Here is a 144,179-nt window from a genome sequence, read left to right on the forward strand (position 1 = left end):
CTACGTGGAATAGTAGAACAGTATGAACTGTGCATTTGAGCATGCAAGATAAATGAATATAGAGGATGTATGAGTAATACAAATATACAGAGTATATGCAGGATGCAACATGATACAACATGAACAGAATGAGCGGTATGAAGTACCTAAAAAGAATAAGATCCAGGTAATCTAAGTGTGAGAGACAAATAACAATATCAAAATAGATAATTGCAAACATAAATATGAATGGCTGTATGAACAGTACAAACAGTAGAGACAGTGGATATGACAAACAAGATACATGCAGCACATAGATCCTAACCACTCAACAGCATACACTCAAGTAAAAGTACTATTGCTTTGTGGAAACAATAGAATTCAAGTAAAAGTAGTCATTAGTTTGAGTATAAAAGTCTCTACTAAACAAACAACAAAAAAAAACCACACACACCTTATCTTTACTTTATGGTCATTTTCAGATGAAATGTCACATCATTGGTTAATATAGACGACGATTCCTAGAGTTCTTCTGGTGTGATCACAAATTCTTATGTGAATATAAAAATAATATAATACTTCCACAAACCCTGCTGGCAGCTTTGAAAGGCATATTATAATTTTTTGTAAATCTTTGACTGATTTTCACTGTACAGGTCCTTGGATTAATTATGTGTTATGTATAGCTCAGTTGGAAAAAGCAACCAAATCGAAGATTGAAATTGTGATATTTTATCAAAACCACTTTATCCTTCATGTTACATAAAAAAATAAAATCACCAAAAATTAAGCATTTGCGCTGATCAAATTTTGTAAAAAGCTAAATATTCTGCACTTCTAAGCACAACTGTGAAGCCATTAGTGACTCAGCTATGCATAACATTCATAGGCATTCATAATAGTCATAGTCAGACTAGTCACAGAATAAAATTTTAAATGTGAGAAGCAAAATATCTATATTATGTCATGTCACTTTTCTCCCAGTATTGGTAATAACTTTGGGCACTCGAAAAGATGTTGCACATCTTGATTTTCTTCTTTCAGTTTTTGCAAAATAATTTTTGATTACCTCTTTTGTGAAATAGGGTATCAAAAAATTCAACTTTCCTCAATTCTTTTTAACGATATGTTGCTTTCTAACTGTGTCATACTGCATTCGAGACCTTCTTGAGTTCTATCTACTTCTAGCCATGGCTAAGACCTTCTGTGGTCGAAATGTTATATCAATCATTTCCTATTGTTTTCCCGTTTCTTCCTTGGTCAATACAAATGCCCGGACTATTTAGGAGGTTAATACAGACTCAAAGAAGCAGACTGTTAGCATCAATCTCTTTTCATTCTTTAAGGTAAGTGGTTTTTGAAGCTTGACATATTGTGTTTCATTAGGCTTAAGCTTAGATGTTCAAAAGCCAAACTCTTGATAGAGGAAAATGAAAAACGTGTTGCTACGAATAGTCTGTTAGTCTAAATGTCTGTAGCTTCAGTCAGTATTCTGCTATAAACAGTCATGAGAAGTTAAGAAAACAGCTGACATGGTATCAGCAGATCACTAACCTCTTAAAGGAATGTGAGTTAGTTAACCCAGTTAACTCTTTTTAATAATTTTGGGCAATTTCTTTTTTTTTTATGACAATATAGATTCATGCACCTCTATGGAAATTGCGCCACTGTGGCTAGAAGTGGAGGGACCTAAAAAATGTTTTGTGTGCAGTATGATACAGTTACAATGCTGTAAATCATAAAAACTGAAGTTATATGTGTTTGATGTTTTGCTTTACAAAAATCCAAAACAACTAGAATCAACATGTACAATATTGTTCCCACAATACTGGAAAAATGGTAGTTCTATGTACTATAGATGTTTCACTATTTGTATTTTGAATTTGTTTCCATGCTTGTCTCCTATCTCCTCCGTGTAAACACTGCCTGCAGTTCACTCCAGTTCAGCCAAAAAGTCATAGAATTTTTGTGACAGCTGTTCACAGCGGAGTTATTCATTGAATCCTGATTGGCCCAAGGAGCACAGATTTGTTTGTTCTTGTTCCAGAAACTGGGTGGTGTAAATGGATTATATGTGACGAACTTTAACATGAGAAACAGAGTAAAGTCATTTTGACGGAATTTTCGATTTTAACATTAGATTTGGTTAATTTTCCCGACAGCCTGGTTGATTTTTAGTGTAGTTTTTGGCTTAGATGTCACTGTGGTTGCCTTTAAAACCCGACAGCTGGTTTTAGTGTTCAGAGATTTAAGCTTTATTTATTCAGGGAATCCCACTGGGACCAAGATCTCCTTTTTCATTTAAAAAAAAAAAAAAAAAAAAGTCATTTTAGCCTTATGTGAAGCCACTCCATGATCTATAAGGAGAGGTGTAGAAATGTAGATATATTTTTATAACAATGTTGGTCCAGCCTATCAGGCCACCCATATGGCCCACACTTTGTAGCAACAAGGGTCACCTGTGTTCTGTCAGAACTGTACAGATGAAACTCAACACTCCAGGGAGCTGCCTGCAGAAATCACATCTATAAAGCAGCTGATCTCTCTGAGCATCTCACCAGTTGGTCATGGCCAGTAGTGTCTCAACTGGGTAAGGATGATCCATGACATGTTCCTAAATACAATAATTGTTCTGCTTGGAAGTAAACAAATCTGAGGCTTTCTATTTGTGTATTTTGCTCCCAGAGTTTTAGTCCAGTATGTTATATACAGTGTTTCATGTTTAACTGAAATGTATGTGGACTTGAAGTGAAGTGGCGCAGATGTATTCAGCTTTTTAATTTGGTAAGTTCTGTCCTTAGCTGTGACACTCCTTCCACAACTATCTCTTTACACAATTCTTATCTTTTTGTGTACTGTCATGTGTTTGGTAAACTGATGTTGCATATCAAAGGATTATGCTAATTATTAATTACTAATGAACCAATGATTTTTTTTTTTTAATTTTGCAGGAAGGAAGACCACAGAAATGGACAACATGTACAACACATCCTCTGTTTTACAGCTAAAGGGCTTCAATATCTCCTCTGAAAGCGTTTTTCCTGCGTTTCTCTTTGCAACTCTGAGCTACATGATTATCGTTTTCTGCAACCTTATTTTAATCCTCACCATTGTGCTGAACAAATCTCTGCATCAGCCGATGCATCTGATTCTGCTTAACCTTCCTATAAATGACCTTCTAGGCTCCTCGGCACTCTCTCTACAACTCATTAAAGAAATACTGACCAACAGTGGGACGATACAACACTCAGCTTGTGTCGCTCAGGCATTTTTTATCCACATCTATGGAGCAGGTGCTGTGTTCATTCTGACTGCTATGGCGTATGACAGATACATCGCCATATGTTGCCCTCTGCAGTACAGCACTGTCATGACTTGTGCTCACATTATGAGAATAATCTCAGCTGTATGGATAAGCAATTTAGCTTTAATAGGCGTGCTATTTTTTCTGCTTTTGCGCTTGCCCCGCTGTGGATCTGAAATAACACATCTCTACTGTGATAATCCATCTTTGCTGACTTTGGTCTGTGCCGACACAACCATCAACAACATTTATGGGCTTTGTATTGTGGCCGCTTCACAACTGGTGGGTAATGGGATGATTTTATACACGTATCTCTGCATCCTTATTGCATGCTTCAGATCTAAACATTCAGACACAAAAGCCAAAGCTCTGCAACTTGTGCTACTCATCTCACTGTGTTTCTCTTGTTGGAGTGTCTCGGTCTTTTCACAATCATATCATACAGACTAAAGAACATTTCGCCACATTTAAGAAGATTCATGGGGTTGTCGACCTTAATTTTCCCCCCAACATTGAATCCAATCATCTATGGATTGAAAACAAAAGAAATTCGAGAAAAAATAGTACATGTTTTAAGGAATAAAATCCTTCCAACTTAATTTTTTTTCAACTTGCCCTTATGCAGGAGCATTTTATTTTTGATTTTCTTCACCTACCAACAATGTTTTTCTTGACATGCTACCTTATTAAGTTCTATATTCGTGTTAACTCATTGCCCATCGCTTTACTAAAATGTTCTTTGACTGTCTGCTCAAGAAAATTTCTGGCATAAGTTAATTTTCAGAAAATACATATGAAAACAACACTACAGTATATTTTTAGTAGCAATGAACTCTTCTATAACTATTGTACATTGTAATGCCAAGTAATTAATGCAATATTTTAAATATGTAGCTCGTTAGTGCTTTATCATTATGCCACTGTGCATTAAAAGAAATTGCGATCTTATTATTAGTATTATAATGATATCATTTTGTCTCCTCCAGCAATTGTACAAACATTTTTACAAATAAATCAATAGCATTTGTAAATCGTTTAGGCCTTGAGCTATGTTGTCAGTTTTTACTACAGAAATGTGGTATTTCTGATGTGTGTTTAGCTCAAGACGACTGCTGTTTTTGACAGATAAAACACAGTTTTTATATTTTATTTGTCTTCTGATATGTAGCTGTAAATGCAGTGTCACATCAAAGTTTGCAGTAACCTTGTCAATATTGCTATTATTGTATTTTTTGTTTTAATAATGCTCACAAAAACTTGTCCAAGTAATATGAGGAAATGTTTGCCAATACTTTGTACAACAAGGGTTTTGAGTTCATTGAGATTGGATATGCTAGAGGAGGATTTAAGAGATGAAATGTATTGAATTGAGAATTTGAAGATCTAGATTCAGCGCATAATGTCTGTGTACTGTTATGGAGACTGAAATTGTTGGTACAAAAATTTAAATAACAATAAGATAAATTCAAGACAGAGCAATGAGATTTTGATTAAAATGAATATTCTTACATCCAAGTTACATGTCACACATAGTATCTTGTATGCTGCTGATTAGATATTTACTAACTTGAATGACGCATCTTATTCTATGGCAGTAATTCCAAATTAGAGTAAAGCACCATAAGTTTGGACTAACATGTACAACCTATTGGAGGAGCACTGTGTTGAATATAATAAACACAGCAATCAGTGCTCAAAATATCTAATGTACACCTTCAGCAGCTTCCATTTCATAAGGTTGTAACAGTACAATACTACAAGTACACCAGAGGGCATCATCAGCATATACTTCAGTCAGTCACACTAACATATAAGCAGACAGCATATGAATTTGCTCTCTACATATCTGCTGCATTTTGTGTAATTTGCTGCCCTCTTGTGTCTGCCAAGATCACTATAAGATTTAGGAGGACAAAGTGAAAATAGTAAAAGCACACTGTTGGATCGACTAAAATCAGCAATCAGAACAAAGCTTGAAAAATGTTTTAGTCAGCACAAAGCAAGCCACACACTTAAGAAAATGTGCACCGAGAAAGAAATAAAAACACATAAAACCGAACCTGTTTGGTTTACCTCATTTCACACTGACTGAACCTTATCACAACCAGATAAGTTATTTAGTAAACAGACATAATGGTTGCATGTTTGCTTATCTTTGTTTAGCCTTTGTCCTCGTTTTTGCCTGTATCTTGCCGTGGATTGCTCTTGAAACTGTATGCGAGTGTGTTCAAACACACTTGTTCAATAAAGCTGATTTTTAATAAGAGTAGTGACTTTTACCAGTAAATTAATGCTTGTAGGTTGTTGTATATTGTTTAAGCAAATTTTTAATACAGAAAGACTCTGTTTACTCTATTGTTATTGTTTTGGTATAATAGACGTAGACATGTAGCCCTAACTACATTGTTAAATACTGTAACTACTCAACTGTACCACTGACACTCTCCTCACCAACTCGGTCATCTATTCTACACCGCTATGCTGATGTTAAATACTGTATTTACATTCAATGAAAACATTTGTAAAGGATAGTAGAACATCTTGCCAATGTAGTAAATGATTTTAAAGATGTTTGAAAATCTTTAGAAACACTGTAAATGAACAGAAATCCTCAAAATGATGACTTGGGAAAAAAAATGAATTACTAGTTGCTAATAATTGTTTTATAATCATTCTTACAGTGACCTTGACAATAAATGCTCTTTGGCTGCACATGGTGGTGACATTTGATATTGCACACCTCGAATTCATGACCACATATAGACCTTGCAATATATAGCATCTACATAGTTCATTTCCAAACCTAAGCCCTATCTCAATTTGGCTTTTATTACCAAAAACTGATATTTATTGGGATGCAAATAATGCAGACTAACATATCAAAGAATTCCTGGGATGAACAAGCCACTCTGCGGTGGACCATTTATTAATCATGAATTGTTTATCATTAGGGCTGCAACTAACAATTATTTTAATAATCGATTAATCGGTCGATTATTTTTTCAATTAATTTATGAATCGGATAAAAAAAACAGATTTTTAAATTTCGCCTCTCTAGTCAGAAATAGAAGATTCGGACTGACAGCAAATAAGATCATTGTAGTGAAGCCTTTGTCTTCAACCATCGACAGAGGCCTCGTGTCAGTGACGATCATGTTGAGGATGCTCTCAGTCAAGTCAGCTGCTTGCTGTGGTGTACATGATGTCTCTCTCATCATGAAGCCTGTCAATGCAATTCATCCTGCCTCACTCCAACACAGACCAGTGTCTTCATTCACACTGTCAGAAATTTAAAACTTGAGGCTTAATCTTTAAATTATTACCACCATTGTGTGTAAGTTACGTTTATTTATAGTGCATACTGAAACCCTGCTTAAGCTGATTAAAGTGAAATAAAAAGTGTCTCTCTCACACACATGCCCTATCACTGTCATTAATCAGCTAACAAGCAAATGCTAGCATCAAGCGAGCTACCAGAGAGACTAACGTTACATTAAAAACGGGACAAACGTAGGATAATGTAGTGACTTAAGGTGCGTGTCCACGAGATGCGACACACCGCATGTGGCATGCTGGTCCGGTCACGGTGTGTTTCCAGCTGCGGTCCAGTGTGTTTACCTGGAGCGGGCCGCAGCTCATTTGCATAAAGTAGACTCAACTTCTGCTTTATGCAAGTTCGATGGGGGGCGGTGACAGAGACGGACGGAGGAACGACCTGAATATTCGGCTCGGTTCATAACGTCCCGGGGGCGGGGGATACCACAGTCGGGACGAATATTCGGCTATTCGGGTCCAGCCCTATCTGCAGGTGTTTTGTTTTTTTTTTGCTTTGTTTTTTTTACAACTTTATTTCAGTCAACCAGCACTGACAAAGCTCTGCAGGTGAAGTAGACGGCTCTGCAACATGGCGAGTGACGCATGGATCGTGCCACACAACGAATCGATAATGAAATTCGTTGCCAACGATTTTAATGATTCGTTGTTGCAGCCCTATTTATCATATCAATATATCTTACATTTTTCAAAACGGTGATAATAACTTACTGAAGTTTAAAAAAAACTATTACTATTACAGTTTAAATAATAACTATATTTTTACCCAGTTTTCATAATGTATCACAGCTTTGTAAAAAGTCATAAAAATATGCAGTTTTTATGTATCATAAAATCCTGTGAAAGGTGGAGTCTGTGATTCTGGAGAAAAAAAATATCCCACACACTGTGTATTTACTTAGCATGTTTCGACAGCTAGCATGTGCCACATTGTTATGGTTCTTTGTGGCTCTGTGCATTCCTTCCTTGTAGTGAGCCATTTTAGTGCCTGTTTCATTTATGTGAATTAGTTTGAGGGCTTCTGACCAGGACTAGTTCCTGTGCATTCTTCAGATCGTGTTATTCCAGCTACTTAGACTGGTACTGCTAATCTACCTGGGTATAAATGTGCACCTGTTAGTATGCTCGCTACTGAGCCTCTTATATCTTTATGTATTCTGTAGCCCCTTGCTAATGGTTACTTATAGCTTTGCCATATATTTGATTGATATCTCTGATTGATATATTTTATTTGTTTAGCTGAGACACTCGTCCCATTGCCTGAAAACTTGGCTAGATTTTGTTCATTTCACCCAACTGCACTCACTGTCAGCTATCCTGAAAGGGTGCTGCTTCCTTTGTGTTTCAGTATTTTTTTTTTTTACTTTTCCAGGTGATTTTGCAAGTTGGAACGCTGTTAGTTGGTTTAACATCATCCACAGACCTTGCTTTTCTTTGCAGTTCTTCCTGATTTATATGTTAATGGAGCTACAATGCAATAAATAACATCAAAAACAACTGGCTTAATGTTGCCTCCCTGTAACAAGTCATTCCTCTTTATCCCACAAACAGGAACATGCATAGGACAAACTGCAATAGTGCTATTTGGTCAATGCTATTGGATGTCCTCAGCCTGAGCTTTTCGATCACACGAATTTTTAACTAATTAGCATGAGCACAGCACTATGCCCAAATTGCCCAATTGTTCATATCTGTGGCTGCACAGGAACACAAAAGAAAGCTGTAAAAAAAATGTCATTATATATTCCACTGGGAATATACACTGTTCTAATTAATCCTAGGTTAAAGTAGCACTTTTTTGATGGCCTGAACCCAGTAAACCTCATTGAAGTCTTTCTCACAGTGCTCCTTTACTAAACACTCACAATGTTTTCAGCTTGCCAACACAGATGCGTTCTCTTCCCCTGGTTGCAGTATTTACAAAAAAACAGTACTCAATAGGTATTTAAACAGTAGGAGGCATCTACACTACATAACACACTGTTGTCATTTAGGGTCAGTGCTTTGTACAAACTTGGGAGTCTTTTTTCAATATGCACACAGAATGAATAACTAACCATGAGGAGATATTCACTTATATGAAAGAAAAGTATGGTGGATTAGAATCTGAAACTTTGCCTGTAACTATTAGAGAATAGGACTTAAGACAACTGTATAACAAAAAAAAAATGTGACTAGTTAGAATGACCACTTCACAGGTGCATGCCTCTCAACCAGTCAAGGACCAGTTTACATCTATGTCTGTACACACCATAGACTGTACATAAAAATGGGTAGAGCAACTGTGACATCATTGTCGATTTTTCTGTAAATGGGACCATAATTGACATAATGAACATCATGTTGTGTTCAAAAATCTTGAAACTAACAATCGAAATTATAAACTCATTAGGAAAATGTGTACTGAGGTACAGGATCAAGTGAGAATTAGGCTCATTTTCTCACTGTCTTCTATACAGTCACCCCCTGCTGGCTGTTAGAAAGAATGCAGGTTTAGGTTTCAATGTCTCTGGCCAGGACAATTGCTCGAACAGAAGCATAAAAATAGAAATGCAAACAAGCCATAAGATTTTACTTTAATAGCTCGGCTAACAGCCCCTTGAAGCTCTAATTTTCTTACGCTGAACAACAAAAAAGTACTATTTGATGTTACGGCGAGTGCTGAGGCTAAAATGCAGGGAACAGATTACAGACACAGATAAAGTTTTAGAATGCTTTATTTACAACACAGAACAACAAGAAGAACTATGCCGGAAACTAGGAAACGGAACCGGAAGTATAACTAACCTGAATCAACAGGACGGATTAAGCCCCTCTAGTGGGCTGGCGGAATAATTACAAAAACCAAGTAAACTATGAAAACCCACGGTTGGCAACACCAAGGCAGGAATTCTAAAACAACAAGAATACTTAGGAACTACTAAGAACTATGCTACTGTAATCCAATTAACTAACCCAACAACAAAATAACTATTTTCAAGACTACTACCTTCTACTACTGGACAACATATTATTCATCTTTAATAGAGGAAAAAAAGAAAAACCCCAGGTTTCTCTTCAGCACTGTAGCCAGGCTGACAAAGAGTCAGAGCTCTGTTGAACCTTGTATTCCTTTAGCTTTGAGCAGTAACGATTTCATGAGCTTCTATACAAATAAAATTATTACAATTAGAGAAAAAATTTATCTGGCCCTTCCTACAAATGTCACAGGTGTATCATTGAGTACAGATGCTTTAGAATTGTCTGTAAGACCTGATGGATATTTAGAATTTTTCACTCCCATACATCTCTCTGAGGGGCTGCACAGTGGTGTAGTGGTTAGCACTTTCGCCTTGCAGCGAGAAGATCCCTGGTTCACGTCCCGGCTTTCCCGGGATCTTTCTGCATGGAGTTTGCATGTTCTCCCTGTGCATGCGTGGGTTTTCTCCGGGTACTCCGGCTTCCTCCCACAGTCCAAAAATATGCTGAGGTTAATTGATCATTCTAAATTGCCCGTAGGTGTGAATGTGAGAGTGCTTGTTTGTCTCTGTATGTGGCCCTGCGACAGACTGGCGACCTGTCTAGGGTGTCCCCTGCCTTCACCCAAGTCAGCTAGGATAGACTCCAGCCTCTCAGACAGATGGTTTGAGAGAGGGGTAAAAGAAGCCATTCATGTCAAACTAGAACGGCCATCTTTGAACAGAGGAGGGGGCCTCAGACACCACTTGTCTCCCACTTACAACGCCATTCTTAGAGCCCTCCCAAGGAGGTGCAGCCATCTGTCCCACCTGCAGTCAGGTGACCCCCAACCACCCTCCTAGAGGGCTGGGAGGGGTAACGACCGCCCATCAAAGGCTAACGACTCACATTAACACCTAACGAGTCTATTGGTTTCGGGTCTTTGTCCACTTGTTTTTGCCACCACCCTCCTGGTGGATAAATATCTGGTACTCCCCACCAGGCTTTCAGAACTGAAGAAGCCTCTTGGATGAGAGGTGAAACGTTTTCGACTCGCACGAGGTTAGTCCAGTTGCCATAACTTATGCTTGCTTGAGACAAGTCAGAGTGGCATCTGATTATAAGGAGGAGCAGGAGTCGCTTGATTGCCCGACTTCCACCTGCACACAATCACCCAGTTACTGATCACAATCATCTGCTGCAGCCTTCTACGCCAGAGCGCACCTGAGAGTGAGAGAGAGAGCAAGAGAGGGAGAGAATAGAGCTGGAGGAGGAGAGAGCACTGCCACTGACCACAGCCTCAAGCTGTGGCCATAACATTTGATGTACAAAAATAAATAATACTGCTTTTCTTAGAAGTGGAGGAATAGAAAGGGTTTTGCTGTTTCACATTTGGTTAGACGGAGTGATTTTACTCATTTGCTAAAGTTGATCTTATAAATGCTCACCAAAAGGCTGACAGTACAATACACGTTTACCCCTTGCATATATTCACAGCCACTTATGTAATGGCAAATATGATATCATTGATGTTCTCTTATTTCTTCCATTTTTTAATAAATTTTATTATGCCATAAAATGCGAAAGCTGGGAAAATAACACAACAACAGTAATAATAATAATTAAGTAAAAATAATAATAATTCACTTTTGCAAAGCTGTAACAGTTAATACACCTATGGACTTAAAGCACAAATAAGACGGCAAGTAAAACATCAATCTAGATGTGCTAAATATAAAATATTAAAGTAAGCGGAATTGCATTAAAAACTATATTGACTATGCAGTTACAGTCTGAGTTTTTGGTCTTGTTTGCATGCATTTATTTCTTTTCCCTTGCCCTCTTATGTCTCGTACTGTGTATTGTATGTTGTTGGATACATGGCTGATGTAACACAGTTCTCAGAAACAAAACAAAAAGCTCTTTATTCACTTTGGGAAATGAAGAAGCAGAATTTGCTTCTCGTAATGTTTACCAGGATCTGATTAGTTGATTGTAGGTGTGTCATCATCCATTAGAGGATTGTTGCTCGTTAGTTTAATGACTTCTCCGTTTACAAAGTGTTGACAGGAAAGATGTGCCACACGCAACCCTTGAGAGTAATTTATCCTCAGCACTGTTACTGAATCTCAAAGGGTTTGGAGACGTGACAAAGTAAACAGCTACTGTTTTGTTTGGTAACATTTCCAACAGTGGCTGACAGGGGAGCCTGTCAAGGTTACAGAGCAGTTTGTCTCTAAGTTGGATTTTATTAACACATATCTTTAAGACACATTTTATTAGCCATAGAAATGGTACTTGAGTATCTTACTTACACTTCATGACTACCTCATGAAGCTCATGGAGAGAATGCCACGAGTGTGCAAAGCAGTAATCAAAGCAAAGGGTGGCTATTTTGAAGAATCTAAAATATAAAACATGTTTTGATTTATTTCACACTTTTTGGTTTATTACATAATTCCATATGTGTTCATTCATAGTTTTGATGCCTTCAGTGAGAATCTACAATGCCAATAGTCATGAAAATAAAGAAAAAAACAACTAAATTATATGAGAAGGTGTGTCCAAACTTTTGACTGGTAGTGTACATGTGGGGGAAATGTATCTAGATACTAAAAAAAAATGTCTGTGTTCTGTATCTTTATGTTTAACTTGTTTTAATTAAGTATACTGAGAAAAAATAAAATACACTATATTGCCAAAAGTATTCGCTCACCCATCCAAATAGTCAGAATCAGGTGTTCCAATCACTTCCATGGCTACAGGTGTATAAAATCAACCACCTAGGCATGCAGACTGCTTTTACAAACATTTGTGAAAGAATGGGTCGCTCTCAGGAGCTCAGTGAATTCCAGCGTGGAACTGTGATAGGATGCCACCTGTGCAACAAATCCAGTCGTGACATTTCCTCGCTCCTAAATATTCCACAGTCAACTGTCAGCTGTATTATAACAAAGTGGAAGTGTGTGGGAACAACAGCAACTCAGCCACAAAGTGGTAGGCCACGTAAACTGACAGAGCGGGGTCAGTGGATGCTGAGGCGCATAGTGCCAAGAGGTCGCCAACTTTCTGCAGAGTCAATTGCTACAGACCTTCAAACTTCATGTGGCCTTCAGATGAGCTCAAGAACAGTGCTTCAGCAGAGAGCTTCATGGAATGGGTTTCCATGGCCGAGCAGCTGCATCCAAGCCATACATCACCAAGTGCAATGCAAAGCGTGGGATGCAGTGGTGTAAAGCACGCTGCCACTGGACTCTAGAGCAGTGGAGACGCCTTCTCTGGAGTGACGAATCACGCTTCTCCATCTGGCAATCTGATGGATGAGTCTGGGTTTGGTGGTTGCCAGGAGAACGATACTTGACGGACTGCATTGTGCCAAGTGTAAAGTTTGGTGGAGGGGGGATTATGGTGTGGGCTTGTTTTTCAGGAGCTGGGCTTGGCCCCTTAGTTCCAGTGAAAGGAACTCTGAATGCTTCAGCATACCAAGACATTTTGGACAATTCCATGCTCCCAACTTTGTGGGAACAGTTTGGAGCTGGTCCTTCCTCTTCCAACATCACTGTGCACCAGTGCACAAAGCAAGGTCCATAAAGACATGGATGACAGAGTCTGGTGTGGATGAACTTGACTGGCCTGCACAGAGTCCTGACCTCAACCCCATAGAACACCTTTGGGATGAATTAGAGCGGAGACTGAGAGCCAGGCCTTCTGGTCCAACATCAGTGTGTGACCTCACAAATGTGCTTCTGGAAGAATGGTTAAAAATTCCCATAAACACACTCCTAAACCTTGTGGACAGCCTTCCCAGAAGAGCTGAAGCTGTTATAGCTGCAAAGGGTGGACCGACGTCATATTGAACCCTATGGATTAGGAATGGGATGTCACTTACGTTCGTATGTGAGTCAAAGCAGGTGAGCGAATACTTTTGGAAATATAGTGTATATCTAAAAAACTTAAAGTATAGAAACAAACACTTCAATGACTGTAACTATAGTACTTTCACTTAACCTTATAATTCTGTGCATTTTATTAACATTACATTTGCAATTACTGATGGACAGAATGATGAAAAACACTGTAGAAAAAAGTAAAAAAGGCTTTGTATTTCATTTATTTTGACTGTATTAGACCATTCGAAGCAATTTTGCACATCATTGAGCTGGAAGGATTTATAGCATTTTCAATCTGAAAAGTTGCTTTGAAGTAAAAATGCACATTGATTCATATATTGTGAATCAGCCAAAAATCTGAGTTTCTTCTAATCTAATAATAATGATTTGATAATTTTCTTCAAAACAGTTTTTTATAATAAATTCCTTGTAGTTCAAAAGCACACAGATTTGCCGTTATTGCAATAGAAAATGAGCAAACAGTTTGATAAAAGTTATGATCACAGAGGGGGGAAAAAGAGTATGTATACTGTTTCAGCCTGATGAATGCAGACTCTTTGCCAGGCAAGTTTACTTTTGTAAGATTCTATTATTTTTTTAAATTAACATTCTTAAAGCTGCTATACAAAACCGCCTGTTCATTTCTATTTGAAAACAGATTTTATTCACACTGCAGAGTTTCAAGCCTTGGTGGTAAAAAATCAGCACAAAAAATGAAAATAAGCGGATGCATTACAAGATCTGAAACAATCTGAAAATATCAGTAATATAGCTGCCAACCAGAGCACGGCTGAACTGTGACTGAAATAACAAAGTAATGGTTTGACATGAAGAAACAGTGGCAAGAAGTAGTAAGGAGGCTCTATGGAGTTAGTTTATTTGTTAACATCAGCAGCTACAATTGTTTCTGATTTATGAAAATCCAAAGATGGCATGGAGGGTTTTAAAGGCCTTTTTCTCGCATAAAAAAAGGCCTTTGAGGAAAACCGACATAAGCACAGTGAAGGTAGTAAGTCTGTGTTATCTAATTTGCAGAAATCTAAACCTTTTCCTATTATTCCTGACCATTTGATAAGCAAAAATGATAATAATGCTTGAGCAAATTGAACCTCAATTAAAAATCTATTTCAAAAAGGAATCTAAACATATTTATTTATTCACAATTCTCATTATTTTGGAGACCAACACTCTTCTTTGAAGAAAAAAATATATTTCTCAATAGCAGTGCTCAGACACTCGATGTTAGAGATAGAAATCATTACAGTTGCATCTTGGCCTTCGCTACTCCTCTCGTACTCTTTCTATGGTCATTTCATTTCTGTTCTGACCCTCCTTATTTCCTCTGCCCTCCATCCTCCTGCCTGTGACCTGCAAATCAATCTTCATGCCCCATCTTGAAAGGATGTCCTAAAAATGTATCTTGAAAAGTAAAAAAGGAGGAGAGTGGAGGTTTGCTGGAGTAGCTATGAGTGAGGATGGACAGGCATGTCCTCACTATATCCACTGCATAAAATGTTTTGACCTTAGTAAGTGTAAAAGAAAGCACTATTCAAATAAAGAGTGACATACATTATGATTGAGTGATATGTATTACACATATGTTTGAAAGTCCTGCTCCCAACATCCTTCAAGATGGTGTGCTAAGACTAAATTCTGGCTCACAATCAGGATGACAGAAGGTCAGGGGACATGAAAAGACTCGAAATAGTAAAATAAAATGAGCATCCTGTTTCTTTAATCCTTCCTTAATCAGTTCTGAAGCCTTTCTGACGGCTGCTCCTTAGCTGAGTATACTCTGTGTATAGAAAACCTTGTGGCACCAAGTTTATTTTAAAGACTCCCTCCAGGTAAGTCTGAAGAATAAAGCAAAAATAGATACATTCTTGCCATATTGAACCATAGTGATAATTATCAGATTGTACATTTAAAACCACTGATTGGGAAGGAAACACCTCAACAATATACACAGTGTAATAATGTGAGCAGCAAATAATGTAAACATGATTTGTTTGTTCACAATTTTGGAAGTAATTTAAAGTTTATAGGCCAATATTATATCTGGTTTCGGAATAAATCCTATATAAATGAAACAAAGGTTTATTATGGTTCAAAACTATGTCTGATATTTGAATCAGTAATTATATTCTGTCATATAGGACATGTTGCATATATTTGCTGTTGCACACTGGCAGCTGTGCTATATTTATGCGTCACATAAATATTATACATATATTACATACTATAATAAAAAAATGTACAAATAAGACAAAATTTGACATTAAAGGTGCTACTTAAACAAAAATTTTATTTGACCACTGCCAAACCTTCAGCGACTAGTTTTAGTTTTAGACGCAGATTATCTATGAAATAGAGCTTCAGAATTTTGCACGCATTACATGAACTTAAAGAAGTGTTCACTTAACTTTTACCAAGAAAATCCCTAAAAGAAATTGAGAGGTGTAAAACAGAATTTGTAAGCTACAATTCTTTTGTATCTATATAACTAAAGATGTGCTTTTCATGCAACTGAAAACAAGCTGGAAACAGGTGCCAAAAATAATCAGTTGATATTTTTTTCCAAAAGCTGACTTTTGTGAACTGCAATTTCCTCAGAAAGAATGTGAATTCAGTGTGACACACTGTCCCAATGTCGCAATTATCTTTGCAGAAATAAGCTCCTTGATACATGGGTCATGTAATTTTGTCTCTCATAAGTACTGAAGCAGAGATATAACAGTGGACTTTAATTGCTTCTGTTGATATTTCCTTTCAGAATAACACAAATACAGCATATTGTATATTGATGCAGTTAACAGAGACATTAATTTTTGATTGTGTGGGGGTAAATATAGATCACTGTGATACGAAACTTTAGCTTTTAACTTGCAGCTGCTCTGTGCAACAAATTGACAATAGGAAAAGATAGTAAATATTTAAACATTTTGATCATACAGACTAACAACAAATCAAACAGCAGTGGGCTCAGGGGTAAGATTTTTTTTTTTTTTTTAATTTGTTTTTTTAACCTTTATTTTACCAGGAAGTCCCTTGAGCTTAAAAATCTCTTTTCCGAGGGAGACTTGGCCTTGACAAAAGAAATTCACAATTTTTTGATTAAATAATTATTTATCAGAAAACTCAAGCTTCAGCTTCAAGGATTTGGGTTTATAAGGTTGACCAAGATGGAAGGTTCTGATTGGGCAGGAAAACTGTCCAGTCACACTGGATACAGAGCTGGGCAGTCCTTTGTAGTATTGTCCTTAGTAGTGATGACGAAAGACAATCTCATCACCTCATAGCACATGGAAGGACTGAATGTCAGCACTCGCTTTAAATGTCAATACAGCCAATCTCAGTGCCCACCTGCTTTTATTAACCTTTGTTTTGGTTCATTTAATCAGATTTTCTGGACATTGAAAAAACAAGCAAATATCATTAAGTCACAGTTTTATTTACAGCTTTGTCACGAGTGCCAGTCAAAGCAGCATTTCTGAGCTATGAGGAAATTTCACACTATTTCTGAGTCTGACAACAGAAACATGAAGTGTGTCAATGATTAACTGATTTATTCAACAGGCAACTCAGTCAGTAATTAATCTGGCATGTTTGTTGATTGGAAATAGAAAAGGAATCAAGTGACAAAAGTCATTTGTGCTGATCAACTGATTATCATCTTGACTCCTTGATATCAAGCAAGGGAAAGAAAAACAGTTCGTACACTATTGTGTCTGCTGAAAAGTTCAGACTGTAGAGACTGCAGAAATTTAGAAACTAATTAATAATTGCTTATTACTGATGGATTCTCAGAGATTTATGGGCACACAGGGGCCGCCATCAGTCAGTCAGTGCTTTAGGGCCGTTAATTCATTTCAATTAATTAATTAATTACTACTTTATTACCTTTACTTTGTACTTGGACAGAGAGAGATACTAAGTCATCCAACTGAAAAAAAGTTTTTTAAATCTATTGGCTAGATACTCTGTTCCTAATTTCCAGTAGTGTCTGGTGCTTAAAATGCTGTGAGGGCACAGATTCTCTGGCCAAAAGTCATTATAAAAGGTCAGACAAACTGAAAATTGCACCATCAATGATACAGGTGCAAAATGCTACATGTAGAAGTCATTTGCCAGATAAAGTAAGTGTGCATCACCAGCAGGGAGTGCTGAAGTAACCACTATTAACATACATGAGGGAGGAAAGATGTTAATGAATGGCACACTATTTGGCAGAGTTCAATGTACCATCACAGACAGTGAGATGACCAACACCAGCAGCACTGATGCATCCACAAACCATGACACTGCCTCCACCATGCTTGACAGTCATATCTTGCTGAAGAAACCCTTGGACACCCAGATCTTGGTTTGTCTTCCAAGCTGTTGGTTCATCTGTATCACTGCAGAATGTATCCAACTACTGAAGGGACAATGGATGGAAATTAGCACTTATGCGGCTTATTTACTACAACCTTGTGTAAATTTATGAGATTGTACGTTTATTAATATGCACTGTCCCATCCAAATAAAGAAACTAGAAAAGCACTCGGAGAGTGCAGTACTCCGCCAAGGCTTCTCAGTTGACATATCATTTCCGACGGATGAAATCTTTAATAAAAAAATGACCTTGCACTGAGCACAGGCATGCGTTATGCATGTGCATGTTATGTATGGATACCGAATTGTGTGTAAATTACTTTTTAAAGGTCTGTTGATCAGTTCATCATTTTTGGCAAGCCTTTGTTTTGCTACTGTTAAAATAACCATTCCCTCCATGTTTTATTTTGAAGGCGTATTTTTATGTTATGGGCTTTTATTTTGTCACCATTCCAGTGGCACAGGAAGTGTTCATCTAAGAAGCGTTCTTTTGATATGGCGAAGACGCTGCCGAAAAGTCCGAAAATTCACATAAAGATGAAAGAAAATGGTTCCACGCTGTTGCTGCCTAGCAAGGGATGTGTATGAACTTATAAGCACCTAGCTGCAATGTGGACAAGCTCTTATGGTGTTTCCTGAAGAAAGAAGTGAAGGACAGAAAGGTGAATTTGTGTTTAAAATAAGGCTGACAGCTGAATGTAAATAAAGGCTTTGTGAAACACCAGGAGCTTCACCATTTTCTGGCTGGGGTTTGCTACATTGCGTGACCTAAATATGTAGCGGACGGCAGGAATTGCTGGGACTCAGAAACATCCCATAGTTTAATCATTTATTCCTTGTATGATTTCCGACTGATAAATCGCAGTCAATTTGTAGTAGGATCGCAATCATGTGATCGTCAGCAGGTAACTGACACAGTGTTCATGTCGTGGTTACAGCGACACTGTGCTGACAGCTATATCTCCCAATGGGAAATCCTTAACAAAGCCGTGGATCCAGACTATAAGCCACATCACTGTGAAAATTTAATGAGGTGGTCCTTGTGTCATTCCTGACTTCCCCTGAAAATTTCATCCAAATCCGTTGGTCCGTTTTTGAGTAGGTCTAATGTTTCACACTGACAGACAGACGGGTTCACAGACAAACGTACGCCGATCGTCACATAAGTCCTTGGTGGAGTAATAATAATTAAATGTAATGAAAGGACTGCATCTGCACTTTCTGGGTATCTGGCGGCCTCTGTACCCTTCCTGGCTGAGAATCTGTATCTCCAGGTGTGTGTCCTGCATTAAGTTCCTTGTTTTAGCCATTTTTGTGTCTGAAGAACTTTCAAATGTGCTGGCTTTATATAGACACGAAGTATAGCAACACAAATGGTGTCTTTTAATAAAAAGCACAACCTTCATTAGTGGAGCGCTGGTACCAAAATGACTCAATACTCAAAATTTATTAGGAACTTTAATGGAACCAATCAATTTAAAATTTTTAATGGCTTTTTACAGATTTGTTTAGTATTTTGGCTGTGACTGTACTCAAAGAAATTGCACTTGAAGACCTAAGAGTGATTCGTAATGCAATATTTCACAAATGCATGGGGTGTCTGAAAACTTTTTTCCACCACTGTACATTTTTGTCACAGTCTCTGGCTGTGGCTAGTGGCCAAGGCCCTCCCTTGGGCTTGGTCTCTCTCTCTTCCTCTTCTAGGTGTGCAGTGGTGCAGCTGAGTGGCGGCAGGTGTGGTGAGTTGTAATCAGCAGATGAAGTGCAGGTGGGAGTCATGCATCATCTACTCCGGACTCCCTATAAGATGAGACGCCAGTCTTCATTCTGAGCTGGACCATTGAATTCCATCCTCAGTTAGTGCCTTGCACTTTACAGTCTGTGGCTTTTGTTCTCGAGCTATTTGTAATCCTGTTTCTCTCTGTCTAGTATCGGCTCCTACCTGTTCGTGTCCCTGGCTATTCAGCGTCCACACTGTCTGCAGTGAGTTGCCTTACCTGGATTCTCTGGATCCTCGGTCCTGGAACGCACACCTGCCGCTGTCACAGAAACACAGCCATGCCATCTGGAACGCCATACTCACCTTGTCTGAAGCCAGCCACCGGTCGTCCTCTGGCAAGCCAACCTTTCGACTGCAGGCTGAGTTACATCAAGGAGGAGTTCCGTTCCCCCCCTGGACTGCTTGATTCTGGCTTCTAGCTTGGACTCTGTCTCACCTAGGACATTCAATTAAGTTCTTTAGCCCTAGCATTAACAGACTTGCAGACCAGGCCGTGTAGTTTGTTAATCCAGGTATTTTGCTATCACTTAATTCTGGGGTTATCGTTATTTCTAGTTGTTTGTGCCATTTGGTAGACACTGGTTTCATTTTGTCCTTGGGAATTTTTGGTAGTCGGGATTACATATATCCATATATATATATATATATATCCAGTTTAGTGTTTTCGTTGAATTCCTGCCTTGGTTTTACCAACAGTGGATTTTCTGTTGAGTTTTTCTAGTTCCTGTAGTTAGTCTGCCTTTCCTTTAGAGGGTCTCTAGTTCCGTTACGCTTTGCGGATACTCCTTAGTTTCCGGTTACAGTGTTCAGGTTGTTGTTATTTTGTATACATCTTGGTGTTAATAAATTCCTTGAAACTGCTTTTCGTGTTCTGAATCTTAGTTCCTGCACTTGAGCCTTTTCACCGCTGTAACAATTTTGTTTAGTCCCTTCAAGTGCGACAAGTCTTAACAATTGTATCTATAAAGAAGCTGAAATCTCAAGGTTTATACAATTGTTAAATATAAATTTTGTAAAATTGCAAGATGAAATTCATTTTGGGATGATAAGACCTATAGCACAGAAGGCCTAAAGCCACACTGAATGTGTTTATGGAGGTGAGTACTACATGGTTCAGTACTGAGATAATGTCCTCCACAAGAAAATACAGGAAGCCAACAGCTATTCCCTTAACATTTATTATACCAGTTTGTTTCCTCACACTGAGTGGGTATATTAAGAGAGCAATGAAACCTCTGCATAACACATTTTCAAAGCCTAAATAGGTCTTTCATATTTCTTTTAGTTGAGAAAAACCTTTAAAAATCTAAAATATTTACTTTTAAAATGCCTTGAAAAACATTAAAGCAACAAATTCATTAGAATTTTGAGATGATGTAACCAGCAAGTCTTTATCAATTTTTAATTGGAAGAGTTGTTGTCCATTTGCCAGCCATAATCTGTTCACTGTCAAAATATTTTCTTCTTTAAATTTGTTTTAAGGAGATTCATAACAGTTCAAGGTGACCTGCTGCATCTTTTGCTTCCTCTCCTTAAGACTATCATCATTGTCTGACAGCATACAATTACTATGCAATTACCTTTGAACTCCCATCTCTTTCACTAAAACTAAAGTTCCTACAAATAACTAGAGGGATAACAAAAACTACAGGCAGACTTTGTCCAGTAAATAAACAGGCTTCACAGTTTAGCTGTGAAAAAATCCACTCGGATTAAACACTTGCTGTGTGATGGGAGACCATCATTAGACACTGGGGATATTAACACTCCTTCCTCAGTATTAATTTAGGTGCATGCTGGGGTTTTGTTGAAGTTCAGCTGTTTACTCTTGTGGGATTTACAACCCATTAGCATTGTTAAACCATTGGTTGTCCCAATGAACCATCATGTGGAGAGTGTTTCTTGTTTTGCAAAACATTCTAAGTATTTCCCAACTGACTAATTTTATTTTTGTCAATTATAGCCCACCTTCTGTAAAAAAAAAAAAAAAAAAGGAAAGCTGTGATTTATTTTCATGCATAACATGAAGTTCCACTCAAGAATTTTAAGGTCCATTTGTCCTATACACTAATGGAAAGAAAAAAAGGCCTGAAGGCTGTGTTTAAAGATTAATTTTCAGAATAACAATTAGAAAAAAAGAAAAGACATCATATCAATAAATCATTGACTATTTACACTGCAAAAATAATTAATCATGCCAGAAGGAAATAGCAGCATTCTGACAGAATTCTTTCTCACTGGATTCCCAAGGTTTTGTTCAGAGTACTACTGTCCTGCTTCATTTCTATTGTTCTTGGTGTATTTTTTTTGTTGTTGTTGTTTGTTTATATCATTACAGTGAATTCGAATGTTCTCTTCCTAATGGCTTTGGATCAATATTTGGCGATCCACCATACTCTTAGACATCCAAATTTTCTTACAAAATCCACTGTCCACATTCTCAATGTCATTGTGTGGATTGTTGCAATGGCAGGAGCTTTAATGTTGGCTATTGGGGCATTATCTCTGTTACTGTGGTCATAGTGGTATAATACTGCTGGCATAGTTTAGTAAAATACACAATCAGGAAAAGCAGAGTTTGCCATCTGGACCTTCTGGTTGGCATAAATTTATCATAGAGTATATTCCTCTAGACGTTTCATGAAAACTGGCAACATTTTTGATAATATGTAGAAGTAAACCTGTCTGCTTTACTAATAAGGGATATTGCATATATAAGAACATAGCAATGATGGCTGTATTTTGACGAAGATATTCTGATAACTGACATCTATAAAAGGGACAAATTTCTCTGGATACTGAAAGAAATTTCTATGTTCTGGATCTTAATGCCTGCTTTGTTTTAATTAAGCATATTGTGAAAATTTTAAAGACATCTACAGAATTAATAACTGAAACTACGGTAATTTCACTTAACCTGTTTTTCCATCTGTGCATTTTATTAACATTATATCTGTAATTACAGATTGACACAATGATGAAAAATATTGTAAGGTAAAAGTAAAAACTGCCTTGCATTTCATTTATTTTTTTTGAGGATTTCTTGGTTTTAAGTTGTGGCTTCATTAGACAATTGTAGGTGATTTAGCAAATCACTGATTTGTCACATACATAATGTACTGCATTAGGTTAAAAAAAAGGGTTTCTTGTAAATTATTAATATTGGACTGAGTGTGTTTCTCTTTGTATAACTGGTTTCTCTATTATATTCCTTTCAGCTCAAAAGTGTCCTGATTTGCAGTATCATAACTGCAATATAAAACATAAAAATACTGTGAAAGAAGTCACGAGAAAAATAGTATCTATACTGTATGTACTTTCTTTTTGTCAGCCTGATAAATGGCGACTCTATGTGACAAATTGCACTTCAGTTAGATTCCATCATTTGTTTAAACAAAACAAGACATCTAAAGAAGTCACCTTGGACTCCTTTATTTTCACACATTTTACAGACAAAACAATTAGTTCAGTTATTTGCAAAAACAATCAACAGATAAATCCATAAAAAATAATTGTCATTTACAGCCTTGTGACATATGTGAATGTCACATATTGTCGTTTACAGAGAAACACAGTTGTGTTAAAGTCATTGAGGTAAAAATGCCTAACTCTCAAAGACATGAATATTCATTCAAAACCTTATTGAACTTGAAGTTTAGAGTAACTGATGCTACACGCATGTTTCTGAAATTTCTACCTGGCAAAATATTTCAGTAATTTACTGATCTAGTTGTCCAGACTCTCACTAACGTGAATCCTTCAGATTAGACCAGAGTTTACAAAATGGATTCTAAAATTCCCTCATTTTAGCATAGTACTTAAAACACAAAAGAATTATAAGAGCATAAACTAAGTTCACAAGAATCTACTGAGATGATTCAACAATGTTGAATATCTTAAAAATCTTACATTTAATTTCTTTTGTATTAAGACAGTACACAAAAGGATTTACAAGAGACGGCCCAAGGAAAGACCCGATTGTTAAACCGTGGCGTTCCTCAATAGTCAGCACCACACCCATCCTGGTCAAGACAATACGGATAAATAAAGGACAGTAATAGCAAACTACGACAATCAAGTGACTGAAACAAGTGCTCCCCATTTTCCTTTTGTCCACATTTGAGGATAATTTTACATAAAATACAATCACAAAGTATGACAGGCAAATTAAAAAGAAGGTGAAAAATAAAAGAAAAAACGATATAACAGTAACAACATTGAAATGGTGATTGAGGTCACCACAAGTGGTTCGCAATACAGCAGCAAAGTCACAGAAGGCGTATATCAGCCGTGGTCGGCAGTGAGTGAGGGAAAGCACAGTTGCAGGCATGACAGACACAAAAACCAGAGCAGCAAGCCACAAAATATATGTCAGGATGATAATGCGTGTGTTTGTCAAATAACTCTGGTACTGAAAAGGACAACTAACGGCAATCAATCGATCAAATGCCATAACTGCTAAAGCAAACATCTCCATCACTGCTCCCACATGATAAATCACCATTTGAAATATGCACGGCACATAAGAGATGGTTTTAACACCAGCAAGTAGAACCCCGATCATTGTTGGACTGGTACTTGTGGTGTAAACTACATCAACAGCAGCAAGGTTACAGATCAGAAGATACATTGGTTTGTGTAATTTCTTGTCACAAAAAATTAAGAGGATATTCATCATATTGGCGACAATAATTACAACATACATAATCAGTATCACCACACCAACTAAAACAGGCTTTGTGACTGTGTCAAAACCACCTATTGCAAACTGAGTTATTTTGACTGAAGTATTCAATAAAGACATGTTAAATATCAAGATAGAACATTTCAAGTTAAATATGAAGAAGCAAAAACGAAGTTCATACAAAAACTCCACTCAGATCACAAGATGACTGAATATATTGTAAAGAATAATCAGTCATAGAAAATTGTGAGCTTGCTTGCTCAGCTCTGGCTTTTGTCAGACAGCTTCAAGAATTTGGGTTTTTAAGGTTCACCGGGATGGAAGGTTCTGATTGGGCAGACCAACTGTCCAGTCACAATGGATACAGAGCTGGGCAGTCCTTTGTAGTTCATCGTATTGTCATTAGTATGACGACAGACAATTTCATCACCTCCAACAGCACATGGAAGGACTGAATGTCAGCGTTCGTTTTAAATGTCAATAAAGCCAATCTCAGTGCCCACCTGCTTTTATTAACCATTGCTTTGATTCATTTATTCAGAATTTCTGGACATTCAAAAAAGATGTAAATATCACTAAGTCACAGTTTTATCTACAGCTTTGTCATGAGTGCCAGTTAAAGCAGCATTTATGAGCTGTGAGGAAATTTCACACTATTTGTGCGTAGGGATGGGACTGATCCGATCCAGTATCGGTATTGGGTTTTGACACCAATATAATTAACAGATTGGAAATTTCCGATCCAACCTGCAGAGATTTCCAATCCATGAGCCACGTCTTGTGTTTCCTCTATATTCATTTAGGAGCGGCAGGTCGCCATTCCTAAATCCTACCCGGCGCTCCTTCAATATTTTTTTTTAATTGTCGCAAATAAAGCACTGCCACATGTCTCCACAGTACATCAGAGTCCTGCACTGTGTTGGGTACTTGCAAGTACCAAGGTAAACTACAGACAACTATCTTGCTCAGTATCTACTTTTTGATATGTCGAGTTAATACAATGTTAATGACTCACGAGAGCGTGGCCTTGAAAGTGACATCACGTCAAGCGCCCAGGAACCAGGTCAGAGAGTCAGAAGAGTGTCATCTTGGAAAATAGGGCAGCGACTTACCGAAGAAAAGTTATTAGCTCAAGATAACTCATAATAGATTTTACAAGTTAAATAGACATTCACAAAACATTGATATCCAGTTAACGTAACAGACAGTAGTTTAAGTTAATGGGGCCCAGTGCCAAGTCAGTGTCGCTAACATGAGTAAACTGATAGCATTAAGCTAATATATACATGCCATGATGTAACTGCTGACGGCATTTTCAGATGAGCTTCAAATATTTTTTTTATATTTTTTATTTTTAAATTCGGCCTTTAAAAAGCTATTTTCAATTGGCCATTCAATAAATAGGTCCTACAAGTAAAATCTGCAGTCAAGCGTCCTTTGTTTATGTTGCCACGGCTCCCGGAGAGCCTGCCGCCGCTGCTAAAAAAAAAAAAAAAACCTAGAGGAAAACCCCGACGTCTGTACTTTAATCAGTCCCTCCATGAATTTGGGATGTTGCAATTGCACCAATTCACATGACTTCAACCAATCTCCGTGAATTCTGGGTGACCTTGTAATTTTTTTTGTCCAATCACCGCAACTTTTCCACATTTCTGGCCAGCCTCCCATGAGTTCGTCCAATCATAGCAGTCCCCAGCGCAAACGTACATCATCAAATTCATTCCCTTGTTTATGATTTGAAGATCCAAACGTGCGATTCTAATGCCTCTCATTTATCAACAAAAATTACTGCTAAAGACCGTGCAAAACAATTCCCTGATGTTCTTCACCAAAGCAGAGGTAAACTGTTTTGCACCAAATTTTAACACAGATGAGCTGGTCTGCCTTTTTAACTACAATTGTCAGTCCATTTTAGTTTGTCCTACCCTTTTTAAAGTCAAACACTCCAGTAGCACACTGCAGCCCTGGCTTAATGAAACCACACAAGTTAAAAAGAGACTGCAGAAAGAAAGAAAGGAAATGGAAGAAGTCTGGTTTACATGTGTTTTTTGAAATTTGGAAAGATGCTATGAAAAAGTGTCAAACTGCAGTTAAAGAAGCAAGAGCAGCCTTTTTTGTTAAGTTGATTTCGAATCCCAGATTTTTATTCAAAACAATAAATCCTCTTATTGCTCCCTCTTCCCGTCATTTTATCAATCCCTCTCAAGAAACCTGTGAAACATTTTTGCAGTTTTTTATTGACAAAGTTTCTTATTGATCAGGCAATTGATTACCCCATCTGATGTTGTTTTATCTTCTATTCAGCAAATTTTTTCAATTTTAGAGCCGTTTCTTTATCCCACATAATCGACGTCATAGATAAGACGAAACCAATCTTGTGCTGTCCCGACAACATTTCTTAAAGAGTTTATTGACACTGTTGGGCCCATCATTTTGTCGATTATAAACATTTCCCTTTTAACTGGTTGTTTCCCCTCTGCTTTTAAACATGCTGTGGTCCAACCCCTTCTAAAGACAACCCAACCTTGACCCTTCTGTTCGTAACAATTTTTGTTATGGTCTCTGCTCCTGCCCCTGTTCCTCTACTTCATTCTCCCTCCTGGTCTCTTTCTTCCTCCTGTTCACTTTGCATCTGTCTGTCTGTTTTGATCTGTCTGTCCCTTTGGCTCCCTCTGTCTGTCATCTCTCTTCCTCTTGTCTCTCTCGTCCCTGTGTCTTGCTCTCCCTGCTTCACCTGCCTGTACTCAGTTGATTACTGCAGGTGACACGCATTGCAGCCTATGGTACCAGTCTTGTCTCCTGTCTGCTCCTGGATTTCCCCAACCTGTTTTCCCCTCTGTTCCCCTCTGTTGTCAGTTTCCCCCGTCTTGTGAGTACCCCTGCTTAACTTAGTTTTATTAATCCAGTTTAGTTTTGTCGACTTCTGTTTTTCGTATTCATAGTGTTTGTGTGTAGGGTTTTCCATAATTAGGTTTAGTTTTGTGCCCCCAGTTCAGTTCTCCATTTATGTATTGGTTTAGTTATTTTGTTAAATAAAACTCTTTCCTTTATTCACCTGTCTGCCAGTCTCTTTGTGTCTGCACCTGGGCTCCCCCCCCCCCCCAACAGTTTTAGACCAATCTCCAAACTTCCGTTTTTATCTAAAATAAGTTTCTACCCAGCCATTTGCATCTTAATGACATCTTTGAAAATTTTCAATCAGGTTTTAGAGCATGTTACAACACAGGAACTGCCCTCCTCAAGGTTACAAATGACCTACTTTTAGCTTCTGAGAGAGGAGAGTGAAATTTTAATTCTTTTAGATTTAATTGCAGCCTTTGATACAGTAGACCACATCATTTTAATCGACCATCTTAGATCCTGGGTTGGTGTCAGAGACACTGTACTTGACTGGCTTTATTCTTATTTTTTAAACAGAACCTTTTTGGTCACCATAGGTAACCACTCCTCCTCAGCTCCTATTACTTGTGGTGTACTGCAAGGTTCAATTTTAGGCCAAATTTTATTCTCTATTTACAATATCTCACAAGTGTCAGTACACCCTTCACATTTTTGCAAATATTTAGTTATATCTTTTGGAGAAGTTTTGTGCCATTCAACAGTTTATATTATTATAACAGTTAAAAACAGATGCTAGGCTTTCAGCAGGTCTCAGTGGGAGGTATGTCTGTGTGTCATCCGCGTAGCAATGAAAAGAAACACTGTGAGACATGATAATTTAACTGAGCAGGAGCATATACAGTATCTCACAAAAGTCAGTACACCCTTCACATTTCTGCAAGTATTTAATTAGAATTTTTCATTGGACAACACTGGAAAAAAATGGCACTTTGATACAAGGTAAAGGGTAGGTTCCCAACCTGTTTGGCTTGGAGCCCCCCCCCCTTACAAGCTGCACCACCACCACCACATTAGTACACTACAAAACATGAGGGAAGTTACTGAATTGGATTATTAATAGAAAATTTCCTAAAATTAAAAAAAAATAATATTTTATATCAAACCAAGAGTTGTACTATGACGAGGAGGAGAGAGTTTATGGCTGCAGTAAGTTTGATGACACTACAATGCATAAGAGTTATCGATTTATTTATTTATTTATTTTTTTTAACAAAAAAAAAATCCTTACAATTATGAGAAAAAATAATTTAATATCAAACCAAGAGTTGTAGTATGAGCAGCAGGAGTCAGTTGCTGGCTGCAGTAAATTTGTTAAATATTTGTGTCTCTTGGCTGTCTGCAGCGGTTTTGCATTTTGCAGACGGTCCCTGTTCACTGGTCGCACAGCCGGCTGCTCATAGACACCAATGTTATTTCTGCAGCTCGAAAGACGGATACTTTTGATTAAACTGGGCTTGTAGCACATTGTCTACCTTACAACGATGGAAAAGAGGCATCGTTTATGTTTAGACAATATATATTTAATGAGTTATTGATGCCGGAAGTCCGAATTTGTGAATATCTTTCTGACTTTACCGAACTGTGTTTTGTTTCCTGACGTCGCCGTAATTCGCTGGTTTCATGCTGTCATTTGCGAGCATTTCACCACAAATAACATAATTCTGTCTTGTGCTTTAATAAAACCAAATTCAAGGTAACTCTCGAGGTATAGCCGGAGTTTTTAGGTACTGATGAATCTTAACCCGTTTTGCGTTTTTCAGACACCGTTTCCGTCAGTAATTTTCTAACTACACACAAACTAGTGAATCAGGATGAACTAGCGAGCCAACCTGAAGAAAGACCAAATAAATGTGTTTTAAAAATGTTTTATAGGTAGACTTGTGATGACACAGTGAGTTTGTTACTCTGATTTTATCCAGAATGTAAAAATGTATTTTTTTATAACATCACAGCCTCAGAGCAGACAAAGCTTCGCACCCTCCCCTCAGATCTCTGACGCCCCCCAGGTTGGGAACCACTGCTCTAGATGACAAGACCCGAGTTCAAGCCCTGAGGGCGACTTGCTTCTTTCTCCTTTAGTTAGAGGAGCATAGCTCACTTGCTTTTCTTTAGCTCAACAATTTACCATAAAAAAGTTTTGTCTGGGAGACAGAGTAAGATGTATGTTTTAGACCAGTGATAAAACCAGTATTACAAATGAGGCCCAGGAGGAAGCTAATTAGTGTCTCAAGTCAATTGTAGTCTCAACTGTGTGATTAAAGTGTGCATGTGAGAGTACTTTCCTCCCTCTGTGTGTCTTTGCACCTTGGTGAATTCTCATTCTCAAAACAGTCTTACGCAATGTTGTTTTTCCTAAACCTTTTACATTATAAAGAGTGTACTTTATGTATATTTTCTTTTAAATCACCTCTTAAGAATGACAAGTCTTAACAATTGTATCTATAAAGAAGCTGAAATCTTTGTTAAATTTTATACATTTCTGAAAGATAAAATAATTTTGTAAAATGGCAAGATGAAATCAACTTTGGAATGATAAGAAGACATACAGCACAAAAGGTATAAAGCCACACTGAATATATTTGTTTTTGGAGGTGAACACTATATGGTTCAGTACTGTCTGATAATGTTCTCCACAAGAAAATAAAGGTGGCCTACAGCTATTCCTTTTGATTAACACTTATTACACCAGTTTATTACTCCACCAATGAATGGTGGAGTTATGTGACGATTGGCGTTTGTCTGCGAATCTGTTTGTCTGTCTGTCCATGTGAAACGTTACTCAAAAACGGACCAACGGATTTGGATGAAATTTTCAAGGAAAGTCCGAAATGACACAAGGACCACCTCATTAAATGTTCACAGTGATGCGGCTTATAATCTGGATTCACGGATTTGTTAAGAATTTCCCATTGCTAGATATAGCTGCCAGCACAGTGTCGCTGTAACCGTGACATGAACACTGTGTCAGTTAGGACTACCTGCTGACGATCACATGATTGCGATCCTACTACAAATTGACTGTGAGTTACCAGTTGGAAATCATACAAGGAACAAATGATTAAACTGTGGGGTGTTTCTGAGTCCCAGCAATTCCTGCCGCCCGCTACATATTTAGATCATGCAATGTAGCAAACCCCAGCCAGACAATGGTGAAGCTCCTTGTGTTTCACATAGCCTATATTTACGTTCAGCCATCAGCCTTATTTTGAACATAAATTCACCTTTCTGTCCTTCACTTCTTTCTTCAGGAAACACCATAAGAGCTTGTCCCCATTGCAGCTAGGTGCTTATAAGTTCATACACATCCTTTGCTAAACGGCAACAGCATGTAACCGTTTTCTTTCATCTTCACGTGAATTTTCTGACTTTTCGGCAGCATATTCGTTATGTCAAGAAACCGCTTCTTAGATAAACACTTCCTGTGCCACTGGAATGGTGACAAAATAAAAGCTTGTAGCATTAAAAATACGCCTTCAAAATAAAAGCCTGGAGGGAACGGTTATTTTAACACTAGCAAAACAAAGGCTTGTCAAAATAGATGAACTGATCAACAGACCTTTATAAGAGTAATTTACACGCAATTTGGTATAAATACATGACGTGCACATGCATAACACATGCCTGTGCTCAGCTCAAGGTCATTTTTTATTAAAGATTTCATCCGTCGGAAATGATACGTCAACTGAGCAGCCTTGGTGGAGTACTGCGCTCTCTGAGTGCTTGTCTTGTTATTTATGTTTCCACCCAATGAGTGGATATATTAAGAGAGCAATGAAACATCTGCATAACAAACTTTCTAAGCCTAAATATGTCGTACATAACCCTTTTTGGTCAAGAAAAACAAAAAAAAAATCTAAAATTCACTTTTAAAATGCCTTGAAAAACATCAAGGCAACAAATGAATTAGAATTTTAAGAAGCCATAACCAGCAAATCTTTGTCAATTTTTGATTCTAAGAGTTATTATTGTCTACTGGCCTTCAAAATCTGTTCAATGTCAAAAAAATTTCTTCGTTAAATCAGTCTTAAGTGGCTTTATAACAGTTCGAGGTGACCCGCTGTTGCATCTTTTGCTTCCTTTCCTTAAGACTGTCATCATCATTCTCCGACAGTATACAACTATTACACAATTACCTTTGAACTCACATCACTTTCACTAAAACTAAAGTTCCTACAAATAACTAGAGCTATAAAAAAGAATAAATACAGGCAGACATTGTCCAGTAAATAAACAGGCTTCACAGTAATCAGATAAACACTTGCTGTGTGATGGGAGACCATCATTAGACACTGGGGATATTAACGCTCCTTCCTCAGTATTAATTTTGGTGCACGTTGGGGTTTTGTTGATGTTCAGTCGTTTACTCTTGTGGGATTTATAACCCATTAGCATTGTTAAATCACTGATTGTCCCAATGAACCATCATGTAGTGAGTGTTTCTTGTTTGCAAAGCATTTCAAGTATTTCCCAACTGACTAATATTATTAATTACAGTCAATTAGTGCCCACTTTCTGTAAAAAAGGAAAGTTATAAATCAAAAATGACTCATTAAGATTGCCACAGTCCCAAATTATTATGCAGTGGATGACACATATGGAAAAACACAGCATCATTACAAGGCAGACTGTAAGAAGTCTTTTTAAGTGCTGAACCAGCAGGTGATTCAGCAGAGTATGCTACCACATTGTTTGAGAAGGGTACGTGCACACCGACAGTTAACTAAAGCCTAACTGGTTCTTACATTTAATTGTTATCCATATTATTAAGTTTCATTCAAAAATATAAAGGTTCATTTGTCCTATGCACAAACGCAATGTTGTATAGACCTGAAGGCTGTGCTTAAAGATTAATGTAAAGAATAACAATTCGAAAAAGATGCGCTGAATCTTTTCTAGTGTTTCAAGGAAACTTCTGCTTCATCATAAAGGAAGGAAATAGCAGCATCATGACATAATTCTTCCTCACTGGATTCCCAGGACTTCATCCAGAGTACTACGGTCTTGCCTCAGCTGTACTGTTCTGCGTATTTGTTGATTTTGATTGGAAATGCCACAGTTCTTTTGTTATTTGCAACCAACCGCTGCCTTCATAAGCCAATGTATTATATAATTCTAAATCTGTGTGCATGTGACATTCTCTTCAGCACGACCACTTTACCTAAGATCATCAGTAAATATTGGTTTCAATCAGGGACCATTTCCTTTACTGCTTGTTTTGTTCAAATGTACTTTGTTCATGATCTTGACACAGTAAATTCTAATGTTCTCTTCCTAATGGCTTTTGATCGGTATTTGGCGATCCACTTAGATATCCAAATTTTCTTAGAAAATCCACTGTCTACACTCTTAGTGTCACTGCATGGATTGTTGCCATGGCAGGAGCTTTAATGTTAGTAATTAGGGCATACCCTCTTCCTTACTGTGCCTCAAACATAATCAATCACTGCTACTGTGATCATATTAGTATAACGTTGCTGGCCTGTACTGACAGGGACCCTTATGGCTTTCCTGCGTTTTTGGTGGCAATGTTTGCCCTACTGGGACCTTCAGCATTTATAATTTTCTCATATTGCTCTATAATTATGGCAGTACGAAAGATTGCAAATCTGCAAGGTTGCCTAAAGTCTCTCTCCACATGTAGCCCTTAACTGTTAATAATCTCACTCTATTATTTACCGAGGTGTTTTGTATATTTAGCCAGCAATGCTGGCATCACCTTTAGTGCAGATATGCGAATAGTAATCATAATGCTGTATAGCCTTGCACCCCCATGATTAATCCACTTATCTACTGCCTAAGAGCTACAGACATAAGAGAATGCTTGCAGAAGCAGTTCTACAGAAGAACTGTTCCCCCAAAAACTTTAAACAATTAGTAACTGAAAAATCAGGGCATTTTGCAAGTTTTTCTTTCATCTTCTCTTGACAATGAAATATGAATTGAAAGAGATATCTAAAAATGCATTTCATGTTATAAAATGTCATGTATGTAATTAGAACAATAAGCATAAACGATTTCTGTTGCAGGATACAAAGGAACAAAACCTAAAATAGATTTCCAGGCACAAGACTGTACTAATGCTCTTAGTGACCCCGGTAATTTCCAGGGAGATGTGTCAAGCTGACACATATGTGTTGTGTAATTTACTGCCAGAGCATAATGGAATAATACAGCATGGTGGCATATTGTAAACCTTCAAATATTTATTGTATTTAAAGAGGCAGAATGATTGTAATACATTTATGTTATATTCAGGCCTATGATTACAGGTTACAGTATGTGTAACTGTTTCAGTTTGTTGCAGCAAGGCCCAATCTGAAATCCTTCTTGCTTTCCCCTTTAACAAAATAACTGACATTGCTTTTTGATTTCCAGCACAGACAAACAGAAAACAGTTTTTCTCTGGACAAAAGCTCCCAGTACAAGGAAAATATATTGTCCACTTACTCAAATAAACACTATACCTTTTCAATGAGGTAGTATCTCTTTCTTGTTCATTCCTCTTGTTTTTGTTTTTTTTCAAGAAAAACTCCATTGAGGTGTATTCAGAAAATGAATGAATTGTAATGTCTGTCTGAAGTGAACATATTCTGAACACTTATTAATGTAATTTTGTAACGTTGCATTTCTCAATAACAAATTTTAACCTACAAATATTTTTCTTCTGGAAATAAAACTAATAATTGTAAGAATAAAAAGTATCAGTCTGATTTAAACACAAGTACGAGGTAAATATATGTATATGAGTGTTTTTCTTTCTTTTCTTCTTTTTTGTTTTTACTTTGACTGGTATCCTGATGTTATTTGTCTTTTGACAAGTTTGACCATGAGGAGAATTTTAGCCTACATTAGGTGATCGTTACACCTCTTTCCACTTCTATTCAAATACAATTTGCAGTGCTGAACAGGCCCTTGCACATCCATGCATGTCGGGATGTGTCGCACGTCGAGGTGTGGCAGAAATTTCAAGGAGCTGAGACTTAGCTGATCAATCTCAAGGATTATATCACAAAGCTTCTTGCAATGGTACATGCAAATATAATGGCTACAACTTCCTGTTACCAATAGTTGGCGTCATGGCCATGACTAAATTTTAGAATGTGGATGTTTTCAGACCTGGACTCTTGTCCAGCATATGAAATTTGGGCCAGGTAGGATCATGTGCATCTGAGATAAAAACACTTCAGTAGCCACCAGGTAGCGCTATGACTGAATGGATATCGGCATATGGGTGTGATCAGAGCAGGACTCCGATCAAACATGTAAAGTTTGAGGCAGAATGGAGCATGTACAGAGTAGTTGGAGTAGCTAGCCTTCACCTCTTACGCGTCTAAAATTATTGGCTGGCGAAATTTTCATCTCGCTTGGAGATGAAGAAAGTACTGCTCAAACCTGATTTGGGGTCTTGGAACAAAATCAATACAACAATAAAGAAGACAATTTTCTTCACAAACTTTGACCTTGTGAGTGCTCAGTGTCCATAACAAAGATTAGGGGCAACAGGGCGCATCCTTGTGGTGAGCCTGTGGGGCAACTAGTGCCTGAGAGAGAACCAAACACGATTTGCTTTCTATCGGTCAGGAATCCATAACAGAACCTGATGAGTCGGATCAAAAGAAAAAAAGCATCTTTTCAATTAGAAGATTCAACTAAATCATACTGAATGCTAACGAAAGGTCTACGAGTGGCAATCAAGCTTGTAGCCCCTATTAAGGTTTATTAATATAAAAAGCTTTGCATTATTCAGGAATCTTTCTGGGTAATAAGAAAATTGTAGTGAAGTGAGTTTTCCATCACAAATTGTCAAAGCAATGTCTTCAACAGTTTTATCAAAGAATATGAAAGGTATTACACGAAAAGGCTACCGAGTGTGCTGGGTTTGTCAAAGTACTTCTGATCCTCATTTACTTCAAAGCTAATATGACAGCAGCATTAAAAATTCAGAGGAACTTCTTTCAAGCCATTGCAAAATGTGTTTGTTGTTTTTTGTTTTTATTACCAAAACAACCTTTGCAGTAAAGACTGATGAAAAGAAGTCCAAATTTCAAGGCCAAAAGGCATTTGACTGTACGAAGAATCAGTGGAAAGAATTTACAGGTTAAAGACAGTGCGTACATGTTTCCACTATAGAAAAGTTGAAAATATGTAGTCATTGAATAAAACATTACTTCCATCTTGAACTGTCACAGCAGAGGAAGACCAGACGTATAATAGTTGTATTCAACTTAGGGCACTCTACAATTTCTCAGTTCCAATTTCTATTGCATTCACTAGCAAATGTTTGTACCAAACATTGTTACGCTACAAATAAAGGTAGCAAAAGGAGATCAGGGTGGATGTACAAAGCACAAAGTTAAGATTTGAGAAATATCATCATTTTAATTAAATAGTGGAAAAGTTAATGTATACTGGGCTGTCCTCCAAAAATGGTTTGCTTTTTCAGCCTTGTAGCAAGGTCACAAACTTTCTGTAACCTTAACCAGGGGTTTAGTGTTGTATTGTCATAATAATAGTGCTATAGTTCACAGGCATGAATACTGTAGGGAAAAAAAGATTACTATATATCGTAAATGAATATAATAGCAATTAATTTTTTTGATGCATATATTCAACATGTGCTTCCTTAAACTGGTACAAAATATATGTGGAGTGCTTAATGGTATAACTTGTCGCATGAAAAAAAATTCAATTCACATTGTGTTCCTTTGAGTATACACCAGGTCAGACTTGTTAAAAAGCTGATACTGACTGCACTGTAATGAGATTTGGATACAGACCTACACGTAAGAGCTGCATTCAGAGTAAGAGACAACATCTGAACCTTTTTTGCATGGGCAACTAAACATTTTTTAGCTATGTCTTAGTTATCTCTGTAAAATTACTTGGTATGCTGGTGTTATATTCTCCAAATACAATTTTAAAGGTCTAACAAGTGCTTTTATCTTGCAGGTCTTAATTTCATGTCTTTGTTCTTACTGCAATCTGAAATTATGATCACTAATTTTACAAGGATGCGAAGCTTCTTCCTCCTTGGATTCCCTGGACTTTCACCACAGTATTACGGGCCTGTATCTGCTCTGCTTTTTTTCATCTACCAAGCTATTGTAGTAGGAAATATTTTCATTACAGCATTTATTGTCTACGAGAAGTCCCTGCAAAAACCGACATATATGGTCTTTTGTCACCTGGCACTGAATGATTTGACATTTGGCACTGTTACTCTGCCAAAAATCATAGCAAAATATTGGTTTGGTGATGGCATTATAACGTTTTATGGGTGTTTTGTACAGATGTTCTTTGTTCATTATTTAGGATCAGTAACTTCTTTCATGTTGTCGGTAATGGCTCTTGATCGATTCATTGCAGTATGTATTCCGCTGCGTTATCCTGTCCTGATCACAAACGGCATCATATCTGTGCTGTGTGGGTTTGCTTGGTTCATACCTCTGCCTCTGATGGTAGCAATTGTACTCCATGCCTTCACTTTACCTTACTGTAAATCAAATGTCATTGCTCAGTGCTACTGTGACCACATTTCTATAACAAGTCAGGCATGTGGAGAGGATGTTACAATAGTTAGAGTTACTGCACTGTGTTTTGCCATGCTCTGTCTTTTGCTTCCACTTGCATTTATTTTGTTTTCCTACATTTCTATTATTGTGACCATTATGACGATGTCTAATGTTTCAGGGCGCAAAAGAACCTTATCAACTTGCACTCCACAAATATTTATCACATGTCTCTTTTACCTGCCCAGATGTTTTGTGTATGTGGCCAACACTGTTGGATTTTCTTTTAACATGGATGTGCGCATTATATTGGTATTGTTGTACAGTCTTTTACCTGCTGCTGTCAATCCATTCATATACTGTTTTAAGACCAGAGACATTAAGCAGATGTTGATTAAGAGGCTGAAGAAAACTAAAATTGGAATAGAGATCAAATTTTCTCAATAATGTATATCAGACAGATGAGGCACAATTCACATGTTAAGCTGAAAAAATCTGTTTGTATACACCATGGGTCTCAAACTCGTGGACGATATTTTGTGGTCCCCTACTTGACATCTAAGTTTAGTGATAGTGCAGCCCCTGCATTTTTCTCATATGCACCTTTTTTTTTAAGTTATATTTTTTGGCTTTTTTCTGCTTTATTGATAGGACAGCAATGAGAGAAAGACAGGAGAGTGGTGAAGGAGCTGCAGCAAAGGGTCATGAGCTGGATTCAAACTCATGACTACTGCATCAGGGACTATAGCCCATTTATGGGTTGCCCACTCAACCTGTTGAGCTACTGTGGCGCCTGTCAAATACACCTTTCTGCCGAGTTGTTGTGTGTGCCGCACTTGCCGTGGGCCTTAATATATATTTTTAATTTATTTTTTTCATCACTTATGGCCTACCATAGTTTAGGCTCACAGCTTCCAGTGGCATTTGCTGTGAAGTTAGTCAATGCAAATTACTAATGTTAGTCACTTGCTTGGAACGTGATTGCACAGCGACACCAAGTGGAAGGAAAATATATCCTGTCAGTCAGCCCCAGTCATGTCTTTCTCAAAATCTGCCATGAAGACAAAGGTTGGCGACGAGGACAGACAATTTCAGGGCAAGTGGGAGATGGAATACTTTTTTGTTGAGCACAGGGGCAGCCTGACGTGTCTTCTATGCACAGAGAAAGTTGAGGTGCCAAAGGAATACAACAACGGGAAAGCCAATCAAAGAAGGCGAGCTTGTCAAAAAGTACATGTTACAGGCTGCAAGTATAGTCTGTCCAGAAAAGAAGGGTCAGCGTAGCAACATCAGCTTTTCAGCCAATATAATGGCAGAGCGCATTTCTCAACTGTCAGGTAACATATATGATCAACTGCGTGAGAAAACCAAACGTTTCTGTGTATACTCAATCGCTCTTGATGAGAGCACAGACACCACTGAGACTCCACAGTTTGCAATTTATGTCCATGGTGTTGATGACAATTTTGAAGTGATGGAGTAGAGGAGTTGCTCACAGTGATTCCAATGTATGGCCAGACCACCACTCAGGAGATGTTCTGCCAGCTGTGTGATGCCATTGTGGATGCTAGTTTGCCTTGGAAGAGGTTTGCCCTGTCATTCATCAATGACAGGGAGGAGAAATGGACTTGTTGCATTTTTTCAAAGAAAATTGGAAGGCTGTGGTGAAGGCCATTGCTCTGCATTATCCATCAGCAAGCCTTTTGCAGAAAATGCCTGAAGTTTGATGGCACCTTTTTGAAGGAAATAGAATCAGCAAATGAGGATGTGCTCTACTTCACCGAGGTACGTTGGCTCAGCAGGAGGAAACGGCTTGAAGAGGTTTTTTGAGTTGAGAGCAGAATGGACAAGGATGGGATGGCTGTTCTTGTGCTAAGTGATCCCAAATGGCTCATGGACTTAGCTTTTCTTGTTGACATCACACAGCTGAGTCTAGGTTGAGACCCCTGGTTTACACATTTCTGATTGTTAAGTCAACCCCACCTTCAATTTTTAGGATTTAAACTTGGCCTCCACTCACACACACACACACTTAACTTTTTTTTCTATCCTCTTTGCCTACTCAAATTCCATCCAGTGCACTGAATCAATGCAACGCTAAACTATTTCCATTTGAATGCACATTTTGAAATTTGAACCTTCTTTTTTTTTTTTTAAGCACAATTTAAACATTTAATGTTCAGGAAATTCTAATCTCCAACTTTCAACTACAGCATGTCAATTTTATACAACGCATATTTAAATCATTTGACTTTTTGTCTTTTCCTTCTTCTATAAGACAAAAAGGTATGACGTTAATATCCCTGTCATTTAATGTTCAGAAGTATACCCTAAATGCTGGGCCCCTATTTGTGTTCATGACTGTGGTTACTTTAAATATGTGTAACTATCCTAATTTTACTGCTGACAGTGATAAGACTAACATTGTGTCTCCATCCACAAAGAGTGAACAGTTTGTGTGTCAAAGCAGGTTACAAATTGTTGACAGAAAGAAAAAAAAACTATTTCAAAAAAAAAATATATATATATAGCATTGAAGCTTAAGGGCTTGAGAGATTTGGCAGCCGGAATGAATTTAGCAGGAGTTAGATGTGTAGTATGCCATCCCAATCCACTACACATTTTGTGAAATCCAGAGATTACCTCCTCATGGCTCACTGGCTGTCCGTTTAGTTTGTAGTGGAAAAAATCTGGTGTTTGCACACAGTTGTGCAAAACAAACAACAAACAAAATGGCTCGGAATGATCTACATACTAATATTTCAGCGTGTCTTGTGTATGATCGAGCTCAGGCAATCTAATAACCGACTGATGAGATCGTCATAGCAACTAAATTTCTAAGATGTGTGTCTGTAAAACAATTATTTTAAAATAGCTTTGCACATTTCATATTTTTATGGTCGTGGCTTTTTCATTACTATGAAGTGTTTCAGCTGTAACTGCTTTGCAAATTCTGTACTGTATTCATACAGTGGAAGTAATAAACTAGTAGGAAGAAAAAAATAATGTATTGTGCATTTTCTGAATTATAATACGATTTGAGATATCATAATTAAAATCTTGTTTTTACTCACACAAAATGGTGTATTTTCATCTTGGACCACACTTTCTATTTTGCCATTATCAAAAGTAATCTAGACAAACAAGTGATGCTCTGACCATTAGTAAAGGATTTCTACAGACCTGCCTTGTCTGTGACATAGATATAAAAGTAGTATATGTGACATATACATATTTCCAGTAGGTTTACAAAGAAACAGGCAATGAGGCAATATACTGTACACTCAAAAGCAATACAGAGCTACTGCTATTGATAAGTACAGTGTGAAGTAGATAGTAAAAGTGGACCAGATTCAGATAACTTTAGGAACGATGGGAGCCCAATTGTATATAGTGAACTGTAATATACAGTAAACAACATGATAAGTTCAGGTAATGCCCTATATCAATATAGAAATGAAAACCTGGGTATTTCTCAAAGCCTTGCTAAGAGACATTGTTCTTAATTTCTCTCCAGTGTGGAGTTAATATAAAGGGAGGTAAGCAGGTTTTGTCTCTGGAGCTGTATGTGTGTGTACAGTTCAATCCTACTGCACTCAAGGTATGTGGTGAAAACAGGATTCCTTAGTCCACAGTTGTACTACTACCAGTGACAGGTTCAGTATCTTGCAGGCTGGACTCACCATCCTGCACTGGAACTGTCTCTCTGGAATCGCTGAAATCTTACCTCAATCTCTGCAATCTTCTGTGATGGTTGTGACATTCACTTTTAGGTGTTCGGCTGCCATCTCAAAACCTGACCTATAAATAAGGTCATCAGAACATTACTTCTATGTGAATTCTATCAGCGTTTCTGGTCATAGGAAAGAGTTTATGAAATCCACTTACTGCTTACATTCAAGTGTCTGTTGTACAACATAGATAATTCATTAGATTCAAAGTCTCAATTTAATGTCAATAAATAATTCTGAGAGCTAATGCTTTCAGTACAAAGTCACTTGAAGGTTGACAACAGAATGGAAAACACAAAATAACCAACGAAACTTTAACTGTACAAAACATCAGAGCTAAAAGTGGAATTTACAGGCAAAGTAAATCTTAATCAGCAGCAAACATCATTAACTGAAAGTGCATCAAAATTTGAAAAGGAAAAAAAAAGTGTCTTCAAAATAGAGCATGCCTGCTAATCAGGGGTACCTTTTAAATACCTTACAAATCCAACATTCAAGGCTCGCCAATACTTTTACCATTTAAGCTAGTGGACTGCTGCAGCGAACATTCGGATATTCGGGTCCAGCCCTAGCAACAAGTTGAAGTTTCATGGAGAAAAGTAAGCAATGAAATTTTTGTTAAACTTTTCAGAGAATAACTGAAAACATACTTTGTTGTGGTATATCATGATATATATTGTTATCGTGATATAAAATAATCCATATCATGATATATGATTTTTTCCATATCGCCCAGCACTAGTTGGAAAGATATTCACAGATTCGGAGGGATCAATAACTCATGAGATATACGTTGTAAAAACATAAACGATACCTCTTTCAAATCGTTGTAAGCTAGACAGTGTGCTACAAGGCCAGTTTTATCAAAAGTCGCTGTCTTTCAAGCTGCAGAAATAACATTGGTGTCTATGTGCAGCTGGCTGTGCGACGAGTGCACAGGGACCTTCACAACAGCGAAGAGAGACACTACACAAATATTCAATAACTGCACTCTTATGCATTGTAGTGTCACCAAAATCACTGGAGCCATCAATTGTCTCCTGCTGGTCATACTACAACACTTGGTTTGACATTAAATTTTTTTTAAAAAGAATTTTAAGGAATTTTTATTAGTAATAAAATTCAATAACTGCACTCTTATGCATTGTAGTGTCACCAAAATCACTGGAGCCATCAATTGGCTCCTGTCAATCATACTGCAACTCTTGGTTTGGTAATAAATTAAAAACTTAAATTTTAAGGAATTTTTATTATTTTATTATTATTTTATTAGTAATAAAATTCAATAACTTCACTCTTATGTACTATAGTGTCACCAAAATGGAGCCATCAATTGGATCTTGCTGGTCATAGTACAACTCTTGGTTTGATACAAAATTAAAAATCTGAATTTTAAGGAATTTTTTATAGTAAATAAAATTCACTTACTTTACTCTTAAACACTGCAGAAAAAATAAACTCCATCCAATCATCAAAAGGGTCCTACTGATCATACCTTCATGTTTTTTCTTCCAAGTATTGTCCGTACAGTCCTTAACTTGGAAAATATTATTAGCGGTTTAACATTATGGTTTAAATGAATCATTTAAGCCTTGTAAGAAGGCGTCTTATTGTCTTTCTTCCCAATCATCAGTACTTGAGGAGACAGTCTAAACAGTTTAGTTTGGTATATTGGTGTTATCTGATCCTCTCTTTGGTGAGGATTCTAAGTTCCATTACTATTCAGTATCATGTATTTGGACAAACAGGTGCACTGTGGATCTAAAAATATAGCACCACATACATCAAGAAAAGAGCCATTAAGCTAATTTACTCATAATCCTTAAACTTCACACACAAGCATGCACACTAAATAGTGTGCACAACTTCACATGGCAATAAATAACCCAAATAAAATAAAATTCAGTTACTTCTGGTAATTAATGTTCCAAGATTTACAAAAAAATGGATGAGCACTTTTATCTGTTACAACAAAAAATATTTGAGATATATAACAACAATTTCACTACTTATAAAAAATCCTTAAAATCATGAAAAAATAGTTAAATATCAAATCAAGAGTTGTAGTATGATCAACGGGATCCAATTGATGGCTGCAGTGATTTTGGTGACACTACAGTGTATAAGAGTGAAGTTATTGAATTTTATTGCTAATAAAAATTCCTTAAAATTTAGCTTTTTAATTTATTATCAAACCAAATGTTGTAGTATGACCAGCAGGAGGCAACTGATGGCTCCCGTGATTTTGGTGACACTACAGTACATAAGAGTGAAATTATTGAATTTTTTTACGAATAAAATTATAATAAAATAATAAAAATTCCTTAAAATTCAGATTTCTTATTTAATTTCAAATCAAGAGTTGTAGTATGACCAGCAGGAGCCAATTGAAGGCTCCAGTGATTTTGGTGACGCTACAGTGTATAAGAGTGAAGTTATTAAATTTTATTGCTAATAAAAATTCCTTAAAATTCTGATTTTTAATTTATTATCAAACCAAGAGTTGTAGTATGACCAGCAGGAGCCAAATGAAGGCTCCAATGATTTTGGTGACACTACAGTACATAATTGTGAAGTTATTGAATTTTATTATTAATAAAATAATACTAAAATAAGAAAAAATAATTTAAAATTACGAAAAAACATATTTAATATCAAACCAAGAGTTGTAGTATGATCAGTAGGAGTCAATTGATGGCTCCAGTGATTTTGGTGACACTACAATGCATAAGAGTGAAGTTATTGAATATTTGTGTAGTGTGTCTCTTCGCTGTTGCAGCAGTTTTGCTATTTTGCAGACGGTCCCTGTTCACTCGTTGCACAGCCAGCTGCTCATAGACATCAATGTTATTTCTGCAGCTGGAAAGACAGCGACTTTTGATAAAACTGGGCTTGTAGCACATTGTCTAGGATACAACGATTCGAAAGAGGCATTGTTTATGTTTTTACAACGTATATCTCATGAGTTATTGATGCCGGAATTCCGAATCTGTGAATATCTTTCCAACTTTACCGAACTTAGCATCACAGCTAGCAAAGTTTCAGGCTGCAGTTAGCTGGGAATTGACTCGACTCACCAGTGCAATAAATTGGCACAATGGCCGCAGGCGTCAGTGTTTTGTACTGGAAGAAAATGTTGTCTTTTTCTATCCTATCTCAGTTTAGTAATGAAGCTCCCACCAACCATAGATATGAATAATGGCTCGGCTACAGTTAGCACTTTGCCCTTTGACCTTTACTGGGGTCAGTTAGGAGGCGACTGGAGCGTCTGATTGGCCAGAATGAAAGTAAAGTACTTCTGATTTTATTCAAACCTGAGATTCCATTACCTTAAATGTGTAAAATTAAGCAACATTTCATAAGAGCTATTTTTATATACTTTAATCAGTACAGATAATTATTTATTCATTTTATTTTTGCTCATCTAACAAGTCTGGACCTCCTGTGTCTTGAGTTCAGTTTGTCTCTTTACCTGCCTGTTTACTTACCTGAGTTCTTCCCTGTGAATCTCCCCATGTCTCTGGGTTGTTGTTTTTTTATTTCCTGAGTTTTGAAGTTACCTTTCTGATTTCCATTTTCTTTTAGATTGTCTCTTTTGAATTACAATAGTTAAAACTGTGACCATGATATGAGGTTCTAGGATTTAGTACTTATAATTTAAAAAACTTTGAAAAAAAAGGTCCTAGGCACTTCTGTAGATAGCAACTGGACATTTCTTTGGGGTTCTTGAAAGGTTCTTATAGGTTTCAAGAACCAAGACGGTCTTATAATGACAATGTCCTTGATGACTGAGAATTTACACAAACACATTTCTAACTACTCTATTATATAAGAAGATGGTTTGTGTAGCTGGACAATATAGAGGGATGCACTTTGAGTGTTCTGGTTCAAATTTCTATCATAATACCGGACAGTTTTTGTTTTTTTTTTTTTTTTATGTGCTAATAATCTTTGTTTAAAACCAAGGATGCAAAAGAAGAGAATCTATCTGCAAATTAATATTACCTAAAAACGTACAATGTATGAGAAAAATAATACAGTGGAGCGAAGCGCTGCAATAAAATGATTTTATCTCGTCTACCAGACAGACTCTTGGGTCTAACAAACAATTCTTTTACTAATTGTTGTGGATATGCACTGAACGTGACTTTTCTCCAGTATTAGTCTTACAGCTTTTACGGTCAGCCACAGAGCAGACTTGGCACTTTTCACTGTGTATTTCAGAATGTAAGCAGTGAGAAACTTCAAAAGCTTGAGTGCACGTGGGATTTGGCCCCTCTGTGTTTTCATCTCTACACACATCATTAGACCAGACTCTGCTGGAAACCTTTACAATATAAAATGTCACAGACGTCAAGATTGTTATTTGAAGCAGATCAGAGTCGAAGCTGAACAGGTGAGATGTTCTGGTGATATGTGACCTGCAGGACCAAGTAATTATACCGATTTCTTGTGCTACTGTACGTTTTAATCTTTTTTTTTGATACTTCGACATCAGTATAGAAAGTGAAGTGCTACCTTCTCTGTAACTCATTTCTAATTTCCCTTTTCAGGTTGTTTGCTTGATTCTATTTCCATCTTTGAAATCAGTTTTCACCTGGCAGTGACAGACCTTGCGTTCGGAACTGTGACTCTTCCAAAAATCATTTTTCTGTCTGCATATGAGTATGAAATTCAGGAATATGACAAATATTAAAGACTTTATTATCACTGGATTCCCTGGACTTGTACCTGAGTATTATGGGCTGGTGTCTCTTCTACTTTTTGTTGTTTTCCTTGTTATTTTGATTGGAAATATTTTCATTTTAGCTGTCATCATGTTTGAGCGGAATCTTCATAAACCAACATACTGGATCTTTTTTCACCTGGCAGTGACAGACCTTGCGTTCGGAACTGTGACTCTTCCAAAAATCATTGCCAGATACTGGTGGAATGACATGGTGTCTTCATTTAGTGCCTGCTTCACACAGATGTATTTTGTCCATGCTTTGGGAGCTGTTCATTCTTTGATTTTGCTGATGATGGCATTGGATCGCTTTGTTGCCATATGGTTTCCCTTCAGATATCCTCTTCTATTCACAAACCAAAATGTTTCTATTGCTTGTTGCCTTTGCTGGGTTTTAACTTTCATACGTATGATGGGGATTGTGCTTCATGCCTCAACGTTGCCTTACTGTGACCTTAATATCATCATGCAGTGTTACTGTGATCATATATCGATAACTCGGCTGGGATGTGGTGACAAGGTTGCATATGTTAAGTCTGTTGCAGTCGGAAATGCAATGGTCACACTGTTAGTTCCTTTAACAGTCATCATTCTTTCTTATTTTTTCATTATTTTAGCTGTTTTGAGAATGCCTCACACTGAGAGACGCCACAGAGTCTTGTCCACGTGTGCTCCTCAGCTCTTTATCACCTGCCTTTACTATGTGCCAAGATGCTTTGTTTACCTCGCTAACAATTTGGGATTCAGTTTTAGTCCTGTTGCTCGTATTATTATCACAATGACGTACAGCCTCGTACCTGCTGCCGTTAATCCAGCGATTTACTGTTTCAAGACTAAGGACATTAAAGAGGCTTTGATGCAGAGATTTAAAAACAGAAAAATAAGCATTGCAATTAAAAATGACTGTAGGCAAACTGTCAAGTAGAATAGTTTACTTCACTAGCAGTCAGAAAACACATGGAGCTTTTTTTATACCAACAAACAATAAATAAAACATAAATGTTTAAATGACAAGCTCAAAGCAAAATGTGATTTTATCATTGTCATTTTTTAGTTTTAAATTCATTTTCAGTTTCCACCAGTTGTCTTTTTCATTCAGTCATATTATTATTTTCAAAATGTTTTCTTTAGGTCTACATTTTTATTTAATCAAGCTTTCTGCACGTAACATACAGAATTATGCTGTGCTGAGTAAAATTCTGAACTTGAAGATGAAATTAACTAATTTTCTGATGTAAATCTCGTTTCTGTCTATAGTTCTTGAAATCTAAAACTGGGTTGTTATATATGTAAATGCAAAATGAACCCCCTACAGACAGAATAATTGTGTACAGTTCATTAAATGTCTCTCCTTGTATTTGAAAGTGTGCCTGTGGCAAATTTTCAACACTGTTACGTTTTATATTGTAATCTTAATCTGACGTCTGGCATGGTAGACATTGGGCAATGTAGTGTTTACTTTGTCATGTACTGGAAAAAAATACTAAGAGTAAAACCTTCGACACACTGAACGGAACACCTTTGAATGCAAAATTTAAATTGACCACTTGGTGGAGCCAAACCATCAGGGTAGGTCTGATGAAATGAAGACTGTTAATACAATACTGCTTTAGACTTTTCATTTTAAAATGAAGAAAAGATGAACATACATGTGTTTGTAGAAGAGTTTGATCAGAATGATTCCAAAATTGATTATACTTTATCGATTATAATATTCTTTATTAACATAGAACACAGGCTGCACAGTGGCTCAGTGGTTAACACTGTTGTCATGCAGCTAGAAGATCCCTCTGGCTTCCTCCCACAGTCCAAAAACATGCTGAGGTTGATCGGTAATTCTAAATTGTCTGTAGATGTGAATGGGAGTGTGCTTGTTTGTCTCTATGTGTGGCCCTTCGATCAACTGGCAACCTGTCATATTCATAGAACATGGCATCAGACTTCACTTTCATCCCATAATAATTCTGAGAAACTTTTAAAGTACATTTTCCCTGCAAAAATCACTTCCCTGTGTTTGATGGAGTATAAATATCAAAGGTATGTGCAGGAGAGTCTTTCTTGTTTTGGTTTTTAATATTCTGAATTTCCGGCCACATGTAAGTCTCCATTTATACTGCACATGGACACGCTACCCTTCAACATTTTCACTTCTGCAAAAAAATAAAAAATAAAAAATGCAGCCTCTCTGTTCTTCTTTGGTACACAGATTTTCCTATTTGAGTTTTGATAAAAGCTATATAGTAATGAGCATGAAACTAATCCAACACGCAGCATCCTGCATGTTCAGGTATTAAAAATTGAACATGTGCCAGAAGCAGTCAGCTAAGACATAATTAGTGCCGCACAAACAAATTAATTTCCCATTAACATCAAATGTTGTCTTCTCATAGGCTTTGTATCCATATTTAAAGGGCATCATGAATTAAACCTCTGGCCCCTTCTGAAGATATAAAATTGACTTTGAACAGGTAAGTCTTCAGAGAAGCAATAAAGCAACCAAGTAAACATACAAAGAGATTCAGTAAAAATTAAAACACATGTTCCCCTGCTTTTTAATACCAAGTCCAATTAAAAATGTACGATTTTCATGTCATTCATTTTCATCATTAATCTATTTTGACAAGATACATTTACAGATTCATTACATCAAAAATATTTCCATAGTATGTAACTTGCAGCCTACATTAATCCATGTGATTCATTAGTTTCTTCTATATAATGACAATCAAATAATTTCCTCTATGTCACTTTGCATATCATAGCTATAATTGGATTCAATGGGCAGATGTGCAATATCCTTAAATACTGGTGCATAGCTGCCAAAAGGTAGATGCATTTGTAAAATTTCTTCCCATTGCTCTAACATAGTGCAGGCAGCACTTTCTGCTTTGCCCTGAGCTGCAGCAGAGAGGCAGCTTTGTTGTAAGAATGAATTGACAGGCAGGAGGCCTTGCTGTCTTAAATTGCTGCTTTTGCTTGGCAGGGATGACTGGTCATGTATATATTTCGTGCCACTGATGATAGAAAACTGTCCATACTCAGACTCTGAGCAGGTGAATGTGCTGTCTGTTTCACTCTCCGATGAGACGTCCGTCCTCATGGTGGACTCGGCAGGTCCAGACTTCAGGGTTGGTTGATGTGGCATTGTTTGCTCCAGAGGAGCATTTAGTTTGCTAATTTCTTCAAAAGTGAGACACTGTATTGGCTCCAGGGTCTCTGGTTGTAGGAATCTCTTAATGTAACAAGGCAGCATCTGTCGAGGCTGTTCTGTGTCAAGCTTAGTCAATAACTGCTGGTTTCGGAAAGCAACATTGTGAGGCTTTGTGGGACTTTTTTCTTGACTTGAGGTTTCTTTCTTAAGCCCTGCTAAGAGCATCCCTAAATCTGCCCACTGTTTAGCACCTGCTTTCACACATTTTGTACTGTAGAAATGTTTGTGCCAGCTGAGTTTCAGTGACGTATTGTCTGAATGATATGCACTACAAATGCTGCCAATTTCATAGTACTCCAGCTCACTGTTTGGCACCTGCTGAGCACTTGACAGGCTGGTGTCACAGTAAAAATCAACACTTGACCTCCGCTGATCTGCACTCGCTGGGTCATGTCGATTCTCTCTTTCTGGAGACACGGCATCTGTGAGGACTGTGCTGTCACCAAAACAAAAAGCACTGTTGTCTGTCCCCTGCTCTGTTTTCTGTGGTAGGCTCTCAGTCTGACATGTTGCATCAAACTGCCTCACTCTGCAGAGGACAACAAGCATTCCAGAAATCACCAGCATGGAGATTAAAGGAAGAACCACAGCTATGAGCCACAGTGGTGTGCTGCCCTGAATCTCAGAGCACTCATTATAGTTTTCCATTGTAGCAACACAGAGATCACAGAAATGGCCCGAGACATTATGTAAACAGATGCAGGACCTGCTCTGCACAGCTGGTCCACACGTCCACCGGTTTTGACAGTTTGAGAGACAAGTCCTCTGGGCAGTGTCCTCCTCAGAGCACAGTGAGGGAAAGCAAACGCCTGGAAAGCTGCAGTTGGAGTGGGTAAGGGTTGAACTGGGCCAGACGTCCACCATTAAACTGTGACCGCTGACAGGCAGACTGTAACCGCTCACATTGAAATACTGCACACAGCCACTGAACCCTGTCATAAAAAGAATGAGGACGGTTCAGTATTAATGTCAACTGTCTTTCCAACACCTCAGGCAACTTTACACATACAGGTTGTACAGCGAGGAAAACTTAATCTGATAAAACCTCTTGCAAGAGGTGAAATAACTCAATATGTTGCTATATAAGACTTTCATCAGCTGAGGATCAGGGACAAGGACAAGACTGTGTTTTACATTTTCTGGCTTTTGTTTCATAAGTCTTTCACATGTTAATGCTATAAACTGATAGAATTAGTCATCTGATCCACTGTGTATCTTTACCTGACTGTTGGAGCTTTGTGTCTCCTGTCAGTGCTGCACCAAGAATGATCTTTTCCACACTTAAAGGAGTGAAATTCATACTTAGGTCAGTGCTGTTCAACACTGGTTTACCATCCACTAACAGAAAAGTGTTCTGTCCATTGCTGAACAAGGAGAAGACATGCCAAACCCCATCAGCCACTGGAGGGTCCACGATGAACTCAGATAGATGTCCTGACAGTGTGTCTTTGGAAACATACACAGGTTTTCTGTCTTTTATCTGGATTAGAAAAAACAACAGTTTTACACTTGAAATATAAACACGGGATAAGTGATGATCTAACATGTCATAAATACCTTCAGCATAATGTATCCCATCTGTCCAAGAACGAACAATAAAACGCCATCTTCTTTGGTCTTGAACTTGATGTTAATAACAGTTTGGTCTCTCATGTTTCCCTCTTTCTTACCACCCACCAAATCTTTAATCAGATAGTCTCTCTTGAATCTCTCCTTAATAACATATTCAATATAGTCACTCCCATTAAAATGCAAAACGAGCTCGTCTGTCATTTCTGTTCAGAAAGGAAGCAAAGTTTAATCTTTTACTCATAATAAAAAAATACATTTTAAAAATTCATGTAGATTTTTTGTTTACCTTTTGCACAGTTTCTTCCAGTAAAAGGGCTTTTGCACTCACAAAGGTAGTCAAACCAAAGGTCATGGCAAACACCAGCATTCTTGCATGGAACACTGAGACATGGTGACACTGCTGCTCGAGGACACCTTTATAAAATATATATAAAAGGCAAGACATGTTGCTGAAATTCCGGCATATACGAAATCAACAAAAGAAAATTTTTTGTAATAAAACATATATATATATATATATATATATATATATATATATATATATATACACACACACAGATATTTAAAAGGTAAAGACTGAGGTGTTCGTTTATCTCCAGTATCTACATGTTTTAAATTTAACAAGTCTACCTATCAAAGATGTTATATGTTGCGAGGGCCATTGAAGGTCTCAACAGGATGCCATTAACGTGAATGTTTCGAATACATCCAACAAAGTCATGACTTTGTATCTGAGTGGGATGGAGTAAAATAAAGTCGATTGTCCTCAGTCCTCCAATTGTCATATTATTGTTACCAACATCAAGAGTTCTGATTAGACAGAAACACAGAGAAAGAGAAATGATTGACACAAGCATACCCAAACATTCAAACAGAAATGTAAAATTAGTAATTACTGCTTTGCGGCTACCTTTGTGAGATGCTGCCATCACTCTGTGAAAAACAAAATCCATTGTTTTCAACATCTGTACAGTTGTCCACATGCAAAGAACCCATCTATTGGACACAAATAGCACTCATGAGTTGTTTTCAATTCATTTCCTCCATTGAAAACTGTTGATTGATTGCATATGGACATATTTAAAACTCACGTTTCCAATCCTCCTGACAGTGACACTATGAAAAGCTCCATCTGCAACATGTTTGTGTGTCTGCAGCCTCACAGGTCCTGACCCCAGGTCATAAGAGAGATGTACGGCTCCATCCAGTATCTCCAGCGCCAAGAAATCCCTGCTGGATGATCCTCTAGGATTGTAGAGGAGGAGGGAGTTCCTCTGCACTGTCGCAAACTCCAGAGAGACTAAATTAGTCCTGCGATCCAGTGAAGGAAACTCCATGAAAGACAGCTCTTCAAAGCCATAGCTGTGTTCCTCGCAGTGGACTCCACTCACTCCTGAAATAAGGGCAAATTTCAGCATTAGGATGTTTTATTTAATGCATTTTTTAGCTGTAACTTGACAAAAACGTAACTAAGAATGTCACTGTTTCCAATGAGTATCTTTCTTAAAATGGTGAACTTTAGCTTTAAAGATTCCCTTTATGTAGTGTTCTTACCAAATGGACAATTACAGGAGAAACCAGTCTGTAAATTGATGCAGCTGCCCTCAACACAGGGTGCTGACCTGCAGTGGTCTATAAAGTCCTCACACATTTCACCTGAAAAAAAAAAGCAAAACACAGATTTAAAAATAATTTCTGGCTTCTGTAAACACACAATCTGTGTTTTCTACATCAAAGTCTACCTTCAAATCCAGGTACACAGTCACAGTGATATCCATCCAGAGAGGGAGTACAAGTTGCCCCATTTTGGCACTTCACCTTCATGCATTCATCTCCATCAGCAGAGCAGACAGATCCAGAGAAGCCACTCTGACAGTGACAGTAAAAGCTTCCTTCAGTATTCACACATGTGCCTCTATTCTCACAGGGATTCAACTCACATTCGTTGATGTCACCTTCACAGAGTAAACCTGTGAATCCGACAGGACATGTACAATTAAAAATCTCTTTCTGTGGTGACACGAAGATCACTGCTACACTTTCCAGGGCAGAAACCTCCTGGCTGATGAAAATGTTTTTGCTGCAGGTTGCCCTGTTTTGACAAGGACTGGTGAGACACGGGTCACTGGTGATGTGAGAAATGGTCACGTTGCTCTGAGCCTCCAGTAATTTCTTATGTCCAGCAGATATACCGCTTGCTACCTCTTTGCTAAGATACTGACCATTGTAATTTTTGACAGCAGCCAGCAGGAGGATTTCATTGCCAATATGTTTGATTCCAAACACGTGAGTCTTTGAGGCCTGGAGGTTAAAGAGACTGTCCAGAGCTTTCACAAACCTCAAATATTTATTGGACAAGAACTCTTCCACTGAGGGTGATGACACATAGAATAATATACAGCTGTCTATAGAGGCATTAGTAAAGCCTTTGTAGTTTACGTAGATGCTGTTGTTAACCGGGAAGTGAAGCTGGTCTGTAGCTTCGATGGTGATGTTAAATGTGGCCTCACCTCGAAAGGGAGCCGACCACAGCTCACATGTGCCATTAGGTATTACAAACATGTTAACTGGCCCACTTTTGATGGTGCAGCTGAATGTGTCATCCACATCCTGATCCTCGGGATGTACGTTTCCAATCATGCCTCCTTGGAAAGAACTGCCAAAGTATTTCACCTCAATGAAAATATTTCTTGGGAATGAAGGGTTATCATTTTCATCCATGACCCTGATATGGAGTGTTGCTGTTGACGATAGTGGAGAAGGAACTCCTGCATCTCCAGTAACCACCAGGAGTTGATATGTAGAGGCTTGTTCTCGATCAATAGTCTGTGTGGTGAGTAAAAGTCCATCAGGCGTAAGTAAAAAACCAGTTGAACGATTTAATAACGAGTATGTAAAAGGACCCTGGTTTGGTGGTAAATCTGAATCGGATGCATTTAATCTGGTGACTACAGTGCCTTCAGGTTGATTTTCCTTCACCTGAGCTCCAGTTGTTGTGAGTTTAGGGGCATTGTCATTCACATCACCAATGGTCACAATGACAGTAGTCGTCCCAGTGGCTGGTGGAGAACCATTATCAGTGGCTGTAACAGTCAGATTATAAACTGGCCAGAGTTCTCTGTCAAGTGGAGAATTCACTGAGATAAGACCACTGGATGGATCAATGGCAAAAGAGAAATTTGTGTTTCCGTTTTCAATGCTGAAGAAGAAACGATTCCAGTCCAAGATGGAGTCCTGATCCAGAGCACTCACAGTCACCACAGATGTCCCAGCTGGACTGTCCTCTGTAATATTTGCTATATAACTTGTAGGAGTGAACACGGGTGGATCATTTGTGTCAGTCACACTAACATAGACCAAAGTCTCATCAACATCCATCCCAGTAATAACACCATGGTTCTTTGCCAGAACTTTTAAAGCTACATGGCTGTTACCTTGTTTCCTCAGACTGTTTGTGGTGTATATTTCTCCAGAAAGTTTGTCAATTTCAAAGCCCATACTTTTGCTCTGACCAAACATCAAGAAAAACACCTGACCTTCAGAGCCTTGGTCGTAATCCGTGGCTGTCACTTTTCCAATCAGAGTTCCAATAGACACATTTTTAAATACTGAGAAGTTAAATTCTTTTTTCCTGAACTTTGGTGTGAACTCATTGACATCAGAGATTTGGATGACAATGTGCGCTAAACTAAATAAAGTATGCCCACCAGTGTTTGAAGCTTTGATTGTTATGTCAAAGATCTGCTCTTGCTCGTAATCAAAGACATCCAAACTGGTGATTGTGCCATTTGTTGAATCAATTGCAAATTTATCCACATGGCCAGCAATAACAGAGTAGAATATTTGTGCATTTGTGCCTGAATCACTGTCAGTAGCCTTCACATGTAGAACATTAGTTCCAATATCTGAGTTTTCAGGCACTGACGTGGTATACTCTGAGGATGAAAAGACTGGAGGATTATCATTCACATCCATGACTATTACTGTAGCATTTATCATACCAGTTTTAGAGACCCATCCACCATCTATGGCTTTGATTTGGAAATGATAAGTACCTTCTTTTTCAAAGTCAAGCTCTTTGATCAGAGTTAGCAGTCCAGAGACTTCTCCGACTGACAATGGTAAATATTGATTTTCTGGACTGATGCGGTACATGACTGCACCATTGGGACCATAATCCGTATCTTCTGCTTGAATTTTCCCAATTACTGATCCAACAGGCAAGTCCTCAGGGACAGAAAAAATAACATGTGGTTTGCTAAAGCTCGGAGAAAATTGATTCATCCCAGTAATTTCAAAAGTGATTTCAGTCTGTGATGACAAAGAGGGAGTGCCTTGGTCTTTAGCCACAACAAATAAAGTGAGGAACAGATTTTCAGCATCAGCTAAAGTCTGATTTAAGAATAACTTTCCATTGTCAGCTTGAATCCAAAAGAAATCAGATGCATTACCTCCATCCAAAACATACTCAATATTAGCACTCCTGTTGACATCCAGATCCATTGCTGTAAACTGGACCACCTCAGTTCCCACAGGCAGGTGGTACGGAACAGCAATCAGAGGCTGTACAGGTAGAAACACTGGTGGGTGGTGGTTATATTGTTCCAATCTCACTATGACTGTGGTATTACTAAAAGTAGGAACAATGCCACAGTCGAAAGCAACAACTGTAAACTGACTGATTTCAAAAGCAGAATTATGTAGCATCAGTGGCTGCTTTGTATAGATTTCTCCAGAGGAAGCATTCACCCAAAACTCCTCATTTGGAGGTTCAATAGCATAGAAAATCTCACTGTTTTGGCCAATGTCTGCATCTGTAGCAACAACTTTCAAGACAAACACCTCTTTATCTTGTGTTTCAGGGAGAACAGCCATATAAAAATTATCAGAAAATACAGGTCTATTATCATTGACATCTAAAATGACTATACTGACATCTGTGCTTATACTCCATGCTGAATCATTTGCATTTACTTTCAAGATGTAATGATCTTGCACCTCCCTGTCCAAACTACCTTCAACAGTGATGTAGCCAGTGGTGAGATCAATACTGAAAAGCGTATCATCACTTTGGTCAGTTAGGAAGTAATTCATCACTGCATTAGCATCAGTATCATCATCAGTTGAGGTGACTTGTATAATTGAGTGTCCAACAGGAACATCCTCAGGCAGCTCTGTGTAAAAAATCTGTGAAAAACGAGGTGCGTTGTCATTTCTGTCTAACACAGTGATGATAACAGTGGTTCTGTCTTTATGAAGAGGATTGTTTAGCTCTGCAGCTTCAACTGTTAAATTGAATTCAGGAATATCTTCTCTATCTAAGCTTCCAGTGGTGCTCAATAAACCATTTTCAGGTCAATAATAAAAAAGTTATCAGTGTTTCCTTCTGTTATGTTGTACTGCACTGTGCTGTAATTGCCAGAATCTGCATCAACAGCAAGAACATCACAAACCCCAGATGGTGGGGAATTCTCAAAAACCTCACATCTGTACTCAGATTGAGTGAACTGTGGGAAATTATCATTTACATCAGTGATGTTTATGTAAATTTGTGAAAATGATGAGAAGGGAGGCAAGCCAGAGTCTCTGGCTTCTATCAACAAAGAGAACTGCTTTTTGTTTTCATAATCCAGTGGGTTCTCCACTGTCAGTGCTCCACTTAATTGCTCCACATGGAACATGTCTTCAAAGTTTCCGGCAGCAAGATAAAAAGAGATGGGTTCAGCTCTGGTGCTTGTCGCAGAGACCACAGCAACCAACACTTCCACTGGCTCATCCTCAGAGAGAGAGTAACTCTGAACATCCACATTCATCTGGGGGAACTCAGAGACATCCTGAAATCTGATGCTGATAGTAGTGGTGTCAAATTTACGATCTTCTCCACCATCTTCTACATGCACATTGACAATAATATCATCCATTCTCTGGAGAACACTTGAGGTGAAAACAGTGCCACTGTATGGATCGATGGAAAACAGATCTGAACTTGGTCCATATAATGAATAATGTAATTCTGCATTCATGTCAGTGTCTTCGTCTGTTGCTCTTACTGCACATACAACTGAACCTGCAGAAAAACAGCATGAAAAAACATGAAATTGTCCTCTTAACCCTGTCAGTTTTTCCAGGAATGGAATGAAATATATGACAGTCAAGCGGAAGTTAAATCTCTCACCTGGAGGTAACTCAGTGGGCACGTAGGCCACATAAGGGCTGTCCAAAAACTGGGGCCAGTGGTCATTGACATCTCCGATAAGTACAATAACAAACACAGAGCTTGATAGAGGCTGTGCAGGATGCTTATCACTACCAATCACTGTCAGCCTGTAAATGGCTACTGTCTCCCTGTCCAGGATACCGGTTGTAAACAATTCTCCAGATGTTTCCTCAATGGCAAAAGGTACATCAAGGTCTTCCATAAAGTACCTAAATAAAAACACAAGGCTTTCTCTGTACATCCCAATAAAATTTAATGTAAACATACTGTATATAGCATTCTGAAAGTTGCTCTAATGCAGTTTATTAGATGAATTCAGAAGACCTCTGACCTGAAAAATACCTCTTAATATGATTCTCAAATATTAAACGTCTTTTTGTGAGGACATGTTACCTTATTTCCCCGTTGACACCCTCATCAATGTCAGATGCCGTTATCATGGCAAACACAGTACCGATAGGACTGTCCTCAGGTAAGATGGTGTTGTAGACTTCCTCAGTGAACTCTGGATGATTATCATTGACATCATCCACTATGACATGAACAGTCAGAGTACCTGTTAGAGGTGGAAATCCTTCAAATGACAGAACGACAGTTATTAACAAACAAAATGGTGAAGAAATTGTTGATATAACATGTTATTTAATTGGGACTTAAATCACCTGAATCAACCGCAGTGATGGTGATGATATACAGCGATTCCTTCTCCTTATCTAGGGTGTGTAAAATCTCAAACGTGCCACTGGGTGTGATGGAGAATAAACCATCACTGTTTCCTGACTGTATGAAATAGGTAAGCTGACTGTTCATCCCTAAATCTTCATCCAAAGCTGAGACCTGATCAAAAAAGAGAAAGAAATTACCAACCAAACTCTCTCTTAACTGCATTCTTGAACTTTTACTTCACTGAGACCCAGTTGCACCTGATGTATTAGCTCCAATGGATTCTCTTCATTTTCCATGACATGTATGATGAGTGTTTCTGGAGAAAACTGTGGTGCAAAGTCATTGATATCCAACACTGTGACACTGACAGCAGCAGTAGCAGATCTGGGGATGTTCCCCTGATCTACAGCAGTTATGACGAAGGTGTAGTTTGGGTCCTTTTCCCTGTCCAGTTTGTCCATGACCGTGACAACACCCCGAACTGCGTCCACCACAAACGGACTCGCCTGGGTCAATATATACCTCACTCGTCCATTTGGCCCAATATCCTGATCATAAGCCTGAACCTGAAACAGACTTGTTCCTCTGGGGATGTCCTCTCCGACTGTCAGGCTGTAGTTGTTTTGTAAAAACTCGGGATCATAGTCATTTGCATCCTCAACATGCACCGTGAGATTCATTGTGGTTGCCATTTGGGGTGAGCCTCTATCAGTGGCTGTTAGAGTAATAGTCAGCGTATCTACCTCTTCTCTGTCTAACATCTCCTCCAGGTATATTGCTCCACTTCTGTGATCGATGCTGAATATCCCACCAGATGTGTGTTTAAATAATATAAAACCTTCCCATTGGATCCAGCATCTTCATCCTCAGCATGTACAGTCATTATAACAGAATGAAGCAAGGTGTCTTCTGGTATATTAACACTTTTGGGTGACACAAACACTGGAGCATTGTCGTTGACATCTTCGACAACCACAGTAACTTGAGCTGTGCTGGTGAGCTGTAAAGACACCGGCTGGACACAGTCGATGGCCGTCATGGTTAGATTGTAGGAAGATTGTCTCTCTCTGTCTAACTTTTTGTTCAAGCATAAATTACCCGTTGAATGGATGAAGAACACATCCTCTTCATCACCACCAACCACTCTTAGCTTTAGTTCTCCGTTGTCGCCTGGCAGAGAGGAACACATAACACATGACTTATGGCGGATGATAGAACAGCTACATGGTAAAAGCTTGGTCTAGAGTAAGATATGGGATGACATCTATCATTTACTTCTACTTAGAGGTTAATTAAACTTGGCTGATGCATTATCATACACATTTAAACATGCATTTCAAAAAATAAAATTTTCTTAACCCATATCATATACAGTTAAGCCCAAAGTTACTCATACAGATGCCAAATTTGGATTTAAAGTGAATTTTTCTTTGAACAATAGGTTTCTTCTGGCAAGTAAGGCATTCAAATTAACTCTTTCTATGTTTTTTTAACTTTCTTACTAAAAATGTAATGTTCAAAATTACCCCTTAAAATCGTCTGCAATATTTGAGATAATGCATGATTCAATACCATTCCATATGGTCTTGGTAAGTTCTACCATGTTCTACAGCACTTTAACACATTGTGAACAGCTGATGCAGTAGTTTTCTAGTCAGTTAATTGCAAGTCACTGGTAAAACCAGAGAGAGTTGTGCAGTAGGACTGCTCACAAGAAGGGAATGGGTTATAAATCCAAAAAACTGTCAGAAAAGTACGAGTTCCACAAATGTAAAAGGTCGGAAGCCAAAATGACCACTGCAGTGGCAAAGAAGAATCCAATGATCATCAGCAAGAAGCTTGTTAGCAGTAATAAGAACTGCTTGATTGCTGTAATGGAAAATATAAGTGTTACCATTGAATACGAAAAAGGGTATGAGTGATTTTGAATATGGTAATAGTATCATTAACGACTGTAATCAAATGTCTAACTGTATTGTCTCACTTATTTATGCCAGTTTCAGCCAAGAGAAATTCGTCAGATAAAAATTCACTACAAATCCAAATTTGTCTGAAAGTGTATGAATAATATTTGATATAGCTGTAAATCAATGCATTTTGCATACGAACTGATCCTATGTTTGCTGTCAATAAACTATAATCAGACATTTGTTAGCAATTTGTTAGTGAAAACACCACAAGTGTGTGGTCTTTGCAGCCCTTTGTTTCTTTATAATGCTGCATACTGAAGGATCATTTTCAACAAAACTTAATTGGGTAAATAATTTATGGTAAATGCAATCATGTCTTTTCTACTCAGAGCATGTGCTCTGCGCTACAGGCCCCATGTTGCTATCATTCAGTGTTATAAGTGCTGAAAGATCCGGGTGATGTTAGTGCTAATTATACAAAGTGCAGAGTTTTTGCAAAAGAAATCGCAATCAGGTATGGCAATAACATCTCATTAGTTTGAGCTGAACTGTGAGATGCAGGGCTAGTTGTGAATTTGACCCCCATTAATTGCTTAGACCCACAAATCCCTTGCTGGAGGAGCAGCTCCAATATGAAAAATGGAAACAGGACAGTGATAATAAATCGTGTATTTATCGTGAGCCTGCATGAGCAGTTCAAACAGACTTCAAACTATTCATGTAAAATGAATAGGTTCTCTGTAGAAATGTGTGGAAAAAGTAGGATTTCTTCTGCATCTTTTTATAGATTTGTACATTTGTGCTTCACTTTCTGAAATTCCAGTCAATTAGAATCATGCAGCTGTTCACAAAATCACATTTATAAGATGAATTCCGTCAGTACTGTAGATTTTGATCGACGTTGCTCATGAAATGTTGCTTTAAAAGAGGCAGCAAAGAAATTCTTACACACAGGAGCCGTGGAAAGGCCTGTTTTTTGAGAGGTCACAGATGTGTGCAGTACCAACTAAAAATTTTGAAGATGCAAGACAGAAAAACAACTTTAAATCAGAAAAAGAGAATTAAACTACTGGTTTTGAACCTTTGTTGTACCTGTAAAGCCTGTGATTTGGAGAGGGCAGTTCCCAAACATGCATGTACTCTCAACACATGTAGCTATGGCTCAGTCTTTCTTACATGTTTTTGAATTTTATTTGATTGTATGGAATTGACCTTTTATTTGTATTTATGGTTTATGTGAAGTGACACTGAAATGATCTTTTTGGGTTAATAAAGTACCTATTTGAGTATGTTTCAATGTCATACAGGTAAAATCTACAAACATAGCATGGTGGGAATGTTTCAGCTGTACTTTGCACACTTACCATCATCTTTATCAGACACATTCAACCATAGGAAGCAAGTGCCGACCTGTGTGTCCTCAAGCAGCGATGCAGAAAAGGCATTCATACTGAAAACAGGGGGGTTGTCGTTCACATCCAGCACATTGAAGTAAACTCTGACACTGGATACGTGCGAATCCCCCTGCTGTAGCGCCACCGTGAGAACATAGAATCTTTGTGTTTCGAAATCCAGGCTGCGGGATAATAGGAACTCCCCTGAGATTCGGCCGAGCAGGAACAGGTTCTCTCCGTCATCCTCCTGAACTGAGTAGGTGATAGGCGTGAGAGTCCCAAACTGCGTTTCCACCTTTCCCACAACTGTTCCTGTCAACACAGTGGATAATGCATCATTACAGGGCAGTTTACATAACAACTGGGGAGTGAAAAGAAAACTTTTGGCAACATTACTGTGGAAAACAGAAGGATCTTTACTGTCTTACATGTTAAAAATTAGGAGAGTATTGATAAAGTTACAGATTTAAAAAAAAGCAATCAATTGAACCGTTGTCAACAAACAACATGCATGGGTGCGTACATGAGGAAAGATGACTAACCTGGTACTGTGTCTTCTTTCACTTGAAATGAATAAACTGCTTTGGAGAAAGCCATCTGTGTTTGCCATCTGTTATGAGTGCTGACTGTGCCATGCTTCAGCACAGCATCAACAGATGTATAATACCAGGAGGGAAGCGTATGCTGCCCTAAGACAATATCTGCAAACTCCATCTCACTGCTCACATTCACTGCGTTTCCAGATGAAGGGTCATGAGTGAAAGCAGTATTAAACACCTGAGGGAGCAAAGAACTCTTTTTGAAGTGCAATATGCGTATATATACAACTTTTGAGGCATTTACATGATTGGAATTGGAGATTTGTTTTCACGCTCCACATATGTAAATTCACTTTAATTTAAAATGTATTAAAATTCAAGCAGATTGAAAAGTATAAACAAACTGTAGTCAATAGGACAACTTACCACAAAAAAAACCAATAAAATGACATATTTTCTCCATTGCCCTGTCGAGTCCATTATACTGTTTACTTCCCAAGTGCCTCTTTCTTGGACATAATTACAAAATCAAGTAAGATCCTATGCAAAACAAAACAGACGTGGCATTAAAAAAGTGAAGTCCTGGAAACGGCTCAGCATTACCTCCACACAAAACTATAAAAGCTGTATCCATAGTGATTAGCCAATCTGCTCAGCTTGTTATCCTGACTGACACGCCTCTTTGACATCACTCTATGCAAATCCTGCAGTCCACAAGAAAAAAAGTTCCTCTAGGGCTCCAAAATGAAGCAGATTAAAAGTTTGTTGTTATATTTATTTCAAAAGAAAACATGCCCCATAATCTTTAAATTAGTTACTCCTTTCTTTATAAAATGAGTCCCTGTTCTGAGAAGGATTTTTAAAAAAAAAGAGTGATAAAAGCTCCCCTACTATGTTTTACTGAATCAATCTGTTTTATATTCCCTCCATGGATTTTGCTATTGAGGTTATTCAATGTAGACATGAAATGGACTCTTTGAACAGTTGCCCACAGTAAGGTAGCCTGGAGGGAGGCTTTCTTGTTGCATGTCAGATGGGGGGATTCATTCAGACTGCAAGCCATTCATTCACTGGTTAAAAGGAGAGAAAACAGAAGAAAAAAAACAGACACTCTGAATCACTGGTTTCAATGAGAGCTGACGTGAAATCGCAGCGCAGAATGTTAAAGCTGAATTTAGATTTTATTGTGCATCATATCTGAGTACACAACTAGAAACCAACACTTGCTTGGAGAAAACTGTTTCATTAAATGTAATTTCTCTTTCATATGCAAAATTAAATTACTATTTTTATAGCTTACTAAATTACTGCAAATAAGGTACATATAGGAACATCATTACTGCGGTCTCCAATAAAAACAACTGCTGTGACCCTGATGTTAATTACATTCAGGAACACTGAGCCACTTTCTGTCTTAGATACACTGAAAAGAGACCACTGTGGCTTCGTTCATATTTGCGAACAATTCAGAGAAGAGGGCAGTGGCGTGTTGCACAGCAAAGGACAGTGCTGCTGAGAAAAGCCTGATAAATGGACATGTGACCCCCCTTTAAATGACTGTGAGATTGTCTCCGGTTGCAGGGAATGGCAACTCAATCCTAGCCAGGGATCACAAAAGGTCCCTTGCTTTGACTCACTGGGGAAAAGCACACACAAAACACAAAAAGCCCTTTCTTCAGTTTTTTTTTTTTTTTTTTTTTTTTTTACTTTAAGTGAGACAAAAATAAAAGCATATTACTACATTTTGTTTTCATTGTGCTCAGTACAAATCGGTGTCTGTGGACATTTGCGTGACGCAGAATATAACCAAAAGTCAAAGTTGTCTCGGTCACCAGTGAGGTTGAGTTACAACAAACAAGTTTATTGGTTTCTCTGAACAGTGAATAGTTTGTTTGCTGTGCTGGAACTTAAAATGAAGCCCACTTTGTTTTATTTAATTTTCTTTTTTAAATGTCCGCAACTTCTGATGTCTTCTGTTTAAATTATTATGCGTTCTTTGGGTGTCCAATTTTAATTGTAGCGCACAGGAGAGAAGACAAAGGTTCTTTGTTTGCAAAGATTAGCAAGAAGCTGCATTTATGACTTCACCACCCTGCTTTGGCTTCCAACAAAAAAACAAGAAACATTTTTAATTGAATGTTATTGAATGTGCCTTTCTGTATTTTTGTGTTCTTGCATTGTGCATAAGTTCATCCACAGCCTTTAATCAGTACAGGTTTAGAATAAAGCTTAGGTGCTGTATATGGTCCAGATCTGGAATGGAGATGGGGTTGTAAAAGCTCACAGGGTCTAAGAATCACACTAATTACTACATAGGTTTTCTGTGGGTCAGACGAGGAAGAATTTTGTTGCCAATGAAACCACAACCCCCAAATGCAAGACATTTTTTCTAAAGCCGTGTAAGTAGGCATGACACAGTAACGAGCTGAAACTTTTAACTGCCTACACTGTACAATCTGGGCGCCACCTTCTGGATCCAAGTTGTCCAAACTACAACTGGTACTATGATCAAGTAGAGAAATCACTCTCAATTTTCAACACATTTTCAAAAAGTTAAATAATCTTGCAGGAAGTGGATTCATTGGCTCTTTCCAAATCATATCCCTTGGGCGATATATATTTGAAACAAAAAAATCATCTAAACAAATTTCATAATAAACATATTTTTTTTACTTCAAACTATTTACTGTTGCAAATTTCCTGCTCTGCTTTCTGTACATTTCCCTGAATCCAACAATATATTTTTTATCCGGAACCAATATCGTCAAATGGATCTTTTCACTGCAAGAGAAACTACGTGGAAAAACCATTAATACCATTCCATCTTCATTTCACGACTTTAAACTGGCTGTGTTCAGCTATCCTTGTTAAACTGATCTTGAGAGCAGCAAGAACAAAGCCACGTCAGGTTATCGTGCACTTATTGACTTGTGCAGTCATCTGATTCACTTTGTAAATGAAGTCTATTTATGTGTGCACCTGACGAGCTCCATGTTCTACACACTGGGTCTGCTGACTGGTAGGCTCGGAGTTGTCGAGACAGCTAAAATTAGAAGATAAATCAAAAAACCCAACTTCTTAAAAAAAAAAAGAAACGACCTTTATTGAAGACATTCTTGAATGTCGACAGCTGCATTTGATATTAGAGTGGTATTCAAAGAACAATAAAAAGACATTGGGACAGCACATAAAAAAATATTTTTCAAAATAAGGTAAAATACACTACCAACTCAGAAATCTCATTTTTGAGTTGTAACATCTAAAGACTAGTTACTTCCATACTGATTTGTAGTCCTCCTAAACTGTTACATAATATGGCAGGGATAAAGAACTACCACTAGAAAATCTCAAACTTAAGATATGAAGTGTTAACTTTACAAAAAAAGGAGAAAACACTGTACATCTTAAAAACATTAAATATACACATGTTCTTGTTCAATCTGACTTCTGTTTCAAGACGGTGAATTGAGTATATTAGGATTATATGGCATAAACAAAACTTCAGGTCCCATCCCTACGCAGTCTACTCATCATCCTCATCCTCATCATCTTCCTCCTCCTCGTCTCCCTCCTCCTCTTCCTCTTCGTCATCATCGTCGTCAGCTGCAGCAGCTGATTCTGAATCCACTTTGCCCTTTGTGCGGTAGGCAACGATATCCTGTGGGAAAATGTCTTTTCAGTACTACAACACTCTTACTAAAGAAATCTGATTCAATACAAGCTGAAAATATGCTCATCAAATTGTTATTTACCTTGTCATATTTCTCCTTCAACTTGGCCGCCTTCTTCTCATATGGCTGCTTACTTTCTGCAGATGAGCTGTTCCACATTTCCCCCAGTTTCTTCGCTGTGTCCCCAATGGAAAGTCCAGGGTTCTCTACTTTTACCTTGGGGCGAAAGTCTGCACAGAACAGGAAGAATGCAGAGCTGTGGGGGGAAAAATGTGGTGTTTAATGTATTATAATATGTTATTCTTAGACAGAAATAGTCTGACTGTGTACAGGGTGATTATTGTACGTACGGTGGTCTCTTTGGGGCATTGGGGTCCTTGAATCGCTTCTTCTTCTGGCCCTTGGGGGGAATGTAATTCTTCATTTCCCTCTCATAACGAACCTTGTCTTGTTTGGCCATATCTTCAAACTTGCCTTTCTCTTTTGGCGACATTGTCTTCAAGGAAACAGAATCAGTGTTAAAACACCCCTTGAAGGAAAATACAAGATTTAGAGAATAATCTAAGATGCAAATGTTGAGATTAATTTGCGTTACCTTCCATCGCTCAGAGCATTTCTTGGAGAACTCTGAAAAGTTAACCGAGGCATCAGGATGCTTCTTCTTATGCTCCTCTCGGCATGTTTGCACAAAGTAGGCATATGAGGACATTTTGCCCCTTGGTTTCCGTGGATCTTTCACCATCTTGGCTTACTAAACAGGGAGCAAAAAAATAGAATATAAATATATTTGACTTAAATGTATGTAGCAGTGCAAAATATCCAAATAAGCCCCTGCTCAATTGTCTGCCTCTTGCTTTGTCAGTTCCACCTATTGTTTAAATCGGGTGGTGGGAGGGGGGTGTCTGGAGTGACTGATGATCCATTGTATGATGAGGCCAAAATGATGCTCCTCTTAAAACTACAGTCAGCTACACATTATTTCAGTGGCGCTTTATCTTTAGCATTCACCCACAGTGATTTAATACTAAGCTACAATAAAAGACACATTACATAGGAACGCTGGTTAATGTGCAGCTCGCCGGCTTGGGGGTGTAGATGAATATATTAGCATTAGCTTCCGCCTCCATTGATTGTTCGCTAGCTGTTAGCCATTACGGCTTTGTGTCTTCTTGCTTTTAGCGTTAGCCTGTAAGCTAGCTTGCATGACACAGTGCTCATCTCAAGAGACGATTATTAAAATGGCTGATTACAGTGCAAACAATGGCTAGCGGACTGTTTTCACACACCCTCCGTCCGTTTTCACTAGCATCCGGCTCCATTTGTAACCCGCCTGGATGTTTGCGGATTATTGGATTTAAAGTTTCAATGAAAGTGGTATTGATGTGGGAGAAGGATGCTCCGCCTGTATCACCGCACCCCGGGCAGCCTCAGCTCTAGTCAGCGGCATTAACCTTCATTCAGCTACCAGCTAGCATTAGCCTTTATGATAGCGGAGCAGCCAGCCACCGCTACCAGGCTATGGGAGTTAGCTCGTCTCTATTAGCTTGTGGCGCATTAACGGACGTAACCCGGGTGAAGTCAATATTACTCAATCATCGGGAGAGCTGCTATTTAACGTTCACCGCTTTTTGTTATGGTTGTTATTCACCGCAGCGGCTAATGTCAGCGCCCGGTAACTACGTAGCAAGACACCGTTGAACAGCAGGAGCTTAGCATCCTCATCCAGCCCAGCGATGCAACCAAACCAGTACAACGGTGATGTACTCTCTGCCAAACACATCCCAGGTCATTGTTTCATTCATAAGAGTCCCACACTGCCCGCTATATTGATAAAATAAGGTTTGTACTGCTTACCCCTACAGCGCTAAATGACCAGCTGTGCGTCCGTACGTCTCAAACAATGGGACCAAAAGATCCGTCGGTGCGCGGTCTTTTGGCTCCGAGGATCCTTCTGTGTTTATCCTGTGTGCAGGGCTCCGGCTGTCGGACATTGGCTGCCGCCAACTCCTTGGAGTATCTTATTGGACACAGAGTGTCACTGCTGCTTGTTGTTCGGTTGGTTCTCCACAACACGACGCTGCGGTGGCGCTAAACTTGAATGACAGTCGGTGCGTTTCAGTGAAGGGAAACATGGATGGAAGCTGGAAGAGGAATCAGTGCAGAGCTGAGCATTGGGCAGTAAAAAACTGTGCTTTAAGAAAGAGAACAGTATAATGTGAAGTCCTTGTACACTTATCCAAAAAATAGTATTATCAACCAGCTATTCCATGTAAGTAATGAGTTATATTTACTTACCAACTTCATGTGCAACATTTGATTATCATGTACACCATTATTTTATTCCTTTAGTAGCATTGCCAATATTGTTTTTTACTTTTCTGCCCTGCTTTTATTTAATCTTACCCAATACTACTTATTACTATTCAGTTATTCACTGCTGTTAGCCTATTGTACATATGCATTTTAGATTTACCACCATTGGTTTATTTTAATGTTCTTTTAGTTTCAGAGCGATATCTATCACATTTATTACATTCCTACCATTATGGCATTTTACCTCTGGGTTATTATTATGTGTTCATGGATTTATAAGAAGCATTTTAATGCAGTTGCTGACCAGTGTGAAACTAAAGTGCTTTCCATAAGAGAAAAAAGACTGCATCTACCTTAACAAATTTGAATGTTAAGGTTGAGAAACTACAGTGTTATTTATGATATGAATTCCATCCATCCTTTATCTATACACTGCTTAATCCTCATTAGGGTGGTGGGGGGCAATTACACTATTACATTAACCTGAGCATGTTTATGGATTGTGGGAGGAAGCAGGAGTACCTGGAGAAAACCTACGCGTGCACAGGGAGAAGATACAAACTCCATGCAGAAAGATCCCAGGAAGACTAAAGTGCTAACCTCCAAGTCACTGTGCAGCCCTGACAGGAATTCACCTATACAAATATTTTGGTTAGAACCCTACAAAATTAGATAAAATGCAAATTTACACAACTAAATTAGCTAGTTAGGGTAAAACCCGACCCCATTGTTAATTATTGAGATTTACCAATGACAAATAAAATTGAGATCCTACAAAACTATACATGGAAAACCCAAACAATCCAAAGATTCCCTGTGAGCATGCATATTTGACATTTGGCAACCTCATGAACAGGATACCCAAAATAAAGCATATTGGCCAGATTAAAAAAAGAGGTGGAACTGTAAAAACAAAACAGAAAAAGGAGACAACCCATCAATTAAAACCAGAAGGGCAATAAAAAGAAACTGAGTGGGCATGACTAGAGCAGCTTTAGGAACAATTAAAAGCAATGGCAAAAAGGTGAGTGTTTAATTTTGAATTGAAACAGCAAATGGTGGGAAAGGATTTATTATAAACCAGACAACTGTTCCAGAGACTGGGTACAGTAACTGAAAAAGCCCTGCTGCCTCTAGTTTTAGGGCACTGAAAGCACTGGCAAGTAAGCTTTTGGAAAAAAAAAACAGCATGAAAAAATCTGGAGTATTTATTCTCTGAACTGTAAATTGTAGAGCTATTGATACAAATATTCATACCTAGAAAATATTTGTATAGTACATTGGAAGTTTTGTGAAATAAAGGACTTTATATACAAGTCATCCATAAATAGGAAGATTCCATGCTGTGTAAATAACATGTTTATCTGTGAAGCAACAAGTAAACTAACATCTGCTGTAACTGCAGTGGAGGAAAAAAATAGGCTACGGGCTTTTTCTCTGAATATGAATTAGCATGGAATTAAGTTACCCAAGTAATTCTGTAGTAGTTCTGTAAAAAATGGATTTAAGTGCAATACTTGAGTAAATGTGCTAAGTTACTTCCCCAACAGATATAAATAAGACATCTCTGACGAGGCTAAATGTTTAATGCAACATCCCCCCCACTGAGGAGCTCAGAGCAGCCTTTTAAATGTTCTGGTCTCCATAACCACAGTGCCTGGAAACATGCTGCTGGTGTCAGCTCTGCTTCTGTACAGATAAAGCTAATACCTGAAAGTGAGGCTTTCTAAGTGGCGTTAGGATCCACAGTTGTCAGTTACACTTTTCAGCAAGCTGTCCGTGAAGTGAACTTTCATCTGGAAATGGAAATGGAGTGGATTTCAGCGCAGTGAAAACAGCTGTAACACAAAACAAAACAGCAGTCACCAATGGCAACCAAAGGTAACGTTAAATCAAGGATATGCAAAAATACAAAGAAACCTGCAAGCCTCTGTATATTTTCTGACATTTCCATTACAACTTAATGTAATAAGCGAAATGTATCTTTTATGTTGTCATACAGTTTTGTATTTTTTTCAATTTGGAATATTTCCACTGTATTATTTAGGCCTAAAGAGTCACATTTTCTGATGATTACTCCTGTTGTACTGAAATTGTCACCTACAGTAATGCCAATATTATTGTCAAAGTGTTGCATTTGATTCCCCCTGCAATGCCATTTGGCTTCAGGGCAATTTTGGTTCCTACCTGCTGTTGTTAGTGAGTGTAAGCAAGCATGTAATATCCACTGGGCTGCAGAGGACGTGTCCCCCTCACTTTCCAAAATCCTGTTTTTGTACGTCAAGCCTTTTTCAGTTGATAGAGTCACAAGAACTGAGCAGCAGTCAGAAATAATGTAGTAAAAGACAGTATTTTGATTGTAGAATGCTACAGTAATGTAGCAGTTATAGCTAAGATATAGTTATCAGAAAGTATATAAAAAGGAAACTAAAAATGATTTTAAATAGAGTTACAATGCACAGATTTACATAGTATTTTGGGCATTTGTTATAGTGCCTTTACTATTTATAATGAAACGTCTGATTTGAACCCTGAGCTAAGTGTGTTTACTTTTTTGCAATATTTACTTTTTCGCAGAGAGCAAACAGTGGTGGGATCCGTATGAGACATCTTATAAGAAACAGTTCATCAACCAGCCAAACTCAGCTGCAGAGATTCTGCTGTAAGTTCTATTTATTGGATTAAGTTTGTGCAGGATTTGTGTGCTTGCATGTGTGTAATTGTATTTCTGTGTTGATTCATATTCAGGTGCCCAATGTCAGCATCATTTATAGACTCCTATTCAAAGTCTGGACCTTTTGGTTCAACTGTATACAATAAGGACTTCTGCTGGAAGCCATCCTGTAAACCTGAATGCATTCGCGCAGGAACAGCCTCAGGACAGAGGAGAAACAACCCGCATCCCAGCCAGGTTGGTATTTAGACCGAGTTAGCCTCCGTATTACGAGGATGCCATGCTTGACCTCTCATAGTGTATCGTAACCTTTACATCAAGCTTTTTCCCCCTCAAGTCTTTCATGATGTGGAGGCTGCCGAGGGATGCTGCACGAAACTCTGAGTATGTTGCGTTTCCCTGGAAATGTCCCCCATCTGAGGGGGAGATACGTAAAGCATTGACAGCACAGTACTCCTCCACCTACGCATGTGACTTCATGGGTTTGCCTCAAGGTACGACACATTTGTTGGGTCAGTCTTGTGTATATGAGCGCAGGTCGGCATGGCTCCAGGTCAAGCATTTTCTCTCGACAGCTTATTAAAACCTGATTTGACAGGATATGAGGACATCACTAAAGCAGAAGGACGACTTGCACGGCTGCACAGCAGGCATCACATGCCACTCTCCGCTGACGCTGAGACGAGGGCCAGTTACCGCCAGCCAAAGCCTGAGCTGCTGGGCAATCTCTTCCACTACAGCTGCAAAAAAAATCCAAACCTGGCCTGCTGTGGTATCGGTACTGTACACTCAAAACACATTGTAGATTCGTCACTTCCAGTCATTTCTATTAGCTGATCTTCCTCCATGTGTTACAGTTCCAACTGTTGTGCAAAGACACATCCACACTCAGAAGCAGAAGGGATCAGATGTGACAACCTATGACCGGTTTTATGGAAAGAGAGTCGGCGATGTCACATCTGTGATAAAGTCTCTGTTGCCCCAGGAGCTGCAGCAGCTGCACAGAATTTTACCTGAGGAGGGTTAGCATCCATTTGTTTCTTTGAATGTTTCAGCATTTTAACAGGTGGCTCACTGATTTTGATTTGAACAGACACGTAACATAGTTTTTGTGACTTTGGCTTTGCAGAAAAGGAGGCTGTAAAATCAGTTTTGAGTAAAGATGCTTGTCCAAACAACAGGGAGAAAATGAATAAACTTCCAGCGGTTGTGCATAGGTCCTGCTCACCTGAGTGGATATCAAGCTGGCCAGGACCTCTCTAAGCCTTACTGATTATATTTGTTGTTGTGTTATCTGTGTTTGTGTTTTTATGTGAAAATAAAAGCAAAATTAATACATTGTAAATTAAATGTGTTAGCCAGAATTTTTGAGTGTAACTTGTATGTTGTGGTAATTAAACATCTGCACCCAGTTACAAGATATTTGTCTGCTTTCATGTTTCATAACTTCCTCATTCTGCCATCTGACATTGCAAAAAAGCATTGATGCAATTGCTTTTGTCTGCTTATAAAATAACCAGTGTTTTTGCATTTATAATTGGTGTCTTTCAAATCTTCCAGAAAATGTTAGTCATGTTTTGGTTCATTCCTTTCATAGCCAATAAAAATGTAAAAATTAACATTAATGAGATAAATTGATAACTACCCCAAAATTGGTGCAATTATTTACTACTCAAAGCACAATATAAACAGAGCAATATATTGTTGCTTTTAAAAAACATTTAACATGGTCTGTAAGATGTTTCTCCCTTTGTAAATGCAAGGTTTTGTTGTGTTTTTGCAGTCTCAGTTGTCACTCTTGGTTTCTTAGTTACGACCTGCTCTGCATCAGGTGTAATGCTAGACTGAGTGTCAGGTACACTGTCTGATTAACGTCTGTCTGGAGGTTGAACTGAAGAAAGGTCTCACACTTAAGTCATTTTTTTGTAACCTTTGAGCAACAGAAATTAACAAAAATGCCACTGGGGAAAAATATTCGCTGGTCTTCAGCCTCAGGAAGATTAGAAACTGGACACGTGACCAGGTAATCTGATTTTTTTTTCATTTTTGCTCATCTTGCCACCATTGCTAATGCATGTTTTTGTTAAATGTGTCTCCAATTTAAATGTAAGATGTGAATTTGTGTTTTTGTCCAGCTAAGGGAGACCATAGGTTAAGGCCTTGACTTGTGTCTCTGTCATGTAATCCTGCCTTGTACAGAAAGTGTTTGCTGTTGTCATGGTGCTTCAGTTGCTACTTGTAGCACCACTGAGATACCTGTCATGCAGAAAGTTTGGTCACCTGAGCATTAGAATCACCTTCCTAATACTAAAAAGAGCTCTTTCAAAATCCTATCTGTAACAAAGTTGGCCACACTGACAAATGCTCCAAACAATATTTATCCATGGCAGTTATCTATTTAAAAAACAGTGCGTGTATTTAATCAAAATGTCAAATCCTCCAGCATCCTCTCTGAACTCGGTGGTACAGTGGAGAGGACAGGAAACAGATCCAGGCCAGGATGTCGGGTTGAGAAAACCGATGATTTCTCAGTACCAAGACGAGTGGGTGTCAATGAGGATAAAAAAGAGCAGCCTGAATGGTTGGTGCGAGAGCTGCTGAAACAGAACAGGCGGCGACACTCTGTTACACTTGGAGACACAGCTCAATCCATGAGTCAACAACACCACAATATTGATTCAACTGGCAGTCTCAAGGTACAGTTTCCAGAGAATTCATAAGAGGAGTGAATAAATGTCAGCCACTCTTATCTCTCCAGAAAAATGGCCTAGATGACTTACAGTCATAGATTTTTTTTTTTTTGGCCTGAAGATGTCACTAGAGTGCTACAGTGCTAAACTTGCCACTTTAGGGACTCTCTCCAAAGTGCTTAAGCTGAACTATAGCTGAGGCATATCTCACCAGTAGCAAAATGAATGTGAGGTGGTGCCAAAAATGCCATTTTAAATCAAGTTGATGATCAATTTACTTGCAGCCTGACAGCGAATTGGGCAGGACAATCTATCCTGGAGCCCGGGGATGGCCGTGTTTCAGGCCAGAGTAAAACAAACATATTTGCTGTGCCAGCTACTTAAAAGGTCTCCAGTAGATTCAAGCTCTCAAGCTGACTGGAATGACGGAGTGATGTAGGAGTCTGGTGCAAATGCAAGTTTGGGTTTTAGTTGCATATGTCAGTCACACTCTCCTGCTTAATGTAATGAGCAATGTGCCACAACAGATTAGGCAGAACAGGCTCAGGAGTTCAAAGTTATGCATCTCTAATAAAGGGATTCGGAAAGCAGTTGAAGTAATGTGAAACACTTTCAGTACTTCCATCACTCTGACTGATTAAACAATTATCTCCCCAATTCAGAGGATACTGTGGGGAAACCTCAGCTCCAGTTACATCCTTGAGGAATTAGGCTGTTTATCCCTGTTATTTATTAATGATAGATCAAAGGGAGTCATGGATCAAGGACCAGTTGCTAGGAAACCGTGGGAAAATTGAAGAAAGGCCATTAACACAGAGAGCGTGGCCTGCCATCTGGCCTTGTGTAGCATCTCAGAGACGTGACATTGCCGGTGGCGCTTGTGATGGCCACTACAAATAATACTCAAGGGTGGAGCCGTCATCTTGTGTGTTAATGATGATGCACTAAAAATACGCTGTCGACATCTCCTCGCTAACCCTGATTCATATTTTTAGCACTCAGACTTTGTGAACTGCCTGGTGAGTAGATTTGAGTGGACTGAAATATGGGAGGAGCATTTTTAATTTTCAATCAAGCTTGATTACTGGTTTGATTACTGGTTTGAAATGATTCATAATCCTCCTGCATGATAGTAATTGTTACCGTTTCCCCTCTTCCCTGTAAGATTGATGAGAAGATATCACTTGAAAACCTCCAGCAACTGAAACTAGCATTTGAGGTACAGTGTGAACTGCTTCTTTTGAAGACAAACTGACAGCTCAGTTGTTCATTTCTGAGATCTTACTGTATGTTTCTTTATAAAGGAATTTGAAACAGGGGGCTTGAGATGCATTGATGTGAACAATTTTGGACGTATAGTGAAGAAGTGTTTGGGTTTGCCTAACACAGTAAGACAGCATGACTTTTCTCTTCATATCTTTCTCTCAGATTGTCTGATTATCCATGTGTTTTGTGACTCACTTTTTTCTTTTTGCAAATAAGGACAAGCCTTTTCAAATACCAGATTAGTTTAGAGAAATTGTCATTGTTTTTTATTCTTTTGTTATTTGAATTTCACAGAGCAATGCTGAGATTCGAAGGTTGTTTAAGAAGATTGATTATTCAGGCCAAGGAAAAATTTCATGGGTGAGATGAAATTCATATTTCTTATGAAGCATACAGGCTTTCAGTGCAAGAGTATCACCTTAGTTGTAGCACTTTCACATGCACGCTAACGCCATCCATCCATTGTCTATACACCACTTAATCCTCATTAGGGTTGCGGGGGGGCTGGAGTCTATCCCAGCTGACTTGGGCGAAGGCAGGGGACACTCTGGACAGATCGTCAGTCTGTCCCAAGGCTACATATACAGACAAACAATCACACTCGCACTCACACCTATGGACAATTTAGAATAATCAATTAACCTCAGCATATTTTTGGACTGTGGGAGGAAGCTGGAGTACCTGGAGAAAACCCACGCATGCACAGGGAGAACATGCAAACTCCATGCAGAAAGATCCCAGGAAAGCCGAGACACGAACCAGGGATCGCTTTGCTGCAAGGCGAAAGTGCTAACCACTACACCACTGTGCAGCCCACGCTAACACCAGAAATCTGCAATTAAAAAAAGCTAGGCCACCATGAAATGCAATAAGGTTATTTTAGTAACAGTAATTCAGCCAGGATTTGTGTAGAAAGTGTTACTGGAACTGACCCGAACACAGTCATTTGGGCTTTTTCAGCCTTTCCAGTGCCAAGTTGACTGTACACTAACACATTTGTCTTGTGCTGACTCAAAGGCAAAGTAATAGCTTACACTGGTAAATTTAATTTTGTAACATACTCCATGCATTTTTCTCTTTGGCTGGTCATCTTTTTTAAAGGCTCTATGGTTTGTAAAACTGAAAAATTTGTCCTAGTGTAGTCGTTTGTACACTTGCATTCTAATAGACGCCTGGTTTCACCTTGGAGGATGATTTGTTTTGGATAGAGAGCATGAACGTGACCATTTTCTACCACACTTTAATGTGATGCAGGGTGAGTTCTGCACGCACATGCTGCAGGAGTATAAAGAAAAGGAGGAAACGGCAAGACGCAGCAAGCAGGTGGCCTTCATTTTACCAGCCACCATGAATGCCTCCGGTCACGGCATCTCTATCGTCAACATCCACTCAACCAGTGATGGCACTGTGGTAACAGTGCGGGAGGATGGGTTTGTTTCCCTCTGCAGCCCTGAGCTTAAACCCCAGAAGACAAAACACATGTTTGTATGTTTTCACTTGTGCACATTTAACTGAAAACTTTCGCAGCCAGTTTCCCAGACATGGATTAAGCTTATTCCTGGACTAAAAGGAGAAACTCAATGAAGATCTCCATTGAAAAGGGATTTCAGTCTACAGGACTAATCCATGTCTGAGAAACTGAGCGTTGGTGTTAAGGATAATATATATTTCTTAGTGTCAATCCTTCCCAAGAGGAGACCAAAACAAGCATAGTGTTGTACTTTTTGATTTTCTTTCCCTGTTTGTGGCATCTTTAAAAAATGAATTACAATGTATAATAATTTAATTAATCAATAGATTGTAATTTCCTAAAAGAGGTGGGCTTTGTACTTCTGTAGAAAAGTATGCATTGAGTTGGGAAGTGCATTATTTGGAGATTATTTTTAGTGATTTGGTGCTGTTCTGAGTATTTTGCCAGCAGCAAGATGATGCATGAAGAATTGATTTAAAATAAATTAAAAGTTCTGCGTTCATCTCTATAAAGGAATAATAAGAAAAACACTCATATGCACATAAAAGTATATTGCGTTGTTCTTATTTTGTCAGACCTTACACTATATTCGATAAAATATGAAATCAACAGCACAAGTTGCAACCTCAGAAATTTGAACATGCTCCTCTGACAAACATAAAGACATCTGCACATCAATCTTTGTGAAACTGTGAGCTTCAACTCTCTGAACTTGCTCACTTCAACAGAACGAAGGACCTGCAAATAGAAAGTCAAAATGGGCGAGTGACTTTACGCTGATGGTGGAGTACAACAAGCTGATGATCACAACAGGGTAACAATAAGAAACAGTGAAATAAAATTACATAGAGGCAGCAGCATTATTTATGGAGCATATTGATTACCCTTATTAACTGCAGGTCCAACACTGTGCTAAGTTTGTTTATTGTGCATGTTTGCTTTATCTTGCAGAGACAGAGAGATCCAGCTTTATGAGCTTTCCACTTTGGAACCTTATTGTCAGATCAATGCCCTCGACACAATACCTTTGACTGTAGACTACAAGTCAGCAACCAAACTGCTTGATAGCATCATCTTTATAATGCTGTAATGTAAATGTAATTCTCAGCTTGTTAAGGTTTGTTTTTCTCCTCATAGCTACACCGGCTCTGATAAATGCTGTGTTCTGTATGGAGACACTGAAGTAAGCCCATCTGTGAAAACCTGATCCAATTATCAAACAATAATCGTACATACTGGGAAAGGTCATTTTTGTGCTTGTGTTTCAGGGATGTGTGACTATCATTTTAATATCCTCCGTTGGAGATACCCTCAGGTAATGTTGCTATTCTAAAATCCTACTACATGTAATCTTATTTTACTTGTTCAATTAGCTATCGTACAAACTGTAGGAGGCACCATAGCCAGATAGTATAAACACATTATAAAGGTGTTAGTATAATCATATCAGAAAATTTTGGACATCCTCTCCAGCAATATTCTGGCAGAAACTCAAACTAAGCGATGAGATCTTTGATTCTGTACACAGTCAGGTGTAAACTCAGCTGCGTCTGAGGGATACGTCAGATATCAGCTAATTAGATTTCAGTATTTTTTTTTGTTGCCTTCCCAGATCATATTCTTGGCTGATCAAAAAGCAGTTCATTAGTGAAAAGAAACAAGGACATTTTCTATGTTGAAAGTTTGGCATTCTCTACTAGCACCATTTTACAACAACTGCTACATCATAATCCAAATGGCCTAATTAGATGCATAATTTTACAGTGCTGGAAGTGAAAAGAAATCATTGCATTTATGCAATAACAGAACTACTTTGAATAAGATGAAGATTATCATTTCTTTTCTTGACTCCAATGTGTGGGCTCGCCTAACATAATGAAATTTTCCATGCTTTTGTATCATATAACAGACTCTTGATTATAGTATAAAAATATCAAATACTGAGCTTTGATATTAAGATATTAAGAGCAGATGAGGACATGGCATTTTTATATTCGTTCACATTTAGGCCTGGATTTTTGAACTTCTCATTTAGGTTCTTGAAGATGTTTCTCCTCTCATCCAAGAGGTTCCCTCAGTTCTAACTGACTGATGGGGAGTCTCAGCTATTTACTCTCACCACAAATCACATGGCTAATGGCCCGTTAGGGTGAAAATGGTTGTGAAACTACCAGGTGAAGGATGACTCAAAGGTTTAATGGTAGTGAAACTATCTGTATAGGGATCTCAAGACCGCATTATAAGTACCTGATAAGTGCTGTTATAGACCCTTTCTAGAAATGGCTTAGTTTAGAGATGTTTTATTTGAACATAGATATCCTTCTTCAGTCTTGTTTCAAACCATCTGTCTTCTCCATTTAGACTATGAATATTCCTGTCCTTAAAGAAGTGTCCTTTATCCTTTAGATGCAGGTGGAGTGCTGAGTCTTGTCCTGGTTCTCTTGTGCTTACTTGGGGAGCAGTTGTTTAGTTTCTCCTTTATATAGGTCTGTGCACTCCTCGCTGCATTAGGCTGCAGATACAACATTGCCCAGCTTGTATTTGGGTGTTTTATCCTCAGGGTGAACCAATTTCTGTCTCTGCTAGGTATAAAGTACAACACCTACATACTGGATGACAATGCTGTTATTGATAAAATTCAGGAGTTATTTTGATTTTAAACTGCTTTATTTCCCCAGACCGCAAAAACCTTGAGAATCCATTTGAGTCATACAGTACATATTACTTGGTCCAGTGAGTCAGTGCACAGTACCTAGCTTCAGTGACGTGTAGGTTATTGTATGACATCTGTATTGTGATGAGCACTATTCAAAGTTGATCGTTTTCTCTCTTTTCAGTCAGATGTGGCAGCTTTCAGTACGGTTGACTCATGATACAACTTTCACAGTGAGATTATGTAGTTATTTTCAGTCAGAACGCCCCCCACCCAAAAAAAGAAAAGACAGAACTGAGTCATTTCAGTACTGCCACTTCAAGTGTGCAGTGGAAAATTATACCTTTGCCTCTCATCCGTTTCCTGCCAATCACATAATTATATGTGGTATCCTAGTACATATGTGAGGCTGCAACTCAGAATAGGTGAGGTTTCACTTTTCCTGACTGTATATCTCCACTTCTCTATTTACAGATTATGGAATAAACTACCAAAGATTGAAAATATACCAACCATAGCAATAGATATTGCAGTACTGTCTCCAAATGTGACATTTGTCAGATGGAAGGTCCATCATGACTGGGTGACACAGGTGACATTTTGCTTTTATTCTTTATATAAACTTCCCTTACAAAGAAATATTTTTACGTTCCGTCATGGGAAAACTTACAAGTCTGCAGAAGTTGCATAACAATTAGTATTGCTCAATTAATGTGATACTTTAACTGCATTATGTATAAATGATATCCTGACACACAAACTCTTTCCTCTAAATTTAGGCAAAATATTTTCCCAGTTTTCAGGCTGTTGTCTCCTCATCAAATGAAGAATCTTCTTCTCTTGTTATCGGTAATTACTATTTAGCTTGTTTCTGTGGCTTTTTGGCATGTGTTCAGCACAATAACAAACATTCCAAGGTGCTTGTTATTGTCATTTGGACTTAAAATACAGAGCTGCCCGTCACCTACACACACATGGTCTTTTGTAACAGAGGTGAAAAAATATGAAATCCCTTTATTCTACAGTGTGCAGTAATTAAAGTCTGTGTTGAACATTAGGCTGCTTGGTTGGAGAGCTATGAGGAATGACTCATGATGACTCATCTATCACAAATTCACCAATCAATGCCAGCGTGTGTGTGCGTGATCACCCTGTATGTGGGCATGTCCACTTGCCAGCTCGGTCATTTATTCACTTAATGACTTACCCTTGCTTCGAAAAACATGTTTTGATCGATGCTTGTACACACAGCCTGGTAATAAAATGCTTTCCGTATTTTTATTCCCCCTTCTTGAGGCTGCATACTGCCTTTAACTGATGCTGAGCAGGAACTGAATGAGATCAGGGAAGCCTGCTATGAGGGTAAAACCAAGAACATCCAACTGTGCTGGACTCCACAGGTGCGGGCATCTTGTGATCAGACCGTCTTCAGCATCTACAAAGGTGTCAAGACCTTTGACCTTTGTCAAAAGCACAGTTTGCTGGCCACTGGAGGCATGGACAGACTTATACGCTTGTGGAACCCGCATTTTTCTGGGTAAGGAACCAGCATTCAATGTGTATTCTTTGAGACAAGTATTGTTGAATAAACACCATCTCTCCTGATTCTGTTTTTCTTTCTAGGAAACCAACCGGTGTTTTAAAAGGCCACTCTGCTCCCATCATCTTCCTCTGCATCTCCTCGGAGGACAGTCAGATCTTCTCTGTCTCCAACGACAACACTGTTAAAGTGATTTGTGGCTCATTTTTATGCCCCAAATGTTCCAGTATTCATATAATTTTATATGCATTAACCACCATGGGTATTTCTCTTGTAGTGATGGAATGTAATTAATTACTTTTCATCTTGGCTAAGTACTTTGCTCCAGTAACATTTGACTTTCCTTGGGGTTTTCTGTGTTTTTTAATACCGCTCTTGCCTATTGCACCACATTTCAGAAGAGTTTTTTTTTTTTTTTGTCGACTACATTTATGTCACTGTTATATTACAAATGCACTACAAGATGCATAATTCCAGATTAAATTCCACACATTAATATTAACAATGATCTAGTAGTATAATGTAGCATACTCCCACTTTCCATGATGCACATTTTTAATCTTCATAGCTGCAGTAAATATGATGGCTAATACAGTTCTTTAATGCATTTTATTGCTTTTACATGAAATAATCTGTAGTGTGATGTTGCTACTTTTACAAAAGTAAATGATGTGAATATTTTTTTCCACTGTTCTCGTTTCAGATTTGGCACATTGAGGATCAGTGTTGTCTGTTTACAGCAGACCCTAAAGAGAGCGGGATCCACGGTGATATATCCGCATGCTCCTATTCCCCTGCTGTGAAATGTCTTTACGTTGCCGCAGACTGTTTGGCGATGCTCTCCCTGAAGCTAAGGTTGGCTGTCACAGCTTTGTGCTCTCTTCTTCTTCATAGTTTCCAATATGCACTGGAGATATATTTTTTAAAAACATTCCTCACATGAGCTAATTTAAAGGTGATGGTCTGAGAAATTCTAAAAGAAAAATGATCACGATGACGATTTTGAAGATTTCCTGCAACCCACTTTAACTCGACAGATTTCTGGATTTATTTTCAGCGGTTATGACTGCAGCTGCCTAATATTAGTCTCACTGTTATTTATTTGATCATCTTTTTCCTCTGTCAGGCCGCGGCTTCACAGTCATCTGATGGCCTCACATAATGAGCCTGTAATGTGTTGTGGCTTCAGTGAGGAGTTTCGTCAAGTTGTCAGCTGCACTGAGGGATCTGTGAGTAAATTAGCGCTTTGTAGTTTGAAAATTACTCTGAAAGTTAATTCCAACTGTGTTAAAAAAGGTGCATGACTATTAGAATTTATGCTACATACCAACTGTACAACTAAGTCAAGATGTTTCTGATATTAGGTGGTTAAAGTCTGGGATTTTGACAGTGGACATCAGGTTTTTGAATTTGGTGGAACACATGACCTGTCTTCCATTACATGCATGACCTTTGACCTCAAAGGTAGAAGGTACTGAACATGAAGTAATTTCACTTTTCATTTAACATATTCAACTTCATCACATTACAATATTTTCTTGTGTCTGCAGACTCATCACAGGTGGAACAGATGGATGTTTAAAGATCTGGAACTTTAATAATGGCCAGTGCCTTAAGACGCTAAAGAAGGGTGTGTAGTGCAATTTTTTATTGCTTTCTTAGAATAAAAAGTTTGAAATACTTGAGCTACTGTGAAAATTAACTTTCCGTCTTTGCCGTAGACAGTGAATGTCATGAGGTGTGCGACTGTATCTTCCTCAAAGTTCACAGAAAATCGTGAGTAATGATGTGATATTTGGCAAGTGTTCTTGGCTCCATATAAATTTGAATCCGTTCTGAGCTTGTGCAATTTATGTGCACAGCTATGTGATGTCTGTCGGAAGAGCCCGGAGGATTGACATTTACTTGGTGAGTACAAAAGAAAAGATGTAATTCGAGGTATTGTCAGTTGCTTTTCAGAAAATCCCTTTCCAATTATTTCTCCCATTCCTCCATCCTTCCATCATATCACATTCCATTTGCATTTGTTTACATTGCCATTTCCAGCTGAACTCCATTCTGAAATAGAAGGGAAAAAAAAGACTGACGTGTCTGTTTTGAATTCCATTATGAAAGCAATGAAATTGAGAAAGAGGTGTGCATGTTATCTTTACTCCATGGTGTGTGGAAGAGTGACATTTCTTTTCATTTTTAGATTTTGTTCTGATATGATGCTTCCAAATATGATAAATGTATCATTATTGATATATAAAATGTCTCCTTGTCGCTGACTGGTCATCTGTATTTTGTCAGGACATACCTGAGGACTCTCATCATGTCCAGAAGCCGCAGCCTTCATGGCAGGATGATCTGGTGATTATGAACAAAATCAGTTTTCAATTTGCTGTTTTAGAGTTTGTTTTCCCTGTCACATTTATTTCATAAAGATTTGATGACAGCTGGAGAAACACAGCATGGATTCAGTGGTTACTCTACTTCTGAAAAGCACAGATTTCCTTGCTGAAAGTGACACAGTGGGTCTTTCTCCTAGGAACTCAACGGGTGATCAGAAACACATCAGTCAAATGCACATTGCAACTGACTCTGCAGCTACATTACCACTTTATTAATGGCAAAAGCAGGTTTTTTTTTTAGAACATCATTGTTGTTTATTAAATAACTTGGCTTTTGTATGGACCCAGTAATATGAATTGTATGATAATATAATAACAGTCCCATACGGGGCTGTTCTCCAGACTGAGAAGTTTTACTTTCAATGCTTTAAGAACATTTTGCTGTGCTTCTCTGTGTAATTTTAAATCCATGGCTTTTACATGTGATGGAGATTTTTTACAGTGAGCCATTGCTACTTCTCCTTCAGTAAAGGAGCTAAATACTCTCACCTCTTGTGTTTTTAAAGAAGTTAAAAGGAAGTCTCAGATGCATATTAGCCTGTGTCGGAAGTTTATGTATCAACTTATGTCTATCTGTGTAAGCAGATTGCAATATCCAGTATTGTGGTGCATTTGTTCGTTGCTCCATATAGCTGGGAGCTGCACTACTTGTTATCCACTCTTTGCCTCAGTCACTGTTGCACCTAAAAGGCTGTGAAGACAAAGCTTCCCTGCTGGTTCTGTGTTCATATTACACACACACACGCATAGACGACATTGTGGTTTAAAAGGGTCTAAAGAATCATTTTTGCTGACTGGCTGGAATGTTCAGAGGGAGATGGCTAACAAAGTCTCCCTGATCTCTGCCCTACTGTGCAGCATCGCCTGCAGAAAAATTTTAACTCAAGCAGTGTGATACACCATCTTCTTTCTCTCCCTTTTTATTTCCTTTTCTTCGCTGTTGAATTTTTCTTAGTCCTGAGTATTCATATTTGTAAATGTTCTTTATTTCCTTCCATAAATGTCCACTGATAAAAGCATGAATTCATTTATTTAGTGAAGAATACACTTCAGTGTCAATGCCCTCATAGCACTTCTTTGTGTCAATGTCCCAGAGCAGCCAACCAGTCGTACTGAAATGGGAGGATAGTTTTATCTCTGATTCAGTCCAAAACATTTGTGCACTCCAGCCTCACTGTCTCATAGGGTTATTTCAGTAGTAGTGTAGTTTTTGCACCTGTTTTTGTGCAGTGGTCAGCATTGTCGCCTCACAGCAAGGAGGCTCTGGGTTTGAACCTGCTGGTCGGCTGGGACTTTTTTGTGTGAAGTTTGCATGGTCTCCCTGCATGGGTTTTCTGCAACATGCTCCAGCTTCCTGCTACAATTGAAAGGTTAGTTGGTTATTGTAAATTGGTTGTAGGTGTGAATGTGAGCATGTTTAGTTGTCTGCTGCTTTGTGATGGACTTGCTATACCTGTCCACGATGTGCCCTGCCTGTTGCAGTTTAAAAAAGTCACCGTTTTGTGATCCAAGTCATGGGACACAGCTGCTCGATATTCTCAGGTGATTTCCCTGGACTATGTTTTACATTTTGGTGGTTATCTTAAACAAAGTAAAACAAAATGCTAATTTAACCTGATTGCCAGACCTTAAGAATACAAAGGTACAATCACCAAAATGCGTTTTTTTAACACCTAGGGGTGGATCAATAAGCAGGTCTCCAATGTAAGCAGCTCTGTCAGGTTGTGTTTTGGTCCTCGGAGCCTAATGTTAACGTCAGCATGCTGACACATTCACAGAGAGTGTTTAACATGCTGATGTTCAGCAGGTGGAATAGTGACTGACTGTTTCGTTTATTGTGTCAGTATGCTGACATGTTCCAATTAGCACTGAAGATAAAGGATACCTGAGGATGATGAGTTCGCAAATATTTGGTTATGAATCCAAGCAGAGGACAAATTAAGTGGCACAAGGGGAAACTCAGCATCATCACCATGGATATCTGTATCAAATTTCATGGCAATTAGTCATATAGCTGTTAAAAGATTCTGCTTAAAAAATATTTTCTTTAGGCATTTCTGCTAAGCAGCTGTGAGCTGCAAAATAACACAAACTACTTTATAAACTCTACACATTTAATCACCATTACAGATCAAGTGAAACCTCATTATGAGGTAACATCACCAAGTGCAGTAATTAGTTTTTCTTTCTTTGAAGGTGTATCACGCTCTCAAAGCTGCATAATCGGTCGCCCAAAAACATCAGAGAATAGATTAGATTTTCCCTGTATAATGTGGTAAAGTGATCTCTGACAGCAGGACACAGTTCTCTCCACATGAGCGGCAGGAGGGAAAACTGATTCTCACTAATGCTGTATGATCCATTGGATGAGGTGACTCTCAGAGCCCTCTCAGCTCTTTCATTATGGCTGCTGGTTACACCCCCCCCCAAAGACGCCCATTAACAGAGCAGAAAGATTACATTAGAGTGGCCAAGAAGAAAAGTGACCCCTTTGATTATCTACAGAGGGCCCTCCTGAAATTGTTTTCCATTAATGGCCTCCAAGAGGAAGATCAATGGGTTGTTTTATATGTATTGCTCTCTTCCCCTTAAGCCAGTGAGCCTCGGGTTCACTGTGAATTTTTCTGTTCCTCCAGATGGTCAGTGTTGTATTGCATCTCATTAAATTTTTAAAACATGACCCAGTTCAACTGAATATTTCATTTTAGCATTAAATATAATATAAGTTCAAAAATGCCATCTGCTTTTCCTGATTTGGTTCATGGTGTATACAGTTTCCTGTTGGCAGCATCACTTCAAGCAAATCTTCTCGTTGAGTTCAGTGAGAAATAAGCACATAAAGAACAAGATGAATCACTTTGTATCAGTGTGAAGTAATGCCTGGCTTGTCTGCTTGCTCAGGGGTTTGACATCAAATCAGGTTCTAATCCATGTGTGACACACTCGGTTAGAATATTTTAAGCAAAATCAAGACTTCAGTGGAAACTGTTTGACATTCATACAAGGCTTGAAATGAGTGGAAATATTTTTCACCCAGATTCTGCACAGCTTTTTTTAATGAGACTGCTTAGCTCTTCAGATTTTTCATTTCCATTTAGTTTCTTGTTAACAGACGGTGACCTTTCAGATATTCATTTATTCTGTAAGGTGTACAACTCCTTGAAGCTGGCAAGGTTAGAGAAATAGTTTGACAATATGCTTATTCGCTCTCTTGCTGAGCTAAATGAGAAGATGTCTGAAAAGTGTTGCTGGCTTTGGATGAAGCTCTCTTTCTCCTGCAATCTGTCTTGGTACAAACATGAGCTGATCTCCTTAAAAGAAACGAAGAAACTGTTTTTCCCTCAAAGATTGCATTGACATGTGTTATTAGTACCATATGGCTTTATCTATTAGAAAATACTCTTTGCTTTTGCATAAGAGAGCTTTCCTTTCCTGTAAAAGAGATACACTTTGAAGCTTCAACAGTTACCTGAAATGCTCCAAAAAGTAAAACACTTTATCTTGTGCAAGCATAGACAGAAATTCAGCCATAATGAACTACAGTTCTTGGCATTAACAAATTCATAATACCGCTGTGCTCACAGTTATTCTCTCCTCAGAAAAATGGCCATAAGGATGACATCCTTTGCATTGCACAGTGTCCCCCATCCCTCCTGGCCACCAGCAGCTACAATGGGGAGATTATAGTGTGGAACGTGATTTCTGGACGCGTACAGTGTCGGCTCGTCAGCCCTCTCGCAGCTCAACACCAAAACGCTGACGGTAATTTTCAGAGCTTCAAAGTGAATAAAGAAAGCAATCTTGAAATCTCCTGTTTATATTAAATTTGCTCATCTCAAAACACCGCATTTATCTTACATAGCACTGGATACAAGTGTTCCCAGCATCATTTTCCTGAAGAACTTGCAGCAGCTTTCCTTGACTACAGCTCTCCTTTCATCTGGGGCCAAAGGTCAGTATTATGAATAGTGTTAATCACGGCGCATGGCTGCACTTCACAACCTTCCACACTGCCTTTCATTACAGTGTTAATTATGTATTTTCTCTTTTTAAAGGCTGTGTAAATCTCTGGAATGTGCTCTGCGGAGGAAAGTTTGTGAGCGCCTTCAAAGCGGTGAGATATTTCATTTGCCGGTTTCCCTTTTGGCAACTGAGGAATACGACTTCTCTTTCTCTTGTCTCTAAAATAGCTTAATAAAGAACAAGATAAGATGTAGTTTCTTTGCTTAGCTTCAGTTTTTTTTTAAAGAACTAGCAGGTACCTTCCTTGCAGCTATGTAATGCAAAGTAGGGAGCCTTTACTTTTGGGAGATGGGTGAGCATCAGGACGTCTTAACAGTCCTTCACAAAACTGAAATCAAACGTAAAAATCTTCTGAAGAGAAAACTCATCTTTTTACATTATATAGCGCACAAATCTAAACACTTTCCGTAATTGACATACAGAACTATCCAAAATCTACATAATAGGCTTTGCATTCACATCCCACCTGTGTTTAGTTTTGGCTCGCATACTTTCTTTTCTTCATGATTAGTTTTGATGGCTTATTGTCTGGCACATTTTGTATTCTATTATGTATATATGAGATTATATTACTGAAGTCTGTCTGCAGTGAAAGTAACATTTAGTCACCACAGGGGGGTTAGCTGTTTGGCTGTACTGTGTCATCTTGTCCCTTTTATTATGTTCATTTGAGCCATTTACAAATAATGAATATGAATAGACAGTTATATGTCTGTGTTAAAATCTTTCTTTTTTTGCGTTTGCACTTTTCAGTCTAAATTCCAACAAAAGATAACAAAAATGGCCAAAACAGACAAGGACATGCTGCTGTATGCTGCTGACAGAATTGGTTACATCTATGTTTACAGCATTGAGAAGTTTGCCCCTGAGCAAATATCACCAAGAGGTTAGCTCCATTCTTTTACTGCTTTTTTCCTTTGATTAGAAATACAGCAAAACTGTGAAGACATGCTGTTTATCAGAACATTCTGTGCCTGTTTTTTGTGTTTCTTTTTCATTTAGCTGAAAACTTCTGGCGCGCTCACACCAGCACAATTACCGGGTATGTCAAATACATAATGGTCTTCATTTTGGTCAGCCTCAAATTCATGTGATAACAATAATCAGTTAACTGTAGTCAAGCAGCAATCAGGCTTGCTGTGTCCTCGGCTTTTAGTTAGTCGCACAGTTAACATAGGTGCATGCTTAGCGGATCTAATCAGTTTGAGGTGTCAGTGGCAGCAGAAACAACACGACTTTCCTCCACTGCAGTACACAAACAAAGTGTAGAAGAGACTGCGTGTGGGAAGGTCTTAGACAGACGATCAGTGTAGGTGAGATGCTGCCCGGGGTGCCTGTGCCATCAGACGTACCAGCAGAGTGGATGATTTAGAGTGTTCTGCCAGAAATGCCTTCTCCCATTTCATCCAGTGTCTCTTTATTCTGGTCCAGCCTGCAGGTTGTTGACAATGATCAAGTGGTGCTTACTTCATCCACTGACCACACTGTGCGCCTGTGGAGTGCACAAGGAGAATTCATCGGTGGGTGTCGCTTTGCATGCGTCAGTGCCCTCATTCCATACTTTATTAATGTTCCTTCCAACAGCATTAATGTTAATTAATTCAGCGTGACTGGCACGGCTGGACTGACCCACTAGGTGGCCCTGGAGTAAAAGTGAGCTGTAGCTGTCAGCTTGAAGTACCCATCAACTGCAGTTCACACTGCAAAGTACATGGCAGATCAATTATATTTTGCCTAGAGAGGCCGTAAACAACCAGCACTCCTACACTACCTGCCGCCTGGTTTTGCTGCTGCTGCTTGTGACAGTTACTTTCTTGTTCATGATACCAAGTCATTTAGAAATATGCCTGAGAAATAAAGATACAGCTACATTTCAACACAGGTATTGCACTCAGGTAGTTATGCAGCATTTGCTTAACAGCCAAAACAGTTTGGTTACTTTTATAATTTTCCTCAGTGCATCTTTCTAAAGAAAAAAAAGCACGTTTAAACATACAGTGAACTTGGGGATATTAGGAGCTGGAGCCCTTGAAGGAACTTCAAGGTTTGACGGTAAGTACCAACTGCGAACACATAGTCCCGAACATGACCCCCTGTAAAATCACAATCTGATGTTTTTAAATTCTGGTGATTGTACAGAGTAAGCAAACAAGATCCTACATGCAAATCTGTGAGCTTTAGAGGTGCTGGTACATGAATTTAGTTGACTTTGGAGAGAGCATGGGTGGCTGATTCTTAGTAGTGTTTTTCTAAATGCTTCCAAACACATAAGGACATGGTATGATCCCACTTTGAGTTATGAACGTTATGTCTTGTACAAGATTACTGGCAGAAAGTTGATGTATTTTAATTTTTGTATAACATAATTTTTATTTGCAAAGATTTCTGATCATTTTTTTCTGTGAATGACCTTCAGTTTTGCCTATTGACAGAAATAAAAGTAAAATCATGCATTTGAAAAATATAACTGAGTTATACAACTTGAAAAAAGATTAAATTTTTCTTTGGGACTTTTGGAGGTGTGCTGCACAGTTGGGCACCGCTGCAGAGAAATGATTTCCAATGGATTCAGACACTGTGACATTTTAAGAAGCCACAGTTTTGACTGTGTCACATTCATTCAGCGCCATGCCGGGAAACTGGCACAATATTAAAATCGAGAATTTTGGTCTCCATCCACAGGGACCTTTGGGCAGCCTGAGAGCTGGAATGTCCACATCTCCTCATCCTGGATGCATCCTGGTGTCCCCTTTGAGGTTCTGATTGATCCTCTGAGTATGCCAGATAATGAAATTCTGAATGCAAAATCATGTCATTCGGATGCCAGGACTCCTGTCAGGGATGAGGCTGATAGAGGGGAAGTAAAGGTGAGCTGCATTATTTTCCAAATGATTATCTGAGGTGTCTAAGATGTGCTCTGCTCTCAGTCTCCTCTCCCTCCCTATGTTAAACTGAACTGAACTTCCTCCAACACCCATCAATGACACAGACACCGAGAAACATTAAAAAGCATATTTTTATCCCAGAGGAAAATGAGAATAGGTGAGGCAGGGTTATAACCATTTCAACAGCAACGACTACTGTACATATGCAATGCAAGTCTTACACTAGCTTAAAAAGGAACAGATTTATATTTAGAGTGTGTCTTCTTTTGCATTTCAGACTCTGTGATGAAATTGTCAGGCATACTAACAAGCTATATCGAACCACTGTCCTGTGGAAGGAGTTTGATACTGTGGAGCCACCAAACACCAGCAAACCACCTGACCTCTCCCTCGCTGGCATCGATCCTTTCACAAGCAGCACTGAGGAACTGGAAGGAACTGAATAAGACCAAACTGTATTGATCACAGTTGGAAAACTGGGTCATTGCAGCATCCAATACATTGCCAAGACAGCGAAAAGAAAAATAAAATAGAATGAAATAATAGGGAGAATTAAGGCTATATGTAACCATACACAGCTTTTCAACAACAATACCAGTGAAATAAAACTATGGATGAGTGAAAGCGTTAAAACAGAAAACTTTACAATTACTAAATTGATTTCATTAATCCAACAAACACTAAACAAATGCTTCCAAGCTGGTTTTTATTTTATTATTTATTTATTTATTTGGACGGGGCAGTCCATATTATTGTACGTAATATCTCATAAGGTTGCAGTAAATACGCCAGAGTTAGCACAAGGCTAATTTCCATACGTCCCAACCACAAAAGAGAAACTTACAGGATTACAGAGGTACAAAAACAATATAGCAAAACAAAGACAATGATGATGAATTAATTCTGGCTGGGTTAAACCTACCCTAAAGTGCTATTATTTTAGTAAAGTGCTTTCTAGGCAGAGCTTGTCATAAAGTGCTTATAGTTAAAGTGCATGTTTTTAAAGGAGATCAAGAAATCTGCTGTTCCTCAAAATTCAGATTGCTCTCATTTCTAGTATTAGCACTGACATGAAGCAAAGTGTTGTGAAATTATCATTGCACTTGAGCAACAGCTTTGAAGTTTATGACTTCAGACTGCTGAGAGGAGCACATTTTAGTCTGTGACTTCAGAGAACCAGTTTGCTTACTGACTTTCTACAAAAACACACAATGTGGAAAGAAATATAGAGAAACTACTCAAATATATTCTGTATTATAATCTGGGTAAATATTTAAACTAAGTGTGCAGGTATGTTTAAAGATACTGCATTTCACATCTTTAAAAAAAAGTAGGTATAATCAACATGACTCTGCCGTTTACAACATCTTTTAGGTTTACATTCATTTTTTGGTCCATGTTTGCTGTGTGCAATGTTATTTTACATCGCTGCTATCCATAGTGGCAAAAATAGGATCAGTTATTGAAGGTTTAAATGTGAGATAGCCCTGTTAAAAAAATTCATTCATTTTCTTCTTCTTCTTCTTGAGGAAATAACATTATTGAAGATATGACAGAATCTGAGGAAAAATATGGTTCCAGTGATAGTGGCTATAATTTGCATAATACATTTTTTAATCTGATCCAGATGTAATGTATTATACTTGTAATAAATGCATTATTCATGGTCTTGCGAAGGTGCTCTGGCATACATTGTATTATTAACAAAATCCTGCATACTTTCAAATTTGTCAGCCTGATAATTTATTAACAATACAACGCAGTTCAATATGAGACAATATAATATCAATATGATAGTGAGGTTTGCCACTGATCAGACGCAGCATTAAAATCACTAACAGTGACTTTGATCATACTATTTCAATGCAGTGTCCCTCTGGGAAACCTTGGCATTTATGTGGATGTTACGTTTGACACATACCACCCACCTAAACATTGCTCCAGACAGCACCCAAAGGATTTGTTGCAAAAGTTCCGGTTCCAGACACCAGAGGATACCCCCAGAGGTCCTATGTCCATGCTCCATCAGGTCAGAGCTGTTTTAGTGGCGCTAGAGGACCTACAAAATATTAGGCAGGTGGTTTCAATGACAAGGAATACAGACTTTTATCATAACTAATATGAACAATAATATTTAATACGTGTAACTACGGGTGAATATGAGTCTTACAGTTGTGCATTTTAGGTATGAGTAAGGGAGAAAGTGAGACGTATCAGTGCAGACACAGTCCTGTTTACAAAAGCAAAATAAAGTGTGACATATAAAAAAAAAATGAGGGAATGAGGTGTACTGTATAGTATGTGCATGAAATTGCATATTTCACAGTCCGTCAAGTAAATTGTCAACCCGGTGTTCATTTTTTGTTAGGCCACCATTTAATGAAACAATATCCATGGAGATTCTGAAAATCTGCAATTCATCATCCTTTGTGCAACCTTCCCCTGACACACACACACACACGCACGCACGCACGCACACACACACACACACACACACACACACACGCACGCACGCACGCACGCACGCACGCACACACACACACACACACACACACACACACACACACACAGCCAAGTTTCCGTGACCTCAGAGGACATTACATTGTCTTGCACTCATTTCATTGCTCTAACCTCAACCGTAACTACTATTTGACTAACCCTGACCCTAAATCCTATTGTCACCTTAAAATCTAATGGTTTACAATAATAGGTCCCCATATGGAAGACATTCCCTCACAATGTAACTGTGTAAACATATTTATGTACCCACGATGTCAGTAACACTCGCCCACACACACCTGAACACTCCCCGTCCTGCTCTTACTGGGAAAACATGAGGGTGTGCAATTTAATGTTGACAAATAATAATTACAAGAGTAAGCCAGGGGAGGTTATACACATCACTTTTTTTGATTACATTAACTATGAGCACTTGGCCCTGCCCTAAAGGCTAATTACCCACATACATTCAGAGCAGTGGGAGACGTGAATTATTCAGAAATGCTGAGTAAATGCAAGCACCCACAGAGCGGAGGAGAGGAAAGTGATTTTGAAACTGGAAGACAGAAATATACCCAATTCTATGTCACAGCTATCTACAAATCCATGTATTGTTTAAAAAGTGTAACATTCAAGTTATTTGAGGGTATTAAAATATGCTGTTGATTTCAAAGTTGTCATCATCAGTATTTAAGGACATGTTCTGTAAAGCTCAAACAATTCACTGGCAGTGAACTGCAGTCAGTTTGCTTCTTGAGTCATGAACCAGACAATCTGACTGTGTCTCTGTAAAATCAACTCACTGTCACTGTCCACGGATTTGCTCTTTCATTTACTGTCACTGGAGAAAAAATCCAGTATGACGCTTTCTTGATTTTCTTGTTTCTAGCTGCACTGATTGAGTCACAAATCTGGACTGAGCTGTCGAAGTGCATCTGAACGAACACTGCCTTCGCTGGAAGTTGAAATTGCTGATTCTACGATTACATTTCAAGGAAAAATAGTTTTACAGCAGCGAAAGTGATACATTCATGTTGTCAAAAGATGCCATTTGTGGAGCTATAGACCACTCTGAGATTTTCATTCTTTATTTAAACTTTTAGCAGTTTAGCATGACATTATTTTTTAAAATAAATTTATGTAGGTGAAGTCTCCTTGCTTTTATGGTTGCAAATAATTTAACAGCAAAACACAATGCCAAATAAAGTGATTATGATGTGCATATGACAGCATGCATGATTTATTGTCTCCTCTATCATTTAAAAGCAAACACAAGCCGCTGTTGCTGAGACACTAAGATTCATCTGTGCAGGATCATTAGGCTCTCGGCTTCATTACAGCCCTCATAAAACCATTCGCTTCAAAACATGTATCTCAAAAATGAGAATATCTGGAAGAAGAAGCATTTTTCTACTTTAATTTGGAATCTTCGCAGAGCAACTTTGCACAACTCATGTAGGAGGAAACACACAAGGTCAACCTCAGACACTAATGATGTTTCTGTTAACTTTAAATATCGCTGTATAGGAAGTAACCCGGCATTACTTAAATGCAGTGCAGCCATTGCTAATGTTAATTATGGGTTACGCTGGTACTTGGCATGTAAAAATGTCTCCTCTGTTCTTCACCTTTTATGATACAGTGGCACATGGCAGTAGAAAGATGCAGTTCTGTGATCATAGTATAACACGAGCCACAATCTATAGGGAACAAAATTATGCAATTATGCTGCTGGTAGCTAAACATATTTACAGCCTCATCACACCTACACAGGTGTTTTCAGTTATTGCAGCTAATTCAGCCTCTTCTCAGGTTATGCTATAAATAAATGATGTTACTAATCCCCATTTACTAATAAATACAGTAAAGATATTCCACTTTTGCAACCTAACAACAAACCTAAAGGAAAGTGAGCCAGAGGCCAATGAATCAGTCTGTTCGTGTCCACAGAGTTCTATGAAAAGGTCCAATCAGGCAAAATAGAAGCACCGTGGGCTTGTAGGGCTTTTTAATAGAGGCCTATTAAAATCCCTCTGAGCTTAATTATCGTAGCAGGAAAAGCAGGTGTTGCTAATAACAATGACTCACTTTTATATCAGTGCAACAGTAGGCCAGATGCACAACATCCGGACCCTTAAACTGAGTCATTAACTTGCATATTTACACCTGTTTTTCTTCCTAAATGTGCCTTCTTTTGTAAAACAAAAAAGGGCTTCCATATGAATAAATAATGAAAATAATACTGGCTAAAACTTAGTCAACACCGGCCACATTTATTTAAAGAACGCAGAGACAGTTTTTGGTTCTGTAAAATCAACAAAAATGCATCAGGCTGAAAGCTTTAGATAAATCTCTCCCCTGTAGTTTCTCTGTGTACAAAAACAATGAACAGTCTGCAGAACTGCATACAGTAGGTCTAACCATCATCATTATCAGGGACATAAGCTGTGAACTCTGACATTTTTCACAGCAGACACTTTGACATATCACAGCGGGAAAACCACAGGTGAGATCTGCAACACTAATGATGTCTGGATCCCATTTAGGTGTCCCAGTTCCAGGTCCTGCTACTCTGCATGTTGACTCACTGCTACAGTTTACTGGGACGCATATATAGTACCGAGCCTCTCTTAGTTAATGTTGCTAGTTATGCATGTGCTTTATTCTACCAGGACAAGACAAATGAATGCTGCTGGGGTTTAAATTTACATACACACACGCACACACACACACACACACACACACACACACACACACACACATATACACATCTGTACATCTGTAAAAATGGGGCCACAAATACAATTTCATTTAATCCAGCAGTTAACTAATCTCCTTAAGCAGCTGGATGCTTGAGTTTATAGCAAATATTGCTCAAACCTTAATAAACATTGCATTTGCTGGGAACTGTTTTTAGCTGAAGATGAATAAAATTCAGTGCTCTTGTATTGCATTTAGTGGTGGGAATGAAGGAACATGTCAGAAATGCAATCATGTGCCTCAATAATGTGTTTTTAACAGTTTTCGAACATTGAACAGTGTAGCACAGAGGACTCATTTAGATCCGATTGTACAGACTAAAGCTGGAATCATATTTATTAATATGTATATATACGAACACATATGAACAGTTAAATGAGTGAAATTAAATGTGGAAAAAGTAAAATAATCTGAAAATCTTACCGGCTGGGGAGCCTCACCTAACTGAAACAGGAGCACGTAGTCAACCAGTCAACAAGTTGGAAGAGAGAAATTTTATAGACGACTGTTGGATTCAATTATTGAGTCATTTTTCAAAGGAGGGGGCCAAACATTGTGAGAATTTGCTGCTTTTCTCTTTTATGTCATAGTTTCATGGCATGTTGGAGTGGCAAAACAAGATGCGACAAAAAGACTTCGACAGATATTTTTTGATAATTTACTAAACAAAAGACTAGTCTGTTGAACAATAAAAATAAATAAAAAATAAATAATGAAGATACTTGTTGGTTTCAGGGTCACTCCTGGCTTCAGTATTTCTGAAATACTTCCTCTCCTGCCTGACCCCTTGTTCTAGTCAATTTTCATGTCAGATCTTAGTATTTTCAAAACTTTAAATAGCATTAAAATCATTCCAAACTTTATTTTTACCGTTTACATGAGATTGTTTACATATGAGTGGTGTTCCATTAGTTTGAGCAAATTCTTTTTAAAATTTATTTCCTAATATGTGAAAATGTAAGAAATTCCATGCGACTGTAGTCTAAGCTGGTGGCTGGTAATTAGACATGGATTTGATCAATGATAACAAAGTTACAGCAAAATTAAAGTTGGACCAAGTAGGTCCATCAATTCTAAATTAATTAGCAATGATTGAATTGTTTTTAAAAAAAAAAAAACAAAACAAAACCTCAAACACATTCTGCATGTGTTTATGTGGAAGAACCACATTTATGTTGCAGTTAACCCTTAGAAGCACGACTGACTGGACTTGAACTCTTCCATAAGTGGGTCAATAATGACCCATATAAGAATCAGTGTGTTTTTATGCCATGTTTGTCATTTTGGTTAAGAATAATCATTTGTACTATTGTTTTTATTCTATTTTCGTCCACACAAGAATGATTTCATGTTTGAAATATGTTTATTTTTCACTTCATAACAGATTTTGAACATTTTGATAATTGAAAAAGAAGATTACACAGAGCAACAATAGAAGAAAGTCAACATCCATTTTATTGACATTTTTCCACTCTTTTCCTCCAGCTGTTGCTACTCTCCGTATATAATAACCTTCCTGATCTATGACACTTCTGACATAGCGTGTGTGGTCCACAGTTAATATATTCCTGACAGCTACAATTGATAAGAATCACAGGTTTCCATGAAATTGAAAGGGAAATACATACAGGTCATTTTTGACCCACTTATGAAAGCTTAGGGTAGTAATACAAATGTTAGAATTTCTTAAAAAGTATAAAAGGTAACTTAGCAATTTAAATGGAATGATATCAAAAACATATTTTTTCAGGAATACCTGGAATATGAAATGAAAACAACTTTTCATTACAAAGACATTGCAAGAAAACAATCTCACTGGATAATTTTTTTTGGACCCACTCATGCCACTCATGTTAAAGTAACATTACTTAAACTGACTTTGAGCCTTTCGCAGGATTTTATATTACGTTTTATATCTACAAAGATCTACTCTGTATGATTCTGAACAAACTACCACTGATGACTTTGTTCACAGTGAGCAGGTTGGTATCTCCAGCTCCAGTACTCAGAAGCAGGACTCTGAGAAGAGCCCTTGAAGGCAGCAGCAGCAGCAGTGATCTTTCTGAATGTGGGTTTATTTTCTCTCCGTCTGCTGCTTCAGCCTGTCAGCTGTGAATTCATCCCGCCAGCAGAGCGCGTCCCTGCGCCTTGCACTGAGAGAAAGTGGGGATGGCTTCCTACCGGAGCACAAACCCACTCCCCGTTTTCCGTGAAACTGTGAAAAGGAAAAGCCCTGTTGTCCGTTTTTAAACACTGTCAGAAAGCCCATGCACTGCGAGCTTCCCCCTCTGCGCACAGGGCTCTCCCAGGATGCTGTCGAACAGCCCGCACATCGGGCACAAAGTGGCAGGCTGTGTGCTTTTCCTCTCCTTCTGTGAGTACTCACTCTACTTTCTAATGTTCATGCCAGCGGGCTCAGACAGCTGTGAGGGACCTAACGACGCCGACACACTGAACAGTTTGTCTTCGCTTTGAGGGCTGAAGCCTGTGTTTGGAAAAGAAGCGGCGGCGCAGCGCTGAATTCAGGGTTTCCGAGCAGAATCGGAGACGAGCTGTGAGCGTATTTTCAGAAGTGTTGGAGAAGTGCGGAGCCATGATCCGCCTCAACTTCCTCAGGAGTTGGAAGGCGATTTGCGCTCACCGGCTGCCATGTGGGTTTATGCAGAGCAGTTACTGTAAGTTGAAGTGAGAGTTGGTTTCAGGGGAGGAGGTTTGGGTGCTCTTTAGTGGGAAATCAGGCCGTTTCTCGTGGAATCTGTCCCCCCACGACGAGCCACAAGCGGTGTCGCTTCTTCCTGACACATCGGCGGGGCTCTGGCAGGAGTGAAGCCCGAGGATCAATGCTCCTCCAACAGCTGCTCCAATTTAGAGGCTCCTTCCTCATTCTGGATGTGCGCTGGGAATTTAGTAGCACAAGTGGAGCTGACAAACTGCAGTGATGTGATTAATCTTTATTGTTGCTGAAGGGGTGAAAAGAAAACCACATTCACACACTTACAGATAATTTCAGACAGTGTTTTTGTACTTTTTGATTCATTTTACAAACACTTGTGGCAGAAATTGTGCATGAATCACATTTTTATTTCCTTCCATGGAGTTAATTGCTTAATTGCACAACTAAATAGCTAAAATGTAAAATATTTCACATTTAAACACTACAAGACCTTACCTACAATACATATTTCACTATTGAGAATAAAGACCTCTTCATACAGCATGACCTTGCACACACAGAGCATATTCAGTCCATTGGGTGGGGTTCAGCACACAATGTGTGGCTGCAGCTGTGCAGAGAATTGCACTGAGTGACCAATATTGCATCTGCCCGGTGTACCATGTGGAGATTCACCTCAACCCGAATGAGATAAATGCTGAGAGCAAGAGGGTCTGCCTGGCTTCTCTGCAGGAAAAAAAAAACTAAGAAGAAACAAATACACAAGGATCTGCAAATGTGTTAGTGCTGCAAAAAATATGAGCTGCTCAGGGGATTGACACTGGAAATAACAAAACACTGCCATGCATAAGATTATAAATGAAGAGGTTAGAGGCGAACAGAGTATCTATGAATCTTAATGCTGCAAGAAATGACCAGTGGTCACTGATTAATTATTAATTTGATTCAACCTTGGACAATTAGTTTTTACCCTGCACTTGAGCTCTTTTTACATTCTGTCTCTGCTTGCTTTACACCTGATTATGCTCATGCAGTGTGAAAGTGCTTTCCTTATTTTACAGACTTTTATCACCTTTAAGTTTGCTGAAGATGCAAGAAAATGTGTCAAATTTCACTGAGGATCACCTCTTATCTGTATTCCTTATAACTGTTTAAACAATTGAGACTTCTGTCAGGTTAATCCTTGTTTAAAAATGTATAAAGGTGAAATGCTTCAGTTTACCTGTAAAACATATACTTAGAACCAAGAATTCAAGTTTGTGAATGTGTCCGAATCAGAATATATTCTGGTCAATACAGGCAGTCATGGTCGGTGCTGCAATCGACCTTGTGCACGAGTGAAGCTTGTGTTTGTGTGCTTGGCAAAGAGTCAAGCACGTTTAGTTGGGCATCACACTCTGACAAGGCTGCTTGTCTGCTCCCCCTGTATGTAATATTCATGGACCTAACAGCAGAGCACAGCCGAGGTCTGGAGAGGGGCCAGTTTGATGACATTAGGGTGCCACCTCTGCAATTTTTCAATGATGCCGTCCATGAAGCTTCAAGCAGCTGTCATTTCTGATGAGCACTGGAGTGGTTTGCAGCTGAGAATGACGCAGTCGGGGTGAGGAATAGCGCCTATAAGTTTGAGGCTGCAGCACTGTTTTTTGGAGTCCACATGGGGCGCATTTCAATTGTGGCTGTGGTGGCTTCACAAAGTCTGCCTTTGCTTGTTGATGTAAAGAAAGCACTTTTTGGGGGAGAGAGTGCTGTGTGGCTTCAACTTTAACACCTGACAAAGATGCATATGATGCTTTTATGTGGTGCAACAATAAAACAGTGCAGGTATTGTGGTTGGAGATGATCCTTATTGCACCAGTTTTATTCAATTTAGTCTGCACGTTGGTCACTTTAGCAACAAGAAAAGCACTCAGACAGCGCAGTACTCCGCCAAGGCTGCTCAGTTGTTGTATGATTTGCGACGGGTAAGTCATGATAAGTCCGCAGCGGTGGATTTTTAGTAGGATCGCAATCATGTGATGGTCAGCAGGAAGCTGACGTAGTGTTCACTTGTCATAGTTACAGTGATGCCGTGCTGCTATCTCGCAATGATACAGAAATCTTTAACAAATCCATGGATCCAGACTATAAACTGCATCACTGCCAAAATCTAATCAGTTGGTCCTTGTGTCACTTCTGACCTTCCCTGAAAATTTCATCCAGATCCGTTAGTCCGTTTTTGAAGAACATTGTGCAAAGAAAGACAGATTAACAGACGGACAAACGTACGCCAAGCGTCACAACTCTGCCGCGTTCCTTGGCGGAGTAATAAATTAATATTAATAGTTTGTTAGGTGATTGATGACCAACATCTCAAAGGTTATTGTCTTGGTATTTTAAGTTTGAGATTGTTATTTTCCCTTCAGATGCCTTCCTCTTCCTTCCCCCCACCCTGACATCTCAATTCAGTGACAGTAAAGAGGACTGTGAGATCGATGTGGGTGATGGTGGTGATGAGAGAGCTGCGCTACAGAGAACAGTTCTCAAACAACAGTCTTTGTTCTGACCGTCAGCTGCGGTCACGGGTTTTGGGAAAGTGACTGAAGGAATGAGACTGCAGCCACGTTGACTTTCTCTGCTGGCTGGATGGTCTCAGTGTGGCTGACAGGGTGAGGAGGTCGGGAGAACATTGGGGTCCAATCACTGATGTGAGGATCCAGCTGGAAGCGGCTTGGGCGTCGGGTAAAGATTCTGTGAGATTCAGCCTATAGGATACTGAAGAGATTATTGTGTATCTTTAACTGGTCTTGAGGATCCCACAAGAAGAGCTAAACGATGTGATAAAGTCTCTTCTGTGAGCTTGTCTGTGCAACGCTGCCCTGAATGAGAAGCTTTTGGCTGAGGGACAAATGAGTAGATGGAAGCCTTCGATGTTTAGATCATTGATTACAACCGTTAATTAAGTTTCAGTCCTCAAAAGCTTAGTGGTAGCAGGAAGGTGTAACATGATGGTATCTCATAGGACATTCTAAATTTGCATACTCTCACAGATCGTGCCGTATCTCTTCCTTAAATCTCTCTGGCTGTAGGTGTTGGGCCAACATGGGTGGTGCTGCAGCTCTGTGAGCCAGGGCTGCTGCTAAGAGTTCATTTCTTTATTGGTTATTATCATTTTTTCTCATTCATAGAGCTTTTTCACAGCTGACATTTTGACTTGTCACAGTGGGGAAAGCATAGATGCAGTTAATGATGGCTCGATAAGCCTTGACAGTGAACCAGCATGCATAAAGTGCACAAAACTGTCTGCAGCGGAACAAGTGTATTGTATAAAATGTCATAAAATGGTCAGAAATACCTAATGAAGGGTAATTAATTCATTAGCAAAATATATTGGAATTGTGATCATACGTAGTGTAGGCTGCTACTGTGATATAGGATGTTATCCAGGGGGAAAACTAAAGACAAAATTAGGTTTTCCGTTCACTGCAAGCATAAGTTTTGCCGGGCAGAGGCACCCAATAGCAAAAATATATGTCACTTACAGACAGAAAGTTGTGTTGCCACTGTAGAGAGTGTCTTGTAATCCATGCTGTTCAGTCAGACATAAACCAGTTAAGCCAGCCTAGTTAAGTCGAGTCATTGGATTGCTCAAAAATCAGCGATGCTAATTCTTTGCTTGGAAGCATCTTTACAACTATATGCAGCTTCACTGTGGTTGCTGCCAAATGCAGAATGGTGAGAAAATAATGAGGGGCAAAGACGAGAGACATGCCAGAGAAAACCACAAAAAGTGGCTAAAGTTTGGGATCATTTAATGCCAGAAAAATAACTAACACTGTACAGTGCGTCTGTTGTAAAACTGAACTAGCCTTACTGCAGTAGCACAATTTCAGTGCTTCACCATCACAGGAAAAGCATCCTGTTGATGTATGAAGTCCACAGAGTGAATCTGACACAAAGTAATATTAATGTCAGCATTTAATGTAAATCAGTATGATTGCTAGCAGAGATGAGGGCTTGTAAAGTGCAGAGTCAATTAGAGGAGCCTTTAGATTCTTTTCTTATCTTGTCTGTAGATATGGAGACTTAAATATGTATAGAACTCAGTTTCGATATCAGGCGATCAAAGAATGCAATGAAAAATACAATTGTCTTATTTCCACTTTAAAAAAAAAATCTTATTTGTATACTGACTGTTGCTCTTTCAAAAGGCCAGTGTATTTATTTTCCCAGTAATTGATGGAATAATCGATAGCTGCAGCCCTAGAATTAATATTACCATTTAAAGGCACCTCTCAAAATGTGTGATTTCCGCACACTAAGAGTCTTAAGTTAAAACGTTGACTAAAAAATATTTACTGTAAACTGTATTTAAACAAAAAGCTATATTCAGAGACAGAGCTTCTTAGCGCTAACTGGGTTAGGAGTTGCTTGTATGGGTCCTGGATGGTTGCTGGTGCCGCATGAGCCAGAATAGAAAGTTTAAATTTAATATCACACAATCCCAGATGAAGCCTGTGCCTCTCGCATGCCAAACAGTTTGCGGAGCAGTTGTCAGAAATACAAATCAAATGCATTATTACAATTGTATGTGCATCGCAAACTGTGTGCCATCTGTGCCCACCCTTTGAAGAGCTACTTTTATTGTAATAGCTTACCCTGTCTCTGTCGCCACAATGTGTGGTAATTTTTCCAGGGCTTACTTCACGGAATTTTAAACAACAGAAGACTATGTTTAAGCCGGATTATGTCGTTTTTGTTCCCCAGGGAACAAACTCACCAATATACTGTGTCCACCTGTCAGGTCCTTCAGTGTAGGACGAACAGGAAAACTATTTTTAGGGAGGCAGCTGAGAAATACAATCAAACATAACATTAAAATTACTGACAGGTGAAATGAATACCATTGATCATCTCATAAAAATGCAATGTTCTGCTTATCATGGGTCCTGGCATTCTTGTACATTCTATTTTGGGACTTGCCACCTACCTGAACATTGTTGCAGACCAAGCACATAGCAGCAGTCTCCCTCAATGAGACAATATGCCCTGCCACAATGCAAAAACTGCTCAGGAAACAGATCTAGAAAGCACAACAAAGAGCCCAAGGTGTTGATTTGGTCCCCAAAATCCCCACACCCCATTCTAATCGAGCATCCATGCCTGATCTGTGGATCCACTGCCAACATCCCAGTGCCAAACACCACAGGACACCGCCAGAGCTCAGATGGGTCAGAGCAGTTTTGATGGCACTAGAGGGACCTTCACAGTATTAAGCAGGGGGTTGTAATGCTGTGGCAGATTGATGTATGTTTTACATGGTATACTCTAGGTAAAGGTGGGTCTCAACTGAACAGCTATGTGTTTGATTTCACATCTGAAATGTACAGTGACACTAATAAGATCAGAAAATGACATCCTAAATTACATCTCATTTTCACAGGCAGCAGGTTAATGTTGAAATATGTGTTGAAAAAGCAATTTGATAACAAATATAAAATTAACTGGCACTTTTTTGATAATCAGATTTTAGGTAAAACATTTCTCATGTCCATGATTCCTAAATGTGAGGATTTTTCTCTTTTATATGAAGCAACTTCAATGTGGAGTATGCATTGAACTGTTGATCTTACAAAATGAGCAATTTGAAGATATCATTTTGAGCTTAAAGATCTTCTGAACAGTATTTTTCTTTTATACTGATAATGAAAATATAATTAGCTGCAGTGCTTTATCTGCATTCCTGTCTGGTTATAGGCTTTATATAGGGTTGTAGCTTATTATATTTTGCAAAACCAGCAGAATGTGTTAACATTTTTCTTCATTCAGTGCCAATATTCTTGAAATTCTCACTGTAGAATATTGGTGCACAGCAGCACCAGTATGGTCACTCTTTGGGTAGGATTGTGGTTATTACAGATAGTGGATTGTAGTTAATTTACAGTTAACACTATGCAATAGGCACACAAAGACTGAACTTAGGAGAGATCATGATTACTGTTACCATAAAAAAATTAAGCCATAAAACCTACTAGTACTGACCCAGTTTAGCCAATATTCTTTCTCCCTCTCTGTACCGCAGACTAGTTCCTGCACTGGTGCATTTTTATTGGATAGAACTGTAATAGTGCAACATGGATGTAATTCCCAGGTATACTGAGACAGCTACAGTCAACCTTTTTGCAATCCCTGCCGATGTTACAGCAACGGAGGACTGCAAAAGATCTCTGCTGCCATGAAATTTAAATGAGTATAGTCACGTTGTGTTAAATTTGAAAACACTAATGTTTCAGATCAAGTAACATGGGAACCCAAATGAGTCTTTTTTATTGCCTGTATAATTCAAGTTGAATATTTACTCATTTTTTCATCTTCAATTTAATTTCCCTGCATGCTCGGCTGTCTTCATCAGGCACTTTATGCCATTTTGTGCCACACAGGTAGAGTTCTTGTATAAAGTTGAGGGCTGGAGCTGCTGTGTGTGGTTTCAGAAGAGGTTGGTAAGAGCTGAATCCAGATTTAATGGCCCTCAACTTGGCCATGTTTTTGCACTGGTCTCAGAAGTGGTCTCTGGATGGCAGCCCTGCCATATATTTCAGCATTTTGAAGCTAACTTGATTTTCGATTTTATTGTTTTTGCCAGATTAAATGACATTGTTTTTCAAATGGAGTGCAGCTGCAGTTCAGACTCTTCGCTGCTCAGTGTGTTTGGAGGCCCTTAGTTGCCTCATTGTGCTCTGAATACTCCACATGGATGTGGTGATTATCAGAGCTCCTTTAAAGTTGACACTTACTGCTCATTTGCATTCGAATTAATATGATACACCTGCATAGCTGCCTTTGTTAATGCGATTTAGTTACTTCAAAGCACTTTCATGTGGTGTCTCCATTTTTTTCCCCAGTGCTCATTAAGTGCTCGATGGAATGGACTTTTACGTCACACACTGACCAGCTGTCAAACAAGCAAACCGTTGCTTCTGAATCCATCATTTTCACATTATAGACAAAAAGTTTACTTAGAGGAAATGGCACCATGCAGAACTGTTCACCTCGAAAGAAAACAATTGTGATTTTGTATACATTTTGGCTTAGTCAAATTCTTTGAATTCTCCTAAGATTCGTCGACACAAATCTGATTTCCTGCGAGCACCGTGTTTCCTGGCTAATTGCATTGGACATCTGCTTTTATTACAATGACGATGTAAATTGAGCAGCATGTTGAAAAGGATTCAGCTAAACCATTTACAGCTTTCATCATATAAAGGGATGTCCAGAATTTCGAAAGTCAAAGCTAGCAACTTCCCTTCGGTGTGGCTCAGTTGAAGACAATAGACTTGATTATGCCGGTTGAGGAGGCGATGAGATGGAGTGTTCCCATCAGCACTCCTGACATTATGTAGGGACTTCCTCTCCCTCTCTGTGTGGTTCTGTGCCTCTCCTGCTCCACAGCCAGCCATGGAAAGATGGGAAGTTTGAGCAGATGTAGCAGAATGTATTGTGAACTTGAACATATTCCTCGAGGAACCTTCGCTTCATGCCAAATGTTGCATTTTTAATGCTACCAGACACTGGGATGCCAGATGAAGATGTAGTCTCGCTGCTCGCTCTACACAGCTCAAGATCTGCTGGATCTGATTTTGTGTTTGTGAGCTTCACATGACACGTAGGATTTACGAACATTAGATGATTATGTTTGGCCTAAATTGGGTTTATCTGGCTTTTTTTCGACACTGATAAACAAAAAAGGGAAACGTGTACTGCAAATTGTTGGATTTTCTAAATAGTACATTTTAGTGTCGTTATTTCTGGGCTTTTTTTCCCTCTTAGGAGCCGGTTTTCTCTGATATAAGCTACTCTTTTTTTTTGTGGAAGAGTTTGAAGGGATGGTTCGCTACTAAAACAATCATTTTTGCCCTTTGAGACAGCCGCATAAAGCAATTTCCACTCAATGTCCACATGCCTGTGTGTTCAGGAGCTTTCAACCATATCTTCATTCAGAGATAAAGTACTCGGTGCTCAGTTGCTACATACACCATACAACAGAAGTGACAACGCCTTTGTAAAATATTAGCTAAATTTCAAATGTTTCATACTTGTTTCAACTCTCAGTTACTGAATAAAACGTCAAGTAAACAATTTCATCTTGTGAGCAATTAAAAACAAATACAGAAAGACTGTGTTCAAAATGCATGTCCTAATGTATGCGACAAAAGAGAAAACAACTGTGATAACTGACCCACAAGTTAGAAAACAACTGTGATGACTGGTCTGAGCAGATAATTCAGCAGCACAAAAACAGTTTAAATCAACAAGGCTTGGAACTGGAAATAGTTTTTTTTTGGCTTTGAGTTTCAAACTTCGCTTTTCAAAAGTCTAGAAATTGATTTTCTTTTGTTACAAAACTAAGTATTTACATTCTTGTTGGGAAAAATGAGGGTTTTGAAGCTGAAAGCAGAAAATACTGAATTAATAATGTTATTGTGCCTCTGATTATTTGGTCTTTCTTTATGTTGCTTTTTGGTTGTTTTAAGTCTCTTTGTGGTTATTTTGTGTGTCCTTATTGTGGTTTTGTATTTCTTTGTCTCGGTTTTGTGTCTTATAATGTTATTTTCAGTCTTTTTAATGGTCATTATGTGTCTCTTTGTGGATGTATTATCTGTATGTGGTTGTTTTATGTCTCTCTGCATTGGTTTTGTTTCTATTTTTTGATGTTTTGTATATCTTTGTGGTTATTTTGTGTTTATGTTGCTTTTTGCCTTTTATTGGTATTTCCAATTAGCTTAACTGTATGAACATGGTTACAAACTGAGCTGTGAACACCAGAATTTTATCAGTTTTGGACTTTGGGCTGTGTCTATCTGCATGTTTGCATCATGGCTCCACGTGGAAAAGAATTATCAGATACAATTTTTAAAAATCCTGTACGAGACTTCACAAAGGTGGAAAATGATACAGGAAGATGGGAGACCAAGTAAAAGTCAGTTAAAGACAGTTGCAGCATTAATCAGGAGGTATGGAAGGAGCCATAGTACCACAAATGAGAGCCACAGTGGTCATCATCCTAAAATGATTCCACAGACAGTACGGTACTTGTACAAGCTCTAGAAAAACAGATAAGAAAGTGATTCACACTTGCCACAGGGGTTATTAATCGAAATCAGAGTTTCTGTGGCAGCTCAGACAGTGTGAAGGACACTGATTCAATGTGAAGGTTAAGCTTTTGTGGACGCCATCCAGGAGAAACACCTCACCTTTTGCTTGCTCTTTGGCAAAATTAAACTCTGCTAAAATGTATGAAAAGAAGCCTGATGAATATTAATAGCACTCTCTACGGTCAGATGAAATCAAAATAAATTTGCTTTTTAAATGGGGTCCGCTATGTTTGGCATGAACCTGGTTGGGACTACCACAGTAAATGCATAGTCCTGGCAGTGAAGCACGGAGGTGGTAGTATAATGATAGGGGGTGCATGAGAGCAAAAGATGTGGGGAGATTGTATTTATAGATGGCACAATGAAAAGCTGTGGTTATAGCAAAATATTGGCCAACAAGATGATTCCAAGTCTGCAGAAGCTTGGCAGAGGAGGAACATTCCAGCATGATAACAATAAAGGAAGCACTCTGCCAAATTCACGCAAGAGTTTCAAAGACTGAAGAAGTGAAAACTCTGACCTGGCCAACACTGTTGGGGTTTTGGAAGAGAACAGTGGAGAAACACAGCCCCTCCAGCAAAGAACAGTTGAAAAAAATAGTGTTTGATGAATGACATTGAGAAATTTGCACTAAACATACAACCTCCATGCCGGGGAGGATCAAGTTTGTCTTTTAAACATAGGATAGTATTGAAAAAAATAGAATATCTAGAGCTCAGTGATTAGAGGTGAATGGTACCTGTGTTTTGAATAAATTTAAAGTTGTAGTTTTTAATTTTCCACAAGACCTGTTCATATTAGAAGCAATGCAACTACAGTTAGGTGCTGACGTTTAATTTAGACTGCACTCACTTCTGTTTTATACTGTAGCTGTAGGTTTTTAAACTTTATACAGTTGTCAACCTTTTCGATGTTTGGTTAAAAGTTGAGCTTGGCAGTCAATTCAGTACTGAAGACTGCTCATAATAATATTTTTATAATTGCGAATATTTGGTTAAATGAGCAAAAATTGAAATCACTGCAAATCCTAGCGAGTGAGATGCAATAAATAAGATACCGCTTGCTGCAGAAACATGATATTATTTCTCTGTTCAAATTTTGGAGTGCTTTTGGTTGATTTCACAAATCGTATAACTCTTTTGTGTCTCCCCTCCATTTGTCTCATTTTGTCCTCTTCATAAAAACACTCCATTAACTGTGAACCACTGTGAAGTGTTGTCTCAGTTTATGTGAGGAATCACAGAAATGATGGAAAATCAGATTTTCTCTTTGTTAAAACATTAGATGTAATCTACTCTAATGTGGGCATTTTGCTTCTTTGCTCTTTTGAAGACTTTTTTTTATACATCTTCATATTGAAACAAACATGGAAGAATAAAACTCTTTCGACTCGGTTGGCAAATTTGGATGGTTTGAAAACAGGCTTGCATCCATTGTTGTGTTTGGCGCCTTCATGACTGAAATAATTAGGTTCATTACACTGTTCATTTGTTCTGAACTTATGACTTTATTTCAGGGTTTGCACACAGAAGTGTTTTGAAGTTAACTCTGCTCCTTGAATAATTTAAGTCGAGGGTCCCTTGCAATGGATAGAATTAATATATGACCAAATTAGTGCAGACTGGGTCATAAAAGCAAAGTTACAGATATTGTATCAATCTTATGAAATATGCACAGCCATATTGGACTCTTTTTGAGTGGATTCTCTATATTGGATATTGCACTCAAGCAGGAATTTCATCTGGATTGTTCCTAGAAAACATATTGGCCACTTTTAGGTTTTAATCAGCACTCTCAGCTGCTCTCTAATGGCTGCTGCTGCGATTCAAGGGAAGAAATTTAACTATTTCTCCGTTGTATCACCTAATTAAAGTCAGATTTAAAGCTGACTGATGTTGAAGTGAAGGCACACTGATTTAATACAAACTGCTGTATTAATTGATTCTTAGCTATCCTGCTGTTTTTGATGTATTGATCTGACATCCTGGGAATCTTTCTGCGAAGATTTTCTTGTCCGAGAATCGATGGCAATGTAATTGGATAGAAGCTCTCTGGGCTCTAATTGCAAACTCAGATGGACGATTGGTGAAGTATGCTCTCAACGGTGACTCAGTGAAAGCTCTGAAATATCTATTTAAATGTATTTTCCTACATATAATACCATAAAACAGTTTTTTTCTTAGCCCTGTCTTTGTAGGACAGCTTTCAGAAAGAGAAGTGAAGTCTGAAGATAAAAGGAGACACTTTATGCTTCAATTTGAAAGAATTCATTGCCGTAGCTCCATTATCTGAAATAATATAGTCTCTTTCCATTCTTTCAGTTCACATCAACTTTGCTGCTGGCAGCTCAGGAAAAAGCTCACAGGTAAGAAAAATCTTTGACCCCTATTATTTTTTATTTCTTGTGTGAAAAAGAGTCTTGAAACTTAGTGATGGTCTGAGTTCCATGCTGGTGTTAGTCATTCAGTTCATGGTTTTTCTCACTTCTATTTAAACTTTAATTTGCAGACCAACTGCAATTAAAAATCATGCTATTTTTTTTTTCAATGAATTCATTATTGGCCAAGTCAGAGTTTGATTTGGCCTCCAACTCCAGCCCATTCCCTCTTTCCTCAAGTTCAAGATGATTTTCTGCCTCGCGCATTTTCTGTAGTCTGTAGTTGCTGCTCGATAAATAATTAACATTTTCGGTTGCTCTACTTCTTATTGGTGTGAGAAGATGTTGACAGTAAGCCTCCTGGCAGAGGTGCTTAGCATCACAGAAATGGTAAATTACTGTCTTGCTTTTTACAGATGTCAACTAATTCTTTCTCTACTGAGGATATTTCCAGCTTTGGCTTTATCACTTTTTTGTTTTTGCTTATGTTTTTGTAAACGATGCAGAAATTGTCTTTAGCTAAACCTCCAGTATGATATAAGTAGAAAACAAAAAAACCCCAAAAACAACACAGATTGTATTCATGAGGAGAACACAAAGATGCTGGCCTCTAAACAAAAAAAGCTAAGCAGTTTTTCTGATGAAATAATGGTGCCACATTGTCAGTGTGCAATGAAAAGATGCTCAGTCAAAGCATAATCTCCCTTTTCTATAACAGCCATTAGACAGCTGCCTGTCAGAGTGATAAAACAAAGATTTAAATGACCATTAAGAAGACAAAATCCATTAGGAGAATGAAGAGAGCCAAGTTTTCACAAGAATGAAAACATAACCAGGAATAGGCCGTGTCTAATGTGCTCTAAAAGCTGTGAAACTTGTTTAAGGCATTTCTTATTTCCTAAACTGCGACAATGCATACATTTTTTTGCCCTGAAACGTCGGCACAAAGCATCAGAAAAACATCTCAACGTTTATTTCTGTCTTCTCCTCCATTGTTGACCCGAAAATGGGGCTGCTTGTGGTTTTGAGAGCTCGTGAGGTGAGTGTTGCCTAGTTACCACGGGACCACAGCGGCCTCTTCACTCTCCAAACATACCATGAGTTTCTTAATGCACTCTCAATCAAGGGTCCCTGCTGGATTAGAATTACTTCCAAAAGAATCGCTAAATGTTGACAGGTTTCTCAGAGACAGGGAGCCAATTTTACACCATGAATACATGACGTTTGCTTTATTAAGCAATGTTTATCTTGTGTTGGTCTCTAAATAAAGCCCCAACTACAAAGTGCAAACCAGGTTGCTGCCCCTTTTTTAGATCTCCTGAGCTGAAGAACAACATTAACAAATTAGAAAGGAATACAAATTTTTAGGTCAAGGAAGCGCTCTGGCTTAGTTAGGGAGAGTCAGGGACGTGGCGGGAGGCACGGCACTCATCTGCATACACAACATTTTGCAACACATGCTTTTAAATTAGTGGAATCAAAAATAAGCAAAACTTATTAATGCCAGATTTAAAGAAGTTTATGAGTAAAACAATTAATCACTGCACAAAGTTGCCTTGTAGTCTACTGTAGTTATGCAATACACGTCTTTTAGTTCACAAATTAATTATGTTTGCAGTGTGGACAGTCCAAATCAAACATCATTCTGCTTCCTGCCTCAAGGAAATAGGTTTGCAAGATTGTTTTTATTGGTAGCAAATGATTGCAGTGTTCTATGCTACTATGAAATAAATAGTGATGATGTTAACAGGTGCGCATCGATGGGAAAATGTGATCTGGACAAAAAAAGTTGGCTGTTAAGGTGATTAAAAACAGATAATTAATCCAAATATGATGGACTTTGTTGGAAAAATCAGCAGCAGCAATATAAACTATATTGTCTAGATGTTTTGTATGCAATTGACTCAATCCAGCCCTGTTTGTTCAGAGTTAATTTCACATGATTTACAGACCAAATGGTCATTGCAGAACATCTGGCACTGCATATGAGAGGATTCCTTATCTGGCTTCAAACAGCTGGACTTGTATCATGATTCAGATCTGGCTAAATCTGCCGGCGCTTACTGCAGTGTGTGACGTGAGCAACACTGATCTCAGAATGCAATGAAAGCAACAGTCAAGTGGTATTAGGTTTCCTGTTCCTTCCTGACTGCTCTCTTCCAATGGGAGGAAAGATTTGTTCTATTACATCCTCTGCTTTGATCAATCTTGTTGCATGTAACTCTGCAACGAGAAGCTTATGATATGTAAAACACAGACCCTCCAAGCCGACTTTCTCCTTTGAAGATGGCCGGAAGCCTCTGATGACTGGCATCGGTTTGAACTTAGAATGACTCGGAGAGGTTGGCAGAGGCGAGCACAGGTACGGTGATTATCTGTCGCTTCGGGGCTTCATAAACAGCCTAAACAACGAGTGTACTATGACTTTGCTTATATAAGCAGAAAGTGCCTTGATCTTGTGTACTCAGAGGAATAGTGAAAGGATGCATAGAGGGGCACTATGCCGAGTGAGAAATTACTTAGAAACCTCCCGCTGACGGTCCCGCAACACCAGAGAAAAACTTCAGCTTACATATGCTCATGACGCTGCTGCATTTGAATCTGTCCGAGACACTTTTCAAAGAAATCGCAGGGTTCAGACAGGCAGTTTCACTCTGAAAAGCGATCAGCTTCTGGTGATTTGACTAGATGTGGGAGGGGGGAAAGCAACAATCAGTCATATATCATACACAAAAACACAAGCAAAGTAGCTAAAAGTGCTGAGCTTTATGAGTCATTTAGCTGCTTGGTGTGCTTTTTGAGGCTAAATGTCGCTAAGTTACATAATGCTAATTTTATATTGGGTTCACTTTAGGCTGCAGGATGAGACCAGGTCTGCTCCACAGGCAGGAACAACCCAGCTATTCAAGTTTGCAGTTAAACTACATCAAATTTTTGAAAACTCACTCAGATTAGAGACTTCTTAATTGCCACTGTGACCACCTGTAGTGCTAAGTGCCTTTGTCCTTCTAAAGTTACACATCTTCATGTTATTGAAGGCTGCTTTCAATCTTAAGTGCATTGCAGCTGTTTGTTTGGTAACCAGCGCTGAAAGGAAAGAGCTGCTCCTTAACAACGTCATCTATTCGCCTCACCATGTCTGATTGAACAGTAGCATCTTCACTGCTGTTTGGAGGTTGTGCTTTCTTCCAGACATCACCGGTGCAGCTGAAATGCCTGTCACTGCATTCAAAAACAGGTTTTCATTTTCCTCCCCATCCTCTCACCTCGTGCAATTGTTTAGAAGAAAATCAAACTCGAGAGGAGACGTGTCAGTCTGATGTTTGAATCGGCGCTTCATCTCCTCTGCAGTGACCTCAGATCAGCAGAAGAGACGGAATCTTTTTTTCTGAAATAGGTAACCTGAAGGAATGCTGCCAGTATTCACCTGAAGATCCCGCAGCGACTGGACAAAAAATGTGACAAAGTTTCCAGGCAGGAGACACTCATCTGCATCCAGCCAAACAACATCTTTTTTAGAACCAATTAATTTTGACAAAACCTGCGGCGCTTAAAAACACCGACAGGATTAGCTGAAAGCACGTCATTAGTACTCTTAGTAGACTAACCCAATTTGTTTTTGTCTAAATCACAATTAGTCACCCCTTAATAATGTCACAGTTTTTTAAAGGCCGCTGTCAATAGATTTTTATTTATTGTTCAAAGCAAGAACAAATTGTCTGTGGGGAGATGTCAGAAATCTGGGCTGAATAGTTTGATTGTCCCTCAGGTGGGTTGTCAAAGTCAGAAACTGGGAAAAAAAACAACAAAAGAAAAACAAGAAAGAATCTTCACATTTTAAACTCTCCAGTGGTCTTTGACTTAGTCATCTGTGACTGCATTCTATAGGAAAATCTGACTAAATATAAGCTTAAAATCATGGTATTTCATCAAAATCACTTTATTCTATGTGTCTCATTGGAAAAATTCACCAAAAACAAACCATTTACTCTAACCAGATTCAGTAAAAAAGAAAAAAAGTTCTGCAGTCCTTGCCGTAACCAAAAAACTTGTAGTGACTAAACTGCAACTAACAGTCCTCTGACTAAAAATTCGTGACTTTTCAGCTGAACTGCTATTAGTGTTTACACAGAGCAAATGGGAAGCAGATTAAAACAGTCACTATTATGTCTTCCAGTATTGGTAGCCTTGAGCACAAAATGTTGTACATGTGGATTTCAGCTTTTGATTATTATAATGGTTATGCTCTTTCCATAGAGGTGCACAACTTTACATTACAGTTCAAAGTAAGCCAATAGTAAGGAAAATGTGACAGGAGCTAACAATGTCCAGAAACAGTTTAGAGTTCAGATGGCAAATTTAGCTTTTATCAAAACTGCAGTATGGTCAAGTGCAATCCAATCCAAATGACAGGAGTTGCAGTATTTTGAATTATGCCCAATCCTACAAATTATACTTTTTGGATATAAAGGAACACATCTGTGCATTTCAGAGCACAATCACAATATATTTGTATTATTTATGTATCATTTGGCTCAGATTCGTTAAAGTCAGCTTCAGGGTTAGGGTCTTCTGTTTGGATGACAGCAGCTACCAGGATTAAGAGACAAAGTGAAAACAACTGTCGCTGTAGTTTCCAAGTCATGGCCAGCAGCTGAAGTGTATTGACCCCACTCCCATTTATAGTGCACAAAGTAGTAACTTTTTCAGATGCCCTTAGAGATTTATTTATTTATTTAATATCCTGTGTTAATTCACGTTCCTCAGCTCAATGGCAACTCATTCAACAAGACGGGAATATTCTGTATTAGCTGCTGGATCATGGAGATAAAAATGTCTTTCTCTAAAAGATAATGAAACAGCAAAGACGTTGAAATTTTTGTACAGTGTTTTGACAGGCTTCAGAATCTCGACCAACAGAAAGTTTTCTCAGAGAACCTCTAGAGTTTTTCATACATGGCAGGTGAATTATTTTTTAGGGAAACTGGTGGTAACTCTGTGTTTGCTGATACATGAAAGGAGGATTCTTTAGTTAGTGTTTTTGAGTCATCTTGATCCAACAGCAGCGTTATTGCTTTATTCAAATATGATTTTATGTCAACACTAAACTAAAAGCTCTTGATTGAACTCCTGTAAGCACATCTGTGTATCAAAGTTGCATATCCAGAAATTTTTTTTGAAGAAAATAATCCTTGTCTGCCTTTAAATTGCTGAAATGGAACTCCATTGCTTTCTCTATAATGTGCAGATCTGTGAAGTCCCCACCTTTGTCTCCACTTACCCTTCCTCCCTCGCTGCAGCCCGAGCACACCAGCCCACCTATAACTCAGATGAAATACTGCAAAACTGGTCCACATAATGGCAAGTTGTAATGTTGCACTAATTCAGCCATTAGATTCAAACCAGTAACCAATTCTGAAAAGAATAATGGTCCATAAAGCTCCATCCTGCAAGCAGATCAGATTGGCTCCTTAGGTTTGTTACATATGAAACCCCAGAATCTGAGTTTTTGAGACTGTCACTGCAGTTTTAAGGTGGAAATGTTCAGTCATGACACTGATTTCTAATGTCATGCATGATAGACTTCCAGCATATGATGTGTTAACAAGGTAAAAAATTTTCAGAGAATGTCTTTCATAAAATAAAAAAAAAAGTTTCAAAAAAGTTAAGACAAACTGTAGCAAAAAGTAGATTTACTTTGAAATAATCATAGAATCATGGCCACTAATTTGGTTTACTTTGACTGTTTGCGAGGACTGAGCAATTCAGGAATAATATCTAATTTCTCTGATGGTTACAATTTGATTTTATATATTTTTTAAAAGCTTCAGTTCAATATTTACTGTAAAATAAATCAAAAACGTAATGGTGCAAAGTGTGACTTTGACTCAAGTAGGACAGTATGAATTGGAAATTTGATTCACTGTTTGAACCTTTTGGTCTCATATGCTGCATAATCTATGTCCTAAACTACAGCATTTGGGATTTGCTAATTGCAAATTTGATCACCATTTACATTTTTAAATTGATTAATTATTCAGCTTATGTGTTTGTTGTTTGTTCCCAGCTACATTTGTCCTAACTTATTGTCCTTTAATAGCCTTTTCACCAGGCTCATGTAAGCCGCATTTATAGCAACATGCAATATTTTCTGATAAACACTGAAATACCATCCCAATGTTTTCATGTGGCACCGACACCTTTCTCTAAACTTTCCTGACTAAATTGTGCTCTACAACATCTATCAGCCCTCTCATGTAGGAGCCATGGAGCACACTGTGACCCTAAATAACTTACACAGCGGGGCTTGACAGTAACGAGTGTGTGTTGTCCAGGGCAACCAGATTTGGACCACTGTCAACAATTTTGCGCGGTCTGGTCGCCTCTGTTGGCAACAGTTTTCCTGTGCTTAGAAAAACAAAGCTGAATCCCTGCGAGGACGGTCTTCCAACTAAGTGAGAGTGCCCCTGCTGAACTATTTCACTGAGTGAGAAATTGCAAAATTATGGAAGAAATAACCACACAAGAGGGTGGTAGTAATGAATAAAAACAAGCAGAATGTTCATAAGATCTTGGCAGGCGAATACTGTATTTGTTTCAAGAAATGATCAAATATATTGTAAGCTGTGCACCACACATGCTTCAATCAGTGGAAGAACACGTAGACACAACATCTGGGGCTGATTCATAGAGGGGAGCTCGAACACATGAGCAGAGGAAGAAAACAACGCAGCCGATGCACCTATAGAAGAACTAACCAAAGCTGTTCTTACAAATCTGAGGTCAGGAGATCAGGAGCTTGGCAAATGTTTAATGTTTTGTACTACATTCAGAGAACAAAGAGCCCTTTTCCAGCCTTGGTGCATAAATAACTGCTCTGATGTGGCTGAAATGTAAAGCTGAAGATTAAACCAGGCTGGCAAGAGTTAAATAATCAGCCTTTTGTAATTTATCATGCTAATTACATTACTTTGCAAATGTGAAATTTAAATGTGGTGGCATTAGTCTTTCATTTCATTCACTTTTGTTTTGGATTATTTATAAAGCCGAGCCTCTTGTTCTTAATCAAATGGATGATGGTTGTTGCTATGGATACTGTCCAAAGCTATTTTTTATGCCCGTTAATTACATATTAAGGTTAACTTGACTGGATACATGTAATTACTGAGTGTCATTTGTTTTTGTTAGCTGTTAAAATGAGTCGCAGCAGCTGCAGTGATGTAGCTTAGCATTAGCTAACATTAGACAGCTTCATATCTCCCATTGCTCTCCACTGCACTGTTTCTTCCCAGGAAGTAAAGGGACTTTCATGACGTGCAGAACAAATCCACATCGAGCGAATCTGTCACGGAGATCCCCACGGCATGATTACTTTTTCTTCTTGTGTTTGAGGCAGAGTGCTGCTGTGAATAAGAACACCTGTCATGTACATTTAGCTGTCTGGTGTAACTTTTCTTATCATAATTTATATATTAGTTAGGTTATTATTGTTTTATTGGCAAATTTAAAAGACAAAACTGGCCATCTTCTCTTTTTTCCTTGCTCTTCACAGATGAAAAGACATAAACCAACACTTCAATCAGTCAGACTCGTAATACCGTCTGACTTTTCTACCATTTCTGTTGCATCTGAGCCGTTCAGTTCCTACTGAGAACTTCAAAAAACAAGTCACAAAGATTTATACTTGCATTCCACATGGAGGTTGATTTCCTAAAACACTGTAGTTTTTTTCCCCAAATGTTACACAAACAGGAGTGTACAGTGCATGTTTTGAGGGTCTACTTTCAGCTGCGTATAAATGCATATTTGGTGTACTATTTAGAATTTATAGCAGCAGGATTGTGAATGTGGGTCTGACTCAGAATAAACCTTAGTGTCTGTTTCTGTTGACTGTCAAATAGGAGCATGTCACCCAGTGCAGTGGATCACTGGGTTACTCACTGACATATTAAATACTTTTTTGGACAACAACAGGGCTCCGCAGCGCAGAGGAATAAGCTTCATCTGGCTCCGGCTGCGCAGGCAATATTTGTTAGTTGATGAATACATTGTCAGGTTTGGTCTCTCTTGAGCTGGAACAATTAGTAGCTGTTTAATCATTTCAGTCCTTTTTTCCAAGAAAAATAATGACTAAAGTTGCCAAGCTTCATCTGAGTCCAACCTCTCAGATGTGAGGATTTGCTGCTTTTCTGTTTTGTCTTAGTGTAAACTGGATACACTCAGTTGTTTTAGTTGAAAAAATGAGGCACAAGAAGTCACTCTGAGCTCCCTGGAGTTGTGTTTTTTAGAAAATGATAATAATAATAATAAGCAGATGGTCAACCAGTGAAAATAGCTATTTGTCGCAGCCCTCGTCTCCACATTGTGCACGCGGGTGGCACAGGTTGGCATCCATAATAGCAAGTTAACTGCAACAAGCTGTTAACAGTAGTTTTTTTTCTCCTCCTAATTTTTCAGTTGAAGCTAGCAAAATGTAGAAAAGGGGCTTTGAAGAAAACCTGACAAGAATAGCCCGCTGATTCTCACAAGCAGCAGACGTTTCAAGTCATTAAGTCATTACACATTACAAGGTTTTGCTTCTGTTTGAAAAATGAGTATTAAAGGAAATTTGAATCTGTCAGTTCTCTGGGCACCCTGTCATGGAGGAGGGGACACAAAAGATGTTTTAATTCTAAAACCGCTCAATAGATCTGAAAGCCAAAATGAAGGTGACAATTTTCAATCATTTTATTCCTCTGTTGTCGTAAATATAGAGTGAAAATAGTGCTTGGAGTGCTCGGCAGTTCATAGCGACTTCTGTAAACATCACACACATTTTCCTCTCACATGTCAAAATACAGCGAAACCCTGCAACCTTGAATCATTCTTGCCATCAGTGAACAGAAAGCTAATGCGACCTGACTGGTCACTCACATCAGTGAAGCGTCTGTGCCCTCGGGGGACGGAGAGATGTAGCAAAGGGGCAGGAGCTCTGTTGTGTATGTATGTGAAGAGCCTCCGAATCAAAGGCGGGCATCAAAGGGCTGTCATTGTGGGTGTCCTTGATTGCATAACCGCCACATGAAGTGGGCCGAGCGTCGATCTCGAGGAGTTTACACATGTATGCCTCAGCTGAGAATACCTTCACCGCGGTGCTCGCCTTTGTTCTGAGGTTAAACTACATGAGGCACAATCTTTCTGTCTGTCTGCATCAGCGTTGCGGCGCCTCAGATCAAAAGTGCTCAGGGGATGGTGAAACTAACCCCTTCAGATGGACAGTGTAGACTCATAGCAATTTCTTTTTAACACCTATCTGTGGCTTATTCCCGCCGCAAACGGCTGACAGCCTGCTGTCAGATGGGATTAAAGGGAGCGTTACCTGTGTGCAGAAGCAAAGAAGGCCAAAAAGGAGCCGGGTTCTGTGAGCTGAGACTAATTAATCTCTCAGTAATGGTAAAAATGATATGGGACCTCATCAGAGTTCACTCTCCTGCGGAATATTAGATCATTTAGCAGAGAAAGATTTGTAGCTCTTGTGTCACCCAAGTGGAGAGACTTTATGAAGTGCGACCAAGAAGCGGGGTTTTAAAGCTTTTTAGGGAAGACCTCATGAGAAATGATGTTCGCTCACCTTGCTGTTGATCATAGACAGACAAAAATCCATCTAATAAACCATCAACACTAATGTAGCACAAATTTGAGCAAAGTTTAAACAAATTCTTACAAAAAAAATGGAAATTAATGCACATTTTATCCACTGCTTTATGGTGATTGTAAGCTCCAATCCTCCAGTGGGGTGGCATTAAACTTCTGCAGAAGAAAAAGGTTCATAGAGATGGCATAATGAGACCAGTTAGACTTTCGATTCTGATGCGGAAAACATTATGGCAAGATGGCTTTTGTGTTCTGTTTTGTGCATTATTTTGAGGAAGGTTGCAGTCTCCTCCTGCGGTCAACACAGATTCGATGTTTCCTTCTGCCGCTATTTATCGTCTCCTCAGTGGAGCGGAAGCTTTAGCGGAAGTAGCACGCTGGTTCAACATCTGTATGTTTCCATTGCATTTTGCAGTTTGCTTTTATTGATATACAAAAACTTTTCCGGCTCGACCGAGCAGAAAATCATTTCTACAGCAGTTTAAGTTTATAGAATTTTTATTCATAGCAGGGGGAAGGTAACAGCTGTTTGTATTATGTTGAGGTTTTTTGTATTTATCCTAATATCGATGAAAGCATTGCAAATAAATCCAGGTTTATATTGCCTAAAATCTATTATCAGTACAATAGGATGGGGTCAGTAAGCCAACAACGGAAACAATAAAATAAACATTTCTAAGCTTATTTTGGATCTAATTTCTCTTCAGTGTTGTCATCTTTTGGATTTTACTTCCACAGATAAAATGAAGATAATGTGATACAATTTGAAGATATTTCCATCTCATTTATAGTGCGCTGAATGTTAATTTTGCATCTTGTGTGTAAAACTTCACAAAATCATTCTCAAGCTTGAAAATAAGTATAAAATAAGTACATAATCCAAGTAGCTTGAGCAAGCACACAGTGTTTGTGGAGGCGTTTCTATGGGTGAGAGGATGAAATATGATCCGAGAAGTCCAGGTTGAGCGAATTTGAAGGGCAAAAACGCTGCACGGAGGTTTAGTAATGCTGTAACACAGGATTGTGGACAGTTATGACAGCAACAATTCTTTTATCCTCCATCACCATCAGCGATCAGTGACTATAAAAAGTAATCTGCCAAGAATGTGCACTTGCCTGTGATTGAACATTCACACCAATGCCAAACCAGAGTTGTGATGGAAGCGCCTGAGCCAGGTTCAGCTCTTCTTTTTTCTTTTTTTTTTTTTGGCCAGATGACCCAGAGTTTTTTTGCCGGAGGCAGCTGCGTCAGGAGCCCCGCTGAGCCAACAACAGTGGTCTAATTGAAATGAATGAGGAAGCACCACTCACACAGCCAATATTACAAGAGTTCATGACAAAATAACACAGCAAAGAGACAGAACGTTACAAATTGATGTCTCACACTGTAGGACTGTCTGGATGTAGAGATTTCTCATTAAAACCCGTTTAAAAACCTGTCACTAAACATTAGGTCTTGTTCAGATTCATATAAAATCACGCTGTAGACACACATGCATTACAAACTGTTGCACGCTTAAAATCAATATAATTGGTAACGTTTGACGGAGCAGTTAATTCATCACAATAGATGTCTGGATTTTATTTTGCTTGACAGCCACAGTACAGTGATTTACAGTTTCCTCTCTGCCTGAAAGGCGAGCTGTGCTGAAGAAGGAAAAAAAGAAAAAGAGAAACCATGTGCCACTCCACTGTCAGACCGACCATATACAACAACAACTTCTACACTCTTTAATTTGTTTCATGGTAATTTGCCTTCACTTTTTGAGCAGTTTCTCCAGCTTCTAATAACCTGTTATGTAATGTATATTTTCAAGTTGAGGAGATTTTAGAAGAGTAATTATCTGATAACGAGTCAGATTCTCCTGTCTTATGAGATGCATTTTTTTTTCCTTGAGGTGACTTCTCTCTTCAGCTATGGAAATGATTTCAAGTGAGTAGTGTCTGATAAGATGAGACAGAAACCTTGTGGGCATGACTAATGCTACTGAGTCCAATTAAGCTGATGTACCCACTGAATCAAATCACCCTGATATGATCTTGTCTGCCTGTGCATATATTTACCTCCAACTCAGATCACCTGAGAAAATAAGAGGAGACAGAGAGCCTCGCACATACACAAATCATTGCAGTGAATACATCTTCATAGTTGCTGAACTTTCCGCAATTATTTCTGCATCTCGTTCTGTGCTCAGCAAAGCGCTCCATTCAGGACTCGACGAATTATTGTGAAGATAAGACGTGCAGGAAACGTGTCCTACAAAACTAAACGAGTCGCGACAGTAACAGGAAACTGCTCATGGGCAGGAAAATTGGCAAAAATTAATAGGTTGTACTCTATTATGGAAATTGGTAGAGCTCTAAATGTGCTGATATCGCAGGTTATATATAAGCCCGTTCACGCAACTGCCACCAAAATGCTGCGATTCCCTGTAACCACTGTACCACACCCACTGACAGTGAATTTATGACTTAGTTAAGCCCTCTGAAGGCTGCAACAGCTTGCCAGTGAAATGATTGTTAGTCTAGAGGAAGTCATAAATCAAAACAGGTCTCGGTTTGTCATTATCTATTAATACTCTGCCGCTCTCGCTCTAGAGCTCTGGAAACAGCCAGAACTCGCACATTCTTGCCTTCTCCCTTGACTGAAAGATTTCCTCTGAAAGATGGAGGTGAAAGACAGCTCTTCAAAGTTTCCCCGGCTTGTGATTGATTTACTCATCCCTCCATGGTCTGTGGCGTGTGCTGACAGCTCTGGAGGTGGAACAGTGCTGAATGCCTTAATTGAGCCAAATGCTCGGAGCTTAAATGCTGGAGGCACAAAACCCACTCAATTAGTAAGGACTAATGACGTGGGGTATCGCCCATTATTTCTCCAAATAACCCATAGGGGATTCCATATTTAGGATCTCTAAGTCTTAATTAGCGATTAGGAAGAGAAAATAGAGTATTAAGCAGAAAATGAGCATCTTCACACAAGCCAATTTTTCCACAGTTTCTACGTCTTTTGTTAAAACAAAAAAAGTGTATGTATGTAGGTCATTATTTGAAGACTGCCATTTGAATTATTAACAAGTCTCTCTGTCTTTTCAGAGCCAAGATGATATGCATGTCATCCACAACAACCAGCTGGGTAAGTCTTTTCTTCATCTAATTAGCAGTAAGAATAAGGACGCCAGAAAAATAGAGCAAATAAGGTAACCAGTGGAAATGTTTGCTGAAGCAGAAGGAATGAAGATCCAGTCAAATAAGGATGATTTATTTTCACACATTCAAGTCTGCAGTTAAATCACAAATAAAAACTGCTCCTATGAGAATGTGGATAACCTACACGCACATATACACACACATGAAAGTAATGTACTGTCCATACTACACATAATTAGTACATATTAATCCTAATATTGTACTAATGTTCAAATTACTTTTATTGTGCACTGTTGAAATATTTGGACAAATACTTTTTTGATGCTTTTGCAGTGTTGTTTCTTGAAACCTTCATTCCTCCCTATGAATTAAAAAAAAACTGCCCAAAGGGTTAACAGAGGTGTTTTTAGGATGTAAACTTAAATACACCACACTGTACTGTAGCTATGGCAATCTGGCAGGAAACCACAGACTTGGCCTTTATGTCCTTTGAGCCGTACCTGACGTAGCAGATGCTAAAACTTACTATAAAGATACATCTTTATATCTTAACTTTCATTTTGCACATGCTTTTCTATTCTTTTTCTGCATGTTAAGTAGTTGTCCAGTCATCTGGGTTAAAATTTCTGCTTGTTCTTGGTATGATGCTCTGTGTTCCGCTGTCGGCTTGGATTTAACATTCGACGGCAAAAATTACATTATAGTTTCACAACATTTATCCAAATTTTAAAGCCATATAGCTACACATGTGGAGGTATATCACTCCTCACTCAATAAGCCTGATGTTTTGTTCCTCAGCAACAACAACGCACGCTGTATTTACACTAATCAGCCACCATGGGACCTCTGGGGGAGTTTAGTGTTTGGAACCGGGATAATGGCGGTAGATCTTTAGTTTTCTGTGGTTTGTGGGGTCTCTATAGATTAGATGTGTTTTGTGGCGTTCGGAGGCCAAATCAACACCTTAAACTCTTGCTCGTGTTCCTCAAGCTCTTTTCATCATGTACAGAGACGTGTTGGTCTCCTGAGGTATAAAAACGTACATACATGATCTAACTTGCAATCATAAATTTATTGGTGCAATGTTTTGGTGTTCGACCTTCATCACGCAAATGGTCTATTTGCTTACTAATAAATACCAATAAATTTATAATTGCAAGTTAGAGAGTGCGCGTGAGTCTGTTCTTGTACCTCATGTGCTCTTTCCTCTCCTACGCACCTGCCTACGTGTCAATGTAACATCCACATAAATGCCAAGATCCAAGGTTTTCCAGCAGAACTTCGCACTAAAAACAAGAGGATCAATGTTATTCACTTCACCTGTTTTTAATGTTGTGTCTGATCAGTGTGTAATAGCAGCAAAAAACTTTTTTCAGTGTTATTTTCTACAAGAAACCTTATTGGTAGGTTTATTATAATCATTACAATCAATACTGGCTTTTTCAGTTTTTTTATCTTTGGGAGTAAATTACTGTCTTTATTCAAGAGATTGTTCTTTCACTTTGAGAACATGGTTTCTGTTTTTTCCGGTCAGATATTTTAATGCTCTCGCAGAACTCTGCCCTCTCACTCCAGTTGTCTCTGCTCACATGCAGATTTACTCAGCTCTTGATCAAAACTGTATGTCTGCACTCAGATATGCCGCTGCTTCCACACATTTCCTGTCCTCCCTGTACTCAAGTTTCTGCTTCTTTTCTGCTCTCAGATCTCTTGTTCCTACTCTCGAATTTTTTGTGTAACAGGTTATGACATGAGAACTGGAGTGGTTTAGGGCACATGTCAGATGGGTGCAATTCCCAAGTAGCACGTCGCTGGTTTGATTCGCAGGTGGCCTGACCTTTACCGTGGATCATTTCACTGCTCTCTTTGCCTGCATTTCTTGTCCATTTTTGCTGTAACTATCTAATAAATGCAAAAATAGCATTTGTGTTTAATAGCCCTCGCAAAATTCCCCAAGCAGTAGAATACCAGATATTATGTTGACCAGTGACATTTTCACTGCCGCTTTGCATGCCTTCGCTTTACCTCTAAGAGCGAGTCGCATGCTTGGATACTCCGGGTTCTTAGTTTTCCCTCTTTCAGGGCTTTAATCTCTTTGGCATGACTTCTGAAATGAAGACAGTTGATATACCAGCTCAAAAACTCAGCAACGGCCTCTAATTTGTGTGCTGTTTCAGAATAATTAACAGCATCACAGTGCTCAGGAAAGGAAGAGAATCTAACACGAACCACTATAGAGCAGTGCAATGATGTGCAGTAAAGGACTGACTGCCAGGAAATCGAATCAGGGACTCGTTCCTCGGGGTATTTGCACCCATGTGACATGTGCCTGAACCACTCAGTTATCAGGCCGTCCTGTTAAACAGAAATCCGAGAGCGGAGCAGGAACAGATACCCAAAAGCAGAAGTTTCGAAAGTGAACAGAATCAACTTCAGTGCAAGGAGTTTCTGGGGTTAGATGGAAGAAAATCTGTGCAGGCAGCAGTAATGTATATCTGAGCATGAGCAGAGAGTGTTTGAGTGTGAGAGCAGCGCATTACGGTGTCTATGAGCATGAAAACAAGGAATCATATCCTCAAATTGAAGGATTGCGCTCTTGAATCAAGATAATTTTCCACTCTGTTTTCGAGAGTGCGATTGTTAAGTAACACCATATTTAATGCGTAACAATATTACTCTGCCACATAAGTAGAAGTAAATATAGTACACTACCAGTCAAAAGTTTGGACACACCTTCTCATTTAATGTTTTTTTCTGTATTTTCATGACTGTTTACATTGTAGATTCTCACTGAAGGCATCAAAACTATGAATGAACACATATGGAATTATATTAAAAAAAAAAAAAAAGCAAAAAAGTGAGAAATAAGTCAAAATGTTTTATATTTTAGATTCTTCAAAAGAGCCATCCTTTGCTTTGATGACTGCTTTGCACACTCTTGGCATTCTCTCGATGAGCTTCATGAGGTAGTCACCTGAAATGGTTTTCCAACAGTCTTGAAGGAGTTCCCAGAGATGCTGAGCACTTGTTGGCCCTTCTGCCTTCACTCTGTGGTCCATCTCATCCAAAACCATCAGGGTTGGGTTCAGGTTAGGTGACTGTGGCCAGGTCATCTGACGCAGCACTCCATCACTCTCCTTCTTGGTCAAATATGTCTTACACAGCCTGGAGGTGTGTTTGGGGTCATTGTCCTGTTATAAATAAACGATGGTCCAACTAAACACAAACAGGGTGGGATGGCATGTCGCTGCAGGATGCTGTGGTAGCCATGCTGGTTCAGTGTGCCTTCAATTTTGAATAAATCCCCAACAGTGTCACCAGCAAAGCACCCCCACACCATCACACCTCCTCCTCCATGCTTCACGATGGGAATCATGCATGTAGAGACCATCCATTCACCTTTTCTGCATCGCAGATACAAAGAAATGGCAGGCGGAACCAAGGATCTCAAACTAAGACTCATCAGACCAAAGCACAGATTTTCACTGGTGTGTTGCCCATTCCTTGTGTTTCTTGGTACAATCAAATCTCTTCTGCTTGTTGCTTTTCCTTAGTAGTGGTTGCTATTTGACCATACAGTCTCCTCTGAACAGTTGATGTAGAGATGTGTCTGCTACTAGAACTCTGTGTGGCATTTATCTGCGCTCTAATCTGAGGTGCTGTTAACTTGTAATTTCTGAGGCTGGTGACTTGGATGAACTTATTCTCAGCAGCAGAGATGACTCTTGGTCTTCCTTTCCTGGGGCGGTCCTCGTGTAAGCCAGTTTCGTCGTAGCGCTTGATGATTTTTTCGACTGCACTTGAGGATACATTCAAAGTTTTTGCAATTTTCCAGACTGACTGACCTTCAGTTCTTAAAGTAATGATGGATTGTCGTTTCTTTTTACTTAGCTGATTGATTTTTTATTTTTTTGCCATAATATGGATTCTAACAGTTGTCAAATAGGGCTGTCAACTGTGTACCAACCTGACTTCTGCACAACACAACTGATGGTCCCAACGTCATTAAGAAATGAAGAAATTCCACAAATTAACCTTGACAAGGCACACCTGTGAAGTGAAAACCATTTCAGGTGACGACTTCATGAAGCTCATGGAGAGAAGGCCAAGGGTTTGCTGTCATCAAAGGAAAGGGTGGCAACTTTGAGGAATCTAAAATATAAAACATATTTAAAGTTATTTCACAATCTTTGGTTGCTACATAATTCCATATATCTTGCTTCATAGTTTTGATGTCTTCAGTATCTGTCTACAATGTAGAAAGTAATAAAAATTCCAAACTTTTGACTGGTAGTGTATGTCTGGGGTTATTCTATCTCAAATCATCTGGGGTTGACCATTTCTGATTTTATTGAAGCTTTTTTATTCTTAAATATGGATACTTTTGAAGACATTTGTGGAATTTTCATATACTTTCTGAAGCTATGTTTGTATGATAGATAAAAGTCTGATGTTTTAGGTGTTATTTCTCATCAAGCCATTGATGAGAAATCTGCAATATTCTATGATTATTAGTGAACGAAAATATACAGGAATAGGGAAGTGTTCATGAAAAGTCCCATCTTAAAACGCATATTAACAAAAAGAATGTATAATGCTGAAGTCAACTAGTGATATTTTTTGAACCATATGTAGTTTCATGTCATGAAAATACAAAAAAAATTATATACATGTGTGTGTATATATATATATATATATATATACATATATATATACATATATATATATATATACACACACATATATACACACACACACACACACACACACACACACACACACACATATATATATATATATATATACACATACACACATATATATATATATATATACATATATATACATACACATATATGTGTATCTATATGTGTGTGTGTGTGGGCTGCACAGTGGTGTAGTGGTTAGCACTTTCGCCTTGCAACAAGAAGGTCCCTGGTTCGCGTCCCGGCTTTCCCGGGATCTTTCTGCATGGAGTTTGCATGTTCTCCCTGTGCATGCGTGGGTTTTCTCCGGGTACTCCGGCTTCCTCCCACAGTCCAAAAATATGCTGAGGTTAATTGATCATTCTAAATTGCCCATAGGTCCACAGACTGGCGACCTGTCTAGGGTGTCCCCTGCCTTCGCCCGAGTCAGCTGGGACCCCCCCCCCCCCCCCCCCCCCCGACCCTAGTGAGGATTAAGCAGTGTATAGATAATGGATGGATATATGTGTGTGTGTGTGTGTGTGTGTGTGTGTGTATATATATACACACACACATATATATATATATATATATATACACATAAAATACTTGGATGGATGGATGGACAGATAGATACTGTAGATAGATATATAGAATCTAAGTAAAATGCAGTTGTGGCATGTAAAAATGTTAAAAACTGTGAAGATTTAAGGGTGTTGTCTTTATTAATCCATGAGATATTATCATTACAACATAGTCTCAAATTTCAATGTGCGACAAACCATGCTAAATGGAGGCAACAGGCAATTAATAGACAACTGCTTCTGATGAGTATCTGATGTATTTTCAAGGAAAACTGTTCTTAAAAAGGAGATTTTTTGAGATGGACTGAGCCATTTCTTAGTACATTTATAGTTTGCAAGGAGTGATCTAAAGCTTGTCCAAAACTCATTTATATTGTAAAAGCAGTACTAAATGTATATTCATACAGCATCTGTGTGCATTGAGTCAGTTATATTGTTGCTGCCTTTGATTGTAGCCTGCTTGTGTTCAAAGCTTCTATTCATAGTGTGTCATATTTTGAACTCTTTTACTGTGTTTGATATTTGAGATCAGTCATCAGTGGAGCTAATTTGTAATCTTGGATGACATTCAAAGGGCTGAGCTATTAATGAGTATTTTTTCAGTTTTAAAAGAACTGCATACAAAGAGATGGAGGACATTATCTCTTGATAAAATCATTAACAGTAGCCTCTGAATTGAGAAATGTTGAAGGGTGTGAAATTTAAAACACCACAGTGTGCTTTTGTCTGCTTTCTCCCTTGAAAGTGTAATCTTTAGAGTTTGTCGGACCTCATAAATACAGTCCCATCTCTTCATCGATTTGACAGCAACCAGGAATTTCATAAGTAGAGCAAATAAAAAGATCTCATGCATGCCTTTCATGCTTCAGGGGGCTCATACAATCACCATCTGAGAGTGATTTTCGGGAGCCTGCAGAGGAGTTTGGAGCCTGTTTCCTGGACCTCTGCCTGTTCATTCAACTGGGTCACCACAGACGCAAAAGCACACAAAAGCAACTTCATAATGCTCTCATTTGGCACCTCAGCACAGAGAGGAAATACAAACAGACAGCTATCTGAAAAATGGAGCTATACTATCTGGCACTGCCATAGTAATTCCCTTTGTCACACCAGAAAAGCTACGCTCGCCTGCAGAGAATGTTGCTTGTGGGAAGAAATTTAAAAGATGGATAAAGGAGAGTCAGACTTCCCATTGTTTTAGCAATACAATAACATCAAAAGGTATAACTGACTCATTTATTTTAAAAATGATGGTGACCTTTAGGATGGAATTATTCAGTCTTTATTCAGAGGGAGGACATTGTCTAAATAGAAAGATGTCTCATTTGAGCGGAATGCAAAATGAGACATTATATGCAGCATGTTCGCACTGCATATGTATCTACATCAGACACACAGGTCTTCAGAGCAAACAAAAAGCAGTGTGAGTCCTCTGGCCTTATTGTGCTGCATGTAATTCTTTAAAAAAATGCGGCATGCTACCATTCAGCAACACAGATTGCGGAAACCTCGGAGAACATCACCTTCCTTAAAGCCTAAGGGAGGGAAATTGCTCAGACCAGCCACAATAGAAAGATACATAACTGCACGGCTAAAATGCATTCTTAGATGCATGCAAGATTTTCTCAATCACTGCCCCGGGCTCCAAGTCCCTATTGAATATAACATTACCTCCCACAGCACAATCAGCAAATGGAATTGGAAATACTGTGTTTTCCACAACTTTATTTGCCAAGATTTGGTTTGTGCCATCAGAAATGTGCTGCAAACCGATGAGAGCGCACTTCTTTCACTGGGTATTACAATTAGTTTATGAATTTTGAATTATTACACTAATGTTACATGACATCTTTCTTTTTTTTTCTCTAAGTCAGTTTACAAGATTAAAAAAATCCATTAAATTCTTAAGCATCACAAAAAAAAAGCAACAACATCATAATAAATCTTGTAATGCCTTTGGCTGACTTGACTAATCAGTTCTGTCAGTTCACTTCCAGACTGGGAGTCTTAAGATGAAACAGATAATTTAGATAGAATGATGTCTTGTATGCATAATGTCACAGAGGAGATGTAAATGCGAAAACTTTTTCAACTTTATAAGGAGACGCTGGCTTACTGCTGCTGGTTTCGGACACACATGCACAGTGTGGAGATAAAACATTTAGACAAGAACGGCTCTAAAGTTTAACCTGATTCAGACATTTTAATGTCTTGTCAGCCAAGCTCAGCTTTTTAATTAAGTAGATCCAAGGCAATATTGTTCTTATATCTTACGTAATGTCTAAATGAGGCAATTTTGACTTGAATCCAGTTGGCTGTTCGCTCCTCTCATATTAATGTATTACTTACTTGACTATTAGGCAGATTTTATATTCTGTGTAAGTTTAAATTTAGACAGTTAAAGTAGACTTTTTTCATCTGAGTGGAGTGCAGATAACAAATTTTAATCAAACGTGTCACAGTTGGCTGCCTCTTGATTTCATATTGCAACATGTTCCTAAAGGTTACTGAGGCCTAGTAAGAATTTCACATCTCTCTACATTAGAAATCATACAATTTCCTTTTCAGAATTGCGTTATGTTTGGTCAGAATGTGTCTCTCCCATCTAATAGGGAGACACTGATGTGCAGGACATGAATAAAATAGACGGGAAAAAAAGCCAAAATTAGATTCCAATGCTACAGTGTATTCTCCAGAGAATGGAAGTGCACTTCTTCCATGTGGAGGTGGGGAAAAAACCTTATTGCAGACATCACGAGTTACATTATGTCCTAATGGGTCTACAGTGTTGCGATGATGCCCTTTCTGCAGTTTATTTTCATCATAGCCAGTATCTGTGTTTCTTAGTATAAGTCTTAACCTTCAGAAAATGCAATTGTAAAATAAACTCTTGCTCTTTGACTTTAGGGGTGAAGCACCAACCTGGTGTTTTTAGATGATGTTGCTGAAAAATAAATTACTTACAGATTTGTTTCTTTATCTCTGAGAGAAAGAAAAATGGACCAGGAAACAGCAGATGCAAGGTACACTGCCAAAAGCAGCCTTTTTGTAATAAGTGGATTTTTCTTTCAAATCTAACATTAGATAGTTGAGAATATAGGTATCTCTGAGGCACAACAATGAATGGGCCAGACTTTAAATCAGATTGGCACAACAGCAATAATTAACCCTCGGAAAGCAGTGTTACCATCCCTTCTGCAGCAATATTATATTTATGCATCGGCTCCGTGCCAGCCTCTTCAGGCCAGGAGGATACACGTTGTATCTTCAAGGAGGCTCAGTGCTCGCAAGATGTTGACTGAACTCTTCCTGTGTATTTACTATTCTTTTCTTTCTTTGTCTTTTCTTCTCACTTTTCTGAAGATTGTGTAGCTGCTTGCCTGTGAAAATAAGAACCTCTGTTGTGTCTGCTCTCCTTTATTTATAATTCAGAACACAGGTGATGATTTTATTTTCCAAATTAAAGTAACATCACACAGGCATCCTGAGAAATGTCACAAGCAGTGGCAGCTTGTTGCCAAATGGGATATGAAATCATGCATCTTCCCAAAGAAGAAAAGCTAATTTGTTTTCAAGTGATGTCTCGTCCATTTTCCACTCTTCCAATACTATTATGGATAATGAATGGGCTTCATAAGCAAAAAAAAAAAAAAGAAAAAAGAAAAAGCTGTTAAGCATTAATTGCCTGAGCTTCCTGAATTATTGATTCTAAGTGAGGTTTAAGGGTTGAGTTTGGCACTCATTAGTCTTCAGCAGTGTTGTCCATGGAGTCATGAACTCTGGAGAACCTCTAATGAGTGTGATTATCGCAGGTTGGAGACAGATGTTTTCTAAACCTTCATGTGTTCTTTCTGTGCTTTTTTTCTATGTGTTTCTGTGTTACTACCTGCAGGGAATTATAAGAAGCTAATTTTTTATAGGAAAGTGTCTTTTCCCTTTGATGGATTCCCCTCATGCACACCTCTCTTTTCTTTTTTTTGCAGTTGGAGTGCATCTGACTATCTCTCTTTGCTGGCTTCCTTCCTCATTTCACTCCCCTTCTATCTTCCACCTCTCTGCTGTTTTCCTCCCTGCGTTTTATTGAGACATATTTGATGCTGACCTTTTCAGCAGAGAGCTAAAAGTTAAATACACCATGTGCTCTATTGATCTTCTGCAAGGCAATTAAAAGTCTGTATTAATAGGAGAAGAAGGCTGATAGAAAATCATTTCACTTGCTGCATGACACATAGGCCTGTTCCATGCTAGATGATTGCCCATAGGGAAAGTAAATTATTTTTATATCTAAATCAAGCTCTCAACAGTCTGAAAAGTTGGCTATACAGAATCTGGGCTCCTAGATTGAATATCAAGGTGTGTCTGTGGATTGGCTATTAAATCTTGGTCCTGCCTGGTGTGACGGTCATGGTTAGTTTGGTCAGAAAACTGCAACACAATTTGCTTCAGTGCACTCTGCCTCTTGGATGCTTTGTTTTTTGGACACGAGGAAGCAAGGAATGGAGGGGAATTTTTAGAAGAAGGATGATTCTGGGCCATCTTGTCTCGGGGAGTCCAATGATTTGCGTCACTGGAGTGTAGCAGGTTTTACACCAGCACCATCAGCTGCTGGATGGGGAGTTAGGCCTGCCGACTATGGAAATGAGCTATTGACATCCTCTGTCATGTCTGGCTACGTGCTGGAAATGAAGAGCTCTGGATCTGTCGTGACAGTTTCATTGTTCCCACAACAGCCGAATGGCCCCACATAAGGAATCTTCTCCCTGTAGATTCCTGCAGACGTTTGTCATTGAAATTGCACTACTGATCTGCTTTCCATCCATATTCCACTCCTATTTCCTTTGGAATTAAAATTGTGCTCTGTCCAACTTACACACACGTTCGTTTGCACGTGTTCTCTGTTTGCCGCCTTGCCGTGGATGTGTGTTAATTTAACTGTGGGGACAGAGCCACTCCAGGCAGCAATGAAACATTCCCGTGACAGTTCTGTTGACTACACACACCTGCTCTGTGATACTGATGGAGATGACAGAGCTGCAGGAGTGCCTAGAGGTCAGTGTGCTCTCAACTCCTCTGCCACTTGGCAACATCTGCAATCCCGCTCTGAGGAAGTGTCACTATTGATTTGTGTCAGCGAGGTGAAAACACTGCACGGCCAGGCCACTGCAAGAGCTCACAATCTGCATTCGAGTGCACATATTTACCGCTCCTCGTCGAAATACAAACAACGTTTTAGTTCATCAGCCTTGATTCTTTAATCAGTCTGATCCGCTTCCTCCTTACATGCAGAGATGTTGAAGCAGCGTGTACAGACAAACACTCAAAGCCTTCACGCAGAGTTTGCCATAGAGCAGATGGTGATGGCCTTTAAAGAGTGGCTTCATGCATTGAGAAAAGTGTTGGATCAGAGGAAGAGAGAGAACCAGGCAGAAGTCTCCCGTGTCTCATTTCATCCAATATATTTCAAGGCCGATACAGTCTTTTTTTCTTCTGTGGAGTGGCCTTTGAGGAATACTGAACAAGGGGGATAAATGAACACTAGACTCATGCTTTCTAGTTCCATCGACCTGGCAAAATAAAATCATCTGTACTGAGGGAACCAGAGCTTTGGCTTCATCTTCTCAGGAAACTTCAATCTCTTACATTCAAGGGATATTATTTTCAGTCAGATGGGAGCTTTGGGTAATTTCACTTAACTGCTGACAATAGCACCTTATAGTGTGTTTTTCACTAGGGGTCCTACTTCATATCTTTGCACTGTAATTACATAGATGAATTGATTGCATACTTCTACCTCTGGAAATAGCTAATAAAATTGCTACTACTAACACTTGCAGCATTACCTTTGTGACAACTGTGAAAACAGAACATCCAAGCAAATGTTTAATACACTTTGTCAAGCACACAAAGTCACCCAAACAACCAGCACAACGACTGCGAACGTGGCATCATCCTTCAAAAGTATAGTAGCAGCTGTCATAGGCAGACAAGTTAGCAATCCTAATTTATGTAGTAGAAGTTATAAAGTACTTTTCCACATTCTATGTATTATACAGGGCTGGAATCCGCAGTAGGGGTCCTCAGAGGTCCAATCAAAGCCTGGGATTTGAGAACTGCCTTGAGACCTGGACTGGTTCAGATCCACAATAAATCAGGTTTTAGTCGGGTCTCATTCTTTTACTATGGTTTCTGTGTTTGTTTTAACACATATGAGTGATACCTGAGTGGATCCAAGAAGATCCAACAGTGATCATACAACACTGACAATGATGGAAGCCATTGTATCTTGAGAATACTAACAATACTAGAGCATACTGACACAGCCATGGCAATGAACAAGCAATCATTATTGTAATTCAAAAGGTGAAACAGTCAAAGTTGTCTTTATTGTCCTTGATGCAACAAAACTGCAAAACAAGTCGCACTTGTCATCCGTCTCCATGACTGCAAGTGGACATTTAGACCTTGTCCTCACTAATATGGACATATTTCTAGAAGGGTATTTTCCCCCTTTGCTTTAAAAACTATTCTGTTCACATGGCTATCATTTTACACAATGAGTACAAAAATGACTAGGAACACTCTAACAAATATGCCCCACCATTTTATATCAATATTACATCAAATACAGGAGAAAAACATTGTAATTTCATTATTTCTGCAGACTTTAAAATGAGGAAGCTGTGGACCAAGTAATACTGGGCACAGAGCACACAGGCTTTAGTGTGCAGGTAAAGTGGTGCAGCAATACCAAGCGAAGTTGTAAACATCTACCTGGCTTGCTGACCAACACAAAGAAACTGCTATCGATCCATGATTGTTGTTGTAGTTGCTGTTTCAAGAACATGCTCAAACTCTACATGTCTGAACATATACACATAAAGCAGAGTTTTTAAAAATCTGCATTTTTGAAAAAGTGTCTGTTTGAGGAGCCTTTACTGCAATTTGCATGTGGATAAGAGGCCCAAACACAGAGGAAAATGTTCCGTTCTCAAAGATGATCTTTATTAGTGTGGACAAGGCCTTAAGCTGAAATAACAAGTGGATTAGCCATGCTATTTCAATCAGCAAGAGAGGAACAGCAGAAAACCTGGATGTATTTCGTAACTTTCTTGGCAACAACGATGGATTAAATGGTCCATTTCCAATCTCTACCCTCAGACCTTAGCGCTAAACCCTCACAGACTGAACTGACTGAGGAATGGGGCAGCACTTTGCGACATATCACATTACCTTGATGGCACCAACATTTGTTTTGTACTGTTGTCCATTTGGGACATTTTATTGACCTATTTTTACTTTGTTCAGGGCCAAGGCACCTAAGGGAAAGCATATGTCATTATGCCATCAAGGACAAACAACTATGCACAGCTGTGGCTATGACTCACCAGTGAGCTGTGTGTTTTCATAGATACATGATACATATTTTCCTTGCAATGTTTGCTTCCATGCTTGTTTACCTTTTTTTTTTTTTTAAAGCGCTTCAGGCGTTCCTCTGGTAACCCCATGCTTAACGTCACAACGCTTTGAATTGTGGGTAATTCCCTCAAGCAAAGTGTGCAGAAACGTGGACTTACAGTGTGCATAAAGGAGTCAAAATGTCTGTGAAAGATCTCTCATGCACTTGACGATTTGATGGTGGGACAGCCTTAAGCCCTCACGGACTTAGCAGAAATACGCCTCAGAGTCTGTGAGTGTTGACATTGGGACTGGGCCAATGTGTCATAGTCACGTACAGGGGAGAAGGCTACGATTGTTACATTAGACACAAAGTTTTACTTTGACAGCTTGTAAATTGTAACTGACTTTTTTAGTAGCAATCACAAATTAAATCAATGCAAATTGGTTCTATCTCACCTGGCCAGGTTCTTGTCTGGCATTTCTCAGTTCTGCATTCGTTCAGGTTCTAGCTTTCTATTATTCGATGGACTTGGTTTGGTTCTGGGGGTATTTCTAGTTCTTTTCAGTTTTAGACCCTTGGGTATGCAAGGTGGTTGAATCCTTTCTGACATCACCCATGTATTTTACCACAAGTGGTTTTGAAGTTCAGTGTGGTGGCGCCAGCTATGGTCAACTTGGCAGTGCCTGACTCCTCCTAATTCCTGTCTAATCCAATACAAACTAAAATGAGCAAAGAGATGGTGCAGGTCATGCAAATGTCTCTGGGTCATGGACTTTCCTGTGACAGCAACCACCTGTCACTCAAAGCAGCCACACCATTAATTATGCATAACCAAAAATTCACCTGCCTTACAGTGGCATAAACAGGTTAACTAACTGTAGAGACCAAAACCGATTTTTGTTCTGGGCTGCAAAAATTTCTGCTGTAAAATCAGGCAATTTATCATGGAGCTCTATGGGGTTTGACTCACAGTTAAAGCCAGCCTTCAGTGGCCATTCAAGGCTCTGCAATTGTTGCACTTCCATGTCAGCTTCACTATTTAGCCCTGTAGGTTGCAGCTTGTTTTGGGTATCAATTTGTAGACACATGATAATCTGCAGCCTCTATGAGGATGTACAAGTTAAACGCTAATACGCTCTCAGCTGGCACTAAACATATGTGGGTCAGAATATCATTATTTTGCAAGCATCTAGCCATAAATCAAAGTATTGGCCGAATTAAATTTTTGAGGGGATCACATTAGGTGCATTACAACTTATCGTTAGCAGGATGTTGGTCAGCAGATGCCTAAAGTAAGATTCATCATCTGAAGATTATGGAGCCTTAGAACCATGTCGCTAACATGGGAACTCATCATAAGTACAAGAGAACGTGTGCACATAAACGAAAGGAAAAAATAAGCAAGTCCCTGGATTTAATGTCCTTTTGTAAGACATGTACCATCTTGGCTTTTAAAATTCTTAGGACAGCAAGCAACAAAGTAGCATGATAACATCTGGTGTTCTTCTTTGCCCTTGGAACAGTCAGAGATGGCTCCTCTGAGGACCTGAAGTACCTCCCATTTGTGAGATAGCACAACAGCAAACAACTAATAACCATCTGCTGCAGTTCCACCCTAGCACCACTATTTCCAAGCAACACTGTAGCTATCAATTAGCTACCGCTCAGAACATCCAACCTACCATATGCTACCAACCCCTCAAGCCTAAGCCATCAGCCTCCCAACACCAGAAACCTCTTAAGATGCATTTGCAATCCACATACATTCAGAAAATATGGCCGTCCCGAGTTGAATCTATATTTGTCTCAGCCAGCAGGCATATAATCCCACCTAGCCACTAAAAAGTGTTCTGTGACATTTTTGGCACCAAAAGCATTGTTTTAAATCTTTATCCTATAATTAAGTACAGGTGGATGTATTGATTGTGTTGTTGCTCTGCCACGAGTATCAAGGGAGCGAACGAAGGTGATTTTACCTGAAAGCAGGAGGACACAGGAATGATAGAGGTGAAGGAAGCAGGCCACTCTAAGAGGATTTTTCCTTTTCCGCTTTCCTCCCCATTGTTAGATGATTAATCGAAACCCATTAGTGTGGAGTCGAGGCCAGCGAATTCAGTTTTAATTAGTTTCTTTTTTTACCCCTCATTCTCCTTTCCTTTGACATAGGGTGCGCATTATCTACACAATGAGGGATTGGCAAACTGCTTATCTGATTTTGCTGCTAGTCTCTTGCAGCTGGTATTATTGCTGTACTGTGCAGTATCATGAGGCTGGTACCTCACCTGGGGCTTTAAAATGCACCGCTGTATATGAAGCCAAATGCACGTACACGCGCACCTAGCACACATTCATTCAGCAAACTCTGCAGAGGACATTTAGAGGTGGCGTAGTGGTGTCGTCTCTAAGCTCAACTCTCGGCAGAGGTTAGATCTGCTGGGAGATGGACATGCTCAGATTTAGCAAGTAATTCCCTTCCTTAGCAGGACTCGAGGATCAATAGGATCTTTGTTATAAGCTGGGCAAAGGAGCAACACACCCACCAACACTTAATTAAAAAGATTTGACACAGATACTGTACTCTGACATAATGTTTCTCCCTGACCCCAGTGCTAATATCTGAACCCGGGGTGGGAATTGGTTCAAGTAGTGTAATTGAGGCGGAGGCAATCCATCTAATCCTGCTATTGTCAGCACTTGCCCTTCCCCTCCTTCCTTGTGTTGCTTTTGCACCGCTACTCCAAAGGGAAGAGTAGACCTGTCGGCAGTGACTGCTGCTTATTTATGTTTTGAAACACTTAAATGCACTTAGTCAGCAAATTTGGCAAAGCATCATGGGAGAATTCCTTCTGGTAATAATAATTTATGACACAGTCTACCCTTTATGGCTGTATTCTGTGCAAATACTTAAGTAACTAATTAAAATGTCTAAAGAAAGTGAGAATTATCTGGCACGCCGCCTTTTGTTTGTTTGAGCTCACATTAGGGAGAAAGTAGACACAAAAAGCCTTCCACATCTGATTTCTGGGAAGTTTTTGAGCTCTCACATCTCTTCTGTTTTTCTTCTTACTTTACACCTGATATTGGCTCCCACCTCTCTGCACCAAATCCTTGAAAAGCCTTTATGTTGTCACAGTGATTCCGGTCAGGTGCTGCAGACTTTATTTTGATGTGAGGGACAGCTTACAGGATTTAGGAGATGTCAGATGTAATTGTACAGAGCCAAAGACAAAATGACAGTTTTTTTTTCATTGCCTCCCTCTGGTCCTTTGGTCTAGTCTTGATTGTACTGGTCGGGAGAGCCACAGGGTTTATGTGCAGCCAATGTCATTCTTCACTGAGCTGTGTCACTATTACTGCCCTGGAAATGGATTATAGATGAAGAGGAACTACAGCTAGCTGGGTCAATGACAAAGATGGAATCCAAACATGTTGTCAGCACGGAGGCCGCCTTTATTAGCGGTTTTTAAACAGACGTTATCGAGCTAATCACTCCCTCTTAACCTTGGCGTTAACATTGCAGGAACACCACGGAGCTTTCCTGACATTGCAGTTGTGTCACTCAGCCAGAAGTGGACATCTGGGCTGTGTCAAACCTTTTGGGTGTTAGGGCCCCTCGGAGAGACACTATTCTGACTGCTAATGTTTTATTAAGTAAAATAGTCTGGGCCGTGACATTTACATACTCTCTCCCCAAGCCAATTAAGTTCTTGATGTGCTGTTATTATCACCAGGCCAACAATGGAGATTAGCAAAAGTCACCTCAGTTATTCAGACTGTGGCTCTTATCTTGTCTTGCGCTCAGAAGGTCATCGATTGCCATGATCCCTTTTCACAGCATGTGAGCAGTCCCACATGTCTCTGTCCTTTGTGTTTGTTTCAGACCTGCGGGAGATAGTGTTCGTCATCCAGAGTCAAAGCAACTCCTTCCACGTGAGGCAGGCGGAAAGACGGAGAGAAGATTTGCTCTATCAGGCGCACAGTCTCACAGAGGTAACAGTCGAAGTATCGTTTACTAATGCACGACATGCTGTTATTTTGGCATAAAAGCTTACTTACAACACATTTTAGTATAAATATGTGTACTTACCAGTCTTTACCAACAGCCAAAATTACATCCGACTGCAAATGAGTTCCTGTAAGCTGTTTGTGTTGTCACATGGTGTCAGCACTGATTTAAAAAAAAATAATTTCAAAGCGTCACATTTTTAATTTAAAATCCATTTGGCAGAAAGTACACATGACATGATTTCCCTACATCGAAGAAAAAAAACTTTGCTAAGTGTTCGCCATTTGTTCCACTGCTACACAGTCCTCATCAATTTAAATATTGAATGCTGGTGTGAAGAATTATTCATAGCACCCTCCAGATCAAATTTGCGAAGTGCATTTAAGTTCAAAATATGAAAATGTAGTTTCAAATATGTACCAGGCTCAGCAAATCATGTGCTTACTTATAATTTTTATTTTTATGTATTTAGGAAACCCAGAGATTTGGGCAGCTTTGATGTTCAGATATGTATCATTCTACTCAACAAATCAGCCTGCCATTTCTGGAAACTGTTAAGTAAATGTTTAATGGAAAGTGATGATCATCCAAAGGCGTTATAAATATTCTAATGCCTGCTTGTAATTCAGATATTCCAAAAAAGGAGCAGAAGAAGTAAACACAGCATTTTATGAAATTTGTTGAACTTTCAGGAAGCACATCAGAATTATGTAACAGGAAGGCAGAGAGCACATTTACAGTTCAAAATGTCCTTTGTTGGTTCTCATTAAATCTCTTTAGAGTCAGATGAAATGTGGTATATTATATGAGTTATGGTCTATTTGGTTACATGGCAAATGTGGCATCACTAATTGCTATATTGCAGTAAATTAGATGAAGCAAATGCTTGCTGTATTCACTCTATCAAAAGATATATTTGTTTTTTATATTTCTGTTATGTTGGATGTGTCACTGACTCAGAAACATTCTACAGTGTTGTCTCAGTCTCCTTCAATGTTGAATGGTTCATGTCTTTTTTCTACAGTATGAACAGACTGTACAAAACTTCTGATTTTATCTCATTAGTGGTGTCATTATGGTTCGTACAAAACCACAACATATCTAGTCTGAGACCCCGTTTATACAACATTCCCTTGAAAAAGGACTTGACAGTGTTATCTGTGTCTAAAATCCTGCACTCTAGTTCAGTGTCCAAAACAAGAATAAATGCCTACTAAGTCATATTTTCAAACACAGACTTCAGCTGTTGGTTGTTCACAGCATTTTTAAAATGGCTTCATGTTTCCTACACTAATGAAGAAATCAGATGTTATGAGATTGGACAGACTTAACACATCATGTGTACATTTGCAGTTATGATCTCACAGATACGTCTGCCATTTTAGCATCTGTTGCATGCAATTACACAGAGTAATTCCAGATGGCAGTGAAGGCTTGACAGATTTTCAAAGACTCAAAGATTCATGATTAAAATCTGTTCACTGTTTTCAGAGTGAAAATACCTTTTGACTAAAATGTACCAAGAAAACACTCAGAGAGTGAAGGCTGTGAATATACTGAGACTGCAGAGTCCTCAAAATGGGCTTTTTTTAATAGCAGAAAATGTCAAAAATTAAAATTTAATCTGGAGTCTAGATCTACATGGAGGATGATTGTACCCTGAATTAAAGCGGAAAGTACTAGAATTTATGCAGCTTGAAATGCCAGATGGAAAATTGCAAATGCAAAAGAAAGAGACGACAGTGAAAGAACAAATATATCTAGATATAAAACTAAATGTAAAACAGGAAATGAACATTAGTCTGTCCTGTGACAAAGTTTGATGTTTTGCTGATCCATCATCCACCCTGACCTCCTCCCCTTCCTGCAGCCTTTATACATTTTTGCATGAACTGAATGTACTTGAAAGAATATATCATGTTTTGATTATTTTGATATTGATTTTCTCTCAATTGTGGCAGCATATTGTTACCTTTGTGACCAAAATACATACAAAAATACACATATCTAATAATAACAATGTTTCCATATTGACATGAAAAATATCTCATGACAATGTGAAATGATTTTGTAGAAAACAGGACAATTTGTCAATGAAACAAAGGAATGAGCGAAATTCTTTGTTGGCAGCAATATATTGCAGTACAAAACCTCATGGGTCTAGCTAAAACCTGAATGGTCTTAAATCATGGCTTTATGGTGCACAAATTCCATCAAAAAATGTTTTTGATTAATATTATCTCTTCCCAACTAACTTAGAAATTAGGCTGGACCATAACTATTTTCATTTGAGGCAGTGGTTGAAATAACCTTGGAATCAAAATCAAAAAGTTGTTGCTTTTCAATTTCTGTTTTGCTCAATGTCACAGAATACAAACACACCGTAAAACAGCACAAACTCTGATTAGATTGCATAGATACAGTGATATAAATAAAACTCTCCAATTGATCTTACTTAATAGCCACAGATGAGTTACATCCAGCCGTCCCCCAGTTCACTCCCACCTCCAGAGCATCAGACACTGAACCTTACGACTCTGCTGTTTAACAGTCTTACAGGGTTTTCTGGGTACCGCAGGAAAAAGATCAAAGCCAAACAGATTTGCTCAGTTTGTAGCTGTTCAGCATATTTGATGTAAACCATATTGTGGTACATAGCTATATAAAGCTTTGTGCAAAGCAGTTTTATGTCTTGAAAATATCTTTATCAGTTTGGAGGTACAGTTGAGACCTCAGAGAAATAACCTTTGAAGCCAAATCCTCCTCAATAGAGAAGGTTCAGGTTTCAGTCAAACTGTCAGAATGTCATTCAGTCATATTTTGACTTTCTTCTCTGTAAATCGGAAAAAAAGAATGAAGTTCTGCTGAAAATATTGATTTAAAGCCTCCTAAACTTCTAGAATATGTAAAATTTTGGGCTATAATCGATAAGTTGTGACCTGACCAATGCACCTTTGAGACAGGAAAATGTGCGTGCAATCAGTATTTCTGTCTGCCAACGTTTTTCACACTCAGAAGATATTCCAGTTTTATCCTCGTCTGACTGGAAGGTTTTTGTGATATCCACAGATTTACACACACAGGAACTTGTGTATTCTGTGTCTGCTTGCAGCCCATGTTCCTTCAGTCTGACATTCTGCCTGGTGGGAAAATTCCAATTACATTTATACAATATTTTTTCATTTAGCCAATGCTCAAATCCATAAAGACGCACTGAGACTACAAGAGAAGGAGATTAAACTGAAACCTTTAGCAGCAGCAGAGGAATAAACTATGTTTTCGACACTGCTAGTATTATAACAATTTATGTATTTAAGGGGCCAGTTTGATGGGAATGTTTCAACATGAAAACCTGCTCTTTAATTAGACATTTGACCCTTTTTGTCATTTTCGATTGCCGCTCACTGCTGAAGTGGATTTGACAATCGACTGCTACATCTTTATTCTCCCCTCCAGCCCCTCCTACAGCTGAAACCATAGTTTCTCTTCCCTCCATTACAACCAGGTCTTACTGGCCCCCATTGTCTCCCCAGTCGCCGAGCAATCAGTGTCCTATTTGCTGCGAGCTTGTCCTCACAAGGACCGGCTCTTATCTGTTGATGAGGAGCCTGCAGCTTGCACACAACTGACATAAAACTATCCGCCTGTTCTTTTTGAATGCCTACTTTATCAGAAGAATGTCAATTGCTCTTTGATGCAAAACCTCTCTTTTTGCGATTGCATTATTATCGGAAGAATATTTCTCTTTGATTTAACTTATTCTTTTTATGTAGGGCCGATGGTTTGAATGTCAAGTAGAGAACAGTTTAATAAAACATGGTACGTGTCATGCGATTCGTTTTAAGATTATACTTGAAGGTAATTAGATTAGAGCCAGCAAACCTCAGCTGACTAATAGGGATTAATAAGTGTAAACAGTCTGAGGCTCATCGCCTAAATCAAACAGGCTGCCGTTAGACAAAGCGGAGACTGTTCTCCCTGACTTCCTGCATGATGAGTGGACCGTGTTGTAATGAACCACAGGGTCTTACGCTCTGCTGCTTTGTTTTCCTCGCAGTGTGAAACATTGGCTCCCTCAGACAGTCCTCACACACCTTCTCTGCCCTGTCCTCACCACAGAAAAAAAAAAATTGCTGACACACGTTCTTCTCATTTGGAAGTGATTGTGTGCTCCGTCCATGTCCTGAAATAGCCCGTGCTCGTCGTCGTTACTATTTCTTTTCTTTTTCCAAAGTTTATTTCTAACTGTAAGGGCAGGCAGCAGCAGCAGCAGCAGCTCTACAGGAAATATCAGTTTTATCTACCATGTCTCTGCCAGGACATGGCTAGACTCCAGCATTTGTTAATCTGACACAGTACCATCATGCGGTCTCAATCTGACCTTAATCCATCTCTCTGAAGTTTCACTTTTTGCTTTGTTTTCAAATATTAAACTTTAAAAACAGGTCAAAAATATGTGGCTGCTGGAGTTTTTAGCAAATGCCTGTGTACTTGATTCTAACAGAATCCGCTTAGAAACCTGGATTTGTGTTTGTGTTTCAGTATGCTGGTTTATTCCATGTATATATATCCACATTTCTGAAACCAAAATGAGATGGTGTGCAATTCTAGACTGTATGTAAAAGATGAATGTAGCGACCGTGACATTAGCCATTGTTAAGCGTTTTCACATTTCTAGTTTGGCATTCGAGCAAATGGTGCATCCAGCTGAGAACTCGAAGATGCTACTAAACCATACTCTGCTTTATCATCTAGTTTACCCTGAATGGGACCATAATTTACTAAATGAACATAGTGCTGCATTCAGAAAGCCTTAAAAGTAGCAAATTCATTAGGAAAGTGTTTACTGAGATAGCACATCAGTGGAGAAGTAGGGCCATTTTCTCATAGACTTCAATGCAATTAGACTTAATTTTACAACAGTAAGAGTCGTCCCCTGCTGGCCGCTAGAAAGAATGCCGGTTTTTGAGGCACTTCACTTTTCAGACCTGGATACTAATGAAGCAAAAATGGACCAAACATCTCATAGAGGAATTTTTTTTTTTTAACATTTTACTGCAACTGTATGGGGTCCTAGAAAATTACATTAAAAATATAAAACATGCCAGTCCGAATTAGAAAACTGTGAGCTCTGGTGCACAGAATATAAGGTTTGCATCAAAAATATACAAAACCACTGGCCTGGGACCAGCATGACCCAGAAGTGGCTCATTAGCAGTGATCAAACTGCTGACCTTCCAGCTACAGGACCATCTCCCTAAACATTCTGTTCACCCTCGAGTCCTTTAATGCAGAAAAGCTGCTCTAATTGTCTTTAGCTTTGTGTGGCTATTGCGTGCTACTAAAAATGACCTCTGATTTGTGTGCTGCTTCTTTCAGAAACTGCCGGTGGTTTCGCTTCTTCACCGTTTATCGGATAATGAGGGCGATTGGAGTATCCTTCCTCTGCTGCCTTAGTAAGTACAGCTGAACACGTAAGGTTGGATGATGATGTGACTTTCTAAAGATTTGCTCAGTTCAGCCTAATTTAAGGATTTATAATTTGGGAAAAAAATGCCAGAAACTCATTTGATGTTTTGAAGGTTATATTTGGGTTTTGAGGACATTTAATTTGCCACATTTGCTTAGAAGCCATTACTAACACAATAACTGTGATTGATTGCTTCACAATGTGCTAAATGCTGACTTAATGTGTCTGTAACTGTGACAATAAGCCTGTTACGGCGGTTATTCAGTGGCGTGAACATCATGATAATGACATTAGCTATAGTTGTCTTCATGCTTGGCCCTTCTTAAAAATCCAATATGTGTTGAATGATTGTTTTGGAGAGATGTGTAATAGTAGCCATAGCAAAGATTTAGGACCCAGATCATTACCAAACTATTACACAGCCAGCCTAACTGAAAGAAGTCTGTGTGCTTGTGATGTTTTTCTTTCTTTCCTCCAGAGAAAACATTGTGACTGTCTCAGTGTGACTGGGTCAGGAGCGTTACTCAGTGGCTCCTTAGACTGGACTGATGAAAAAAACTCATTTTTGTACAATTTTTGTGGCGCTATTTCATTTATCCTTGTTTTATTATTTAAGTTTGTTTTGTTGTGTCTGCGTGTCCTCAGCTTATCCCAGTCCTTTGGGAAAAACTCATCCTGGATTGTATTTCTTGAGGAGGAAACCAATGTGAAGATGACTACCCTCGCCCAAGTCCTTGCAAAATTTGACAAGAATAAAGTAAGTATGCAATTTTCTCTACAGACCTCTCTTTCTCTTGTGTATTTCCTCATTGTTTAGTCTGCCAAGTTAATCAGTGAGACCAAAGCTCTCCGTTTGGAGCTTAGCTGATCACCGCTTCAGTTAAGAGATAAACTATCAGGTTGGCAGCAGCTTCTTTGCAGCTGCACTGATCTCTGCCAACTCACAGCGTAACCCCTCAGACATGTCACTCTGCTCTCAGCTGCAGACATAATTCAAGCCCTGTCCCTCCATTCATGAAATTATTTTTCTAGTATATGGGCTGGTAGGGCAGATTGAATGTAAAATATTGAGTGAATGCTACATAAAGTCCAGCATTCATCAGGGTTGTGACAACGGAGTTTTTGTTTCTCGCTCAGCAGAATAACTTTCTCCTTCAGTAATCTGCACATTTATGGATTTCTCAGGTAATTCCAATAACTGGCACATTTTTATGGTTTGAGCTGGAGATTTGTCATTTTTTTGTTTCTAATTGTTCTTGTTTACAAGCCTTTCAAAACACAGATAAAATAGAGGTAAAAATGATGTTAATTGCACTTTGATATAAATCCTCCAGTGAGAAAATCACGTATTTCTATAAGCAAAAGATGAATGTTGCTTTTTTTGCGCCCTTTTATTGTCATATTGGGCAATTTAGACTCTGCAGGGTATTTCATTTCCAGGGCAGAGACAGATCTGATTATTGTATGCATATCCACAACCTCATCTGGAGGAGGAGGTGACAGCAGATCCTGATGACTTGATTCATTACAACATGCAAAAAGCTTCTCTCTCAGGTCTCAGTGTGGACAGTCTTATTT

General features: G+C 38.7%; 9 protein-coding genes and 2 pseudogenes across 12 annotated transcripts in view; 7 read left to right on the top strand and 4 right to left on the bottom strand.

The window, feature by feature from the left end:
- The first annotated feature begins 2,565 nt into the window (after window positions 1-2,565).
- Window positions 2,566-4,309, top strand: LOC111571531 (olfactory receptor 52B2-like; annotated as a pseudogene).
- A 17,482-nt stretch (window positions 4,310-21,791) lies between these two features.
- LOC111563706 (olfactory receptor 2AT4-like) lies at window positions 21,792-33,057 on the top strand (annotated as a pseudogene).
- Window positions 23,020-24,538, bottom strand: LOC111571523 (olfactory receptor 13G1-like). Its single transcript, XM_035950245.2, has one exon. It carries the CDS (start codon window positions 24,399-24,401, stop codon window positions 23,463-23,465), a length of 939 nt encoding a protein of 312 aa, XP_035806138.1. The 5' UTR covers window positions 24,402-24,538; the 3' UTR covers window positions 23,020-23,462.
- A 3,070-nt stretch (window positions 33,058-36,127) lies between the features above and the next one.
- Window positions 36,128-39,700, top strand: LOC111563705 (olfactory receptor 2AT4-like). Its single transcript, XM_055012382.1, has one exon. It carries the CDS (start codon window positions 36,143-36,145, stop codon window positions 37,136-37,138), a length of 996 nt encoding a protein of 331 aa, XP_054868357.1. The 5' UTR covers window positions 36,128-36,142; the 3' UTR covers window positions 37,139-39,700.
- Window positions 39,701-44,835: 5,135 nt separating this feature from the next.
- Window positions 44,836-47,327, top strand: LOC111563704 (olfactory receptor 52B2-like). Its single transcript, XM_055012158.1, has one exon. The coding sequence runs from the start codon at window positions 45,084-45,086 to the stop codon at window positions 46,071-46,073; it is 990 nt and encodes a 329-aa protein (XP_054868133.1). The 5' UTR covers window positions 44,836-45,083; the 3' UTR covers window positions 46,074-47,327.
- LOC118469784 (protocadherin Fat 4) lies at window positions 47,317-55,025 on the bottom strand. The gene is made up of 9 exons (XM_035944768.2): window positions 51,674-55,025; window positions 51,486-51,587; window positions 51,023-51,324; window positions 50,842-50,927; window positions 50,562-50,741; window positions 50,218-50,345; window positions 49,917-50,134; window positions 49,581-49,839; window positions 47,317-49,291 (listed from the first exon to the last, which is right to left on the bottom strand). Exons 1-9 carry the CDS (start codon window positions 55,023-55,025, stop codon window positions 47,874-47,876), a joined length of 6,045 nt encoding a protein of 2,014 aa, XP_035800661.2. The 3' UTR covers window positions 47,317-47,873.
- Window positions 55,026-55,267: 242 nt separating this feature from the next.
- LOC129347298 (protocadherin Fat 4-like) lies at window positions 55,268-61,248 on the bottom strand. Its single transcript, XM_055012152.1, has 8 exons — window positions 61,084-61,248; window positions 60,661-60,895; window positions 60,089-60,430; window positions 57,072-57,984; window positions 56,811-56,985; window positions 56,542-56,722; window positions 56,107-56,357; window positions 55,268-55,998 (listed from the first exon to the last, which is right to left on the bottom strand). The coding sequence occupies exons 4-8, from the start codon at window positions 57,573-57,575 to the stop codon at window positions 55,268-55,270; spliced, it is 1,842 nt and encodes a 613-aa protein (XP_054868127.1). The 5' UTR covers window positions 57,576-57,984; window positions 60,089-60,430; window positions 60,661-60,895; window positions 61,084-61,248.
- A 2,484-nt stretch (window positions 61,249-63,732) lies between these two features.
- Window positions 63,733-66,326, bottom strand: hmgb1b (high mobility group box 1b). The gene is made up of 5 exons (XM_023262904.3): window positions 66,183-66,326; window positions 64,924-65,079; window positions 64,679-64,824; window positions 64,410-64,584; window positions 63,733-64,315 (listed from the first exon to the last, which is right to left on the bottom strand). The coding sequence occupies exons 2-5, from the start codon at window positions 65,068-65,070 to the stop codon at window positions 64,181-64,183; spliced, it is 603 nt and encodes a 200-aa protein (XP_023118672.1). The 5' UTR covers window positions 65,071-65,079; window positions 66,183-66,326; the 3' UTR covers window positions 63,733-64,180.
- A 114-nt stretch (window positions 66,327-66,440) lies between these two features.
- LOC118469785 (testis-expressed protein 26-like) lies at window positions 66,441-70,714 on the top strand. Of its 2 annotated transcripts, XM_055012159.1 has the most exons (8): window positions 66,441-66,597; window positions 68,411-68,522; window positions 69,219-69,303; window positions 69,390-69,552; window positions 69,653-69,809; window positions 69,914-70,093; window positions 70,173-70,337; window positions 70,445-70,714. In XM_055012159.1, exons 2-8 carry the CDS (start codon window positions 68,510-68,512, stop codon window positions 70,576-70,578), a joined length of 897 nt encoding a protein of 298 aa, XP_054868134.1. In that variant the 5' UTR covers window positions 66,441-66,597; window positions 68,411-68,509; the 3' UTR covers window positions 70,579-70,714. The 2 variants fall into 2 exon arrangements, with proteins under 2 accessions (XP_054868134.1, XP_035800684.2); XM_035944791.2 differs by having other exon boundaries at window positions 66,441-68,522.
- A 441-nt stretch (window positions 70,715-71,155) lies between these two features.
- wdr95 (WD40 repeat domain 95) lies at window positions 71,156-90,705 on the top strand. Its single transcript, XM_055012149.1, has 29 exons — window positions 71,156-71,338; window positions 71,759-72,011; window positions 73,171-73,224; window positions 73,310-73,393; window positions 73,566-73,631; window positions 74,526-74,756; window positions 75,471-75,556; window positions 75,694-75,786; window positions 75,880-75,925; window positions 76,011-76,057; window positions 77,870-77,987; window positions 78,175-78,244; window positions 78,692-78,932; window positions 79,019-79,124; window positions 79,639-79,790; window positions 80,062-80,164; window positions 80,300-80,406; window positions 80,486-80,565; window positions 80,657-80,711; window positions 80,798-80,843; window positions 81,228-81,287; window positions 84,928-85,090; window positions 85,191-85,280; window positions 85,384-85,442; window positions 86,105-86,237; window positions 86,354-86,393; window positions 86,783-86,871; window positions 88,034-88,218; window positions 88,514-90,705. Exons 1-29 carry the CDS (start codon window positions 71,271-71,273, stop codon window positions 88,520-88,522), a joined length of 2,934 nt encoding a protein of 977 aa, XP_054868124.1. The 5' UTR covers window positions 71,156-71,270; the 3' UTR covers window positions 88,523-90,705.
- A 4,937-nt stretch (window positions 90,706-95,642) lies between these two features.
- The window catches only part of b3glcta (beta 3-glucosyltransferase a), a 70,439-nt gene continuing 21,902 nt past the window's right edge, over window positions 95,643-144,179 (top strand). The window contains exons 1-6 of one of the 3 annotated variants that reach the window (XM_055012155.1): window positions 95,643-95,866; window positions 107,622-107,665; window positions 120,404-120,443; window positions 137,006-137,115; window positions 142,511-142,587; window positions 143,247-143,358. In XM_055012155.1, coding sequence (XP_054868130.1) covers window positions 95,806-95,866; window positions 107,622-107,665; window positions 120,404-120,443; window positions 137,006-137,115; window positions 142,511-142,587; window positions 143,247-143,358 — 444 coding nt within the window. In that variant the 5' untranslated portion in view covers window positions 95,643-95,805. Of the gene's footprint in view, window positions 95,870-95,973; window positions 96,171-107,621; window positions 107,666-120,403; window positions 120,444-137,005; window positions 137,116-142,510; window positions 142,588-143,246; window positions 143,359-144,179 lie in introns of those variants that run through there. The other 2 variants (XM_023262884.3, XM_055012154.1) reach the window with 2 other exon arrangements.

This window comes from Amphiprion ocellaris, chromosome 7 (assembly GCF_022539595.1).
Source record: "Amphiprion ocellaris isolate individual 3 ecotype Okinawa chromosome 7, ASM2253959v1, whole genome shotgun sequence".
Lineage (NCBI taxonomy): Eukaryota > Metazoa > Chordata > Actinopteri > Pomacentridae > Amphiprion > Amphiprion ocellaris.

What these genes read in the sequence shown, in the direction of transcription:
- LOC111571523 (XM_035950245.2), bottom strand. Translation starts at nt 24,401, where the DNA reads ATGTCTTTATTGAATACTTCAGTCAAAATAACTCAGTTTGCAATAGGT.
- LOC111563705 (XM_055012382.1), top strand. Translation starts at nt 36,143, where the DNA reads ATGTCTTTGTTCTTACTGCAATCTGAAATTATGATCACTAATTTTACA.
- LOC111563704 (XM_055012158.1), top strand. Translation starts at nt 45,084, where the DNA reads ATGAGTATGAAATTCAGGAATATGACAAATATTAAAGACTTTATTATC.
- LOC118469784 (XM_035944768.2), bottom strand. Translation starts at nt 55,025, where the DNA reads ATGAATTACTTCCTAACTGACCAAAGTGATGATACGCTTTTCAGTATT. An exon ending in CTGTCAGGAGGATTGGAAAC is followed by an intron (nt 50,928 to 51,022) that starts GTGAGTTTTAAA and finishes TGTGTCCAATAG; the next exon opens with ATGGGTTCTTTGCATGTGGA. An exon ending in CACAAAGCTCCAACAGTCAG is followed by an intron (nt 49,292 to 49,580) that starts GTAAAGATACAC and finishes TTTTTATGACAG; the next exon opens with GGTTCAGTGGCTGTGTGCAG.
- LOC129347298 (XM_055012152.1), bottom strand. Translation starts at nt 57,575, where the DNA reads ATGTTAGACAGAGAAGAGGTAGATACGCTGACTATTACTCTAACAGCC. An exon ending in CATTGGAGCTAATACATCAG is followed by an intron (nt 56,986 to 57,071) that starts GTGCAACTGGGT and finishes TTTTTTGATCAG; the next exon opens with GTCTCAGCTTTGGATGAAGA. An exon ending in GCCCACTGAGTTACCTCCAG is followed by an intron (nt 55,999 to 56,106) that starts GTGAGAGATTTA and finishes GTTTTTCTGCAG; the next exon opens with GTTCAGTTGTATGTGCAGTA.
- hmgb1b (XM_023262904.3), bottom strand. Translation starts at nt 65,070, where the DNA reads ATGGTGAAAGATCCACGGAAACCAAGGGGCAAAATGTCCTCATATGCC. An exon ending in AATGCTCTGAGCGATGGAAG is followed by an intron (nt 64,825 to 64,923) that starts GTAACGCAAATT and finishes GTTTCCTTGAAG; the next exon opens with ACAATGTCGCCAAAAGAGAA. An exon ending in TGAAGGAGAAATATGACAAG is followed by an intron (nt 64,316 to 64,409) that starts GTAAATAACAAT and finishes ATTTTCCCACAG; the next exon opens with GATATCGTTGCCTACCGCAC.
- LOC118469785 (XM_035944791.2), top strand. An exon ending in TCAGCTGCAGAGATTCTGCT is followed by an intron (nt 69,304 to 69,389) that starts GTAAGTTCTATT and finishes ATTCATATTCAG; the next exon opens with GTGCCCAATGTCAGCATCAT. An exon ending in CTTCATGGGTTTGCCTCAAG is followed by an intron (nt 69,810 to 69,913) that starts GTACGACACATT and finishes CTGATTTGACAG; the next exon opens with GATATGAGGACATCACTAAA.
- wdr95 (XM_055012149.1), top strand. Translation starts at nt 71,271, where the DNA reads ATGCCACTGGGGAAAAATATTCGCTGGTCTTCAGCCTCAGGAAGATTA. An exon ending in GGAGGATTGACATTTACTTG is followed by an intron (nt 80,844 to 81,227) that starts GTGAGTACAAAA and finishes GTATTTTGTCAG; the next exon opens with GACATACCTGAGGACTCTCA. An exon ending in CTTCATGGCAGGATGATCTG is followed by an intron (nt 81,288 to 84,927) that starts GTGATTATGAAC and finishes TTCTCTCCTCAG; the next exon opens with AAAAATGGCCATAAGGATGA.